The sequence below is a fragment of the Xenopus laevis genome, chromosome 9_10S, assembly GCF_017654675.1.
Source record: "Xenopus laevis strain J_2021 chromosome 9_10S, Xenopus_laevis_v10.1, whole genome shotgun sequence".
Taxonomy (NCBI): Eukaryota; Metazoa; Chordata; class Amphibia; order Anura; family Pipidae; genus Xenopus; species Xenopus laevis.
This window is the reverse complement of record NC_054388.1, coordinates 111,482,181-111,626,359: the sequence shown is the minus strand read 5'-3', so window position 1 is coordinate 111,626,359 and position 144,179 is coordinate 111,482,181. Positions and strand designations below refer to the sequence as shown.

Here is a 144,179-nt window from a genome sequence, read left to right as displayed (position 1 = left end):
AGAGTGACAGTGTCCCTTTTATAAGTACAAAGGGAGGAAGGGAGGAACACTGTCCTCCCACCTGTTGGGATATCAGAACATGTAAACTGCGTAAGGGTACACTCAAATGGTGAGATTTGATGTCTATGTTTTGCTGTGTAAATACGGAGAGGTTTAGGTATATTTTGGTACACTGTGGAACTTGTCTCAAGATTCCTTCAGAAGTATAAATTGGTCAAGTGAGTTTTTGGCTTCTTGGATTTGTCAGGCCAGGGGAGGAGCTTGTTGTTTCTTGTAGAGGAGCATGGGAAGAAGGGGAAGAGTTAATTAGGAACAGTGAAGTGATGGAAGGCTGAAGGATAAAAGGGCTCTGTTGCTGCCATCACAAGTGTTTGGAGTAAACCCACTGGGAGCAAGCAGCTTACTGGTGAGAGAGGGAAGAATCCTGGTGGCTTGCAGAACAGTTGGCACAAGTAGTAGAATTAGACTTGCCTTCAATGATGCTGCTGCAGTTCTTCTGTGAATTATTTTTGCATAAAACTGGCACATCAGAACCAGGATAGACTGAGGATGTCTGTATCATCAACTTTGCAAGTATATACCTAGATATCTTTGATGTGTTTGCTGGTGCCCTGCTAGACAATCTAAGGAATCAGGACTGTCCTCAACATCTGTCTTGCCACCATCAACAGCCTGCTCAGCACAGTGAGAGAGAGACGAGGACCCTGGATTTAATTTACAACACAGCTTCTTAAGCCTCTACTCTCTGGGTGAGGAAATTGTAATAATTCACAAAAGCAACAGTACCTGACATTCAGCAGCTGTGACTTCCTACATTTAAATTGTTAACTGCAAAAATGCTTCCATGGGATTTTTTATAGGTTTGCTAATGTTACATTAATACGTTACACTGAAATCTTTTCCTTCTTTCATTTTATGAGAAATTGAACTGGATAACTTTTCCAATACCAGAGTAATAAAAAGACAAGTTTCCACAGTGTTAAATTTCCTTTACACACTGGGAAAACTGACCATCACAGTCACCAAATCAGTGGCAAGGGGAACCAGCCCTCCTAGTCTTGCCCTATCCTTCTCCCATATGTATATGCTGCCCTATGGATCTTTGGACTCCCAGGAGGTACCACAATCTGGTGAGCACTAATAATGTCCTTTAGAAGATTAATTTCTAGGATGAGGGAGTACAAGCAGATTTATCCGCCTCAAACACTACTGAATTTACAGTAATCTCTTTGGTCAATATTGGCATACTGTTTTATCAAACATCAATAAATGGTGTTTCTTACACATAATCAGGTAGACATTGCTCTTATTACCCATGGTTCTTCATCCACCCAACTTGCACTTTCACAAGCTAAAGTCTTCTTTACAGCTGCACAGCCGTTGAAGTGAGGAGGTGGGTTTAAACAGTCTCTTAATTGGGCTGCAGATTGTACAGCTTGATTATAGACATGAAAATTGAAAAAGGGGAAAAGTCACTCTGACCGCAGTGCTTAAAACTTGAGGCCACCAGTGGTAGACCAAGTAAGAGCTGCGGTCAGTAAGCAGAAGGTCCCTGGTTTTAGAGCAGGGAGATCCTCACACAATGATTCAAGAACCCATACACATCAATAGTTTCGAGCAGGGGTCCCCAACTTTTTTTTTTCCGTCAGACACTTTCAAATGTAAAAAGAGTCGGGGAGCAAACAAGTATGCAAATAGCTCCAGGGGGTGCCAAATAAGGGTTGTGGTTGGCTAGTTTGTAGCCTTTATATGAACTGGCAGCCTACACAAGGCTTTATTTTACTAAATAAAAAATAAGCCCCTGCTTTGAGGCCACTGAGAGTTGGGGAACACTGGTTTAGAGCATACCAAGGAACATCCACAAAGGAACCTTACAATTCTCTGAACTGTCCCTTGGAGTGAATTGTCTCATGCTATAATATGACTAGTGGAGATAAGTGCCAAAACACTTTCTTAAACTTTTTTTAACTCTTTAAAGTTACATAGTTAAATCAGGTTGAAAAAAAGACCAAAGTACATCAAGTTCAACCACTCCAAATGAAACCCAACATCCATACATACACCCCTCCATACACTCACATAAACTATATACTCATACAATGTCACAAACTATGCTTATTATGCATCAGTGTGAGAGTGGTCTTATTCACATCACAGGCTTGTTCAGTCATAGATGAGCCTGAATGGAACAGATGGAGTCTCAGGTTGCATCCAAGCACTTACATAATACTGAGCTTGTTTTTAGTGCAGAACAGAATGTATATGTAATGAACAGTGATAATGGCCATCATGTAGAAAGAAATACAGTTATAATTCATGCATTCATTTGCTCATGAATATTCTATTTTCAAAATAGCATTGACTTCACTGTGCATTGTTATCAAGCCAATAAAAGTACATGTGAAACCATTTTGACAGTATCCCTTAAACATTAATAAAAGTGACAAAGAACACAAAGTCAAGGACTTGATTTGGATCAAATCAAGAAGAATGAAACACTATACAGCTTTGGCTATTTTATAGGCAAAGAGATACCTTTAAAATGAAAGATGGCAGTGGGGGTACTTGATGAAGTCTGAAAAGCACATCACTAGGGAGATTTATAATGCACAGGGGAAGAAACCAACTGTATAGGATTGACATTCAGTGTCTTTGTGTTAGCACCTGTAACCAGGGTTGTTGTGTAAGAGCCCATTGAAATAGCAAAGGCTTTAAACACAACTTGTTTTTCTTCTAAAGGATATTTGTATATCAGAAATGATTCCCTAAGCAATGCAGAAATGCAGGAAAGATTAGCGGTTGGCCGGCAGAACAATTGCAGAAACAATTACAATGACAAACTCATTCTGGGACCGATCCCATTTATTGTGGTACTAATGCAAATATTAAAAATAAAAACTTTTTGTGAAAAAAGTTAGTTTGACCAAAGTCTCTGAGTATTTTCCCTTTGATTATCCGACCCAACGATCCTCGTTTCTCCTCGAGTACAAAAAACACAGTCCAAATTTTCTTAAAAGGTCAGCGCTAACCAAAAGCCCAGGGAAAAAAAGTATGAAAAAAGAGAGAGATAAAAAACTCTTATAGTGTAGTATTTTGTAGGGAGCTGTAGCTCCACAACCAAAAAAATTTCTATTTGGTGCAGTTACCCTCTAAGAATCACCACAGGTGGCTAGTAGATGGGTACTTACAAACGTTCAAAATTATCAAGTGCACATCACGTTTGTTGAATGATCCAGCATAGAAGAAACATTTTGCAACTTTACATCATTCAACAAACGTGATGTGCACTTGATAATTTTGAACGTTTGTAAGTACCCATCTACTAGCCACCTGTGGTGATTCTTAGAGGGTAACTGCACCAAATAGAAATTTATTTGGTTGTGGAGCTACAGCTCCCTACAAAATACTACACTATAAGAGTTTTTTATCTCTCTCTTTTTTCATACTTTTTTTCCCTGGGCTTTTGGTTAGCGCTGACCTTTTAAGAAAATTTGGACTAATGCAAATATGACATATACAAATAAAGTGTAATAGATTAAGAATTAAGCTCAGGGTTGCCCTGTTGTACATGCATGTGTGCCAGCTCGGAGTTGGGACAGACTAATCTACCAGCCTGTGCATCACATATGATCCCATTCACAACATTGGAGTACGGTAAGTAAAATGGAAAAATATCTGTTGTGAGCCTGAAATAAAAGGCTTGACTGCCTCCAGTGGACCCCATTCTTGGAAAAATTCCCATAAGCCCTTTCTTTTCTTCACTATAAACCTATATAACATCCATATCACTGGGCAGTGTCTCCATCTATATTTTGTCAGATGGGCCTTAGATATCAGGTTCTCTGGTGGGCGCAAGGAGGCCCACCCTGACACTACTGAAAAACATCTAAAAAGGCTCCCAATGGATCAATTTAGCTAACAAACCCTTCCAGTAATAAAACTTACCTACGAAGTCAGAGGGGTCCCCGATACGTTTGAAAAAATTTGGGGAACATGAATCAACATCTATCCATTAGTCTGGTAGATTAGTCTAATGTATCCTTCATTATAGGGAATTAATGGTGCAAATTGTATTAAAGTGTTTTTTTCCCCATTTCTTTTTCTTCTTTCTCTCCTTGTTCTTAGGTTGTGCATATCTACTGTAAATGTTGTATATCGCTGCTACTAGATGTACATTTCTTATACTATTAAAGGGAATTATTGGCAATATGTCTCAGTTCTTGTAATTAGACTCCATCTTAGGTTGTTTGTTAAATGAAAAATAAACTAAAAGAAATAAAATGTATATTTCTATCCAGATACCACAAAATGAGTTACCATGCTCCATGCATGATTTGTACCATCAAAAATTTGCAAAACGGCAAAATTTGCCAAAATGCATTTAAGTCTATGGGCGTAAATTTTTTCTTGACTCGTGACATTATTTTTTCACCCATTAAAGTCTATGGGCAACATTTTTGCAGCAAAACTTATTTTTTGCTCATCACTAGTTACAAGTAGTGATGGGCGAATCTGTGGCGTTTCGGTTAGCTGAATAATTTGTGAATTTCCCGCAAAATTCGTGAAATGGCAAAAAATTTTCAAAGCGGCGCCGGCATCTAGTTTTTGCCGCTGGCATCTGTTTTTTTTGGATGCTGGCAAATTTTCACAGTGGTTTATCGAATTTATTCGCCGGCGGCGAATTGCAGGAATTCGCCACAAATTTGCGCCTGGTGAATAAATTCGCCCAACACTAGTTACAAGATGCAGGGCATAATAAAAGAGTGTTCAGGAAAGCAGAACTTAGTTTATAAGGACTGGACCACAGAAGGAAACTCAGTGATCAATATAACCATTCCAGTATAGCCAAATATTGTTATTATTATTATTTTCTCACTGCTCTACAAAAGTGCCTGTTATATTCAATTCTATGGTGATTTGACATCTATCTTTTCTTACAGGTTTCATAGTAAATTAGTTTGAAAAAAATACAGCCTCTTCCATTAACTTCTGGGTTCCACATGTGTGGGTTTAGATAATCCTTCATGAACTTCCTTTGATTTCCATTTACAGGAGTCACTAGTACCCTTCAACCCATGACATTGGCATTGGTATGCATGTTCTTTGCATTGGTCCTTGGTCATACTTTCAAGGGATTCTGACAGGATTTTTAAGTTGTAGTACAAGTCACATGACTCAGAGCACCTAGGAAACAGTATCCCTTTAAAATGAGACATTATTTTGGGTTGTGAAAAATGGAAGATTCTGGGAATTTGTAATGCATCATATTCCTGATTTAATCTGCTTGAATCTACTTTGAACCATGCATGGACAGAAGAAGAGGTACAGTCTCCTAAAGGTTATGGAAAAGAAACCTAATGTAGTTGGCATAAAGAGCAATAATATTCCTGTCTGGGTGCCCAGTCCCAAACCTTCTGCTAAATGGAGCAAATCACCAAGGATAGTAGAGCAGACAGGCACTAATAAGCAAATGCAAGCAGCATTAAACACATATAGCTAAGCTAAACATGGTATTTTATAAATAAATTAGCCTGTTTAAGGGGTTTCCCATGAATGTCTACCAATCTACCCTACTCATCTGATGAGACCTAGAAGATAAGTTAAAAATACATGATGATCTTTATCTAAAATAGCAATAGCTTTGTAATTGAAATAGGTCAAATTCTTATAGGACTGTAATTGGTATTTAAAGGAGAAAGACAAGTAAAACCACTGGGGGCCAAGTTGTTAGGCAGCCCACCAATGATTGTAGTTGCTTACCTGCTATCATGGTCTGACAATCATCTTCTTACAAAAAAAAATGCACCGGGGGCGCATGCGCGGTCCCATCGGGAGCAGACGTACCTGATGTGAGCTCCGTATCCCAGCCCGCTTAATTCAGCAACCACAGCTATAAAACGTTCCGGTACCGAATCTAACATGCTGATAGTGACACCATTACTGTAAGTTCCAGAAGGAACAAATTGCAGTAATGGAGGAAAAGATCGAGGATCTTGAGAACAGATCTCGCAGGGCCAACATCCGCCTTCGTGGAGTCCCAGAGACCGAGATGGACCTCGAATTATTTGCGATGAACCTTTTTACTACCCTATTGTCTGAAGCACCGCCTGAGAAACTGCAAATGGTGAGAATACATCGAGCGCTAGCTAGGCCTTGCACAAAGGATACGTCTAGGGACATAGTCCTGAAACTGCAACATGAGGCGGTCAGAGACCAAATACTACAAGCAGCGCGCCAATTCACCAGAGATCCAGACAACAAAATATCGCTGATATTTATGCAGATCTGGCACCTACTACCTTGCAAAAGAGGAGGCTGATGAAAGATGTTACCTTACAGCTTCAGAAGGCACGGATTAAGTACAGATGGGGCTTCCCCTTTGCAATCCATTGCACCATCAATAACCGTATGTATTCATTCAAGACCACAGAGGCGGCCTTACACGTCCTACAGAAGGAAGGCCTTCTTGCTCCTTCGCCAACACCATCGGCGGGAAGCAGTCCGAGACCTCACAAGGAGTGGCAAGTGGTGGCTGGTCCCCGCTCACCTTCTCGTCTAGGCCGCAACTCTGGCATCCCCAAACCACAAAGGCTCCACTTTCAAACGATTTTGCATAACAGAGACTTGCCCGGATAAGTATGCCTTATACCCCATGTTTCTATTTACTTGTGCTGGATACGTTGCATCCTTCTAAATGGGCTTGGGAATAGATGCTGCCCACATTCCCCACTCTAGCGGCAACCACACATAGACAGTCGCTGAATGACCGGGACATTTTCCCCACTTTTGGGGTTCTTTTTCAGGTTACTTTTTATTACTTAAATTGTTTTGTTCACTATTTTGGGTCGATCCACTGTGTCTATAACTGTTTTTGGTATCCTTTTTGTACTCTCTCATTACAGAATGTACTTACCTTTATGCCTCTTCCTATGGTCCTTGAATGTTCAGTATACCTGTATGCTATATTGTTCGTGAAGCATGGCCTCCACTCCTGTTCTCTCATGTCATTCTACTTGTAGCTCCCCCACTCGGGGTGTCATGCTGTTTTGCTGTAATGGCTTTCTTATAGTAACATTTCAATATGACTTTTACAATAATCTCCAATAATGTTAAGGGGTTAAATTCTCCGCGGAAGCGTAGACAGGCCTTCCAATGGTATGAACGTATGCATCCAGATGTGATTTGCCTGCAGGAGACTCACTTCACTAGACAGTCATACCCGAAATATTTTCATCACCAATATTCCCGATACTTTCTAGCATCTACTCCCAATAAAAAACATAGAGGTGTTGCTATTCTGGTCCATAACAACTTTCCGATTGTTGTGACGGATGTGCAAGTAGATAAGGAAGGGCGGTACTTATCCATAGTTGGTACCCTATTTGAAAAGTCTATTAGCATTACATCCACCTATTCCCCGAATGCTGCCCCCCGGGAGTTTTTTAACAAATTCGCTACTAAACTAAGTACCATCCCCATGATATTAATTTGTGGTGCGGAGACTTTAACTTTCCCTTTAATCCGGCTTTGGATAAATCGGGCGTGCTACCCTACTTCAGGGAACCTAAGGCCACTAAAATGACTCAACGGGTTCTTAACATATCCCTATTTGTTGATACCTTGGAGAGAACTCCATCCTAGAAGACCATCCTTTTATTCAGCCCCTCATAAGCAATATTCTAGAATCGATGCCATCTTACTCAATGCAGCAATGATCCCTAACCTAAAGGATGCCTTTATAAAAGTTTGCCCGTGGTCAGACCATGATCTCATGGTTACTAAGGTGTTGCTACAGGGTATTCACCCTAGATCATCTAGATGGCGCCTTAATGAACGCCTGCTTAGCGATCCCCAAGTCACACAAGAGTTAAAAACTACTCTAACTAATTACTTCAAGGAAAATACCACGGCTGATGTCACGCCAGATATTGTATGGGCGGCCCATAAGGCTACTATACGAGGGTATCTCATACAACAGGCTGCTAGGAGGAAAAAACAACAAAGGGAAAGGTATAGCCAACTAGAATTCTCATTGACCACCTTGGAAAGGCTCAATCAAGCTTCACCGTCATCACACCTGACCAAACGTATTAAAGCACTTAAACAAGAATTGAATACTTTACAAATGGAACAAGTAGATAAAGCTATCAGATGGACTAGGTTTAGGTACTATAAGATTTGTAGCAAACCAGACACTTACTTAGCCAACCTACTGCGTACCAAATCTCAGATTAACCAGATTCCCCGTATTAGAACTTCACTAGGCACCATTACCTCTAACCCGGAAAAAATAAGGGACACATTTTTATACTTCTATAGGAAACTTTATACACCAACACATAAACCGGATTCTCGAGCTATACTGACCTTCCTTTCTCAGTATCCTTTACCTACATTCTCTGATTCAAGTTTAGATATGCTGAATGCTGCCATAACGGTTGAGGACATTGCTTACACAATCAAACATCTCAAAGTAGGGAAGGCACCCGGCCCTGATGGCTTCTCAGCTAAATATTATAAGGTTTTTGCTGACATAGTAATTCCACGCCTTAAATTGTTGTTTGATCAAATCCGAGATGGTAAATCTATTCCCCAAGAATTGCTGTCAGCGCATATTACACTGATCCCTAAACCGAATAAGGACCCTCTCCAACCGAAACATTACCGTCCGATTTCTCTATTGAAAATTGATTTAAAAATTTTGACTAGCATACTAGCACGAAGGTTGTCCTCTATTTTGCCAGAGGTGATACATAGAGACCAGGTTGGATTCATCTCATTCAGACAGACAGGGGACAATGTGAGAAAGGTACTTAATGTCATACAACATGCTAAATCTACCAAAACGCCCATGGGTGTACTAGCCTTGGATATAGAGAAGGCGTTTGATTCCCTTGACTGGCAATATCTTAGAACAATACTTAGCTCACTTGGGATTGGTGAACCTTTTACTACTATTCTTTCTACATATTACTCTACCCTGTCTGCTACACTGAAATTACCTACTTCCACCTTTCAAACTATTGAGATACAAATGGGCACGAGGCAGGGGTGTCCATTGTCCCCGGCCCTTTTTGCTCTTGCAATGGAACCGCTGGCAGATGCAATTAGGAGTAACCAGAATGTTAAAGGCTACACTATAGCTAACACTGAACATAAAGTATCCCTTTTTGCAGACGACTTATTGTTGACTGTCACACAACCTTTAACTACGTTGCCCAACCTTCTCCACATTATTCAGGAATTTTCTAAGGCATCTGGGTTACGACTGAATCAGGATAAGAGCGAATTTATGCCCTGTGGCGTTCCAAAGAATACCAACAAACTTGTTGAACTTAATTTTGGGTTTCAACTGAGAGTACAATACTTATCTTATCTAGGCATACGCCTCACTGCCAACCTGGAAACAATGTATAAAAATAATTATCCTCAACTGTATAGGAAATTATTGCATGAGTTACAGGAGTGGAGGCCAAAACAGATTTCTTGGATAGGGAGAATAAATTGTATTAAAATGATGACTTTGCCTAGGTTGTTATACTACTTTAGAACTCTGCCCATTGCCATTGTGAGAAGGGACCTGATCAGTTTCCAACAAAAAATGATGGCCTTCATCTGGGGGAATAAGAGACCGAGGATTAATAGACATATTATGTACCTCCACAAAACTAGGGGTGGATTGGGGGTCCCAAACTTGCTCCATTATTATAGGGCAGCACGCTGTGTCCAGATCCCCCCCATACATGGAGGACCTCAAGCTCCTTTGTGGGTGCTCATGGAGTCTAATATTATACAACCTTATTCATTACAGAGCTTACTCTGGAATCCAAGCTCGGATGTTAAAGTATGTAGAACTGTTTCCCCATTGACTTATGCTATGCTGTAGTTATGGAACATACTTAAATTTAAATATCGTCTGGCATCAAACCCTTCGGCAATGGTACCATTGCATGAAAACACCCTTTTTCCCCCTAGCCGATCCGAGTCGGCCTTTACTTGGTGGAAAGACAGGGGGGTACTTACCGCCTACCAACTCACTGATGGATCTAAACCGCTGCCTATGGAGACACTTATTCAGAAATATCAGGCGCCACCAACTGAGACGTACCGGGCAATGCAACTGTCACATTTTGCTACACACTTCTGGCACAAGAACATGGTCTCTAGAACATTTTTAGAGGTCATTTGCATGACTTCCCCAATGTGTAAACGAGTCTTATCAACTATTTACAACCAGCTGAACCATGCTGTTGCACCGGACAAACTTCAACACATGCTGGACTGGGAAACAGACTTGGAGTCAAAGTTTTCTCCGGAAGTATGGCTCAAAAGCTACTTAAGAATTTTCAAAGGGAGCTATAATGTCACCATAGTGGAAACCTCACTTAAACTCTTTCATAGAGCGTACTATGTTCCGGAACGACTTCATCGTATATACCCCACTGTTTCACCTCAATGCTTCAGAAATTGTCCCACTAGAGGGACGGTATGGCATACCTGGTGGAGCTGTCCTGTGACACAAGCCCTATGGCAGCAGATATCTCGGATATTGACTACACTCTTTTATACTCCCATTGATCCCTGCCCAGAGGTTATGCTCCTTGAACATAAACTGGAGGGCATGAACCATTCGGCACAGCATCTGACTCAACATATCTGTATGGCAGCTAGGATTCATATTGCGGCACAGTGGAAATCACCCTGCCTTTCCTTATCTAAAGTCTTGGACAAGCTAGAGTTCATCCATTCCAATGAACGTTTGAAATACCAAATTGATGGCCAAATGGAGAAATACACAGAGATCTGAGACACTTGGATCCTTCATAAGGAGTCGTTCATATCCCTTTGAGTTGGAATGGGGCAATGGGCAGAGTTCATTTCACTCTCCTTGAGTGTGTGTTTAACTAATGTTTGAGGCTTATGGCAACAACTTGCTCTAGAGATATCAAATGTGACATGTTTAGTGCTAATTTTAAAATCATCAGTGGATCATTTTACTTATGGATCATTTTCTTTTCATGTTTTTTTTCTCTTTTGTGTCTTTTCCCCTGTCAAGCAATATATTGTACCATGCATTCATGTGTTGTGCATTATGCTGTTTTATATACAGTCCTTCGGGAAAAGTGAAATCTGATTTCAATAAAAAGAAAGTTGACAAAAAAAAATGCACCAGCCTGGAGTTACAGAGCCCCACAATATTTCCAGTCTTACATATGGCACCTGTCTTGGGCATCCACATTCCTAGTACAGAACGTTGTCTTATGTCAGTGCTGTGCAACTTCTGTCCTACCGAGGGACGGAATTTTTCTGGTCTACATGGTGGAGGACCGATAATGGAAGCCAGTGGTAGCCACTCCCTGGTTTAGACCACACCCACTTTAAACCACACCCATGTTACCACAAAACCATGTCCACGTTAATAGCACACCAAAAAACCTCGCTGCAGGGATAAAAAAGTTAAGTCATATTAAAACATACCCTTGAATCCATATATCTCCTTCTCCCCTGTGGATAACACAGCACCCCCAGCACATGATTAAACACCTTAGGGGCCCCTAATAATAATTTTCAATGCTAACAAACCTTCAGAACAAATACCAGGCTTATGTTTGACAGGCAGAGTATGGCACACACAGGGAGCATAGGGCTGATAGAGCATGGCCCAAACAGGGAGAATATGGCAGGAAGAGTATGACACACACAGGGAGCATATGGCAGAACAGAGCAGGAGACAGGGAAACCCATCAGGACCACTCTAAGATGTACTACACACAGTGCTGGTGCCCCATAAGCATTTTGAATAAGGTGTGAAAGATGTGGGCAGTTTGAGTCTGGGTCTCAGGTGTGAACAGTACAGTACTTTAGGATGGTTACTCTAGAGGTGTCACAGGTGTGAACAATACAGGGGGATTACAAATGTGAACAATGCAGGGGATTACAGTCTGAATTTGAGGTTTAAATTATGCAGGGGCCAGTTAATCTCTGTAGTGATACCTATTACATTTTACACATGGTAAACAAACACAGCAGGCAGACTTTCATGTGGAGGGCCACACAAGCGGGGGGAGCATGGGCCGCCAGTTGGACAGCCCTGTCTTATGGGACACATAAAGAGTATAGAAGAGCAGTACTCAATTATTAGCACTCAACTAACAGTTCCCTAGGCAGGGCATTTTTCAAGAAGAAGAAGAGAGCCAGCCTGGGGTAGTAGGAAGAATTACTGGGGGTTCCTAATAACTTCATCAAGTCTGTTTTTCTTGCTTGTTGCTGCTTGTTGCTGCTAGCCAAATCCAGCTGCATAATAGCTGTAACAGTCACAATAATTTATGTCTATAAATTATAATAATGAATAATAATAATGAATAATTATAACAACAAAAGAAATTATTTCCCACTGAGTAATAGCAACCATGTACAGGAGTTAAGGCGTATACTAAGAGATATGAATACAAAGAAGCAGAGAATAAATGCACAATGCACAATTGTCAATCTTTTGTCCAACATTAACCCAAAGCCAAATGAAAATATGGGCCCAACAAGAAACAAATGAAAACAAAATCAGGAAATCATAACAATAAGAATGGAAAAAAGGAGAGGACCAAAACCTTTACAAATTGTCTGTGATGATCTGTGTTTGTTTAAGCATTAGGTTTTTGCAATAACTGGTAAACCCACATTCCTAATTCTAGCGTAAGATATAATATAAGAAGGACACGGAGTCAGTGACACTGACACTGCTGCACAAGAGGGTACCATGAAGGCACTGCCAATATTAAAAGCTGTGCTCCTGCTGCACTTGGGTGAGTGTCACTATATAACATCCAGGGGTTACATGCAAATACTAAAGTTCTCTGTTTTATTTGGATATGGATATTGGCTGGGTTCAAAAAGATGAATTAGATGGGCATTGCTTTATGCCAATATTGCTCTTTTGTACGATTCAATTGATATTTTGACATAAATACAGTAGATGGTGGGACATAAACCCGTATAAAAAGCACCAAGTGCATCTCTTTGGATTATTTGTGCCAATCTGTGGCTAATGTTGCCCTGAAGAATGGGTTGATAAGTAACTTCCATTTTTACCAAATATTTGAATGACACAGTCAATGGGCTTTTTTCATTTTGACGATAATGGCTTGAGACATAGCTCATGAAAACTCCATTATAATCTAAAATCACTATGCTTTATTGGGGAAAAACTGTATTAGATAAGGCAGTTTAAATTCAATTTTTTGTTGTTTTCTTTTAGAGGGGTAGATCAAGGAGGGATCTTTCAGGCTGGAAATTGGATTGGTGACCTATGTTCTTGCTTATAAGCTTTCTTCTGGATGAAATAACCTTTAGATATCACCTATTCTAATGTAGGTGTTTTCGGTCAACAAAGAATCCAAGAATGTCAAATTATCAAATGGGTTTCTTCAAAACTACTAATATTTTCTACTTTAGGTTTCCACTTTTTAAAGAATATTGACATTTGCATTTATCACCTATTGTCCCATGGATTTTTATAACAGTCATTTAAAGTTGGGGGATGATAAAGAAGTGCAATGACAGGTTCTTTTTGATATTTTGTTTTTAGGAATTTGTTGTCAACTTCCAGAGATTTGTCTAAATATGTGTGAACTGGAAAACAATTTTATGTTTATTTGTATGGGTTCTGGGTTGCCATATCCCCTAAGAAAGTCGAGTCACAACAAAACAAGTTGAGCTAATACTTTTATGAGCTGAATGTACTTCTGATAACTAGTACTTTTATTGAAAAATTGTATCACTTATGTTATGCTCTAGGTGTGTTGACATCTAGTTGTCCAATATTAGCATTAAAATTAGCCTTTCAAACATATTTTGTTTCATGCAAGGGTGTTGAGAGTAAGGTCCTTGAGTTTTTATAAAACAAATCCCTGGGTGGTTTTAAAGGGGACCTGTCATCCGGAAATATTATTCCAAATCCTATTTTATCACGTTAGACAAGAAAAAGAAACTTTAATTACACTATATGCATTTTTTGAATCTTGTTTCCTTCAGACTGGGAATTCCTAATTATAGCAAGTAGGCAGGAGCCATTTTATGGACATTGTTTTTAAGGCAAGTCTTGCATCATATCAAAGTTGTTTGTGCACCCGAATGGGGGACTTGATTTCCAGCCCCATGCCCTGGTTACACAATTAAATAGTAAAGAGAACTGGGGGAATGTGTGGAGAGCAGTGACATCTAGTAAGTGCTAAATGGAAAGTGAAAGTAAATACCCGCTGCACCTCTATGCCCAAGGCATAGAGGAGGGGCAGGCAAAATTTGATTGACAGTTGAGAATTGAAATGAGTTTACAACAGCTAGTAATGCTTTAATAGAAAAAAAGAATTTGGATTTCATGTTTAATTTGGAAAGGACTTTTATTATACAGCTTTTTATGTCTGCTGACAGGTCCACTTTAACTGTAGGTCTTAAAATTGATACAGTAGTCTTGGGAGAACACTAAAAACTCTATATGAAAAGGGGCTATATCATGCATATCGAGATGAGTAAATGCAAAAGGACTAGCTGTCACACCTGGGTAGTATGGTCATTGATAAAAACTTGTGATGTGTGAGTTGGGAATTTCCCCGGTCGCGACCCACGTAAAGTTAAGACAACACTTGACTGTCGAGTTCACCCTCCCACTCTAATAACATCAGAGAAAGACTTATTTCATTATCTTGTCATATATGTATGCATGAATGTATGTACGAATATCTCATCTTTATTTCTAACATATCATAGCTGTTGTCTGCATCTAATTATTGTGTTTTCCTCTAGGCCTCTTCGGGGGCACTGAAGCTGTAATAGGTGAGTGGAACTCTTACTAAGAAGTGTATTTATAGAAATGGGAGGTGTAGCTCCAAAATTCAACCTATTTTTATAGAAGGATTCTAGTAAGATCGAGTTTTTGTTGCACAACATTAAAATAGCTAGCAATCCAGAAAATCAAAATAATTTTTAACAAATTTAGAAAAACTTAAAAAATACTCTAATTAGAATTGTTATAAACATGCCTGTCCAGCTCTACAAATTTTAATCCATAATCAAGTTCTTATGCAGAAATCGATATTCAGAAAGCATCAAATTACAGGAAAGCCACCGCTCATAAAGTCCATTATCAACATATAATCCTAATTTTTTAAAATTGATTTTCTTTTTTTCTTTTCTTTAACAATAGAACAGTACCTTGTACTTGATGATAACTGAGACACATAAGTCCATACTGGTGGCAAAACAGTCCAGTTGGATTAATTCAATGTATGGTTATCCAAATTATGGAAAACCCCAAGTCCTGAGCATTCTATTCAATACTTCTAATAATTCTCAATGAGGTTCTACAAATAGCAATGCACATTAGGGTTTATTCCTGAAAGTCAGTCATTGCAACAGTTTTATAGGTTCTATCTTCAGGTATATCTAGTAGAAGTAAATCTAGAGCAACTGGACTTGAAAAATAATAGTTGAATATATTTCATTACTCATCCAAGCAGCTTCTGCAATTCAACTGACTGGTACGGGAAGTCCTCATCATATAAACTCTTCCAATAATCCAATGACAATGGTGCAATGTAACTATTAAGAGAGTTCTCTCACATATATTAGTCATTGTGGATCACGAAGAGTAACACTGCATTCAAGAAAATGGTATATTTGCGAAATGTCTAAGCATCTCCCACTTTATTGGCAGAATGTGGAACACGCAAACTGTTGAGTCGCATCATGGGAGGACAAGATGCACAGCCAGGTATGTGGCCTTGGCAAGTGAACATTAGGAGCAAGGATAATAGGTTTTGTGGTGGATCCCTGATCACAAATAAATGGGTCATCTCTGCAAGTCACTGCTTTAACAGGTAAGTTATTATTTAATTGTGTGACCCTATTTTAGGCTGGTACTGACCAATTCACTTTTTGGGTACAATACTGATAGCTTAAAATAGGCTCAGCTAAGTGATATTTCATTGTTATGCAAAAGCATATAGTGCAACAGTTACCTTTTCTTAACTGTTTTACTTAAATCGCAGATGCTCCTTCTTTTAATTGACTGATTTAATTTGTTTTTGGTGTAGAGATGTACATCTACCCTTTGTTGCTATCCCCTAAAAGCAAAACTATTTCATCTCTCTTGTAGTTCTTCTTGTAATATGCTCGACATAGTTAAACATTTTCAATCTTCTTGTAATTTCATGGGTTCCCCGTAATTTAAATGAGGTTAAGGCAAGAACACTGGTAAAAACACCTGAAACAACAAACCAAGAAAGTTATCACCTGTTACAGTTCCACCACGTCTAGCTTTGGGAAATGTAGACTAATCATCATCATTATCATGTTTGCACAGTCTCTTGTATAGTTAATTTGCTTTTTAGCCCATTTTTTGAAAGAAGATCCTTTTCTCTTTCAGTACATATCCACCTTCATTCTATACTGTTTATCTTGGGTCCTACAAGCTAACTGGGTCAAATGCCAATGAGATACCCATGACAGTCAAAAGATTTATTGTTCATCCTAATTACACTTTACCTGAAAATGGGGCTGATATTACCCTTGTGGAACTCACCAGTGATGTGAATTTCACAAACTACATCCAACCAGTTTGTCTACCATCAGCTGGGGTAAATTTACCTACTGGACTACAGTGCTGGGTGACTGGCTGGGGAAACATTGCAAGTAATGGTGAGTATCTCTGTTGGGGTTTGATCCAAAAGAGGGGGCACATAAGAGAGTGGAATGGAGTGGAGACAGCCTTTCAAATATGCCATTCTTAATGACATTTTTACCTTCACTTTATTTTATTAAAAACACACTCAAAATGAAAAAAAAAAGAAAGAAGTCTTGATTACTCCAGAGGCTCTCCCAGGCACTGGAACACCACAATGTCAGCACAGATACTCACAGTTCAATATCAGAGATCAATCAACTTTTCTCTCTCTCTTTCTTTCTGTGATGGCAAGACCATGTGGACAGATTCCAAGTTGCCTTCACTAACAGCACTTTTCTTAAATAAAGAACTCAGGGGTTGTCTCTCTTTTAGGTTACCACAGGGGGAGCATGTACCACCACATATAGACCCAAATTCACTAATCGCCGAAGCGCCTAACGCTAGCTTCAATTCGCTAGCGTTGGGCATTTTCATTACTTCGCAAATTCACTAACGAACGCTGGCGAATTTTTGCTACGGACGTAACTACGCAAATTCACTAACGCGCGCAGTGTACTGAACGCTACCTTTTACGCTAGACTTCCTTCGCCACCTCAGACCAGGCGAAGCGCAATACAGTAGATAGGGATTGCTTCAAAAAAAGGTCAAATTTTTTCTAAGTCCCAAAAAACTATATTTTTCTATATTATGGGTGATAGGCTGAAAAAGATCGAAAAAATTTTTGGGGCTCCCCTCCTTCCCCCCTACATTTCCTAACTCATGGCAACTTAACTATACAGTGGGCACATGTGTAGGGCAAACAAAAAAAATTTATTTGATGTTTTGAAGGTTTCCCAGGCATTTGTAGTGATTCTACGTATTCCTCCATTGAAATTTGAATTTGGCGCAGTATGCAAATTAACCTTCGCTAGCGTAACTTCACTTCACTTAGCGAATCAACGCTAGCGCAACTTCGCAACCTTACGCTACCCCTGTGCGCAACTTTGTATTTTAGTGAATTTGCGGAGCGCTGGCGAAACTACACCTGGCGAAGTGCGGCGAAGTGCGGCGAAGTTGCGCCTGGCGCATCTACGAATCTTAGTGAATTTGCCCTATAGTATCACAGCCACCTCTATTGGCAATTCTATGAAACAGAAATAAGGTTTGCGATTAGATCAAGAAATTTTCATTAACGACAGGTCTCCTTTATGATGGCCTTACTTGCAGAGATGTAATAGATGATCAATAAAACCAACGAGCAGTTGTAAGACTCTCCACATTAACAGTTTCATCCTACTTTCACCTACTGCTGTTAGGAGCATCTGTTTTCTTCTGTCTATCATTTCATACTGACAAACAAACATATCTAGATACAGCAATAGAGTTGCATACTGTTTTTTTATTCACAGTCAGCCTTCCGGACCCCAATACCCTTCAGGAAGTGGTAGTGCCTCTTATTGATACCCAGCAGTGCAACAATATAATTCAAACTCCATCTTCTTCAGGCCAAAGTTCATTTGTTATTTTAAATGACATGTTATGTGCTGGCTACATTGATGGTGGAAAAGACTCCTGCCAGGTTAGTGATCTTATCTGGAGGAAAGAAAACGAGATATGCATTAACTAACTATATGGGGTAGACGGGATGATTTCTGTGCTACACCTCTGTTGCCACCTGTTTCAAGATTTAAAAAATAAGTGGAGGAATGGGAGACAGAACTAAAATGCCAGATTTATTAGATCTAGTGGTTCTAGAAACATTTAGAGCTCTTTGAAAGTGTGACTTTCAATTTGAAAGGCAAAAGTCTCATTATGAGAAGGACACGTGGAGGCGTATTTGTCATAGGACAACTTTTAGTGGTTTTAGAGGTTTTTGAAAGTAGGACTAAACTCCAAAACCATAATTCTCATTGAATTAGTTAAAAGAGTATATAAAAGTAGGAACAAAAAAAGTTCTGAAGGATGCGTGAAAAATATCAATACCACGAAAAATGTTAGTTTTTCAGACAATTCGTAAAGAAAAAATATCTGAAAACCTCTAAAATTCTGATTGGATTAATAATGGTCCAATAGGATTAGTGCACCACCCACTGACTTCTATAGCACCTCAACAAATCTTACTTAGCCAAGTTTGGCATTAAAGGCTTTCAGGATTTTTTAACTTAATAAAATACGAATTCTTAGAGCTTTTTAGAGATATAGAAGGTTTAAATGGTCCCCTTGGAGTTAATTTGTGGTTACCCATAGCACCAGAAGAATCAGTGTATAAAAATGTGATAGGCTGCTAATTCATGGCATGACCCTACTTAGAACTTTCTATTGAGAATGATTGAAATTGGACACATAATATTTCCAGACCAAATTATTCACATGGGATGTTGGGAAAACAACTGGATTAAACTAGGCTACATGTGACACCATTATAAATGTGTCCCAGTCTCTTCATTTACAGAATTAATCTGGAATTTCCTTGCTAGGGTGTCCCATTTTGACACACTTGTGATTTCATTGTCAGGGTAGAAGCTGAGCATGTACAGTAAGTAATATTGAAAAGTTGAGGAGGGGAACAAAGGGAAAACATGCATCTGTTGGACTTAATTAGAAATACGAGCTTCTTTAATGAACCTGTAGTATTTTCACACACAACCCCAAATGTTCAATATTCAGATATTTTCTCACACACATATTTTTCTTGTGTTTTTCAGGGTGACTCTGGTGGGCCATTGGTTTGTGCTGAAGCCAATCACTGGTATTTGGTTGGGGTTGTGAGTTTTGGAGATGGTTGTGGACTGCCCAATCAGCCAGGAGTGTATGTCCGACTAACTGCATATTTGGGCTGGATTGAATCATATGTTCCTGAGGTCGCAGCAAATATTCTAAATGTGTCCTTTACAGGTCCTATTATTTCTCTGTATAGTAACATTACAAACACTGCCAATTTGCCTCTTAATAATACTACACTGACTACCACAGTTGTACTGGTACCAGGTAATACTACACAGAGCTCCTCGGGAGTAACTGGCAGCACTGCTACTACTCTTTTTGTCCTTAATCCAGCAACAACTGTTATCTTTTTCTGTACATGGATAACTGTCTTGTTAACCTGTTTATGAACCCCCTGATCATTTTTTTCTGCTCATGTATACAAGGTCTAAGTTATAACAAATATCTGTTGACTTGGGACCAAATAGATTGGCTTGCACTGTATTTTACTCAGGAATGCCTATCATAATTTGCAGTTGAATGTAGAGCATTAAAATCCAAAATATATTCTCAGAACAGACACCCTTCCTAGATTTATGTAACATATGTAACAGGTCCCAGTAGATTTCATAGGGAAGTCACCAAACCTGCTCAGAGTAAAATTAGCCAATGTGTCTATGGATCTCTTCAGAAAATATGCATGTATAATAATATTGATGCACTGAGTAAGAGTAGGTCTGCAATTTCATATTCAGTCAAGTCATGTCTTTGAGTAAAGATGCCTCATTCTGCACCTTGTGCTTTTGCCTTTCATTGTCCTGACTCTGCAATACACAAATCGAAGGAAAGCAAAGGCAAGTCAAGATCAGCGATGGGTAAAATTCTTACATAAGCAGCTGCTAATGAAGAACCTAACATATATGAACCAAATGGAGGTGCAACACTAATTGACTTACAGAGTGGCAGTAGCTCCATAGCCAATTTGTGTATGAGCTGTTCTAACAGATTATGCTATACTAACAGAACGGTGCTCTGTGTTACAGGGTCAAAGGAGCTTGAACTTAAAAACATAACTAGGTCAACTGCGTATTTTTAATAAAAGGTTGGAATTAAGAAATCTCATTAACAGGTTTTGATATCTGCTGTAAATCACAAGTATAGGAAACTGGCTACAGGATCGGGTACAGAGGGTGGTTGTTAATGGGACATTCTCTACTTGGAGTAAGGTTCTTAGTGGGGTCCCCCAGGGCTCAGTATTTGGTCCACTTTTATTTAACTTGTTCATTAATGACTTAGGGGAGGGTATTGTAAGTAATGTATCAGTGTTTGCAGATGACACAAAATTATCCAGCCCAATTAATTCCATCCAGGATGTGGCACTTGCAACAGGATCTTGACTAACTGGCAATCTGGGCAGCTAAGTGGCAAATGAGATTCAATGTTGATAAATGTAAAGTCATGCACCTGGGATGTAAAAATATCCACTTATACCCTTAATGGGACTGCACTAGGCAAATCCATAATGGAAAAGGACCTTGGAGTCCTTGTAGATAATAAACTTGTCTGTAGCAAGCAATGCCAGTCAGCAGCATCAAGGGCAAATAAGGTCTTGAGCTGTATTAAAAGGGGCAGAGATTCACGGGAGGAGGGGATCCTTCTTCCACTGTATAGAGCGCTTGTAAGGCCCCATCTAGAATATGCCGTACAGTTTTGGTCTTCAGTGCTCAAACATATGTTACCATGTCCCTGCCAATGATATGACAGGATTATTGCACTCACAATGAGCCACATTGCAAAAACACTATTTTAGCAGTCTACCACATAGTGAGGACTATGTTCCTGTCAGATAATTGACTTGAATATGGTTCCATCAAGGAAATGTGGGGTGCAAATCAGCTATCAAAACACAGCAATTGGCTAAAAGATGGATACATATTTGTCCTGTCCCTATTAGCCATACCATAGCTAGAAATGCAAAAGAAGCCAGCTATAATAACACAAAAAATAATAAAACCATGGGGCCAGCAAACCTACCCTAATATAAGGCCCATTGATTCATATAGTTGGAATGAGCAAGAAGAGTTGCAAGTTATGATCTAGATCTAGAAGACCTATGCCCCTAGGATCAAGGAGGGATTCCTAGTCACACTTAACTGCTGAAAAATATCTCTTGGGACCTTGAACTGAGTAGAATATTGACCTGTGCAAACTTGGAAATAATTAGGCATACTGGACACATGTTATTAACTTAAATGACAACTAATGTTCAACAAATAATAAAATAGACATAAGAAGAATTTCCACACATTATGTTGTGGGTTTCTGTAGCAGTCCAAGGCCTCCAAAGCCTTTCAGAAGTGAAATCTGTGCCCGAGTAGCTTCATTTGTGCTGATCCATAGAATATGCTCTAGGCTGGTGTTGGTTAAAACTGTTGGATGTCAAAACATGGGGCAACACAATCCAAGCCCTCAACCTAACCCTTTGGACTGGGTGAGGAAAAAAACTGTCATATAGCCAGCCATCGTGTTGACCTTAACTATCTTTTAGTTTCTCAATAAAATATTACAAAAGGACTTTTCTCTGCCTGAGCTTCTTTAATTAATAAATGTCATTAAGGAATACCTAAAAAAAAGTCACTTTAATTTTTTAATTAAAACAAGAAGCAAAGATCCATGTGCAATGTTTCAGGGCAGGGCAGTTGATAGACATCTAAAATTATTCCTGTGGAACAAAAATATATATGCAAATGTTAAAATAAAAGAAACTGTATTGGGTGTATCACTATAGCAAAGAAGCCACCAGGTACATCCATTTATAATACGTGGTTTACACCCATGAGGCAACACCTTCTTTAGTGACAACATACACTGGAAATAAATTCGAATCTGAGCCCCAAGGTTTTTTTGTTTTTATTGAAAGCTTTACAAGATAATACAATTGATATAACTCAGATCGGCATGCCAGCTAAAGATACCAGACTTATGGGTAACCAGATTTATGGGTAACCAATATTCCACACTCCAGTCCATCAAATGAACAGTTTGAGGACAATGAAAAAAACAGAAGTATATATCTCCAGAAGAATCTGTTGCTCATGGTGGCCTGAAGAAGGAAAAATGGTCAAGGTTTTACTCTTGGTGATGAGTGAATCTCAATCAAACGTCAACTGGTTGAATATATTAATTTGTGATTTCTCTCGGGTTGACCCCCAACATATTCGTTTCTCCTATCCATCACAATATTCTTCATCATCCTTATCATCAACATTGTTGCTTTAAAAACTGAATGGACACAAATGTGACACACAAACTGAAACACACAAAAAGGTGAACAGGCTATACTTTGCTAAAACTCACAGCTGTTTGTCTGTTTGCCATTCTTGCATCAATTGGCACCTTTCCATAAGATGTTCATTGTGACCATTTACCAGACACTATGGAGGGAAAAATATATTGTGAATGAAACATACTAAACCATGAGTGGCCCCTTTTTCAGAACATCATCCACTCCCGGTGGAGAAAAAAAAATATTGCACTGGTGCTTATCTCATCCATTGTTAATAAATCCCAACCATCAATGTGTGGGGTCAATATGGCCATTGTTTCGGAGTAGAAAGGGCTGCCTGTCTGGTTAGAATTCCTAAAAATGATTTGTACACAATAAGTTATGACTCTTGTGACACTGTTTATTAGGGGGGAATACTGTCTGGCATTACCCATAATTCAAATAGTCTATGTTTTCCATTCAATGACCTCAGTTCCCCCGATATTGCATAATTCCTTGAACAGAAGCTGTCTAACAAGAACCTGATCCTTCTCATCAGTGGCAGAGAGGTTCCTCCCAAGCCACATTAGCATTTCCAGAAGAACAGTAGGTGTAACTGTGAAGTCAATAAAAAAGATAATTAGGGAACTTATTAATAGCGGCTCCAAATAATGCTTCTCTGATAGAGAGATTTTAAACATTATAATTATAGAAACCAAAAAATACAACCTGTTTTCTCATTTCCTTTCCAGAGCCAATTATTTTACTCTAGTGACATACCCCAAGGCTTTTAGCCATTTATTTGTCTTTAACAGAAAAAAATACTTTTCACCCTATCCTTTTTTGCAAAACATTTCCTTGGGTCTATGAAGCCATCAACTTCTCTTACTGGATACATCTCGAAGCTCTCAGATTATGGATTTTTTAAAGCTAAAAATAAATATGGTGAAAGGGTTCATTAAGACTGGAGCGACTGGGTGTGTTTTGTATCTAATTTTCTAATTCAAAATTAAGAAACTGGTCTGGTGAGACTCCCACAATTTAAAGTATATATATATGGCCAATCTCTGTAGTCAGTGACCACGTTAAAGGAAAGAATCATGAACTGGTTCCATGTGATGAGAGCTCTGCTCCTGCTGGACTTGGGTAAGTGTCTCTATTTCTCATAAAGGACTTAAACCTGCACTATGGTTACCGCTAACAGCCAGTTTGGGTTATGTTTTGGCTAAAAACAAGTGATAATATTCAATTTTTCTAAAATATACATATTATGCATCCATAAGAAAAAGGGAGGCATGTAGATTATAAATGAGGGGATGCAGAAGAAGGGAGCAAATCATGTAGAATGTGCAGATCAGAACTAAAAAGTATCATGGTTAATTTACATATATATTTATATTCTTTTTTATACAGAAAAATTGTGTCCAACTGGAATATATCAGAATTCACCAAGTTTATGTTTTATTTTAAGTTACAGCAGGTAGTTCAACATCGTTATACCTTATAATATGACTGACTGAACCTGTCTAAAAGAGATATCTAAAATCTCCAAAAATATTGAGTCTTATACAAACCTCCCCAGTCTCTGTACTGAACATTAGAGTGCTGTGTGCAAAATATAGTAAAATCCAATTAAATATCAGAGCAACTCAGTAATTTTGCAGTCAACATAATTTTATGCCGGGTAATTTAACATTACTTGCAATGTAAAACGTATTATTGACCCACAAGGATCAATTAACTAATCTCGTCAATAAACCCAATCTGTTTGCAACACAATTCATCCCACATACTCTGCGTCTGCTCCAGAGGGGTCACAGGCACTGATGTATAGTAATGGATTTATGGATTCCATTCCTAAAAGGAAACAATGCTTTGGTTAAATTCCCTGCTATTTCTTTTTGATGTCTGTTTTCTGATTCTAGGAATCCATGGACTTGCTGAAAATGATGACGACCAGCCAAGTGAGTATGGATTCCATCACATCCATTTATTTCTATTGTATAGGTTCCCATACTGCTGGTCCCCAAGGCTGACACTGTCATAGTTCCATATCTGTAGATTTAGTATTACAAAAACTGTTCTCTAAATAGATTGGGGATATTTTGGGTTGACTCCCTTAAACAATATTTATCCTTTTGTTCATGTTGCATGGCCAAACACGTTTTTGTTTTGGAACAAATGACAAAAACAGCCTTTGTTGTCTCTTTAGGTTTCCCTGAAATACCTAAAATGTATGTTATTACCTGTAGTGTTACTTGGATCATGAAGGTTTACTTCCAGATTTCTTTTGTATAATTATTAGATATGTGATAATATTAAATATTGGTGTAATACTTCTGTTGGCTCAGATGGCAGCTAATAAATAAGGCTAAAGATGTATTTTCTTGAGCTAAAATCAATTGCAATTAATAGATTGCTCTTTTATCATTGGTGCAGCCTGTGGAAGACCTGTGATGGTCAGTAGCCGCATTGTGGGTGGGCAGGATGCAACAAAGGGACAGAATCCCGGGCAAGCGATCGTGTGGATTCCTGGTAGACGCTACTGTGGTGGATCCCTCATCAGTAGCAACTTAGTTGTGACTGCAGCTCATTGCTTAGAAGTGTAAGTTTTTGTGTGGGGAGGGCAGCCAGTGATTGTGTATGTCAGTGAGGGAGGAGAGTCATTGATTGTGTAATATTGTTACTGTACTCATTATAATACCCATAATTATTGTCTTTTATCACTTTCTTTTATTTTTCAGTCTTGATGTCTCCTCTGTTATTGTCATCCTTGGGGCCTACAAAATATCTGGAAACCACAAGGAAGAACTTACAGTTCCGGTGAAACGGATCATTGTGCACCCTCGTTACAATAAATCGGATATTTCTGCAGACATTGCCCTTATAGAGCTCACACAGAATGTGCCATTCACAAAAAGTATCCTCCCAGTTTGTGTGCCTTCAGCTTCTGCTGTATTTCCCCCTGGTCAAAGCTGTGTTGTGACCGGATGGGGAGACATTGAGCTGAATAGTAGGTATCTCTTACATTTCTGTTTTGCCTAAGAAAAACACTATGTATTATTATTTATCGCTCATTATTTACAGTGCTTTACAGGTGTTGGTCCTATATACACCACACTATATATTTTTTTTACTTAGATAACCATTTTTCCCTCCATTCTCAGTTCCAAAGTGACCCAAAAGGCAGACAAACATCTCCCAAGACCTCTTCATCTCTTTTCTGGGTTATGTGACACTTGACTACATGAACAAGTGCCACTTGGGTTATTAGACCTTAGTCAATGTTTGCAACTTATTACAGTGAAACCTCAGTTTTATTTACCCTAATTTTAAGTTTTTACACAATTTTTTTAATCATAAGGCATACATTTCCCCGATTTTAGTTTTTTTTTTGGATTTTACACCATTTTCTTTTGGTGGCCTGAAAAACCTGAATGGGGATTCTATTGTACTGTATATTGCTCTTATGCATATATTGCTCCTGCATAGTGTTATGGCATCATGAAACAAATACATACCAGTGGTGGGCAAATTATTTGAAGGCTTGTTAAGGGATCATATTCAAAATGTTGTCCTAGTGAATGACATTATGAGCAACAATCAGCATGGCTTTATGAAGGATAGGTCATGTCAGACGAATTTGATTGCATTTTATGATGAGGTAAGTAAGATTCTGGACAGTGGGGGGGGCAGTAGATGTGATCTATTTGGATTTTGCCAAAGTGTTTGATACCGTGGCCCACAAACGACTGCTTTCTAAACTAAGGTCTGTTGGGCTTAATGAAGTCGTTTGCACGTGGATAGGAAACTGGCTACAGGATCGGGTACAGAGGGTGGTTGTTAATGGGACATTCTCTACTTGGAGTAAGGTTCTTAGTGGGGTCCCTCAGGGCTCAGTATTGGGTCCACTTTTATTTAACATGTTCATTAATGACTTAGGGGAGGGTGTTGTAAGTAATGTATCAGTGTTTGCAGATGACACAAAACTATCAGCCCAATTAATTCCATCCAGGATGTGGCACTTGCAACAGGATCTTGACAAACTGGCAATCTGGGCAGCTAAGTGGCAAATGAGATTCAATGTTGATAAATGTAAAGTCATGCACCTGGGATGTAACAATATCCACTTATACCCTTAATGGGACTGCACTAGGCAAATCCATAATGGAGACGGAGCTTGGAGTCCTTGTAGATAATAAACTTGTCTGTAGCAAGCAATGCCAGTCAGCAGCATCAAGGGCAAATAAGGTCTTGAGTTGTATTAAATGGGGCAGAGAGTCACGGGAGGAGGGGGTCCCACTGTATAGAGCACTTGTAAGGCCCCATCTAGAATATGCCGTACAGTTTTGGTCTCCATCACTCAAACAGGACATTATTGTATTAGAGAGGGTACAGAGAAGGGCAACTAAGCTGGTAAAGGGAAAATCTTAGCTATGAGGAAAGACTGGCAAAATTGGGGATGTTCACGCTGGAGAAGAGGCGCTTAAGGGGAGATATGATAACTATGTATAAATATATAAGGGGATCATATAATAATCTCTCTAATGATTTATTTACCAGTAGATCTTTCCAGCTGACACAAGGTCACCCATTCCGATTAGAAGAAAAGAGGTTCCAGCTAAATATTGGGAAGGGGTTTGTTACAGTGAGAGCTGTGAAGATGTGGAATTGTCTCCCTGAATCAGTGGTACAGGCTGATACATTAGATAGGTACAAGGAAGGGTCGGATGCTTTATTCACCAGTAGCTCCTCCCAGCAGACAGGAGGGAGCCAATGAGATTAGAGGAGGGAAAGGGGTGTTACAGGGAGAGCTGGGAAGTGAATCAGTGGTACAGGCTGATACATTAGATAGGTATAAGGAAGGGTCGGATGCTTTATTCACCAGTAGCTCCTCCCAGCAGACAGGAGGGAGCCAATGAGATTAGAGGAGGGAAAGGGGTGTTACAGGGAGAGCTGGGAAGTGAATCAGTGGTACAGGCTGATACATTAGATAGGTATAAGAAGGGGTTGGATGGTGTTTAGCAAGTGAGGGAATACAGGGTTATGGGAGATAGCTCATAGAACAAGTTGATCCAGGGACTGGTCCCATTGCCATTTTGGAGTCAGGAAGGAATTTTCCCCCTCTGAGGCAAATTGGAGAGGCTTCAGATGGGTTTTTTTTTTGCCTTCCTCTGAGTCAACTGGCAGATTCAGTATAAAAACTAATAATTGATTGGAATCTGTGTAGATTTAAATCTCCATTGTGCTTTGATCCATTTCTAATATGGCTTTCTCTTCTCATAGGAACCAAGCCACAACCAATTATTCTACAGGAGGCGGAAGTGCGTTTGATAAGCACAGAGCAGTGCAGGAGTTACTATATTAGTAAGGGAGTTGGGCCTCTCATTAAGGATGACATGATCTGCGCAGTGGATATCCTAGGCCGAAGAGGACCATGCCTGGTGGGTGATGTTACCTGTGAGCAAGAAACAGTAAAAACATGTTTCAATAGGGTCACAGTTTAGGCCATACACATCTACAACCTGGCATTTCATTAATATTAAGACTAGTTCAGGAAGTAAAATTAATAGAAAATAAATTTATTTGTAAAAAATATTCACAATGAAGAGGGAGACAAAATCTTCACCTCAGTCACAAAAGGAAATGTTCTGTTGGTCCCAAATAGAAGAACACACTACAATACAAGTTCATGCATTCAACCTGTGTATTCTACCAATATAAATGTTTTCTTCTCCATCTCTGTAGAGGAAAGATTTGAAGACATCTTTGAGGTTCAACGCTTACTCAGGGCTCAGTTAAGCTCAAAATATAGTTAAATATATATATATAATAATAATTGGTTTGAAAGTACCCGTGCTCTTACTCCAGCAATCAATGGTGGGTGCTCTGGTCAATCGTAATATACAATCTTCAAAATGAACCAGCACTCCAAAATACTGAAACATCACTCATGTATCCAACGTTTCGGCCCTCATTGGGACCTTTATCACCTTAATAAAGGCCTCAATGAGGGCTGAAACACTGTATACACAAGTGATGTTTCAATAAGTCGCTGATTTAAAATTTTATAGTGTTGGTCCATTTTGAAGATATTTTGAAGTATTTTGATATACACACACATATATATATCTAGAAAAGCGTACAAGTGTTTACATGACCGTCCTCCTGACTGTATTTCATCATGAGTAAATATTTTTTTTTTCCCCAAGTCTCAACCTAACAGACATTTATTCTGTCCTCCTCCCTATAAAGCTGCTTCAGGCACCAGAATGTCATGATCGGCACCCTAACTCCAGAACCAATGCTAGGCTCCCTGGTCTCGGCTCTTGCTTCTGCCTTTAACAACCACCTTTCACCTTAGTAGGAGCCCTCAGCTAATTGGATGCAACCAGGTCTTACTAAGAGAGGAGCAAAGCTAAAAGTTCTGGATGAGCAAAGGGGCACCATCGTTTCACAAGGATACTGGAGTGGAAGACCACTCAACTTGGAAGACAGGCTAGATAACACAGAATGGAACAGGCAGGCTCGGGCAGCACAAGCAGATACAAAAATAGTCAAAACAGGCCGGGTCAGTGCAGGCAGAGTTCAAGGAATGGTCAGACAGGCTAGGATCAGGATTGGAGAGCATAGAATAGTCAGGCAGGCAAGGCTCAGCTTGGAGAGATCAGAATAAACAGGGAGGCAAGGGTCTGGATACAGAGTTCAGAATAGTCAGGTAACAGGGAGGGTCAAAACCAGAAGGAACCAACAGGAATCACTTAGAATAAAGCACCTAGGAACTACCAAGTAGAACCTAACAACGGACAATGAGCTCAACACTGAAATCCCCTTTTATACCGTTTGAATTTCACACCACTGCCCCTGTGACGTCATCACGCCGGCGCATAAACCCAGAAGAGTGCGCCATAGGGCAACTGGAACAGGAGAAACATGGCAGCATGCGGCATGCGTCTATGCAGTGCTTGGGGATGCTCCCGCGTCAAAGGCTAATGTATGAATTTATTTCTGCCCATTCAGACACTTCCATGTGTACATAGTCACCTCTTCTGTCCCTCTGGATATACTCTTACCCTAATCTCCCCCCTACCTTTATGATAGAGCAGTATAAACATTTATAATTGCACGACCCTGTATTCAGATCATGGTGCTAGTGCATGCTGGGTCTGAGAAGCAGATGACACAATTATTGCATTAGAAAAGAGAATTTATGTGAGAATTATGAGGTTAAGGCACATTGATAACTATCATCAGGTTCATTGTTGGGGGTGAAAAATCCTTATGACAACTGAGATGTACAAGGTTCAGCAAGCCGGACACCAAGGAACTATTGAGCCTTGATTATTGACCAGGTCCAAGTGCCACAGCAGCCACATGTTTTCCCAATTCATTAAATGTAGTGTAAGTGAATAACCTACATCTGTGAGCCTCCTCTTGAGTTTAAGTTACTGTTGACCTGACTTTAAGTAACTTACATTTATATTTGAAGAATATATGAAGAAGGTGGAATAAAGAAAATGTGTATTTTTTCTTATTTTTAAAATGTTTTGGTAAATACCTGTAAAATTGGATTGCCATGTAACACAATTTTTTTGTTTAACAGGGTGATGGCGGCGGGCCCCTGGTTTGTTACCAGGATGAGCAGTGGAACTTGGTGGGAGTCGTGAATTTTGCATTTGGTTGTGGTAATGAGAACCCTGCAGTGTATTCGTTTGTGCAGACCTATGTGGACTGGATTCAGCAATATATGTACCCTGTTGAAAATTAGAACGTATTGCTCTTTACCTAGGCTCTGCTTTGGTGAGTTCCATGGTTTTATCCCTATAATATATATATATTAACTTTAAGAAGAGGTTGGGTGGTGTTTAGTTGATCCAGGGACTAGTCCGATTGCCATTTTGGAGTCAGAAAGGAATCTTTTCCCCCTCTGAGGCAAATTGAAGAGGCTTCAGATGTAGTGATGGGCGAATTCGCGTCGAATTTGCGTGATTCACCACCAGCGAATAAATTCGCAAAACGCCCGCGAAAATTCGCCCGGAAAAATACGCCGGCGTCAAAAAAAAACTTCGCCGGCGTCGTTTCTCGAACTTTTTGCCATTTCGCGAATTTCACGCGAAATTCGCCCATCACTATTCAGATGGGGTTTTTTGCCTTTATCTGGATCAACTGGCAGTTAGGCAGGATATATATAGGGGGCAGATGTATTAAGGGTCAAATATCGAGGGTTAATTAACCCTCGATATTCGACTGGCGAATTAAAATCCTTCGACATCGAATATCGAAGATGAAGGATTTCACGCAATTCGCAAATCGAAGGAATAATTGAATCGAACGATTCAAAGGATTTTAATCCATCGATCAAAGGATTATCCTTCGATCAGAAAAAACTTGTAAAGCCTATGGGGACCTTCCCCATAGGCTAACATGGACTTCAGTAGCTTTTAGGTGGCGAAATAGGGGGTCGAAGTTTTTTCTTAAAGAGACACTACTTCGACTTTCGAATGGTCGAACGGTTTTTAGTTCGAATCTTTCGACTCGAAGTCGAAGTCGTAGTTGAAGGTCGAAGTAGCCCATTCGATGGTCGAAGTAGCCAAAAAAACACTTCGAAATTCAAAGTTTTTTTTTCTTCTATTCCTTCACTCGAACTTAGTGAATGGGCCCCATAGACGTTAAAGGTTGAACTTGATGGAAGTGTGTCTTTTTTCAACCTAACTTACTATGTTACTGTGTTACATAGTTGGCAAAGTTAGACAGTGATAATATCCGAACGATATTCTAATTGATCCATCAAATACAAATTTCACACCAATTTCCAATTAGACCAGTCCATGGACCAACATTGTAACATAACTATGGTCAAATATTGATGGTTCTGAGAATTCCAGTTACCAGATATGGAATCTGAAATACTATATGGTTAACATTTTACATGGTGACACTGTACTGAACCCATTACTGATTAGAACAAGCGATCAGGAATTTGTATAAAATGAAAGTATATGTCCAGTTAATGTTTCATGTCCCATTTTTTTTCTTTTTTTATAGGATGATGGTGCAGAACCCCTTCTTCATTCTATTCCTGAGTGTTGCTTCTTGGTTGGGTTGTTAGCTTTGGGGAGCCAGGCTGCTGGATTTTAGATTCCCTATCCATAAAGCATTGCTTGAACAATATCTACTAGTGCCTCAATGAATGGTTTTGATGCTTAGGCTAAAATATAGCACTAGCGTAAAAGGGAGCAGAGACCTTCCCAAAAAACGGAATCTTGTATCATGTACCAGAGTTCTCCTTTGAGAATCCTCCTTATAGGACTACATCAGTCATCTTGTTGTTCTGCGCAGCTTTGACTTCTCAATATAATTTTATAATCAGGCTTGAGAAGGGCAGACATAGAGCAGTTTATGTGTTTAGAAAAAGTTTGTTTAATGGCCCCATCAAGGTTCTATTGAATCAAGAGGAGAAAATCCATTGTATACAGAACAGGGTTCATTGGAGGATCCTCCTGTATTACTTCAGCCTCTGGATTTGGGGAACTTTGAAAAAAATATTTATAATGTTACTTTGGGAATCCCTCTAACATTGTTGAACTGAACTTTCCATCCTGCTATTAACATACATGTTAACATCATGCTTTGATGTTTTGTGTCATATATATATATACCCAGTAAACATGCTCTTTTTCAATACATGAAGTTGTTTTTCTTGTGTGTGCAAGAAAATGTTAAAAAAACAAGGATGATTTCATGGGCATTACCTTAGGTCATGTGTTCTACATTGTAAACAAGACACTTACCTGCAGGCCTGGATTTATGGAGAGGCCACCAAGGCTTGGGCCTAGGACGGTCGGATTTTAGAGCGTGGCATGTTGTCCAATCACACCCTCATTCAGGCCTGGATTTGTGGCAAGGTTACAAAGGCCCGGGCCTGGGGCTGCAACATTTTAGGGGTGGCATTAGGCAGGGCCGCTCTGGCCATGAGGCAAGGTGAGAATCTTGCCTCAGGCGGCACGGAGCGGCCAGTTACCAAGGGCGGCAAAAAGCCGCCTCTGGTAACTTTAAGAGCCGAATTTCCGTTTTTTAAAACGGAAATTTGGCTCTTCTAGTGCAGCGAGCGCAATAGCGCTCACTGCACTAGCAATGCGGCCCCTCCTCCACCCGCTCCGACGCTGGTAGTTAGAAGAGCGGAGCAGGAGGAGGGGCGGCATTGTGGCTGCTGCCTCAGGCGGCAGCAGCCCCTGAAACATGCCTGGCATTAGGGAGCCCAGCCGCATTAGGAACGCAGCATTCCTGCACTTAGATCGCGCACGTGGGGGGATGCGCGTGGACCTGGCTGGCCCTGCTCACATTGGTTCAGAAACACAGGAGATACAATAGTTTTTTAAATCTCCTGTGCACCAATCCCCATTGCTCCTATCCTGATGAAAATGTGAGTGAATAAATGGGAGGGGACGGGGGAAATGACTGACAGCAGGCCTATGGGTGCTGCAATGTAAATCTGGCCCTGCTTGCCTGCACACATTGTTGAAGTTCAGAATCTAAAATTTAAAAAATAGAACAAACAAAAAATTTGATACTCTCAGTATCACTCATGTATTATAAGGGATAATGTACCCCCTATTGTAAATGATAAGGATATTAGAAGTCACTGAGGGGTTGTTCTGTGACCATTTAAAGGCACAAGGCTGCAGGCTGAGTTATACAGGGAACTCTGAGTATCACTCATGTATTATAAGGGATAATGTACCCCCTACTGTAAATGATAAGGATATTAGAAGTCACTGAGGGTTTGTTCTGTGACCATATAAAGGCACAAGGCTGCAGGCTGAGTTATACAGGGAACTCTGAGTATCACTCATGTATTATAAGGGATAATGAACCCCCTAATGTAAATGATAAGGATATTAGAGGTCACTGAGGGGTTGTTCTGTGACCATATAAAGGCACAAGGCTGCAGGCTGAGTTATACAGGGAACTCTGAGTATCACTCATGTATTATAAGGGATAATGAACCCCCTAATGTAAATGATAAGGATATTAGAAGTCACTGAGGGGTTGTTCTGTGACCATATAAAGGCACAAGGCTGCAGGCTGAGTTATACAGGGAACTCTGAGTATCACTCATGTATTATAAGGGATAATGAACCCCCTAATGTAAATGATAAGGATATTAGAAGTCACTGAGGGGTTGTTCTGTGACCATATAAAGGCACAAGGCTGCAGGCTGAGTTATACAGGGAACTCTGAGTATCACTCATGTATTATAAGGGATAATGTACCCCCTACTGTAAATGATAAGGATATTAGAAGTCACTGAGGAGTTGTTCTGTGACCATATAAAGGCACAAGGCTGCAGGCTGAGTTATACAGGGAACTCTGAGTATCACTCATGTATTATAAGGGATAATGAACCCCCTAATGTAAATGATAAGGATATTAGAAGTCACTGAGGGTTTGTTCTGTGACCGTATAAAGGTAAGGAAATTTAGAAGCTTGTATGCTTTTAAAGCACTGAGTGAAAACCCACACAAATAATGGGAAATTGCAAGTCCTTGCAGATAGTGCCCAGGTTAGAGTCAAGTACAGTAGAATGAACCACTGACCCCCTGTGCTGCCAAATAATTCATGACTTTGGAATATTCATTTGAGTATGAAAGTTTCAGTCACAAAAAAATTAATGGATTTGTTTTTTCTCGTTGTTTTAGAATATAAAGAGAATTCAAAGCATGGACACACAATTAAAGAGAGTTATAATTATGAGTCTTTAAATATGGTAATGGAATATCAAACTTGGGATCACTTAAAATATTTGCATTCTTCATTTTAACCAGTAGAGAGCAGCTCACACCAAGTAGTGAATTTGTGTATCTCTCTGTACAGACTATGAGCAAACTTAGGGACTGTTCCTGCTGAATTATGCTTAGTACAGGGAATACCTATGCTGCCATAGTTTTATGGGATCTCTCTGTACAGACTATGAGCAAACTTAGGGGCTGTTCCTGCTGAATTGTGCTTAGTACAGGGGAATACCTATGCTGCCATAGTTTTATGGGATCTCTCTGTACAGACTATGAGCAAACTTAGGGGCTGTTCCTGCTGAATTGTGCTTAGTACAGGGGAATACCTACAGTATGCTGCCATAGTTTTATGGGATCTCTCTGTACAGACTATGAGCAAACTTAGGGACTGTTCCTGCTGAATTGTGCTTAGTACAGGGAATACCTATGCTGCCATAGTTTTATGGGATCTCTCTGTACAGACTATGAGCAAACTTAGGTGGCTGTTCCTGCTGAATTGTGCTTAGTACAGGGGAATACCTATGCTGCCATAGTTTTATGGGATCTCTCTGTACAGACTATGAGCAAACTTAGGGGACTGTTCCTGCTGAATTGTGCTTAGTACAGGGAATACCTATGTGCCATAGTTTTATGGGATCTCTCTGTACAGACTATGAGCAAACTTAGGGGCTGTTCCTGCTGAATTGTGCTTAGTACAGGGGAATACCTATGCTGCCATAGTTTTATGGGATCTCTCTGTACAGACTATGAGCAAACGTAGGGGACTGTTCCTGCTGAATTGTGCTTAGTACAGGGGAATACCTATGCTGCCATAGTTTTATGGGATCTCTCTGTACAGACTATGAGCAAACTTAGGTGGCTGTTCCTGCTGAATTGTGCTTAGTACAGGGAATACCTATGCTGCCATAGTTTTATGGGATCTCTCTGTACAGACTATGAGCAAACTTAGGGGACTGTTCCTGCTGAATTGTGCTTAGTACAGGGAATACCTATGCTGCCATAGTTTTATGGGATCTCTCTGTACAGACTATGAGCAAACTTAGGGGACTGTTCCTGCTGAATTGTGCTTAGTACAGGGGAATACCTATGCTGCCATAGTTTTATGGGATCTCTCTGTACAGACTATGAGCAAACTTAGGTGGCTGTTCCCGCTGAATTGTGCTTAGTACAGGGAATACCTATGCTGCCATAGTTTTATGGGATCTCTCTGTACAGACTATGAGCAAACTTAGGGGACTGTTCCTGCTGAATTGTGCTTAGTACAGGGGAATACCTATGCTGCCATAGTTTTATGGGATCTCTCTGTACAGACTATGAGCAAACTTAGGGGACTGTTCCTGCTGAATTGTGCTTAGTACAGGGAATACCTATGCTGCCATAGTTTTATGGGATCTCTCTGTACAGACTATGAGCAAACTTAGGGGACTGTTCCTGCTGAATTGTGCTTAGTACAGGGGAATACCTATGCTGCCATAGTTTTATGGGATCTCACTGTACAGACTGTGAGCAAACTTAGGGACTGTTCCTGCTGAATTGTGCTTAGTACAGGGGAATACCTATGCTGCCATAGTTTTATGGGATCTCTCTGTACAGACTATGAGCAAACTTAGGGACTGTTCCTGCTGAATTGTGCTTAGTACAGGGAATACCTATGCTGCCATAGTTTTATGGGATCTCTCTGTACAGACTATGAGCAAACTTAGGGGCTGTTCCTGCTGAATTGTGCTTAGTACAGAGGAATACCTATGCTGCCATAGTTTTATGGGATCTCTCTGTACAGACTATGAGCAAACTTAGGGACTGTTCCTGCTGAATTGTGCTTAGTACAGGGAATACCTATGCTGCCATAGTTTTATGGGATCTCTCTGTACAGACTATGAGCAAACTTAGGTGGCTGTTCCTGCTGAATTGTGCTTAGTACAGGGAATACCTATGCTGCCATAGTTTTATGGGATCTCTCTGTACAGACTATGAGCAAACTTAGGGGACTGTTCCTGCTGAATTGTGCTTAGTACAGGGAATACCTATGTGCCATAGTTTTATGGGATCTCTCTGTACAGACTATAAGCAAACTTAGGGACTGTTCCTGCTGAATTGTGCTTAGTACAGGGAATACCTATGCTGCCATAGTTTTATGGGATCTCTCTGTACAGACTATGAGCAAACTTAGGGACTGTTCCTGCTGAATTGTGCTTAGTACAGGGGAATACCTATGCTGCCATAGTTTTATGGGATCTCTCTGTACAGACTATGAGCAAACTTAGGGACTGTTCCTGCTGAATTGTGCTTAGTACAGGGAATACCTATGCTGCCATAGTTTTATGGGATCTCTCTGTACAGACTATGAGCAAACTTAGGGGCTGTTCCTGCTGAATTGTGCTTAGTACAGAGGAATACCTATGCTGCCATAGTTTTATGGGATCTCTCTGTACAGACTATGAGCAAACTTAGGGACTGTTCCTGCTGAATTGTGCTTAGTACAGGGAATACCTATGCTGCCATAGTTTTATGGGATCTCTCTGTACAGACTATGAGCAAACTTAGGTGGCTGTTCCTGCTGAATTGTGCTTAGTACAGGGGAATACCTATGCTGCCATAGTTTTATGGGATCTCTCTGTACAGACTATGAGCAAACTTAGGGGACTGTTCCTGCTGAATTGTGCTTAGTACAGGGAATACCTATGTGCCATAGTTTTATGGGATCTCTCTGTACAGACTATGAGCAAACTTAGGGGCTGTTCCTGCTGAATTGTGCTTAGTACAGGGGAATACCTATGCTGCCATAGTTTTATGGGATCTCTCTGTACAGACTATGAGCAAACGTAGGGGACTGTTCCTGCTGAATTGTGCTTAGTACAGGGGAATACCTATGCTGCCATAGTTTTATGGGATCTCTCTGTACAGACTATGAGCAAACTTAGGTGGCTGTTCCTGCTGAATTGTGCTTAGTACAGGGAATACCTATGCTGCCATAGTTTTATGGGATCTCTCTGTACAGACTATGAGCAAACTTAGGGGACTGTTCCTGCTGAATTGTGCTTAGTACAGGGAATACCTATGCTGCCATAGTTTTATGGGATCTCTCTGTACAGACTATGAGCAAACTTAGGGGACTGTTCCTGCTGAATTGTGCTTAGCACAGGGGAATACCTATGCTGCCATAGTTTTATGGGATCTCTCTGTACAGACTATGAGCAAACTTAGGTGGCTGTTCCCGCTGAATTGTGCTTAGTACAGGGAATACCTATGCTGCCATAGTTTTATGGGATCTCTCTGTACAGACTATGAGCAAACTTAGGGGACTGTTCCTGCTGAATTGTGCTTAGTACAGGGGAATACCTATGCTGCCATAGTTTTATGGGATCTCTCTGTACAGACTATGAGCAAACTTAGGGGACTGTTCCTGCTGAATTGTGCTTAGTACAGGGGAATACCTATGCTGCCATAGTTTTATGGGATCTCTCTGTACAGACTATGAGCAAACTTAGGGGACTGTTCCTGCTGAATTGTGCTTAGTACAGGGAATACATATGCTGCCATAGTTTTATGGGATCTCTCTGTACAGACTATGAGCAAACTTAGGGGACTGTTCCTGCTGAATTGTGCTTAGTACAGGGGAATACCTATGCTGCCATAGTTTTATGGGATCTCACTGTACAGACTGTGAGCAAACTTAGGGACTGTTCCTGCTGAATTGTGCTTAGTACAGGGGAATACCTATGCTGCCATAGTTTTATGGGATCTCTCTGTACAGACTATGAGCAAACTTAGGGACTGTTCCTGCTGAATTGTGCTTAGTACAGGGAATACCTATGCTGCCATAGTTTTATGGGATCTCTCTGTACAGACTATGAGCAAACTTAGGGGCTGTTCCTGCTGAATTGTGCTTAGTACAGAGGAATACCTATGCTGCCATAGTTTTATGGGATCTCTCTGTACAGACTATGAGCAAACTTAGGGACTGTTCCTGCTGAATTGTGCTTAGTACAGGGAATACCTATGCTGCCATAGTTTTATGGGATCTCTCTGTACAGACTATGAGCAAACTTAGGTGGCTGTTCCTGCTGAATTGTGCTTAGTACAGGGAATACCTATGCTGCCATAGTTTTATGGGATCTCTCTGTACAGACTATGAGCAAACTTAGGGGACTGTTCCTGCTGAATTGTGCTTAGTACAGGGAATACCTATGTGCCATAGTTTTATGGGATCTCTCTGTACAGACTATAAGCAAACTTAGGGACTGTTCCTGCTGAATTGTGCTTAGTACAGGGAATACCTATGCTGCCATAGTTTTATGGGATCTCTCTGTACAGACTATGAGCAAACTTAGGGACTGTTCCTGCTGAATTGTGCTTAGTACAGGGGAATACCTATGCTGCCATAGTTTTATGGGATCTCTCTGTACAGACTATGAGCAAACTTAGGGACTGTTCCTGCTGAATTGTGCTTAGTACAGGGAATACCTATGCTGCCATAGTTTTATGGGATCTCTCTGTACAGACTATGAGCAAACTTAGGGGCTGTTCCTGCTGAATTGTGCTTAGTACAGAGGAATACCTATGCTGCCATAGTTTTATGGGATCTCTCTGTACAGACTATGAGCAAACTTAGGGACTGTTCCTGCTGAATTGTGCTTAGTACAGGGAATACCTATGCTGCCATAGTTTTATGGGATCTCTCTGTACAGACTATGAGCAAACTTAGGTGGCTGTTCCTGCTGAATTGTGCTTAGTACAGGGAATACCTATGCTGCCATAGTTTTATGGGATCTCTCTGTACAGACTATGAGCAAACTTAGGGGACTGTTCCTGCTGAATTGTGCTTAGTACAGGGAATACCTATGTGCCATAGTTTTATGGGATCTCTCTGTACAGACTATAAGCAAACTTAGGGACTGTTCCTGCTGAATTGTGCTTAGTACAGGGAATACCTATGCTGCCATAGTTTTATGGGATCTCTCTGTACAGACTATGAGCAAACTTAGGGGCTGTTCCTGCTGAATTGTGCTTAGTACAGGGGAATACCTATGCTGCCATAGTTTTATGGGATCTCTCTGTACAGACTATGAGCAAACTTAGGGGCTGTTCCTGCTGAATTGTGCTTAGTACAGGGGAATACCTACAGTATGCTGCCATAGTTTTATGGGATCTCTCTGTACAGACTATGAGCAAACTTAGGGACTGTTCCTGCTGAATTGTGCTTAGTACAGGGAATACCTATGCTGCCATAGTTTTATGGGATCTCTCTGTACAGACTATGAGCAAACTTAGGGACTGTTCCTGCTGAATTGTGCTTAGTACAGGGGAATATCTATGCTGCCATAGTTTTATGGGATCTCTCTGTACAGACTATGAGCAAACTTAGGTGGCTGTTCCTGCTGAATTGTGCTTAGTACAGGGGAATACCTATGCTGCCATAGTTTTATGGGATCTCTCTGTACAGACTATGAGCAAACTTAGGGGACTGTTCCTGCTGAATTGTGCTTAGTACAGGGAATACCTATGTGCCATAGTTTTATGGGATCTCTCTGTACAGACTATGAGCAAACTTAGGGGCTGTTCCTGCTGAATTGTGCTTAGTACAGGGGAATACCTATGCTGCCATAGTTTTATGGGATCTCTCTGTACAGACTATGAGCAAACGTAGGGGACTGTTCCTGCTGAATTGTGCTTAGTACAGGGGAATACCTATGCTGCCATAGTTTTATGGGATCTCTCTGTACAGACTATGAGCAAACTTAGGTGGCTGTTCCTGCTGAATTGTGCTTAGTACAGGGAATACCTATGCTGCCATAGTTTTATGGGATCTCTCTGTACAGACTATGAGCAAACTTAGGGGACTGTTCCTGCTGAATTGTGCTTAGTACAGGGAATACCTATGCTGCCATAGTTTTATGGGATCTCTCTGTACAGACTATGAGCAAACTTAGGGGCTGTTCCTGCTGAATTGTGCTTAGTACAGGGAATACCTATGCTGCCATAGTTTTATGGGATCTCTCTGTACAGACTATGAGCAAACTTAGGGGACTGTTCCTGCTGAATTGTGCTTAGTACAGGGGGGATGATGTAATATAAATGCTGAGCAGGCAGCAAAGACAGTGTATAATTTAACTCTATCCATGCAACAGTTTCTCACTTTTCCTTATGGCAGGAATGGCCCTGGACACCACAGAAAAAAAGTATAACCAATAATCCCAGAATAAAAAACATACTTCCCAGCATTTGAAAAACGGTAAGAGGGATAAAAAGATCTGCCTGCCAATTTTTTTGACCACGCCCATTGTATAGGCCACACCTCCCAATTACCATTTAGATTTTGCTAAATTTATCAGGTTATGGAAAGTTTCAACCCATTTTTGAGAGTTTTAGGGTCATGTTTTATGTGTTACAACAGTTTTGCTAATAAATGTGAATTGCCTATTAAGCTGTGAGTCTCAATTCTCCCAAGAGACCTGCTTATCTTAAATTCTTACAAATGTATCTAAATGCAGGGGCTGAGTGTTATGGGTTTTCTGCCAAAAGCCTCTTATTGAATAAAGTCTCAGAAACTGTGTATCTTTTTCTGACATCAGAGCAGGAGATCAAAGAGAAGCTGTGGACTTTATAATACAAATCCGGGACTGAACGTTTAGGGGCAGATTCACCAAAGGGAGAAGTGACTAACGCTAGTGTAAATTCGTTAGCTTTACCGGCCGCAGGGACATCGCCAATTTACTAATGTGAGCAGTCGACAATTCTCTAGTGAAAGAGACAGGCGCTAGTGGTCATTCGCACTCTATCGCCAGGCATAGTCTGAGCGAATTTTCACTTGGCAAAGTGTTGCGCTGGGTGCAAAATGGACGTTGGCGAATTTCTGCCAGTTAGTACATTTTTATGGCAGTTGACAGATAAAGGGTTGAGTGCAGAGGACTCTTGTATTTGTCTATAGATAAAGGGTTAACCATGTGAGGCGACAGGTATAATGTGACGTACTATTGTGACATATTTGTAGGGTTAATACTGTAGATATTCACTATGCAACATTTGACCAGTCTCCCCACCAAACCGGGGACGAGCCGAGCCAACCGGGCATCCAAGACAACCCAGCCGACCACCTCGTGTGAATGTGCGCATGCGTTGTGACATAGCTCAGGGGGTACGTGGTGATAGAAGAGACGGTAACAGAGGGGAGTGAACATGGACTAGGGGTACATAGATGACCCCTTAAAGGACAACTAAAGCCTAATTAAAGAAGTAGGTAGAAATGTTGTACATTATGTTTTGTGCTTCTGTACCAGCCCAAGGCAACCACAGCCCTTTAGCAGTAAAGATCTGTGTCTCCAAAGATGCCCCAGTAGCTCCCCATCTTCTTTTCTGCTGATTCACTGCACATGCTCTGTGCTGCTGTCACTTACTGAGCTTAGGGAGCCACTCACAATATACAGTACACATAGAATAGAAATGTCACAATATAAGGCTGATTAGTAATTAATACACATAATTACTACATGGCAGCACAGAAACCAGTGCAATTAGCATCAGAATTGAATAATCAGCAAACCTGTAGCATCAGCTTATGTTACAGCCAGGGAAGCTCATTTTCTGATGGATAATTAGTGACGAGCCCTAAGCTTAGCTTCTCAACAGCCAATCAGAGCCCACTGAGCATGTGAGTGTCACAGACACTTTCCAAGATGGTGACCCCCTGTGACAAGTTTGAAGTCCTGGATCATTGCTGCTATTGACAAGCTCAAACTTTAGCCTCGTGCAATAAGTTCACTATATAAAATAGGACATTTTTAGCCACATTCATTTTTAGGGTACCTTTCAGGTACCTGCCCTAGCACCCCCTTATCATTGCTCCTTAGGCAGGTACTTTTTCTGCCTACTCAAAGTTACAACCCTGTCACCAACTCTTATTAAGGTTTAAAAAAAAATATGTCAATAAGCTCAATATATATAGTAAATAAAATACCCCCTCTTGTAAAATATAAGGATATTATAAGTTACCGAGGAGTTTCATGACCATATAAAAGTACGAGGCCGAAGGCCGAGTGTTTTTATACAGGTCATGGAACTCCGAGGTAACTTCTAATATCCTCATATTTTAAAACTGGGGGTACTTTATTAATTATAATACACAAATTTTAGTGAGTCATGTGACAGAAATTACATCACTACTCACCGTTCAGGCCCGGGCTGGCAATCTGTCCATACGGGCAAATGCCCGAGGGGCCGCTTCATATTTAGTTCAAGTGGTCGCACTGGGCCGGTGGACCCAGGCTCTTTTGCGCCCCAACAGCCCAGAACGCTCCTGTACTCCCTCTTGTAACCAAAAAACTTGCAAGCGTTGATGCGCGTGGATGCGCGCGCATGCACACCCAGGAGATGCTCAATAGTTTGCCACTGGGGGGGCCGGATCCGCTCCTGCAGAAAAAAATCACAAGCCAAGCGTGTATGCGCGCGTATGCGCGCACATGCAGAGGGAGTACAGGAGATATCGGCGGCACCTAGCGCTGGGCCCTCAGTTGTGCGTATTTTCCATCTGTCCGTGTCCCAAGCACGTCCCTGGACTGAAGGTAACCATGTCTGCAACCAAGTCAGCATGGTTTTCATAATTTGCACCCTGCCACTGTGTGAGTATCCACAGACACGTCCTTTGGGCAAAACCAGCTTTTTGTAGAAAACCTTCAGTATGTTACTGTCCCACTTAATATAGCAATTTAACCTTTGTGAAATCTTAACTCTGTTCCTCCTTTTGAATTATTTCCAAAGATCGATTTTCTGAAGCTATACTATACAACCCCAATTTGTGTTGATTCCCTTAATCATGGACAGTGTAAATCCTAGCCAATGAGAATTTCAGAGCAGGTCCCTCACATAGAATATGAAACAGCACTGATCTGCAATTGCACATTATCAAAAACATTTTTTACCACAAAGTCTACCCATCTGTTGTCCCATTGTATTTGTCACATAGAAGTATCAAGAAGTTTTTATGAATGCATTATTGACTCATCCTGCAGTGTTGGGCTTGTCTAAGCTTCCATTGTCACAACCTGGCTGGCCTCAGCCTTCACAATTTAACATACTTTTTTTACCTACTATGTCATAATTTCTCTGTCAAAACAAGTGATGGGACCAAGTTCCCAGAAGGTGATGATATGATGCCATTGATGCAAAGCCAGTCACCAGTTAAGCATAGGTTCTTACAGTCATAGGATTATGTTTCTTAAAGTGGACCTATCACCCAGACACAGAATCTGTATAATAAAAGTCCTTTACAAAATTAAACATGAAATCCAATTTCTATTTTTTATTAAAGCATTCATAGCTGTTGTAAACTCATTTAAAAATCTCAGCTGTCAATCAAATATTGTCTGCCCCTCCTCTATGCCTTAGGCAGACAATTACTTTCACTTTCCATTCAGCACTTCCTAGATGCCCACCCATTCCCCCATTCTCTTCACCATTTAATTGTGTAGCCAGGGCATGGGGATGGACATCAGGTCCCCCATTCTCTTCACCATTTAATTGTGTAGCCAGGACATGGGGATGGACATCAGGTCCCCCATTCTGGTGCACAAACAAGATTCTGAGATGATACAAGGCTTTCCTTAATAACAGTGTCCACAAAATGGCTCCTGCCTGCTTGCTATAATTATGAATTCCCAGACTGAAGGAAACAAGATTCAAATAATTTATACAGTGTAATTAAATTTCATTTTACTTGACTAATGTGATAAAATAGGATTCTGAATAATTTTTTTGGGTGACCGGTCCCCTTTAATAGCTTGTACAGTGGCATACCATAGTTATTTTCCAGATCTCAGAATAATTATTTTGGCTAATGTATACTGGACATCTGTCCGTGTCCCAAGCACGTCCCTGCACTGAAGGTAACCATGTCTCATAGATTTATGGATCCCAATCCTGCCCAAACACGGCTCGCGCTGCAACCTTCTATTACCAGAATAGTGAAAACTGCAGCTGGAACGAGTGAGTAAGCTCATTACTGTGCCAGCTAACGGCCAGAGGCCAACCTGCCACACGTAAACAACAATACAGAAACAATTAATGTAAAAATGCCTTGCCACTGTATAAATAAAAGTATGTCAAATAAGGAGTATAGTGCTTTAGAACTTAGAATACCCCAATCTTAAATTATAGTGTAAAGTAAGCAAGAGGCTAAGCATGAGGAACATAAAGTCACAAATGACCCTCACCCCATTTAAGTGTATATGCTCATCATTCATGTCATACAAATAATGTGAGTCTCTCAAAAAGTCATAAGCAATAGTTATAACAGAATCATTTTATTTTAGCCTTATGTCCAAATAAAATATTTCAGATATGGGATCCTTTATCCAGAAAGCTCAGAATTATGGCATGGTCGTCTCCTATAAACTCCATTTTATCCAAATAATCCAAATTTTTAAAAATGATTTCCTTTTTCTCTGTAATAATAAAACAGTCACTTGTACTTGATCCAACCAAATATAAAATGAATCCTTATTGGAAACAAAACCAGCCTTTTGGGTTTATTTAATGTTAACATGATTTTAAAGTAGATTTAAGGTATGAAGATCCAGATTATGGAAAGTTCCATTATCCAGAATACCCCAGGTCCCGAGCATTCTGAATAACAGGTCCCATACCTGTAATGCTTTTGACCAGGCCCGGGTGTCCGTACAGGCAAATGCCCAAGGGGCCGCTTTATATTTAGTTCAAGTGGGCCGCTCCCAAGATAATTAAGAAGGTGAACACGCTCAAGTACCTAGGCTTATTGGTGGCCAAACCTTAGTGCCATTGAACGTCCCGAAAAGAAGTCACTGAGGGGTTCTGTGACCATATAAAGACACAAGGCTGCAGGCTGAGTTATACAGGGAACTCTGAGTATCACTCATGTATTATAAGGGATAATGTACCCCCTACTGTAAATGATAAGGATATTAGAAGTCACTGAGGGGTTCTGTGACCATATAAAGGCACAAGGCTGCAGGCTGAGTTATACAGGGAACTCTGAGTATCACTCATGTATTATAAGGGATAATGTACCCCCTACTGTAAATGATAAGGATATTAGAAGTCACTGAGGGGTTGTTCTGTGACCATATAAAGGCACAAGGCTGCAGGCTGAGTTATACAGGGAACTCTGAGTATCACTCATGTATTATAAGGGATAATGTACCCCCTACTGTAAATGATAAGGATATTAGAAGTCACTGAGGGGTTGTTCTGTGACCATATAAAGACACAAGGCTGCAGGCTGAGTTATACAGGGAACTCTGAGTATCACTCATGTATTATAAGGGATAATGTACCCCCTACTGTAAATGATAAGGATATTAGAAGTCACTGAGGGGTTGTTCTGTGACCATATAAAGACACAATGCTGCAGGCTGAGTTATACAGGGAACTCTGAGTATCACTCATGTATTATAAGGGATAATGTACCCCTACTGTAAATGATAAGGATATTAGAAGTCACTGAGGGGTTGTTCTGTGACCATATAAAGACACAAGGCTGCAGGCTGAGTTATACAGGGAACTCTGAGTATCACTCATGTATTATAAGGGATAATGTACCCCCTACTGTAAATGATAAGGATATTAGAAGTCACTGAGGGGTTGTTCTGTGACCATATAAAGACACAATGCTGCAGGCTGAGTTATACAGGGAACTCTGAGTATCACTCATGTATTATAAGGGATAATGTACCCCCTACTGTAAATGATAAGGATATTAGAAGTCACCGAGGGGTTCTTTGACCACATAAAGGCTCAGGCAGCAGAACCTTTAACATATTTTACATTTATTACACTAAAGTGAGAAATGCAGCTTTTTTGCAGTTGTACCCCAATATATGAGTGGATGAGTACGAGACCATCACATGTTTACATGTGGGCTGCTTTGATTTTTTTGCCCGGGCTGCTTTTTATTCCCAGTCCGGCCCTGTCACCGTTTATAACTGATGACATCACTACTCACCGTTTATAAGGATATAATTTACAAGATATTCATGGCTTTTGTGTATTATATACAGTATAATGTCATTGAATTGCATCTAAGAACAATACTTCTGAAAATAGGACCTGTTTGTTTCCCCCTAATTATAGCCTTTTGACCCTGAGTCATGTCAGTATTGTTATTACTATTATTACTCTAACAATGATTATTGTGCAGTGTTGTGTGTATGTGTGTGTGGGACATTACCTTCCCATCATGTCCCAATCACAATAGCGCTGAGCTATAATAAAAGGCATGCGTGCCTCCAATTATATATGAAAGTACCTCCACTCTGTTTATTTTGGTTGCGTAATCCCTCCAATTAATCTGTACTAATGAGTCAGTGCATTTTTGCTATTCATAATTAATGATGGCTGTCATGTAAGTCATGTCCTGTTTTACTCTATAACCTGTACAGCAGCTCAGGGCTGGGGCATGACTGGCCTAGTGTTTCAGCAAGCAACTGTTATATATTGTGAGAAGAAAACAATATACAAGAAGGAAAAGGACTTTTAGGAAGTGTAAATCTCCTTTGACTCTATTACTCTAAAACCTCATGATAGATGATGAATAATGTACCCCCCATTGTAAAATACAAGGATTTTAAAAAATCATGAATTTTTCGGAATTTATTAAACCTCGAGGATGGAAAAGTCTGAATCTGAAAATCCGGCATCTCCGACCTGTCGAGGTTACATATAAGTCAATGGGAGAAGTCCCAATGGTTTTTTGATGTGCGCTGGGTTTCGTGCAATACCCTGAAGTTTTGCATAAGAAATCTGCGTTTTTGGGTGAAAAATCTGAAAAAATCTTGAAAATCACACTTTTTTTCCCGCAAAGCAAATTTTCGGGAAAATTTAATAATAAATAAGCGTAAAAAACCTGAGCGGATTTGATAGTAGTTTGTAGCAGAAAACATTGAGATAAATTCGGACATTGATATATAACCCTCAATGCCTAAGCACCATTTATAAGGACATAGTTTATAGGATATTCATGGCTATATATACAGTATATATATATATATATATATATATATATATATATATATATATATATATATATATATATATATATATATATATATATATATATATATATATATAGTAAATAAAATACCCCCTATTGTAAAATGTAAGGATATTATAAGTCACTGAGGAGTTTCATGACCATATAAAAACACGAGGCCCATACAGTTTATGGAACTCCTCTGTGACTTCTAATATCCTCACAATGAGTACTTTATTTATTATAATACACAAGTATTAAATGACATCACTAAGCTCCGTTTATAATTGATGACATCATTAAGAGTCGCTTATAAGGATATAATTTAAAGGTTATTCATGGCTTTTGTGTATTATAATATACTGTAATATAAGGTATGGGACATGTTCTCCGGAAACCCTTAATCCAGAAAGCTCCGAGTTATAGAAAGGCCATCTCCCATAGACTAAATTTTGTCCAAATAATCCTTATTTTAAAAAATGATTTACTTTAACTTGTAATTGATCCCAATTTAGATATAATGAATCCTTATTGGAAGCAAAACCAGCCTATTGGGTTTATTTAATCGTTATATGATTTTTTAGTAGACTTAAGGTATGAAGATCCAAATTAAGGAAAGATCCATTATCTGGGAAAACCCCAGGTCCCGAGAATTCTGGATAACAGGTCCCATTTTGTATTAGAAAACTAAATCAGAGCAGATGATATCTGGGTAGCCTCAGTGTCAAGTATTATGCCATCTCTAAATGGCAGGGCTTAAAGACGCTCGGTAGGGATGAGTGAATATTTCCCGTTTGCTTCGTTAAAAAAGTTGTGAAACTGCTAAAATATTTATGAAATGAAAAAAAAAAAAGTCAATAAGCGACAATTTTTTTTTTACACACAATTTTTTCTCACTCTAAATGCATTCAATGAGCGTGTTTTGTTTGTTTTGTCGGAAACATGAAAAAAATTTGCAGCAAATGTTTGCAGCAGTTTCATGAAAAAAATTCAAATGTGGAATATCAATGCGAATCTGGCAAAAAAATTCATTCCTCAGTAACGCTCGGCATAAGAGCAAGTCATCTTCAAGGTGTAATGAAGTTAATATAAATGTCTGTGCCAGAACTAGTCATCTATGGCAACCAATTGAAGATTTGCTAGAAAACTAGGAAATGATGCTTGGAGCAATCTTGGCGCCTTCTATAGTAAATATGGGTTTCTAGATGATGATCGCATGGCAAGACTGACGTGGCCGCCCCCTTGGCTCGTTGTCTTGGGAGTTGGGGGGGGCGCATGTTGGAATTTGGAATCTTGGAGACTTCTATATTAGATATTGTTTTCTAGACCTGGCCAAAAAAAGAGTTAGTATTGTATGTCAGGGTTATGAATAGTATGGGATTGTAGATCTGCGTAAACTTTAAGATGCCAAGTGGTAGATATAGGATTCTAGTCCTGGGCAAATCTGGAGACTTTTATAGTTGATATTGGATGCTTCTCCTGAATAAACTAGTAGGCTTATATGGTTAATGTGGGATTGTAGACCTGGGTAAAGTTGGACACTGTAATGGTTTCTATAGAATTCCAGACTTGGAGCCTTCGATATTAGAGATGGGCTTTTAGACTGGGCAAACTTGGAGACTTTAATGGTTGATATGGGATTCTAGACGTTGGCAAACTTAGAGGCTTCCATGGTTGATATTGGAATCTAGGCCTGGGCAAACTTGGAGACTTTAATTGTTGATATGGGATTCTAGACATTGGCAAGCTTAGAGGCTTCCATGGTTGATATTGGAATCTAGGCCTGGGCAAACTTGGAGACTTTAATGATTGATATAGGATTCTAGACTAATGTGTCTTTGATGGGTGATAGTATTGGATACTTGGGTATGTATCTAAGCATAAGGTTATAGTTAGGGATCTCTCTTATAGATGGCTAGAATCTCAGCTATAAAACAAGGCAGGGCTGTTGTACCAGGAAACCATTTTGACAACAAACATTAAGTTATTTTTACAGAAAAAGCTTCTGTTCTTGTTTGGGGAATAACTGAAAATTTAAAGGTGAGAGAGAGAATAAACAGGAGGTCAGGACATGACATAGGATAGATGTTAATTAGAAGGGATTATACACATTTGCTTTCAGTGGAAGGGAAACTGTTTGTGCAAAGAGACTTCTATGAATTCATACTGTAAAGATAATCCTTAGCGCAACTACACTCAATTACTGGAGTATCGTTAATGAAGTTCTCACGCACCCAGTTTGGTTGGTCTGCTAAGAATGGAGGTCAAATATAATTACATAATTACATGGCTAATATGGGATAAGACAACAACAATCTCACAAGTTTAACCTTTCTTGCCCCATAGTTTACATGTGTCTTCCTATGGATATATCTCTGTATTCATAAAGCACAGGCAGTAGGTAGTACATGGGTGTCACCTTGGATACCCCTTAGTTTGTGTATCATTCATACAATAAAGCTTTGTACTTACCACCTGCCTTGCACCACAGCTGAATTCAGCTTAAAGGAGAACTTCACAAATTATCCAGCAGAAAATGAGGTTGGTCTGTAATATAAGCTGATGCTACAGGTTTGCTGATTATTAAATTCTGATGCTAATTGCACTGGTTTCTGTGCTGCCATGTAGTAATTATCTGCATTAATTACTAATCAGCCTTATATTGTGACATTTCTATTCTATGTGTACTGTATATTGTGAGTGGCTCCCTAAGCTCAGTAAGTGACAGCAGCACAGAGCATGTGCAGTGAATCAGCAGAAAAGAAGATGGGGAGCTACTGGGGCATCTTTGGAGACACAGATCTTTACTGCTAAAGGGGTGTGGTTGCCTACCAATACTACTTGGCCCATTCTGCCATTGCAATAGAGGTACAGTATAATAATAGAGGTGTCATATGATATAGGTTTTTGAATTCCATAGGGAAAATAAGGATGGACAGAAGATAATTCTTCTAGACAAGCACCTACTAGGACCAAGGTCCACCAGGTGATGTTTGGTCTGCTAGGATAGCCTGACCCTGGCTTTTCTTAATTCATTCATGTCCGCTGGCCAATGAAGCCAAATAATAAATCTCTAGGGCAGTGGTTCCAAATCTGTGTGGGTAACCAATCTGGGGGAAACTTGGGGCAGTGGTTAGAGCAGGCTTAGCCCAAAGGCATTAGCATGGAATTTGGGGAAAGTTCCTATTTGCATATCTGGAACCTTACTGTTGATAATAAATAGGATGGGGGTCAAAACTAACTTACTGTTATATTAATGTATCTTTAACTTTGTTATGAGCTGAGGGGGGTCCCTTGCTCTAGGTCAGGGTTTCCCAATGTTTTTTACCCACAAGCCACATTCAAATGTAAAAGGAGTTGGGGAGCAACACAAGCATGAAAAATGTTCCTGGGTGGTGCAAGATAGGTGCCAATTGATCCCTATGTGGATTGGAGCTGCAGGAGGCTCTTGCCTTCAAGTCTGGAATTCAAAAATAAGCACCTGCTTCAGCGGCGTAACTACAGCTAACCGGACCCCCCTGCAAAAAAATCTTCAGGGGCCCCGGCTTAGCTGCACGCACGTATGTACCTGCATGCGCATACACGCATCCGCTTCAGCGCTCGCACATCCTGTCCTGTCCTCCGATCCGCCCCACCGCTCTGCCGTTAAATTACTTGTGGCGGTTGCCGCACACAGTGTTCAAGGAATTTCCATTCAGCAGACCCCTTGGTCCGGGCCCCTCTGTCCCCCGGGCCCCCCCGCAACCGCGCGGTCTGCTGTATTATAGTTACGCCACTGACCTGCTTTGAGGCCACTGGGAGCAACATCCAAGGAGTTGTCGAGGAACATGTTGCTTATAAACCACTGGTTGGGGATCACTGTTTTCCTGAGACATCAATGGCAGAGTAGGTCTATAAATGCATGGTGTTGCTTAAAGCAAAACTGTTCTTCATCCAAATATTACAAAACTTCAAAAATATTGTTTGATTTAAACAAGAGATGTACAAAAAGTAGGCTTATTAACAGCATTTTACAGTTTCCCTTTTTTATGGATAAGCCTAAGACTTTGGATGATGACTGGGCATTTTGAGGCACGTATGAATATAAAAGATTCACTTGTTATTTGATATGTCTCTTTTCAAGAGGTGATAATGAATATACATAGAGAGACATTAGCCCTAGGGCACAGATGAGAGGCAGGTCTGGACAGGGGGTGGGTAGGACTGTTTAAGTCTATAGTGCTGGAAATGCAAACACACAATTGGAGAAGACCGGGAAGAGAGAAGGCTTAGAGAAAGAGCAACGTCAGAGGTGTAAAGTAAAACTAGATGGTCAGATCTCACACAGTGGAGAGGTATTGGGGCGTTTCATTATTTGTACACAGGTTGAAGTACAAAAAACAGGTTACTCAGCATTCTTACAACATAATAGAACCAATAGGCTAGTTATTAGTTATAATAACATGAGATTGTAACAGAGGCAATGACCAGTCCTGTGCTGGAAAGAGAAGAATGAACATGTTTCCTCTACTACAAGTTCTTCTACTGCTCAACCCGGGTAAGTGACTCTCTACAACACACAGCAAGGGCCACTTGCTGCCACTGGCTCTGTCTATACGTATATATATATATACAGGGTATAGAGGGATGGCAAAGGCTGTTTATCCTCAACATTGACTGTATATATATATATATATATATATATATATATATATATTATATAGTATATATAAAATGCTAGTGCCCAAATGGCACAGGGCTGAATACAATAATAATAATGTATTAAAAATAACATAGCCTTGTATTTAATGTTATGGGTATTTTATTTCTTACAATATTCAAGTTTCTGTTAGACTAGTAGCAAGACACTGTTCTTAGGGATACCATGTATTAATGGCTCTAGTCATGGGGGTACATTTACTTAGCTCGAATGAAGGAATAGAATAAAACATACCTTGAATTTCAAATGTTTTTTTTTGGCTACTTCGACCATCAAATTGGCTACTTTGACCTTCGAAGACTACAACTTCGAATCGAACGATTCTAAAAATCGTTCGACTATTCGACCATTTGATAGTCGAAGTACTGTCTCTTTAAAAAAAACTTCGACCCCTACTTCGCCACCTAAAACCTACCGAGCATCAATTTTAGCCTATGGGGAAGGTCCCCATAGGCTTTTCTAGCTTTTTTTGATCGAAGTAAAATCGTTCGATCGATGGATTAAAATCGTTCGAATCGTTCAAACGATTTTCCTTCGAATGTACGAACAAAGGAAATGCGGTAAATCCTTCGACTTCGATATTCGAAGTCGAAGGATTTTACTTCGAACGGTCAAATATCGAGGGTTAATTAACCCTCGATATTCGACCCTTACTAAATGTGCCCCTAAGTGAACATAGATAGATAAAGGTCAGGATGGAGGTATTTACAGTGAGGTGGCACTGAATTTATCCTCCATTGTGTTCTGGAAGGTGTTAGTAATGAAGTTGCCATTATCCTACAATGCGCCCTGGGGTTATTATCGGCTGACACTGTATTTATCCTACCATCTGTTGTAGGGTTCATTATACATGGAATAGGTACAGTTTTGTTTTACTATGTGTTCTGTGATGTGTAATAAAAGAAGAATTCACTGTATTTATCTTGTAATCTGGATTGTTCTACATGATATTGTTATTGCATTTATTCTGACATGTTCTGGGGTTTTATACATGAAAATGAATACGGCAAATGAATCCAGATAGAAAGAGTCTACAGACAGCCTCCCCAAACACAAAACTCCCCCTATGCCTATGGGAGAGTAGAAGTAGGTGTTGAGAGAATTCTATCTTCTCTGTAATTGATTGGATGCTTAACGGACTATTACATGACTTTAGTTCCTAGGGGGCTTCTTAGAGGGATGTTGGTAGAGAAGAACTTTGTAGTAAAAGGTGCTCCTATGAGTTGGATCCTTCTTTTGTGATAAGAATATATTTAAAACTCACATTGCAGGTGTGATTGCATGCGCATGAAGTGCTTGATCAACGTAGGCCCCAATGTTCTCATAGTGAGGAGTGTGAGAATATGACCCCATACTGGCCTTTGTGTTCTTCTTTGTGTGGGTGGCAGTATTGTTCTTATCACAACCTTGCAGATTTTTATTACTGAGGTGGAGGTTTTAGAGCAAAACAGAAATGATTTCCTATATATGTCAGGTTTATTTGTCCTAAATACCTGTGTGTTGAAGTTTGCAGCCAAGGGCATGAAATGTGTTGGTTTTGTGTGTGTGCGTGCTTGTCATTAAGGTCCTTCTGTCACAACTTTGGATTTTTTTCTTTTTTTTCCTTTTATCATATTCACCTGCCCTAAATACCTGTTTAGCCAAGAATCTAAAATATCAGTATCAGCATTGCCTCATGCTTCCCTATGCACCACCAACCTCCCACCCCTCAAGGCCTTCTGCTCCCCCTTTATCCACCCACCATCATGTTGTCCCATTATATCTCATATTTCTCAATACTTTGCCCTACCCATGGCTCATGTGTCAGTTTGCTTTCTTCTCCTTAAGCTCAAAAGGGTCATTACCTATACCTTCCCATTTCTATACACTTACGTATTCCTTCTGTTCTACCATTCTCTGTTGGTGTAGTGGGGTGGGGTGGGGGCAAAACTCTGGTCATTCAAGTAAAGATACAAGATTTCTGGTGATATTACAAGAGTGAGCTCTAATACATCTTCTTCACAAAAGGAATCATCTCAGAGGCTTTATTGGACCAAAGTCATTCAGACTCCCAACTCCTAATTGGGGACCATTAATTGGCTTTGAGTGACTAAGTCTAAATAACAGGCATGTGCAAAGTATGGCTAGACATACATGTACAATAGGGCAACTTCAAAATGTAGGAATGAAACAGCTGTAAGGCCGTATTAAGTAAACCGCAAGTGTTATTTTATTAGCAGTGTGAGCACACGACGTGTTTCGGGCCAAGCACTTTCTCAAGTGTACAAAATGGGTTTGGATATGAAGCCTACCTAGATTTGAAAGTCAGAACAAAACATTCTGATTCTGCTTAAAATAAGTACAGGAAACCTGACACCAGTTTTTAGAGGTGCATTTGGGGAAGCTGGATGTGGTTATTTAGACCTACAGGGATTCAGAACTGCTTTGCCTACAAGGAAGTTCCTATGACTCTCCCAACCTTTATTTACCCATTAAACGTTAAACATGTAACGTTTCTTCCTTATACACAGCTATTGTTTGTCTGTTAAATTCTTTGTAGAACCCATAATCTCTTCTGGGGGTTGGACTTGTGTAGACCTTAGCTGTCTATTAGCACAGCAGATAGTAGTGATGTGCAGGTTGAGAAAAACTCAACCTGCACCTGATCATAACCTGCCTACTCCTGGCCCACACCCAACCTGAACCCGGGCATCGCCTCCATTTATAGACCCACCTGACCCATCCATGTATGCTGTCATGAAAGTGGGCAAAATAGGCACATAAAAATGGAGGTTCCTGTAGCTCAGTGATCCCCAACCAGTAGCTCGTGAGCAACATGTTGCTCTCCAACCCCTTGGATGTTGCTCTCAGGGTCCTCAAAGCAGGTGTTTATTTTTGAATTCCAAGCTTGAAGGTAAGTTTTAATTGCATAAAAATGAAGTATAGTGCCAAGTAGAGCCTCTTGTATGCTGCCAGTCCACAAAGGGGCTACCAAATAGCCAATCATAGACCTTATTTGGCACCCCAAGGGACCGTTTCATGCTTGTGTTGCTCCCCAATACTTTGTACATTTGAATGTGGCTCATGGGTAAAAAAGGTTGGGGACCCCTGCTGTAGCTGACGGCAGGAAGAGTAAGTTTGGGGGTTGGAAAAGTGGGAAAAAAGCTCAACTTGAACACGACCGTGTCCCACAAGATTTGTGCGGAAGCCGGTCCGACATGTCTGACTGATGGGTCCTGTGGGTATCAGGTCACTCGCACATTATTCGCAGATAGGTTTTTTTACTGCTCCTCAAATTGGTTGTAAACCCATCTGCAACACTGACTCACAGCGCCCCCTAGTTTTCTATAGAAATGACTAAAAAACGTAGTCATAAATGCACCATGTCAGGCATCTTGCTCTTATCTTACATATAGAGATAATTATGTATTTTATTTCTTCATTATATGAAAGTGGAATCAGACATGGGGATAAAGGACAGACTTGTTCAGTGCTGGGAAACTGGGCTTAAAGAAGTAGTAAACCCTGCTGCACTGCACCACTTAACCAAACTTTACTTAGTTCTGGCTGGACTTCAAATTCAAGAAAAATGTAAGATCTAATGAAGATTGAGGCATTCTGGAAGATGTAGTCTTAAAGTAATATTGCACAATTAAACTTTTCATAAACTTTCCAGCAGCTGCTTTAAAATGCAAATAATCCTCCAATGAGAATCCCAGCTGATCAGTATAAATCTGGCTCCATGTTCTTTGTTCCTGCAACTGGAGTTGGAAGCTTTAAGCCCAGTTTCCCAGCACTGAACAAGTCTTGTCCTTTATCCCCATGTCTGATTCCAGTGTCATATAATAAAGAACAAAAATGAGATAATTATCTCTATATGTAAGATATCAGCAAGATGCCTCGTGTGGGATTGATGCTATTGCATCCAAAGCTCATCTTGCACTTGGTTGCACTGAGCTCTGCTTCATTTGCTTCTTCATGTTCCACATCATGGACAAGTGCATTTTTGACATAGACAAACCTTGGAGCTACAACCAGTTGACCTTGTGTCAATTAAATTTTACTGGATGCAATTCCCCTTTTAGAAAGACTGGAATTATCGACTTTTGGTTATATACAATATTTTACCAATATATTCCATACAATTTAAAGGGGACATTTTGCATAACCTTCATATTCAGATATGCGCTAAGTCTCAGACCTGTTAGTCTCTGAGTCACACTGAGCTGCCACTGAGCTGCGGCTCTGTCATAACTCGTAGCATGAGATTTAGCGCATCGCAAAGCCGGTACTTTACCTGCAGCATCCGTCATAACTTGGAGGGGCAGCTCAGTGCGACTCTGTGACTTAGAGCGTCGCCAAGCAGGGAGTTTACTTGCAGCATCCAGGGGCCACACTCACAGCCCGGGGCCCAACACTAGTTCTCATGAGACTTCTGCATCCTTGACCCGCACATAATAACTACACTTTATTCACTGACGGAGCCGCACAAGCAGCGACTTCTGATTACACTTCCCCGGCTGCTGGGAGGGGCTTCAGGCGACCCCCAGGCTTCCACCGACCCCCTGAAACTGCAAGAACTTCTGGTCAACTTCACTAGACAAAAGGGCAAAAGGGAAAGTAGCGCAAGTTTTTTGCGAAATCCTGGGGAGCAGGGAGTTGTACATTATCTACCTACACTTCACTTGCGCTGACATCTGCCGTCCAACTGCGACTAAATCGCAGGAATGTCCTGCCCCAGCACTTCCCCAGTCTCCCTGCAACTCACCCTACAATTGCAGGCAGGGTAGTAGGAAGAGTCCGCACTCAAATTATGCTGGAGTGGATATCAGTAATAGCGCAGCAGCAGACGTCCTCACTCGCTCGCTCCTGTTGCTGTCTGCTCGTGCGCAGGAGAAGGACAGGAACGCGCACAGGCTGCCCTGAGAAGGACCCCAGCGTGATTGACGTGGCGCCGAGATTAGCTCGATAACAGCGCCTCCCCCCTATACACGCCCAGTCCTTCTCAGTGGCTGCTCCTTGTAGAGAAAAAGCCAGTGAAAGAAAGAGACGGCCGACGGCCGCCCGGCCAGACTGTGCAGATACCAGCACAGGAAATGAAGAGAAAGGGAGGAGCGAGATAAGAAAATCTACGATAACACAGAAACTTGAACCAAAAGGTATCTTAAACACATTGTTTTATTGAATTTTATTACAAAAGGGTTACATTCAGCCAAAGTTGAAAATGATGGTATATGTCCCCTTTAAGGCTTCTCATGTTTGGTACAGTAAATTAATGGGAGAGGGATCTGTTACTGATACCTCCCTTTCACTAATTATCATATCCTTTAATTACAAACATTAATACTCTAACAATTCTCTTCCTTCAGGTCTCCTTGGGATTACTGGTGCTACAGGTAAGTGTGAGATATCATTATGTTCCATAAAGAGAAAACATTTTCATGTTTCAAGCAAACACAGTCCCACCCTTCTGTCTTTGAAATGGATTATGTGTTTGCTGTGTGTGCATGTGGTACCAATGAAATCTTCCCATCACTACATGAGGATATGCAAAAGCCTACAAGCTGTAACTTTCACTGAAATGCATTGTGTGGCTGTTGATGGGGAAGTGAACAGGAAAATGTCCCAACTGTAGTGATATCACTAAGTGTTCATAAATGGAAACTATTGCTAGACAGATAGATAGATAGATAGATAGATAGATAGATAGATAGATAGATAGATAGATAGATAGATAGATAGATGTATGTCAAGACCGCCGGGAGCGCGAGGAGTCGCGTCCGCTCCCGGCGGCGAAGAATTCAAGATGGCGGCGCCCAGTCAACCCACGTGGGTTCCGACGCCGGCGCCGTGACGTCAGCGCGGCGCGACGGTCGCAGGCGCGCTGACGCTGGCGCAAGGGCGCCAAATTCAAACATAAAAGGACGCCTGAGACGCCAAGATGGCGCCCGAAAATAGGATTCTGTTCCCTGAGAGTTTCCTGGGTTCCCTTGCTGTTTTCCCTACTTATATCTGCCTGATTCCTTGTTGTGACCCTTTGCCTGGACCTGGACTTCGCTGATTCTCTGCCTGCTATTGACCCCCTGCCTGGACTTTGGACTTTGATTATATTCTGCCTACCTTGTGACCTGTAGCCTGAACCCGATTACCCTTTCTGCTTAATCCCTGGATACCACGATCCTGATCCCTCCTGAGGGGCTTCCTCCTAGATCCGGACTACTCCCCAGAGGGGGCTCCCGGCTCCCTGACAATGTAGATGTAGATGTAGATAGATAGATGTTCTACCTGGTTTTGCCCAGTACCAAATCCAGCTGGTTAATGTTGAATTAATTTTCCAGATAATTATCCAACTGAAATCTCACACTATTGTTCCATTGTACTCATGCTCATATACTCTAAGTTTACCGGAAACACATATCTCAGATTTGCCATCAGCCTTTTAGCCCATGAAAGACTCTATTGTGCCAGATGAGTTCCTCCTGGGCACAGACATTGACTATAACAAAGGCTTTTGCTGATCATTATGTTCTCATTATTAATGGCAAGATCCTTCCATCACGTACAATAAAATTCTGGATTCTTTGAAAAAGTGATTTGTTGTTCCCTCTAACAACCAACACATGAGCTCACTTTGTCCCTTAATTAATATTGCATCAGTGGTATTTTTTATTTATTAATACGCTAATTGTATAGTCATTTTCAGCATAGCCAAACACTGGATTTTTTTTTTATTCATCTTGGTATCACTGCCAGGTCTTCTCATGAGTTAAAGACCACATTAATCAGAGAGTTATAGTTCAGCCCACAGCTTCAAAAGCAAATGTATAGAACAGCAAGCGGGGTAATGATTTGAGAACTCTACTGCTGTAATGCATTTCTCTTTGTGTTTTGCTTATCTACATGTTCAGGGCACCTTGGAGTTTTTTCTTATCAGGAACAGCATAAGGCATTGTGGGTGAAACTAAATAACACTTTGCCTTGTATCAAATTTCCAAGATTGCAAAACTGTTCATATTAGTGCACAATGTCCTCCTTTCTATCATTATTATGTCAAAATTAGTCTTGTGGCAAAAGGCATTTCAAGCATTATTTTTGATTTTATGGAAACAATAAAGTTTCCCCATTTAATTAAGTCATTTCAGCATCTAAATGAGGTGCAAAGTGCAAGATGATAAGCCAAAGAACTCCTTCTCAAGTTCATTTAAACAAACAACAAGATTTAGGTGAAACATATCGTTCCCACAACTGATTGTACACTTTCCTGCAGAATGTGGAAAACCTTTGGTGTCCAGCCGCATTATGGGGGGGCAGGATTCACAGCAAGGAGAATGGCCCTGGCAAGTCAGCTTGAGGAGCAATGGAAAACACTTCTGCGGTGGAACTCTTATTAACAGCCTGTGGGTCGTCTCAGCAGCTCACTGTTTCCCTAATCCTAGGTGGGTAGCAAAAACGGCAGTTGCTGTGGTATGGTTTGGTTTGGACATGGAAGTACAACTCAATAAAACTTTTGCACACCAATTTCATGTAGACACAGATACTACTCATCAATATCAAGCTTCTCCAGTCCCAATGTAATCAGCTAAAGTATGGGAGAAGGCACCAGAATAGGGTCCACTTCCTGCTTGCTGAATTCCCAGTTTGTGCAGGGGAGCAGGCGGCTCTCAGCTCACTGCACTGTAGGACAGGAACCAATCAGCAGCTAGCAGGACCTGATAGGGAACTGAAGCCTGTCTGTGCTTGTGTGACTGCAGGGCTGTGATTGGCTGTCCCCCTCCTACTGTCCTTCTGGTGGGGACCGTTAGGACACTCCCCGCCCTCATTTGACACACAGACAGGGACCAGTAAACATCTATAGGGAGCTCCAAAAAAGGGGCTATTTTTAAAGATAATTATAGTTTTTAGCCCAAAGTAAAACAAACACCATATATTATACATAATTACGTACAAAATTAGTTTTTTTTTTTTAGTTTATCCTATATGAAAAATTCAATAACTTAGAAGAAAAGAACATAATTGGTTCAAATTATTAGAAGAAAGGAAAAACAGTGATTTAGGGAATTTATTGGTAGGGAGGATAGTCTTTGTTTTGCAAATTGGGAAGGAAAGCAGTTCCTAGTATATCCTCAACTTTATCAAATGTAAGCATAATAAGGGTTACTTATGTAGAAGTGCAAAGGTAATAGGGGATGCAAAAACATGCCCTGCTCTGGTCATTTAAATGATGAATAGGAGTTTGGAAGGGTATGACTTAGAGCAGGCCTGCAGAGATTCTTCTATGTGCAGGTTAGGGTGGAAGGTGCAACACACAATAAATAATATCTAATATCACTTGCCCTGAAAAAGACAGAGGTAGATGTTTATTTGTCAGTTGTTTTACCCAACACTTTGCTCTGTAGGTCCGTGTCCTTTGTCAATTTATAGAATGAAAGTCACTATCTCAGTAGAATATTATGAAAAATCCATAGGCTGGAAACGAAATTGTTTATTTTACAAAAAACTTAACGTTATTAGTTCCATGGATTTTTAAAGAATACTAAAATATATTTATGTTGTTTTCCAGCATTGCAAGCTACTCCGTCACTGTGTATCTTGGGTCCTACAAGATAGACCAGCCAGATGATAAAGAGGTTCTCATTGCAGTTAAGAGGGTAATTAATAATCCCGCTTACCAGAAAGAGGGAGACAGTGGGGACATCAGCCTTGTAGAGCTTATGACTGAGGCGCCCTACTCAAACTACATCCTTCCAGTTTGTCTACCTGATTCTACTGTGACATTTCCCACAGGCCTACAATGCTGGGTGACCGGCTGGGGAAATATTAAGTATGAATGTAAGTATCTTTACCTGTTAAGGTATATATTCAATTTAGTCATCATAAATGTACCAGATATTCTGTGAACAATGGAATTGAAACCAAAGCAGATAATTTATTGTTTAAGGCAGCCAATTCCTGTTACCAAATACAGGATCTACTAGAATAAAGTCAAAGGCAACTGGACATTTAGCGTTTGTCTTGAAAACATTTCACCACTCCTCCGAGTGGCTTCTTCAGTTTAACTGAATTCGCTACCACTTCAGTGGAACTTACTGTAAGAAGCCACTCGGATGAGTGGTGAAACATTTTTAAGAAAAACTCTAAATGTCCAGTTGCCTTTGACTTTATTCTACTAGATACTGTATATTTGTCAGGGAGCCGGGATGCTCCCACCAGGGAGGTTGTCAGGATCAAGGAGGAAGCCCACAAGGGAGTCAAGGTCGCGGTGTCCAACAAGGGGTAAACCAGAAGAATAACCAAAGTCCAGGCAAGGGTTCAAGGGCAGGCAGAATATCAGCAAAGTCCAAAAGTCCAGGCAAGAGGTCAGCAATAAACAGGAACAAGATAAGTCTTCAGAAAAGCAGACAGGAAACCCAGGAAACACACAGGAATGAATCCTATTCTTGGGCGACATTCTGGCGTCTTGGTAGGGCTTTTATATTTGAATTTGGCGCCCTAGTGACGTCATTGGCGTCCTTGCGCCGACGTTGACGCGCTGACATCATCGCGCCGGCGCCGCTACCCACGTGGCGGCCATGGGCGTTTTGGGAGTGACGCCGGCAGGGGAGGACGCGCCGGAGCTCCTGGACCTGCTCCGGGCGGCGATCGTGACAATATTATGACCTGGATAAATGAGAATCTTCATAGACATACTCTTACCAATAACATCTGGTAAGATCAGTCTAAATGCAGGCTAGCTATGGGACTCTAAAGCAGGTCTGTCATTTTAAACGTCTTTGGGCCACATCGTGGATCTCCAGCCAATTCTGTTATATTTTGAACATTGATTTTATTAGTTCTTTTCATGGAGAAAATTAACAGAACTGATTTAGATTTCTTCTTGATAAGTATTAGGGGTAATCATGGTTCTTCTTGGTTCAGGGGGACTGTTGAATGGCATATGCCTGATCATAGCCACCAATCTTCATCCACTCCTCCGGGCATCCCCTTTAGTTTGGACAGACACATGTGCAGTCCAGAATTTTTCTGAAGATGTTTGTACTGCACATGTGCCTTGCAGAATTGCTAAAGGAACACCAGCCTGGGGTAACAGGTAAGTGAATATAATCACTGGGAGGTACTTAGCAACTTGGTACCTCCCCCCCCCTTGGATTTTACCTTTCCTTCTCCAAAGTCACAAATAGTGATGTGCGAATAAATTCGCCTGCTGTGAATTAATGGCGAATCTCCATGTTTCGCCGCCAGTGAATAAATTCACAAATCTACTGCAAAATTTCGCCGGTGTCAAAGAATTTTGGGCGCGTGTCCGAAAAGGCGCTCGCACCAAAATCGGCCATTGACTTTAACGCTAGTGTCAAAATAGATAAAAACTTTTCTGGTGTAAATTTTCAAGTTTTTTCCGCAAATTTTTTGCCGTTTCGCAAATGGGAGAATTTCGGCCATCACTAGTCACAAAGTAAAATATGCAGTCATATAACTTAGATGAGGAGGAGTTAACCTTTTTTTCAAACCATCGAAAAAAACAAAAATGGTAAGAATGTAAATTGAAGCATCCAGTGAGTGAAGTTAGTAACATGTGTGCCCTGCTTCATCAAGTGCTCAGTGGAAAGCTCAGCTTGATGACCAAAAGACAATTAGTCTCCACAGTCAACACCAATGTTACCAGGGCATACACCATACATTCTAGCTCTATAATAAACAAGGATCATCACTCCGCAGGTCTTTTAATGCTGGAGAAAGTGTGTATCTGAAAAGATGTATGAACAAACACTTTCTCCACTGTTTGAAGGATCTCATCTATTATTATGGAACTTACAATGTTGTGACTATAGAACTGAATTTGTCCTGTTTTATTTTGTTGATTAAGATAAATTGGCGTTCTATTCATAAAATACTACTTCATATATAGATAGATATGTAGATTGATAGATGATTGAGTTAGGAAGAATATACTATTTCAGAAGATTAAAATTCAAAAATCCCTATTGCCATCTTTTCCTAACCGGACACTTTATTTCTCAGCCAGCTTGCCAAACCCAAAGACCCTGCAGGAAGTAGCTGTGCCTCTGATTGGTGCAGCCGAGTGTGATGGTTATTACCAAACCCCGACTTCTGCTGGAACAAGTTCAATAAGGGTTTACAATGACATGATATGTGCAGGGTACCTCAGTGGCGGCAAAGACTCATGCCAGGTGGGTTGAGACGGCGATTGGTTAGCAACAAAAATATTGTATTTTGTGTCACTTCTAAAAATCCAAAAAAAACTCTATAAAAATGGTTTATTTCAATCGACACAGCAGTTATTTTTCATCTGTATGTATTAGAGCAGTGATCCCCAACCAGTAGCTTGTGAGCAACATGTTACTCCCCAACCCCTTGGATGTTGCTCCCAGTGGCCTCAAAGCAGGAGCTTATTTCTGAATTCCAGGCTTGGAGGCAAGTTTTGGTTGTATAAAAACCAGGTGCACTGCCAAACAGGGCCTCAATGTAGGTTGACAATCCACATAGGGGCTACCAAATGGCCAATCACAGCCATTATTTGGCACCCCAAGAACATTTTTCATGATAGTGTTGCTCCCCAACTCCTTTTACTTCTGAATGTTGCTCACAGGGTTCAAAAGGTTGGGGATCCCTGTATTAGAGTGTTGTCCATTGTGCTCAGTGGAGCCTTAAGTATATATTCATGACCTCCCCCACTGAAATATAGCAAACATTGCCAGGGTGTATATATCTATAAATTATTAAAATGTTAATTTTTCTTTCAGGGTGACTCCGGTGGACCCTTAGTTTGTTCAACAGGTTACCAATGGTTCCTGGCCGGTGTGGTGAGTTTTGGTGAGGGCTGTGGAGAGTCGTACCGCCCAGGTGTATATACCCTCCTGACTAAGTATAATGACTGGATAGTGTCAAAAGTACCTGACATCTCTGTGAATGTGAAGTCCGCATCATTTTCAGGACCGATCATTTCTCTGAATAACACAGCTCCAGCCATCATTGCTTCCACCCTATATATTAGTTGGATAACTATTCTGCTTCTTTGCTTATGAGGTCCTGACGAATTATATGGTAACCTAGAAAAGAAACATTTCTGGCAGATGGAAGTAGGAGCGACCAGGCTGGTAGAAACAAAGAGGCTGAAGCTGGGATGGTCCTTCACCCAACACCGAGGATGTTAATCTATAAATATCTTCCAACACCTTGATCTACAAATTTTTCTTGAAGATAAAAGAGAATATGAAAATGACCACACAGTTTCAGTTTAGATCTATCGAACAAATAAAGTAAATAAATAAAATGTTAAAAATTGAAAGTCTTTAAGAGTAATTTACTGAGAACCTGCAACAGTAAGAGGTACAAACGCATGCCCCAAAGTTCTCATTTAAAGAGTGCTTGTGTGAGGTTCCGTGCACAATACTGGTGGGCACAAGGCAGCCCTTTTCTTACAGGGCTCCATTAAGGCCTGTGCCGACCAATGCTGCCTGACTGAAAGGGGATGTATCTTTGCCAACCCCCTGCCCGCCCCTCATAAATATAACCCACAACATTTATTTATATGTGATTCTCTTCAATGTTAATGTGAAGTTGCACCTCTGCTTCTCAAACAGTCTTTATCTTCTAATCTTCTAGGAAACGTTTCAACTACATAGTAACATAGTAATATAGTAAGTAAGGTTGAAAAAAGACACATGTCCATCGAGTTCAACCTTTTTTTTTTTTTTTTTTTTATTAACAACCTATCTGCCAGTTGATCCAGAGGAAGGCAAAAACCCCATCTGAAGCCTCTCCAATTTGCCTTAGCGGGGGAAAAATTCCTTCCTGACTCCAAAATGGCAATGGGACCAGTCCCTGGATCAACTTGGACCATGTGCTATCTCCCATATCCCTGTATTCCCTCACTTGCTAAACACCATCCAACCCCTTCTTATACCTATCTAATGTATCAGCCTGTACCCCTGATTCACTTCCCAGCTCTCCCTGTAACACCCCTTTCCCTCCTCTAATCTCATTGGCTCCCTCCTGTCTGCTGGGAGGAGCTACTGGTGAATAAAGCATCCGACCCTTCCTTGTACCTATCTAATGTATCAGCCTGTACCCCTGATTCACTTCCCAGCTCTCCCTGTAACACCCCTTTCCCTCCTCTAATCTCATTGGCTCCCTCCTGTCTGCTGGGAGGAGCTACTGGTGAATAAAGCATCCGACCCTTCCTTGTACCTATCTGATGTATCAGCCTGTACCACTGATTCAGGGAGACAATTCCACATCTTCACAGCTCTCACTGTAACAAACCCCTTCCCAATATTTAGGCGGAACCTCTTTTCTTCTAATCAGAATGGGTGAAATTGTGTCAGCTGGAAAGTCCTACTGGTAAATAAAGCATTAGAGAGATTATTATATGATCCCCTTATATATTTATACATAGTTATCATATCACCCCTTAAGCGCCTCTTCTCCAGCGTGAACATCCCCAATTTGGCCAGTCTTTCCTCATAGCTAAGATTTTCCCTTTACCAGCTTAGTTTCCCTTCTCTGTCCCCTCTCTAATACAATAATGTCCTGTTTGAGTGATGGAGACCAAAACTGTACGGCATATTCTAGATGGGGCCTTACAAGATATTGGAATATTTTTGATAGGATTTTCTTCTAATCATACATAAGAGGTTGGGCACTGATATTGTTGGGGTGATCTGCCTTGACTTAGCTCAGTGTTCAAATTCATCAGATGTTCAGTTGGGTTGAGGTCAGGGTTCTGGTCTGGTTTTGGTTTTGTTTCTGGTCAGGTTTTTCCATTCCCATCTCTCAATTCTGTACTGACCTTACTTTGTGCTTGGGTTTATTATGGAAAGAGCCCTCCACAAACTATTGCACTAGAGGCACAGAAATGCTGACAATATCCAATTTCAGTTGCCTCTTCTTGGTGAAAAGCACAAGCCAATGAGCCATAAACTTGCTGCTGTCAGCACTGATGTCATGTACATAATAATAAACAAAGTCATTACATTGTGTTTGTTTTTTAAAAAAAAGTAATTTGTCTGTTTATATTCCTGTAACTGCCTGTATGTCACTGCTGTTTTTTTATTGTTCATTTTGAAAAATAATAAATAAATAATATTAATATGTTATTATGTAAACAGCACTTTATTTAATACACAAGAGAAGACAACAACAATATTTTACATTGGTACCAAAACTGTGAGACTGACCTTGTTTAATCCTGTGCGATGAATGGAAAAGGTTATTGTAGCATTAAGCACAGCAGAAAATATATTTGGGGCAAATGCCTTGTTGTTCAAATGGGTACCCCTGGAACTATAGCAGAGTGACTGTTACCCCAATGTTTCTATATATCTGTAACCTTGTTATAAGGGGGCCCAGTCTGAAGGTCAGTTAGGGGGAGATTTGGGGTGAGTGCTTATTTGTACCCTGGGTACCCCTGGAACTATAGCAGAGTGACTGTTACCCCAATGTTTCTATATATCTGTAACCTTGTTATGAGCTAAGGGGGCCCAGCCTGAAGGTCAGTTAGGGGGAGATTTGGGGTGAGTGATTATTTGTACCCTGGGTACCCCTGGAACTATAGCAGGGTGACACCCCAATGTTTCTATATATCTGTAACCTTGTTATGAGCTAAGGGGACCCAGTCTGAAGGTCAGTTAGGGGGAGATTTGGGGTGAGTGCTTATTTGTACCCTGGGTACCCCTGGAACTATAGCAGGGTGACTGTTACCCCAATGTTTCTATATATCTGTAACCTTGTTATGAGCTAAGGGGGCCCAGTCTGAAGGGCAGTTAGGGGGGATTTGGGGTGAGTGATTATTTGTACCCTGGGTACCCCTGGAACTATAGCAGGGTGACACCCCAATGTTTCTATATATCTGTAACCTTGTTATGAGCTAAGGGGGCCCAGGTGAAGGCCAGTTAGGGGGGGATTTGGGGTGAGTGCTTAATTGTGCCACCAGCACCCCTGGAACTATAGCAGAGTGACTGTTACCCCAATGTTTCTATATATCTGTAACCTTGTTATGAGCTAAGGGGGCCCAGCCTGAAGGCCAGTTAGGGGGAGATTTGGGGTGAGTGTTTATTTATTCAGCAGTGTCACTGTTACCCCAGTGTTGCATAGTTACGATGGGTTGAAAAAAGTCCAAAGTCAATCAAGTTCAACCACTCCAAATAAATTCCAGTCCACATACAGTATATACACACACTTATACAGACCTATCTATACACTCACCCAAATAAACTATATATATAAATATCTATACTACCATCCAAGGCACTCGTCATTAGTATCTGCCATCACAACCTCATCTGGCAGGTGAAAGTAGAGGAATAATTATCCAATGGCCAACATGCTCTTAGCTACATGTTAAGATGATGATAACATTTAGGGAAATAAAGTCTATGCATAGCCATGGGCCATTTAATTATACTGCAACTGACCTGCAGGCCTTCTTATGAACAGTACTGTACTAAGTCTATGGTTCAGGACAGACAGTATTCATCATCCCTTTATACAAGAATTATTATTGTTTGCTTTTGCCAATGGTAATTGGTTTGAAGGGAGTATTGGGACCAATGTTCACCTTCTGTTCCCACCGTTAATAAGGTGGAGGGGTATCCAAAGGCTGACCTCCCCTTTAGATGGTTTGTCACAAAACCACCGAAATCAATTGTTTTCAGAACTTTAAGGGGGTGAAAATGATCTCTAAACACTCAACTGAAAGTATTCTTCATGATCATGGAGAGGGGACTTGACTGAGTTGATTTTCTATTTATTTTCTATGAGTTTAGTAGAGACACATTTTTGTGCCTTGAGTAAAGTCAGTAATTAGTTGTGTTAATCTGCCTCTTACCTGCAACATTTTATCTAATTATTGGTGTTTGTTATGAGCAAGGGATGTTGTGTGTCATATCCTTGTGTGAATCATCCCACACATCATCCCACACTGATCCCTGCTTACTTGGCTGTTTTCTCCGCACAAACAATATCTTTTTACAAGGAGAGAAGGGCAACCATGTCTTCTTCCTTCACGTGTTTCTTCATTTAGTACTGACTTGTCTTTCAGGCTTTTTATTAATTGCACAGATATTCAATGAATAGTTCTATAATCATGGGTGATCACTGAAATAGTTTTTGTCTTGTGCAGTTATTCTTACACAAAAGTCTCATAATGGACCCTTGAACCCTGTAATGCTGCATTTTATCTCCCTCCTACTAACTGGTGAGTACACTGAACTAGTATTTGATTCTGTAGGTTTAATGGGGATTTCTCTCTTAAACTGTCTTTAAAAAAATTATTCGAACAAGTTTGGACAAGATATTTTTTATGGGGAAAAAAAAAAATCGAATTTGAAAAGAAGTCATTCGGCATTCCTACGGTTATACCCAACAGAAACTAGATTTAGTTCATGAACATGAGTTTTTTTAACAATTATATATTGAATGAAATATTCAATGGAGAGTCATGAGAATAAGAAGAAAACTGGTTGAAGGAACAGTGACATCAAAAAATTAAAGTGCTTAAAAGTAATACAAATACAGTGTTGCCCTGCACTGGTAAAACGGCTGTGTTTTCTTCAGAAACACTACTATAGTTTATATAAACAAGCTGCTGTGTAGCCATGGGGGCAGCCATTCAAGCACAGGATACACAGTAGATAACAGATAAGTACTACTATAGTTTATATAAACAAGCTGCTGTGTAGCCATGGGGGCAGCCATTCAAGCACAGGATACACAGTAGATAACAGATAAGTACTACTATAGTTTATATAAACAAGCTGCTATGTAGCCATGGGGGGCAGCCATTCAAGCACAGGATACACAGTAGATAACAGATAAGTACTACTATAGTTTATATAAACAAGCTGCTGTGTAGCCATGGGGGCAGCCATTCAAGCACAGGATACACAGTAGATAACAGATAAGTACTACTATAGTTTATAGAAACAAGCTGCTGTGTAGCCATGGGGACAGCCATTCAAGCACAGGATACACAGTAGATAACAGATAAGTACTACTATAGTTTATATAAACAAGCTGCTGTGTAGCCACGGGGGCAGCCATTCAAGCACAGGATACACAGTAGATAACAGATAAGTACTACTATAGTTTATATAAACAAGCTGCTGTTTAGCCATGGGGGCAGCCATTCAAGCACAGGATACACACAGTAGATAACAGATAAGTACTACTATAGTTTATATAAATAAGCTGCTGTGTAGCAATGATGGCAGCCATTCAATGAAGAAAAGGCTCAGGTTACACAGCAGATAGCAGATAAGCTCTGTAGAACATAATGGTGTTATCTGTTATCCACTATTTAACCTGTGCCATATAGGCTTTTTTCAATTTCTGCCATTGCTACACAGCAGCTTGTTTATATGAAGCAAACACAGCAGTTTTACAGGGCAACACTACATGATATTTTAATTACTTTAAAACACTTTTTTTGGTGTTACTGTTCCTTTAAGGAAAGGAGACTGGCAGAAGAGGTGGCCATAAAGAGTTTTTCAGATATTCAGATGTTCAGGTCACTCAGTGATAATCTGTATTGGCTGGAAAGTTAATATTACTCTAATATATCTTGTGATGATTTTCAGATCTGTCAAAAGGTTTCCTGGCTGCCTTTTTGGACAAGGACACATAGGGGCATATTAAATGAAGGTTAAAAGTGAAAATTTGGAATAATTGAAGAATAAAATGAAGATTCTCCTCAACATCCCAAATTTAATAAAAGGAGAATACAACAAGTTTTGTAGAATTAACTTCTCAGTGGTGAAAATTCTCTTTGCATTGGTGTGAATTCCCATCTCTTCTCCAGTTGGAATTTCTCCAGCGAATATTCCCCAATTTACTAAGAGCACAAGAATACATTTTCACCAAGATAAATTTCTCCGGGTAAAGGCCAGCAAACTATCATTATAAACATAGAGCAACTACCTTATCCAAGCTTATTTTACATATACAGTACTACATTTCTTCATGGTGAAGAATTATATTTTATGGGGGGGGGATGTAACTAGCAAATTGTCATAGAGAATTTACGCCATTAGTAAATTCATCACTTTTCTCTTTAAAAAGGGTATTTTTAGTAAACATGAGATGTGTTGTGAAAATACAACTGGCAAATTAAGGTGAACTTTGGTTAAGTTAGACAAGGCGAAAATTCACACGTAACACAGTGATCCCCAACTAGTGGTTCACCAACTCCTTGGCTGGTGCTCTCTAAGCAGGAGCTTATTTTTAAATTCCAGGCTTGGAGGCAAGTTTTGGTTACATAAAAACCAGTTGTATTGCCAAACAGAGTCTCCTGTAATGTGCCAGTCCTCATAGGGGTTACCATATATCCGTGCTCATTTCATGCTTGTGTTGCTCCCCAAATCTTTTTGCATTTGAATGTGACTCACGGGTACAAAATATCTCTGCCCATAATTCTTTAATTAAGGCATAACGAAGCCTATTAGTTTTGGTTGTAAGGCAGTGCTTTGTGTGTGGCATGAGGCATGTGAACACCTTCATTTTTAGCTGACTTGATAGATCTGGGGCTGATTCCAGTCAAATATAGACACATTCACCAATGAATTCAATATCAATCAACATCGTCTGATCAGCCCAAATAATATTTTCGGAAGTGGCCCCATAAGTGGAATGATCTTTTGTCAATTAAAATAAAAAACATTTTTCACAAATCGTATTTTTTTCTCTAAAAATGTTTGTTTTTGCATTTCTCCAAAGCTCCAAAATGGTACATTTATCAAGGGGCAGATTTACCAAGGGTCAAAGTGAATTCGAAGTGAATTTCCGAATTCAAAAACGTCGAATTTCGAAGTAATTTTTGGGTACTTCAACCATCGAATAGGCCAAATTCGACTTAGATTTGAATTGAAAATACTTTGAATATTCGACCATTTCAAAATCGAAGTACTATCTCTTTAAAAAAGTTAGACTTCGACACTTCTCCACCTTAAACCTGCCGAATTGCTATGTTAGCCTGTGGGGACCTCCTAGAACCTATAGCCAAAATTTGGCTAAGTTTTAAAAAGTCGAAGTATTTTTTTTGAAAATTGTTCGATTGATTGATTAAATCGTTCGAACCGATCGATTCAAACAATTTCTACGATCGTATGATTTAAATTCAAAAAGAAAAGTTCGACTATCGAATTTGGCCTATTCAATGGTCGAATTTCAAAGTTTTTTAACGTTGAAATTCGACCCTTGATAAATGTGCCCACAAGTGTAAAAACCACACAAACTCTAATACAATAATCCTAGTGGACCTATTTTTAACTTCAGTAGTGATGACTTGATGGCAAAATTTCGCACTTTGCCATCTGCGAAGAAATCTGTAGTTAACAACTTTTATGGTGTTTGTGGTTTTCAAGAAATAGAGTTTAATTGTGGATTCAGAAACATCTAAAACCATGAAACCATTACACTTCATTCTTAAATAAATAATTAATAAATAATTAATCAATATTTTAATTTAATCTGCTCTTGTGTTCTCAAGAAGATATTTTGGGGGAAATTTAGCTTTAATATTTCAACGATGTAGTATATTTTGAATATTGTTTATTATTATTAATAATAATAATAGGTTTATGCTTACATGGTATTATTTATTAGCATTTAACATGTTTTTTAGCAAAAATAATGAACTAGAGGGATAGAGAAAGTGGACTCAAATGTTTTTTTGGGGGTATAAGGGGGTCCTAATAGATATGCATACGTTTGCTCCAAACAAATAATTTTTCTAATTACATTTTTTTTATTATTTTTCTATACTAGTATTTCCCATGTTAGTACTGTGTTCCACACAAAAAGATTAAAACAATATTCTATTTTATCAGCTCTGTTATTCTATTCTATTCAACCGTTTATATTTTTGAAGCAATTTGAGATTTTGTTTTGAAATAAAGTGAGGTATTTGTTGGGGCTTTCCATTTAGCTAAACGAGTTTTGTTTAAACCTTCTAATAGGGAAGTGCTTTGAGATGATTGAGCTTGCCTTCAACAGTATTGAAAGGATTAAATATAGCAAAAAAATATATCTAATTGTTTTGTAAACAAAAATGTTCTGATTAGAATGAAATCACATATTTTGATTTCATTAATACAGTACTTTTGTTTTACATCACCATCTTCCAGAAAAAAGGTCATTATTATTGTTGTAAAGAGCAGTCACTTGAATTACTATATATATATACAGTATATATATATATATTTATATATATATATATATATATATATATATATATATATATATATATATATATATATATATAAATAAAAGTAATTATTATATATATATATATATATTATATATATATATTATATATATTATATATATATATATACATAACTGAAGCTATCTTGATGCACTAAAAATCGTTGTACTATACTAGAATGCTGCCATACTGTTCATAAAACAGGAGCAATATCTTGTGTTAGGGAGCTGTTATGTGGTTACCTTCCCATTGTTCTATTGTTAGGCTGCTGGGGGAGAGGGAGGGGGGTGATATCACTCCAACTTGCTGTGCAGCAGTAAAGAGTGACTGAAGTTTATCAGAGCACAAGTCACATGACTGGGGGCAGCTGGGAAACTGACAATATGTCTAGCCCCATGTCAGATTTCAAATTTAAATATGAAAAAATCAGTTCTCTTTTTAAAATGGATTTTATTGCAGAAGTCTGCTGGAGTAGAACTATAAACTGATGCCTTTAAGCCTCCCTGAATGGGAAGGTTTCATTTTAAAACATTTTATTTGGTTCTCTCCTCTGATTTAAAGATACAAAATGTGAGCTGACTTGCTCCTTAAGGCAGAGACACACGGGAAGATTCGGGGAGATAGAGAAAGTGGACTCAAATGTTTTTTTGGGGGTATAAGGGGGTCTTCTTCAGACAACTAATCTCCCTGAAAAGCCTTCCCGCCGGCTAGAATCTAAATCGACGGCAGGAGGGCACTCGGATCGCTTCGTTTTCCGAAGTCGCCTAAAGTTGCCTGATGAGGAAACTTTGGGCAACTTCGACAAATGAAGTGCTCCGAAGTGCCATTCCACCAGTGATTTTGATTCTAGCCGGTGGGAAGACTTTTCGGGGAGATTAGTCGTCGGAAGAAGAGGCGATTTGTCGCTGGGCGACTAGATCTCCGAGAATCTTTGCATGTGCCCTTAGAGAATAGAAATCCCTTTTGCTTAGATATAGAGAGGACTAAAAGCTGTCTGAAACTTCATTAGGGCTCTTCCAAAACTAAAGGTCATATAAGACAGCTACTAAATACATTGGAGCCAATGAGTGTTTTTTTTTTCATGGTGACATTTTTTGGTGGTTTCTTAAATATATATTTGTTAATTCATAACTGGAGAAAAAACACTCAATACTCAATACTCTTCAGTCTAAAATTCTACAAGCACTTTTCCCCAAAGGAGAGATACATCCCACAAGGCAACTTTGGACGACTTCAGAAATCCGTAGCGATCCCGACAGCGATTCATATTCTTGCTGGCAGGGAAGGCATTGCAGAGAGATTAGTAGCGCAAAGTAGAGGAGATTTGTCACTGGGCAACTAATCTCCCCGTCTGCCTCAACCCTAAGAGTAAACCAGATGGAAACACCTGCACTGTACTTGATTGTAAAAATTAAAAAAACACAAAGACAGCACATCTTTAGAACAACATTGCTTGTACTAAAAGTATACACCTAATTGCATGATCCATTCTTCAACTATAAGAAACACTGGGGGTCATTTATCAACACTGGGCAAATTTGCCCATGGGCGGTGACCCATGGTAACCAATCAAATTGCTGCATTCATTGTTCTGCTTGCAGCTGGTTTCAAAAAGCTAATCACTGATTGGTTGCTATAGGTAACTGCCCGTGGGCAAATTTGCCCAGTGTTGATAAATGAGCCCCACTATCTACATATTTGAAGACAAACTGAGCTCTAATGCCAGTGTCCTTTTAATTATAGCTTGTCATTCAATGGTGATGGTGGTCCCACAAGCAGCAGGGTTATTTTCTACTATTTCTGGCAATGCTCTCTTATTGGGTTTCCTAGTTCAACAGAGTTCTACAACTCTGTAATCCTAATGGGGAAGATTAGTTAAGGCAATTACATGTAGCTTCCAATAGGCTGGAATCAATTAATGCAGGAGGTGGAAGGACCTGAGGCTTGAGGGAGTGACTAGGTTTTTCTAGACCAAGGATTTACAACTTAAGCCTCTGAAGTATCAATGCAGATTTCAAAGATATTTCTAAGTGAGCATATGATCAGCTGTCTAATTCCTGTAAGTAATGCTAAGAAAGATTGATGCTTTGTCCTTCATGACTGTTTGACTTCTAGGGAAAAAAATTTAACTTTAAGCAAGAATTTAAGTGGACTAGAAAATATGTCCTTTGCAAGTGATGTGCAGAAGAATTATCTGAGGGTCAGCTTTTCGAGGTTTTAAATGCTAATTTGTGTAGTACAAACCTGGGCTAACTAGAGGAAAATGAATGTATTGCTTTAAGCCAGCCCCAGCATCTGATGCAGCGTCCTACTCCAGTGATGTACTAGAAGACTTCCATGTACAGAATGTCTATTCCTCTAAAATAAAGCTAGCCCACGGCAAATGAGATCCTTGAGAACCTCCCGGGGATTGTACTGGATATACAAAATATCTGAAATACTAAACATTCAGAATTACTTTACATTACTGTTTATATGTTATACCTCATACAAGTTTTAAGACATTGACCTAATCCCTTTCTTTGAGACCATGTTTGCCCACTTACCTTTATCAGCTTAAGATGATTTGCACTTAATTATATTACATAGGTGCTAAAGTGCATCAGTTACCCATCTCAACCAATCAAATCTTTGCTTTTTAATTAATAGTAGACTAATAGTTAATCACTGATTGGTTTCTACTGGTGACAAGCATGCATGTTAGAACTGTAGATGTCTGTGCATCCCTTGTCATTCTCTTCTCTTCTTGTGGCTTCAGATATTTCTTAAAATTAATTGCAAGACTCTTTGAAGGACAGTATAGTAAATAATTCTACAGGGGTTTATATCTACAGGGGTGTATAGTAGGAAACGTTTCAAGACAATACAAGTAATAAGATGATGATGAGCTCAGCCATGCTGTTAAGGTAATAGTATAATTATAAAAGAGAACAAAGTACAAAAAAGTTAAACTTTTTTTTAAGAAACATATTTATACAATGGGAAGAGAATAGCCAGTCAAAAAATGGCCATAGTCAACGGGAAACAACCCTCAGTTACATTAATCAAAAATAGAATAAAAAAGTTTCCCATAACAAACACCTCCATAAAATTCCTTTTATTCACAAGTCAAATTAAAACAGACATACAGACCCCATGGTATTCCACCTAAAACGTTTCATACCCTCCGGTACTTATTCATAGGCAGTTACACCAAGGCATAATTGTACATCTCTTACTCTTTTAATATGACTTTTGAAAAAAAGGAATTTCATGGAAGAATTCGTTACGGCATAGTTTTTTCTGTTTTTGATCTATCAAAACAGCGCAAATTTGCCAGTGAGCAGTAACCACTGGCAACCAATCAAATTATTGCATTCATTATTCTACCTGCAGCTGGCTGAAAAAAAAGCCATTAGCTGATTGGTTGCTATGGTATGCTGCCCGTAGGCAAATTTGCCCAGTGTTGGTGGATGATACCCTTTAAAACAGGGGTCCCCAACCTTTTTTAATCGTGAGCCACGTTCAAATGTAAAAAGAGTTGGGGAGCAACACAAGCATGAGAAAGTCCCTTGCGGTGCCAAATAAGGGCTGTGATTGGCCATTTGGTAGCCCATATGTGGACTGGCAGCCTACAGGAGACTCTACTTGGCACTATACTTTTTTATGTGATTGAAACTTTCTTCCATGTCTGGAATTTAAAAATAAAGTTAGTTATAAGTGCAATAATATAAAATCAAGATTCTTCATAACATGATTTTTCACTTTGAGAAATGAATGTTTGTTTTGAAGATCACAGTAGAAATAAGACTAAGATCTGCAAAATCGAGGCTTTTAGAACCCCATCTACTAAGCACTTGCACCTAAACCTTCCAACACTACCAACACAAAGAAACCCGTGTATTTTATTCCTGCCATAACCAGGTTTCCCTATTGCCTTGTGTCTCCAAAGGCTCCTCACTTGGTCATTTAGACTGAATGGCCAACATGGAGTTTTCCAGAGAATGCTCATGTGGCACCACCTCAAGTCCATCTCGTTTGAAGCAAATGTGCCCACGTAGAGATGGGAGTACCTCTTGGCACACATGGGAGCTTTGCGCTCATTCATTGTTTTTGTACCTTGCCCCCTTTTCTTTTACAGTATTAAGAAGGAACGCTCATCAAGGCTCTATAAGCATAACCACAGCTTTAAAAACATATCCTTGTGGAAAAAAAGGAGAAAAAAATCTTAATAGGCTGAAGGGATAAATGTGAAGACCAGATAATATTGCTGTTTAGAGGATTTACAAAAATAAGTCTGTCCAGACTTTAAATATCAGTAAGAATGTCTGTAATTAGAAATGATCCTTCTTATTGAGAAATTCAGTGCCTGGAGCACAGTAAATAGAACAAACTGTCAGCTGTCATCTCTTCAGTGAACTTGCTGGGCCAGTTTTCTCCGCTTTGTAAAACGTGTATGGCTTCTCATGTGGCTTCCCAAGTGAGTGGGCAGAAAGCAGGTAACATTAACAAGGGAGTGTGAGTCGTTTCCAATATATAATGACTTTAGTAACGTCCTAAAAAAAATATTGTGGTATGGCAAGAGTTCACCTTTGCAACTCTTTGGACAGGATAGGAAAAAAAAGTAATTTTGTAATAATTATAGAATCTTTAGATTTTTTTTATTTGAAGTGCAACACAGTTGTGCTTAGTACAGGGAATACCTATGCTTCCATAGTTTTATGGGATCTCTCTGTATGATTATGAGCAAACTTAGGGGACTGTTCCTGCTGAATTGTGCTTAGTACAGGGGAATACCTATGTTGCCATAGTTTTATGGGATCTCTCTTTACAGACTATGAGCAGATTTAGGGACTGTTCCTGCTGAATTGTGCTTAGTACAGGGAATACCTATGCTGCCATAGTTTTATGGGATCTCTCTGTACAGATTATGAGCAAATTTAGGGGACCGTTCCTGCTGAATTGTGCTTAGTACAGGGAATACCTATGCTGCCATAGTTTTATGGGATCTCTCTTTACAGACTATGAGCAAAGTTAGGGGCTGTTCCTGCTTAATTGTGCTTAGTACAGGGAATACCTATGCTGCCATAGTTTTATGGGATCTCTCTTTACAGACTATGAGCAAACTTAGGGGCTGTTCCTGCTGAATTGTGCTTAGTACAGGGAATACCTATGCTGCCATAGTTTTATGGGATCTCTCTGTACAGACTATGAGCAAACTTAGGGACTGTTCCTGCTGAATTGTGCTTAGTACAGGGAATACCTATGCTGTCATAGTTTTATGGGATCTCTCTGTACAGACTATGAGCAAACTTAGGGACTGTTCCTGCGGAATTGTGCTTAGTACAGGGGAATACCTATGCTGCCATAGTTTTATGGGATCTCTCTGTACAGACTATGAGCAAACTTAGGGGCTGTTCCTGCTGAATTGTGCTTAGTACAGGGAATACCTATGGCTCGGTTTCTCAGCTACACTGTCTATGCCACTTTTTTATGTAAACATGCCTCCTGCTGCCATCCACTTCTTGGACATCTCTACAATAATGTTCATATAATAATGTTCAATACTGTTCTTATGTTCAATAAACCCTAAATCATAGTTCCTACTGAACATTCTTATCCATAAAAGTCCGTATTAATCTGATTAATCTTTATCTACCTTCCCAATCTTCTTTCTCTACTGGCCCTCACATAATATCATCTTGTACTCTTCTCACATGATTCTTTTTGCCTTTAGCCATACATTATATAAATTGTATTATAAACCAAGCCTATTTACAAATATTGTGTTGTCAGGCTGCTATGCCTTTTATTAAAACCAAATAAATAAAATAAACTGTGTGTGTGTGTGTTAAGGGAACAATTTGTAACTTCATTATTACAACACCAGTTTCAAGGATTTGTGCCATACCTGGAGGGTAATTGCTGCAAAGTAAACCAGCAACATATTCATATGAAAACATAACATATACAACAATAGGACAAGGGGAGGGATATGACTAGAGAAGGTATTAATGGTCCAGGATCACTTATGGCACCATAAGGAATTGAAGGCACGTCCTCAAGAAGAGGTATTTTCTTACAGTGAAACAAAAGGAAAGAGAAGTCTGGGGCAGAACAAGGTGTGCGAGGGAATAGACACAAGAAACAGAACTATCAGGTACAAGGAAATCAAAAGATCTGGAGGATTAACAAAGAGGTAATTTAGAAGGAAAGGAAGAAGACATAAGTGGGGGGACAAATGCCAAAGGAAACACAATAACCCATGACTTCGCCCAACAGGTAAATATTTGAAAAAACAAACTGCAAAGAGATGTGGGTTACTGTCTAGTAATATTCCATGATAAGTCCCCTCGAGACTGGTATGACTGGTCTTGGAGAACTTGGAGTAACACAGACCTTCCAGTGAAATCTGATAGAAAGGTGTGACAGTGATGCAGCTGAAACAGAAAACTTCATCCACCTGAAAAGACTTGCTGCTGTCACACACCGAAAAGATGAGTCTCTGTCTCTGGACAGTGTCCGGTTTTAGCCTTCTCCTTGCAGTTGGTGAGTAGACGTCCTACTCTTGTATAGAGTTAGAGTGGTCATTCCATAGTTTGTCAAGCCAGCACCATTCCTATATCTTCTTTCCTATATCGAGGTTTTAATGGAACCAGTGTGGGTACTTGCAATTTACATGACCAAAAAGGTTTAATTATTAAGGTGTAAGGTGATCATGGGGCATTGAGGTTATTTATTAGCACCAGGAAAGTGTGAAATGCAAGACGGACATGCATCCATATTGTGTTTTGTCTTAGACAGTGGCAGGTGTTAAATGTCCCAACTCGGTCTACTTGTCACTACATGTGATACAGTTTGTGCTTCAGAATTCCCTAATAATGATCATATCTTATTTTGACCTTTTCAGGTTTCAAGGTGACGGCTGCTTCTTCGGGTAAATATGAAAGAATTTTTATTGAAAGGTGGAACATGTTATTAAAGGGGTTGCTCACATTGAAATTAACTTTTAATTTGATGTAGAGAGGGATACTCTGAGACAATTTGCAATTGGTTTTCATTTTTTATTATTTGTGGTTTTTGAGTTATTTAGCTTTTTATTCAGCAGCTCTCCAGTTTGCTATGTCAGCCATTTTGTTGCTACAGTGAAAATGACCCTAACAACTACAGTATGTATAGATTTTAATTGGAGACTGGAATATGATAAGAAGAGTGCCAGAAAGATGAGTTATAGAGGTAGCAATAGCAACAAATTTGTAGCCTTACAGAACATTACTTTTTTAGATGGGGTCAGTGACCCCCATCTGAAATCTGGAAAGAGTCAAAAGAAGAAGGCAAATAATTAAAAAAACTATATTAAAAAAAATAATGACGACCAATTGAAAAATTGCTTTGAATTGGCTATTCTTTAACACAGGAGTGCCCATACTTTACTAATGTTGGGTTTACTTTAGTGATGTTGTCCCATTATGATCTACATCCATAATAGCATTTTGTATTAAATATTATATTGATTTATGGGAAAATATATTACTATATTTAAGTATTTTATTATTTGTTATGTATTATATTAGTATGATGTTATTGTATTGTTATTATTATAATAATCATACATTTTTATTAAATATTTCTTGTGTAACCTTAACAGAATAAATATCTGAATTAAACAGAAGGGTGATTTAAGGCCCCCATACACGGAAGACCAAGTTGGCACCTTATTGGCCTGTGTGTGGGGCCACCAGATGGACTTCCCCGATTGACCTCGATTGGGCAGGTTAAAAAATCCCATCAGATCGTGGCCATCTGTGCGTTGATGCAGTCCCGCGATCCAACCGCTCGTATCGGATGCATTATGATCCGATTATTGGGCCCTAGGGCCCATGTTCGGATCGGCCCGATATCGGGGAGAGATCTGCTCGTTTGGCAACAGCACCAAACAAACAGATCTCTATGTCTAGTCTTGAGCTGTAGATCTCAAGACTAGACAGTGTCTTGAGATCTACTGATTACCAGCTAAAGGTCTACTGGTAGATCCCTATCAACCTTTTGGGCACCCCTGCCTTAACATATTAAAAACACTACAAATAAAAAATAGTACAGTGAGGCTGGTGCTTTTTAATTGTCTCTGAGAGAAGACAGTAGCAACTGCAGTGCCGCACGTTATAATTTCCTTCAAACATTATTCACTTGAGAGAGCAACTGCGTTTACAACTGTCATTCACAGCTGCCATGTCAACTGCCATTGACTTTCTCAGAGATTTATTATGTGGATGAGAAAGCCATAAAGCTGCAATCACCTTAAGATGTTCAAATCTGTATTGAGCAATATGTTTATGATACAGGTATGGGATCCGTTATCCGGAAACCCATCATCCAGAAAGATCCGAATTATGGAATGGCCATCTCCCATAGACATTATAATCAGATAATTAAAATTTGCAAAAAAATTTTCCTTTTTTCTCTGTGATAATAAAAAAGTACCTTGTATTTGGTCCAAACTAAGATATACAGTAATTAATCCTTATTGAACTCAAAACCAGCCTATTGGTTTATTTAATGTTTACATGATTTTCTAGTGGAATCAAGGTATGAAGATCCAAATTACAGAAAAATCAGTAAACCAGAAAACCCCATGAGTCATGAGGAAGGAGGATTAGGCTTTATTTGCAGAGACTTTAAGCACAATAAACACGACAGTACATCAGGTACTGTACACTCAACACAAAGTCCATACTGTCATAAATCATTCTGGGGGTTATGTAATGAAATGCACTAGGAGCAGTAATCCATAGCAACCAATCAGAAGTTAGGATTTACTGGTCAAATGTTTAAAAGCAAAGATCCTATTGGTTGCTATCTGTTACTGCTCCTGGGCAAACTTAATGCCTTTTATTGTGCCTAAACTCTTCCAACAAAATCCACTGTATAAATACTGCAGAAGACCCCAAATATATTTATAAAAAAATAAGACTAAAATTGGACACTTTTTTAACCACTCATGGCTTCAAGATACAGGTATGGGATCCCGGCAACCTGTTATCCAGAAAGCTCTAAATTACTCCCATAAACTTTTATCCAAGTAATCCACATTTTTAAAAATGATCCCAACTAAGATGTAATTAAGCATTATCGGGTTTGTTTAATGTTTACATAATTTTCTAGCAGACTTAAGGTATAAATTATGGAAAGATCTGTTATCAAGAAAGTCCCAGGTCCGGAGGATGCTGGATAACAGGTCCCATACCTGTATAACTAAAATATATTTGGTATAATTTAAAACAAGCCTATATTTCTACATTCAAACTGCTTCAGCATCTCTAATGTGTTGCATTTAAAAGTAATTAAAGTAACTTGACAGGTGTTTGAAAAAAGATCAATTTCTAAGAATATATTAAATGTTGAGCATGCTAAGGATGAGGGTTAACTTACCAAATGTGATGGGGGTCCAGGTGATTAAGGCTTAGACCTTCTGCTCGGGGTGGCAAACACCATGCAAATGTGTAAAGATAGGCTGGCACACTCTGTTAATAGATGCAGTTAAAAAGTATTTATTTAAAGGGATACTGTCATGGAAAAAAATTTTTTTTCAAAATGAACAAATTTTTTTTCAAAATGAACAAATTTTTTTTCAAAATGAATCAGTTAATAGTGCTGTTCCAGCAGAATTCTGCACTGAAATCCATTTCTCAAAAGAGCAAACAGATTTTTTTATATTCAATTTTGAAATCGGACATGGGTCTAGACATTTTGTCAATTTCCCAGCTGCCCCCAGTCATGTGACTTGTGCCTGCACTTTAAGAGAGAAATGCTTTCTGGTAGGCTGCTGTTTTTCCTTCTCAATGTAACTGAATGTGTCTCAGTGAGACATGGGTTTTTACTATTGAGTGTTGTTCTTATATCTACCAGGCAGCTGTTATCTTGTGTTAGGGAGCTGCTATCTGGTTACCTTCCCATTGTTCTTTTGTTTGGCTGCTGGGGGGGAAAAGGGAGGGGGTGATATCACTCCAACTTGCAGTACAGTAGTAAAGAGTGATTGAAGTTTATCAGAGCACAAGTCACATGACTGGGGGCAGCTGGGAAATTGACAATATGTCTAGCCCCATGTCAGATTTCAAAATTGAATATAAAAAAATCTGTTTGCTCTTTTGAGAAATTGATTTCAGTGCAGAATTCTGCTGGAGTAGCACTATTAACTGATTCATTTTGAAAAAAAAATGTTTTCCCATGACAGTATCCCTTTAAGCAAAAAACATCTCAAAAAAGCCTTATGCATTTTGTGCCTTGGGGGCACTTAGTCATAGGCTAATGAAAAGGCATAAAACGTGTCTATCAATGGTTTGTGTCAGCCCATCTGTACATATTTGCAAGGTGTTTGAAAACCCACATTATCTAGGATTTATAACAGCCGTTAATTTGACCCAAACTAAAGGGCAAATCTAAAAAAAACAAAAAAGAAATCATAGTAGACTTTCAAAATGACTTCTTTAAAATGTATTTAACACACAATTTTATTAAAATATATGGCTGGCTGAGAACACTCCATTAAAAAAAAATTCTAATTATATACAATTCATCTGTTTCATGGCTCCAAAAAATGATTTTACAACACATACATAAAAATCACAATTTATTTGAGGATAGCGGCAAGTGATAGCAGAAGACAATAAAAATATAAAAAACATACTAAAATGTAGCAGTATTGCAAAAACTCCAGCAATGGCAGGCACATCAGAATAAGGACTAATGCAGATTGTTGCCTTAGTATTTGCTCTAAATCAACCTATGGGGTATATAGGGTTCAATCACTTGGCTGTGGAGCAGGGCCTTTATGTTTATAAAATCCTCATTAGGTCAAAAGTCCACAATTTTGGTGAAGTAGTCCTTGCAAACTTATTATAGACCCAATTTAGGATGGATAAAAATGTGAGATGTTATAGGGAGATTATTGGTTTGTCTGGCTGCACACTGATGTATACACTTTAGAAGGATCTATTGTGATGCCCAACTCCACCAAAACTGGTGACCTTAAAGCCCCCTGTCTACTCTGTTATTTGAAGTTTTTACTCTGTTCCTCTCAAGTGCATTCTGTTTAGCTCCCTGTCCACCGCAATAAAAGGTCCTACTCATTGTGGTCTCTCCACCACCGATGTTCCCTTTCAGTCCACTCTCCTCATTGACAGAACTTCATCAGGCAGTGACTGCTTAAAATTTATCAATATACTATTAGCTTCAAGGTGATTGGTTTCCATTAACTACATAACTTTTCTAAGCTCTATTTAAAGTCATTTTCCTTATATACATAGTTACATAGTTAAGTTGGGGTTGTAAAAAGTCTAAAGACAAGAAATCATCCAAGCCATTCTTAAAGACATTAACAGAATCAACCATCAGAACATCATCTAGCAGGGCATTTCCCAACTTCACTGTCTTTACTGTGGAGAACCCCCTGGGCTGCTCCAAAAGAAAGTTCTTTACCAAATAATGTAACCTTACTGTGAATTATAAATACATTAAGGGGCAGATTTAACAAGGGTCGAATTTCGAAGTGAAAAAAACTTTGAAATTCAACCATTGAATAGGGAAGTCAGACATTTGAAGTCGAAGGATTTTTAAGATTGTATGATCGTACTTCAAATTGTACGATCGTACAATTTAATCATACGATCGCACGATTTTACAAAAAAATCCTTCGACTTCTCAAAATGTAGCCAAATGTTGTCTATGGGGTTCTAGGAGGTCCCCATAGGCTAACATAGCAATTCGTCAGGTTTAAGGTGGTGAAGTGTCGAACTCAAAGTTTTTTAAAGAGACAGTACATCGATTTTCAAATGGTCGAATTTGTGAAGTATTTTCAATCGAATCGAAGTCGAATTTGGCCTATTCGATGGTCGAAGTACCCAAAAATTACTTTGAAATTTGAAGTTTTTGAATTCGAAAATGCACTTCGACCATAAGTAAATGGGCCCCTAAAAGTCACCAAGTAGGTAGGATGTCCAGGTATAAGTTCAAACACTTGCTTAGGGGTCTTCAGTTAGTCTTAGAACTCTAATATTACAATTTTTTTCACGTTCGATTAGAAGGATATATTTTACAGGGTAGACATGGATTTTCTGTCTCTTTTGATATGTGATCATCATAGTTTTCCATTCTCTGATACAGTTGATTTTAGACATTTACAGATTTGCACAATCATATGCATTTATGGATTATTAAAACTTAATTTGTATCTTCTTTATATATAATATAGGTTGTGGCAAGCCAGTATTCACAGACCGCATAGTAGGTGGTAATAATGCAGTGTTTGGAAAGTGGCCTTGGCAAGCCAGCATACTTAATCAGAATTCTCATGTCTGTGGAGGTTCCCTTGTGTCCAGTAACTGGGTGGTGTCAGCGGCACATTGTTTTCCCAGGTAAGGAACCGGTAAAGAGGGAATAAGATTCAAGTAGGGGGATTGATGTGTCCCTATGAGAGTTGCAGGTTGACTTACACAAGTTTCCTTCTGTCCAGGTTAGTCAACCAAATTTGTTCAAAATGGGTTCCCGTTTTTATGGTTTTCATGGTGTAATTGTATGGTACCAGATCTGGATATCCTTCACCAAAGGGCAACTATGCCTGGTGGAAACCTAGAAACCAAAGGGCTGTTATAATTCCAAACTGTAAAAATACCAAGCAAAAAATTAAATAATTCAGAAATAATAAATAACAGAAAATAACGACCAGCTCAGACATTTGAAATTAGAATTGTTGATTTAGATTTTCCCAGACATTTCCATTAGAGCTTTTATGGTCTAACAAAGGAGGCTTTAATGTTTTATATTTCAGGGGCTACAGGATAGAAAATATCAGGGTTTTACTGGGTTGTAACAGTCTCACGAATCTAAACTCCGAAGCAGTCGTCACCCGTGTGAAACGCGTCATTACCTACCCATTGTACACGGAAGATGGAAGCAGTGGAGATTTATCTCTGGTGGAAATGGCAAGCCCTGTCACCTATTCCAGCTACATCCTACCTATCTGCATCCCAGTCCAAAATGATGATTTCCCATCAGGAAAGATGTGCTGGGTGACTGGTTGGGGAGACATTCAAAGTGATGGTGAGGACAAGCGGAACGTAGGGGCTCAGTGATTCATCTGACATGTTCTTTAGGTTTAATATTTCCCGGTTTCTTGTTAGCTATAACTTTGCTTCACCTCCTAATACGTATCATAATTCCCACTGTTGATGTTCATTGTATACACTAAATCATCTGTATATACTACTCTAGAGAAAGAACCTAGTAAAGGGTGGGATTTTCAAAAGTTAGCTTTATCTGGCAAACAATGTAAACTAAAGTCCCAAAACTTGGCTCTCCTCTATTAACCCTATCAACCATTTTCTCTTTCAGTCATCAGTAAATACTCCCTACAACCAGTTTTTATATGATCAGAAGCCAACATATTTTGTTCATTGCTGCCACCAAGTTTTTTGGGAGGGAGTTGGTTCAGATAAGCTTGAAAATTAATAATATAGACCAGGGCTTCCCAACCTTTTTCACCCATGAGCCACATCCAAATGTAAAAAGAGTTGGAGAGCAACACAAGTTCCCGGGGTGCCAAATAAGGGTGGTGATTGACTATTTAATAGCTCCTATGTGGACTTGCAGCCTAAAAAAGGTTATGTTTGGCAGTACACCTGTTTTTTTATGCAATTAAAGCTTGCCTCCAAGCAGGGGTGTAACTATAGAGGAAGCAGACCCTGCGGCTGCAGGGGGGCCAGGAGGTATAGGGGGCCCCATGAGGCTCAAATTCATATACAATTTCAATATATTTTAGTAAAACAGGACAACCTCTGGATATGTTTGGGGCCCTAACATTAATTTGCTGTGGGGCCCAGTAACATCTAGTTACGCCACTGCCTCCAAGCCTGGAATTAAAAATCAAGCATCTACTTTGAGGCCACTGGGAGCAACTTCCAAGGCGTTGCTCACAAGCCACTGGTTGGGAATCACTACAAAGTAACATAGTACATAGTAAGGTTGAAAAAAGACACATGTCCATCAAGTTCAACTTTTTAACTATTTTAACCTGCCGCACTGCTAGTTGATCCAGAGGAAGCCTCTCCAATTTGCCTCAGAGGGGGGTAAATTCCTTCCTGACTCCAAAATGGCAATGGGACCAGTCCCTGGACCAACTTGTACTGTGAGCTATCTCCCATAACCCTGTATTCCCTCACTTGTAAAAAAGCCATCCAACCCCACTGCTATAGACCATATTATGTGTAGTTCCTCATTGTGAGACCCTCAGTTTAACCAAGATTTTTTTTCTATTGCAGTGAGTCTTCCCCCGCCATATTCACTCCAGGAGGTAGAAGTACCTCTCCTCAATGCGTCTTCTTGTGACGATATATACCACTACAACTCCAACATTAACCCTGCAACTAAACTGGTGCTTGACAACATGATCTGTGCCGGCTATCCAGAAGGCCAAAAAGATGCCTGTCAGGTATGGTATAGATAGCTTTTGGTGGGAAGGTTTGGATGGGGATACCAGGTAATACGATTTTAACTACTTTTCCCACCTTTCAGTTGAACTGATGAAGACAGTCAGATAAATGTGAACCATTTTCAAGTTTTCTCAACAATTTCAGTAACTTTACACTTCGTGTTTATTTTTATATTTATGGCAACCCAAGACTTGAGGCCCCAACTGATCCATACTATCTCTTCTCATTCATCAGGGAGACTCTGGTGGTCCATTGTCTTGCAAATCTGGTAACTCTTGGTTCTTGACCGGAATAGTGAGCTGGGGGGATGGCTGTGCTCAACCCAACAGGCCAGGAGTTTACACAAAGGTCTCCAGTTTTTCGTCTTGGATTAATCAGTACATAAATTTGAATGTCAATGTTACCATGCCAACTATAAGCAGCAGCAATCTCACCAACACCAGCTCAACAGAAGAAGTTTTAGCCAACACTAACTATAAAAACAGCAATAATTCAGTGGGATTGCATGCCCATGTCCCTGCATGTCTATTAGGAGCCACACTCCTTTTTTCACTTTTTAGAGCATAGGGGTTTCTGAAGAATGGATTTGGAATACAAATTCAGAGATTCAAAGAACAGCATGTGGGAATAAAGTATCTTAAGGATGCTGGGATTCCCTAATTACCATTGATTCTGTGTGCTTTCCTCCAGTATCACTGTTAGTGGCTGAGATGATGTACATGTTATTAACTCGGCACACTATTCCCTATATTCATACCACTCTGAGACCTTCCCAGGTGAAGATGAAGAACTAGAGATTGTCTACTGCAACTGAAGCTGTTTCCTTGGTCTTCTGGAATGTTTGAGGAGCATCATTTGCAATTTATTTTGCTCAGTGATCAACTTTCAGCTTCATCGGGCCTCAACACTGATAGCGAAAGTGTTAGCAATGCAAAACCGCAGAAGAAAATTAAATTTTACCTTATAATATCTGTCTGTAAAACCTTTTGGTCCAATATCTAATGGTATACTCTAATCGGTTTCATTCTTTATGTTTGTTCCTCCAGCCATTCACCCATCAGTCACATTTTGTAGCTGAGCTCCATCTCGTGGTCAAACATAGGAAATGATCAAAGTGTACAAACAATACCTTAATGATGTATTTCTTGAAACAACTTACATTTCTGGGTATGTCACATGCGGAAATGCAGAGATTATGAACTCAAGACCTAGAGACCACACATACAGGACAAATGTGATTTTATTATTATTTCCCAATTTGTTATATGTGCTTTAACAGGTAGATACTTATTTTTCACAATATCTCGGACTGGCATTGCTATGCAACACTGGTCTCTACCATGTGATTATGGAGTCAGGGCAACAACAATGAACAAAGCATAATGTTCCCCCATAACAACATCTGATGAAGCTGAAAGAGCAAACTGATGGCAGGAAAATTAGCTCAGGTTGGGCAAAGGCAGAAGAATTCATTCCAAAGCATTTGTATGAGGCATTCTAAAAAACTTCCATCATGGCGGCATAAAGAAAGAAGAATCAGAGCACCTACGCACCGTAAGGAACCAACAGGGGAAACTGCTGGGCCATGCAGAAGATTGTCATAGCAAACCCATAGATGACTGAGAACATGTGGATAGTGATAAGCAAATCTTTTGCCAAATGGTGAGAAATTAGTGAAATGCATTGAAGTCAATAGGCATCAAAAAAATGTTTTACGCGCACCAAAATTGCACTCCCAATGCATTAAAGTCAATGGACGTTTTTCTTGTGGCCACTTGTTTGTCCAAATGTATTAAAGTCAATGGCGACTTTTTCGTCTCTTCGACAATTTTGCCTTGGCCGATTTTTTTTTTGGCATGGGGAAATTTTTTGCAGCTGATTTTGTCATCGACATCCCTTTCTTATTAAGCTTTATATACTTCCTCCCTTTACGTCACATATAAGAGAAATAGACAATTTGACTGGCTTTCCATGCATGTCTCAGAAGCAGCCAAGCACACATTGTTTATATGATTATTTATCAGGGAATTACATTGTAAATTGCACCTGCATTATAATTAGTGAATGATGTTATAAATAAAGTCATATTGGCATGGCACGGGGGTTAGATGCTGTTTCTTTAGATCTGTTCAGCAAACCAAGGAGATCCCTTTGTGCTAGTTCACTAGATCAGGTATCCTGCATATCTGCTGCAACATTTGCAAAAACAGACAGTACTTTGTGAGTTCCATGTAACAACTGGTAAGTGATGGTTTATACTGGTCTAGTAACCTGTTAATGCAACCAATTAGCAAGTGGCATTTACTGGTCAGCTCCTTGAAAACAAACATTTGAGTAGTTGCTATGAGTCAATATTGTGCAATCTTCAGTTTTTGACTGCTCTTAAGTTCCTCTGTGGTGGAGGTCAGTCTTTAGTGGTAGGAGTTGCCACCTGCCTCAACAGGGCCTCCGTGAGTGGGAGTTGTCAGATTTGCTTTCAGGAGTATCTGCTAAAAGGGTGGAGCTTGGGCAGTTGGGTGCTTGGTTAGGAAGATCAAGGGGTGAGCAGACAGCCTTGTGTAACTCTAAGGCTATGGCCAGATGATCCTTAGTCAGAGAATCCACTACCCTGCTGCTCTCCTTGTCTTTTTAACTGCAGGTGGATCTTGGCGAATAATACAAAATGTCGAATTTCAGTGCCAAAATCTGCTGCACCTGTTTGCACTGAGCAGAAACAATGCAGGCAGAGTAGGAGCTGAAGAGCAGTAGGGCAGTGGATTCTCAGCTTATTGAGAAATGCATGTCCAGATTCAACATAGTCTGGCCCTAGCCTTAATGTTTGCTCATCCAATAGCCATAATAAATGTTATCTGAACTGGAGCCCCAATGCTAATAAGGAATTGTACTGCAGTTCTTAACTAGCTTTATATCCTGCCCCCCACACCATCTAGCTACAGACCATTGCTGACACGACACACCAGCAACTGAAGTACGTAGGAGATACAGATCAGGAGGCAAGTGTCTGGGCAAGCAGAGGGACTGAGGCAACTGAAGTACTGTAGGAGATACAGATCAGGAGGCAAGTGTCTGGGCAAGCAGAGGGACTGAGGCAACTGAAGTACTGTAGGAGATACAGATCAGGAGGCAAGTGTCTGGGCAAGCAGAGGGACTGAGGCAACTGAAGTACTGTAGGAGATACAGATCAGGAGGCAAGTGTCTGGGCAAGCAGAGGGACTGAGGCAACTGAAGTACTGTAGGAGATACAGATCAGGAGGCAAGTGTTTGGGCAAGCAGAGGGACTGAGGCAACTGAAGTACTGTAGGAGATACAGATCAGGAGGCAAGTGTTTGGGCAAGCAGAGGGACTGAGGCAACTGAAGTACTGTAGGAGATACAGATCAGGAGGCAAGTGTTTGGGCAAGCAGAGGGACTGAGGCAACTGAAGTACTGTAGGAGATACAGATCAGGAGGCAAGTGTCTGGGCAAGCAGAGGGACTGAGGCAACTGAAGTACTGTAGGAGATACAGATCAGGAGGCAAGTGTTTGGGCAAGCAGAGGGACTGAGGCAACTGAAGTACTGTAGGAGATACAGATCAGGAGGTGGTAGTTTGGGTAAGCAGAGGGACTGAGGCAAGAAGAGGGTGACTTAGCAGTGAAAACAGAGACTGCCGCAGGCTAAGAAAGAAAACACTGATGTCTAAACAAAACTGGTTCCCTCTGCAAATGAAAAAACACTTCCCAGGTGTGGTGTTAGAGTTTCAGTACCTCGGGCATTGCCCTGTGCTCACATCTTGCACAACTGGTAACAGCAGGGGTCTTGTTAGGGGAAACTGAGTCTGAAGCCAATTCCCAGACATGGTCTTTTGAATACATTTCACTGAGCTTTGTCGTAACACATCCTACTCATTGTGTCTTGTTAATTTACCCAACACCTTGGCACAAGTAAAGTGGACTGTATTCTCCCTATGTAGCTATATTTATCATGGCAGCAGTGCCAGGCCAAGTCAGCCAGTAAGCTGTGTGGGGTTTTCCAGATATTTGATCTTTCCATAATTTGGATCTTCTGCTAGAATATGACAGATCACCATGGCACGAAAAATGTCGGGACACTCCACATACTGTCTGAAAATTGTACTAAACAAAGATTTGTAGGATCATATCTGCACGTCTATGGCCAGCTTTAGTTTGGATCAAGTTTGGATTTAATATTATGATAAAAAAGAAATTTGGATAATTCATTATCTATGTGAGACGGCCTTTCCAGAAAACAGGTTTCCAGATTGATGGCATACTGGGCAAGCAGAGGGACTTTGTTTTTTTTGTCCATGCTGGTGCAAGACTGATGCTACTTAATTGCCACTGCCGTTATTACAGGTTAATAAAGGTTAATTGTAAACACATGGAGATTGTGCCTTATTTTTGCACTTTGCACTAGTGCTCTGTCTCAAATTTCTAATCAAAATAATTGCTACACATGTCTCTGCCTTTGGTGCGTTTCAGTACAATAAAGCACAATGCAATAAAGGACAGTACAATAAAGCACAATACTATAAAGCACATCAGTTTAGGTCTACAATGGCCCCTGGGATACTGTTCCTGCTTAATGCAGTTCCTACACCCGGGGTGTGTCGGTTACAGAGAAATAATATTTGTTCATGGGTATTTGGAGTCGGCCTGTTCTTGTGAGAACTTGTATAGTACAACCCAACAGGAGTATTTGTAATGCTGTTAAACACCCACGTGAAGTCATTACGCGGCACAGATACTGTCAATGGATGATACACACCAGTTAAATTCAGAAAAAGACTTGCCCTAAGGACATCTGAAGCAATTACAGCGGCTGCACTATGTATGTAAAGCATCAAGAACAAAAAAAGAACAAAATGTAGAATATCCTAGTCCAATCAAGGCATGCTCAGAATCCAGCAAAACTGCCCGAGCCATTTCAGAACAGATGGACCTGCAATTATGAGTGTATCATGCTGGGCCATCACCAGTTATTTTGGGACCTTTCTCCCAGGGGACCCTAGTTATGATCCCACTGGATACCTGCCCATGGTGGGTGCTGCTGGCTAGTAAACTGAGGTCCCAATGAGAAGGAAATGCTCCAGCTGGCAGAGTCCACCATTGATCCACCCACTCCTGGCAGATCCTTTCATGACCTTTGAATTGGTAGAATTGGAATGCGGCACACCCTGCCTTCCCAGTGGTAAATAACCCAATTAGTCTTTTTCAGTTCTTCTCCAGACTGTGGGGCAAATTCACTAAGCCGCGAAGCACCGAACGCTAGCGTTAATTCGCTAGCGTTTGGCATTTTCGCTACTGCGCAAATTCACTAACGACCGCTGGCGTATTTTCGCTAGTGTTACTTCGCAACCTTACACCAGGCGAATCTTCGCTAGCGACGAAACTACGCAAATTCACTAACTTGCGCAGTGTACTGAACGCTACCTTTTACGCTAGACTTCCTTCGCCACCTCAGACCTGGCGAAGCGCAATAGAGTAGATAGGGATTGTTTAAAAAAAAGTCAATTTTTTTTCTAAGTCCCAAAAAACGCTGGCGTGTTTTCTACATTATGGGTGATAGGCTGAAAAAGATCGAAAAATTTTTGGGGCTCCCCTTCCTCCCCCCTACATTTCCTGACTCATGGCAACTTACCTAGACAGTGGGCACATGTGTAGGGCAAAATAACAATTTTTATTTGCTGATTTGAAGGTTTTCTAGCCATTTGTAGTGCTGATACGTATTCCTCCATTGAAATTTGAATTTGGCGCCGTATGCAAATTAGCCTTCGCTAGCGCAACTTCGCTTTTTATAGCGATTCAACGCTAGCGCAACTCCGCAACCTTACGCAACCCCTGTGCGCAACTTCGGATTTTAGTGAATTTGCGGAGCCCTGGCGAAACTACGCCTGGCGAAGTGCGGCGAAGTACGGCAAAGTGCGGCGAAGTTGCGCCTGGCGCAACTTCGTATCTTAGTGAATTTGCCCCTATGTCACTTCCCATAAAAAGTAAACATATGTTAGTTACCCTAAATTGCTTTCCTTCTCCTCTCTCCTCCTGTTCTTCTAGGGTAAAATCCATGAATATTCTGTAACCATGCTAGTGAGGATGATGAAGAAAGGAAAGTAGGGGTTGGTTGAGATAAGATTTGATTTAAACAAATTTTTAAAAGGCTATTTGTATTGTGGGATTTTCTTGCTTTATAAGTAAATAGTAATGTGTAGTCCTCAGCCCTATTCTGAAAAATATAGAATAAACTTTCTCAGGGGCAGACATTCAATAGTATATCAACCAGAGATGCACAAGTTCACCAACAGGGTTTGGGTACCACTTAGGAGAAAAATGGGGCTGGTTATTGTTCACCTTTGCTGAATATTTTCCCAGGGCTTGCAACAGCAAAACAGTACTTTATAGTAGTATTATACTTCCTCTAGCACAGTGGTCCCCAACCAGTGGCTCATGAGTAACAGGTTGTTCACCAACCCCTTGGATGTTGCACTCAGTGGCCTCAAAGCAGGTGCTTATTTTTTTAATTCCTGCCTTAGAGGCAAGTTTTATTGCATTAAAAACTAGGTATACTGTCCAGTAGACTATCCTGTAGGCTCACATGGGGTCTACCACATAGCCAAGAAACAAACATAAGCACAAATATGTCTATTTCATGTAGAAAACTCACCAAGGTGAAGCAGTGGCCCCAGGGCCGGATTTACATAGCGGACACCCCTAGGCCCACTGCCGTTCGTCGCCCCTGTCCCCTTCCCTTTATTGGTGCAAATCTTCATGGAGATTGTATCTCCTGCGCATCCCAGTGTTTTTGAACCAATGTGGGTGTGGTTGGGCAGCATGCCGCCCCCCTAAAATCCTGCCCCCCTAAAATCCTGCCGCCCTAGGCCGGGCCTTGGTGGCCTTTCCACAAATCCGGGCCTGAGTGGCCCAGGTGCCCAGGTATTGGACACTCTGAGACCCACATACAGATCAGACCAAAAATATCAGTAACAAAGTACAAAAAATCTTTATTTAGACAATCATATTAGGCTTTACACATTTTGTGTCGATCTGACACTCATAAGCTACCACATAGCCAATCATAGCCCTTTTTGGCTCCCCAGGGACTTCTTAATGCTTGTTTTGCTCCCCAACTTTGTTTACATGTGAATCTAGCTCACACGCAAAAAAGATGATGACCCTGCTCTAGCACATGGGAAGGGATACTCTATGACCACTGGCAATAGGTCTATTTGTTCTGTTTGGTGATGGGCGAATTTATTCGGCAAGCGCGAATCCTCAGTAAATTAATGCGATTCGACACCGGCGAATAGATTTGCGAGACCGGCGCAAAAATTCGCCGACATCCGTTTTTTTGGACGCCGGCACATCTTCGCCAGCGAATGTGCGCCGGCGTAAAAAAAAATGGATGCCTGCGCAGTTTTGCGAATTTTTCGCCGTTTCGCGAATTTCGCAGGAAATTTGAGAATTATTCTGCAAAACAACACAGATTCGCCCACCACTAGTTTACTCAAGGTTTGGGGGCATATTAATGCATAAAGCTGAAAGTTAATCTACTGGTCAATGTGCCTTTAAAAGCAATTTCCTAGTGACGTGCAGTGTTATTTAATAGCTACAGGCAACACGGACTTTAGAGATGGGTTTTCCACTCAACGTCTTTTGGTTGTGGTGACTTTGTCCCCAAAGGTTTAATGAATTTTGAGCTGGCCCCTGGGATCATTTATTGACCATGCTTATCATGTAATGACTACTTGGGGCAGATTTATCAAGGGTTGAATTGGAAATTTTAATTTTTAAATTCAAATTTCGAGTTTATTTTAGTGTAATTCGACTAGGGAATAGTTGAAATTCGATTTGAGGTTAAAAAAATTTCTAAATTAGAATCCCGAAATTTATCAAGTACTGTCCCTATAAAAATTTAAATTGACTATTTGCCATATAAAACCTGCCAAATTGGTGTTTAAGTCTATTGGGGGATCTCCTACAATCAATTTGGAGTCAATTGGTGGACTTTTGAAAAAAAAAATTTTTTAATAAAATGTTTTTTTGGAGAAAAAAACTCGAATCTAATTCGATTCGAGTTTGCAGGTTGATCCTATTCATCTGAATTTAAAAAATTAGATTTTTTTAATATGTTTCGTTTTCAAATTTCTAGTTTATGGGAGTTTTTTTTTAAACTCCCACAAACCCTAAATTTGACCCTTGATAAATATGCCCCTTAATGTTACTGCATAACTCTACTGCTGTACTGCAAGTTGGAGTGATATCACCCCCCTCCCTTTTCGCCCCCAGTATCCAAACATAAGAACAATGGGAAGGTAACCAGATAACAGCTCCCTAACACAAGATAACAGCTGCCTGGTAGATCTAAGAACAACACTCAATAGTAAAAACCCATGTCCCACTGAGACACATTCAGTTACATTGAGAAGGAAACACAGCAGCCTGCCAGAAAGCATTTCTCTCCTAAAGTGCAGGCACAAGTCACATGACCAGGGGCAGCTGGGAAATTGACAAAATGTCTAGCCCCATGTCAGATTTCAAAATTGAATATAAAAAAATCTGTTTGCTCTTTTGAGAAATGGATTTCAGTGCAGAATTCTGCTGGAGCAGCACTATTAACTGATGCGTTTTGAAAAAAACATGTTTTCTGATGACAGGATCCCTTTAATTTAAAAATATAATACGGATACATTTATATGTATTTTGCAGCTTTTTTTCCCCCTTAGATCTGTTCCGATTATAATGGTAAATTGAGGGCACGTAAATGAGAGTCCGGTAATTGTTAGGAGAGCTTCAAAAGCATAAAGCTATTTGTTTGAAATTTGGTGCAGTCTTTAACCAGGTTTGTTAATCCGGCTTCTTAAACTCACGATTAGTGATGGGCGAAATTGCGCCGTTTCGCTTCGCCGAAAAATTCGCAAATTTCGCGCGAAACGGCGAAAAATTCGCGAAACGACGCCGGCGCCCGTTTTTGGCGCCGGCGCCCGTTTTTCGAAATTTTCGCGGGCGATTCGCGACTTTATTCGCTGGCGGCGAAACGCACAAATTCGCCGCGAATTCGCGCCTGGCGAATAAATTCGCCCATCACTACTCACGATCCTGCGCCTTTCTGTATAAATGAGTTCCCCATATACTTTACCTCTCCCTTCAGTACTGCAGTGATTGCTTTTATTAGTGTCTTCCTCATGAACGGCCGTATGTCTCGCCACTCAGACCGGAGGATAAAGAAAGGGCCATATATCTCGATTCCTCAAACGTGAGTTTCAACGGGTCAGGCTTCATCAGAGCGTAATGATGTCACTTTCTGGTTGCCTCTTAAAGCCCCTTAATGGTGAGTTACGTCCTGTTGCTATAGCAATTAGTGATGGGCGAATTTATTCGCCAGGCGCGAATTCGCGGCGAATTTGCGCGATTCACGCCGAGCGAATAAATTCGCGAAACGGCCGCAAAAATTCGCGGTCAAAAATGGGCGCCGGCCCAAAAACGGGCGCCGGCGTCAAAAACGAGACGCTGGCGCCGTTTCGTGAATTTTCGCGCAAAATTCGCAAATTTTTCGGCGAAGCGAAATGGCGCAAATTCGCCCATCACTAATAGCAATGAACTACAAATTATGTTGTATTACCTCTTATTACATTTACATCAATATAAACATATTTACATATAATTATCGAGGACCTTGAAATTTATATATCCTACAATCATGAACAGATAAAACAGGATAGTCTTGGATCATATTCTTTATAATATATATATTTTTTAAAGAAAAACTCAAAAAGTCAACCAAAAGTTCAATAGGAAGACACTATGGGGGAAATTTACTAACCTGAGAAAATTCGCCAGCTAAGCACCCATCACTACACTTTGCCAGGCAAAAATTCGCTCAGACAACACTAATTTACTAAAATGCGAAGTTGTGTCCAGGGTGGCGAACGATGGCGAATTTTCAAGTGTTATTTCGGCAATCAAAGCGAAGATGTGCCAGCATTCAATTCTGACTAGCGCAACTTCATTAGAGGTCTTCGCTAATTTGCATACGGTGGAAAATGATAAAGTTGAATGGACGTATATGTTGCAGCAAATACATTACATTACACAAGCCCGGGAAACCTTAATAAAGACAATAGAGTTGTAATAATGCCCTAAACATGAGGCCACTGTATAGTTTATGTTCCATTTATTAGAAAATGTATGGGGGAACCCCGTTACCCCAAAAAAATTTAAGGACTAAATTTTTAGTTTTTTCTTTAAAAAATATATATGTATTTTAAAGAATATGATCCAAGACTATCCTGTTTTATCTGTTCATGATTATAGAATGTACAAATTTCAAGGTCCAGGATAATTATATGTAAATATGTTTATATTGATGTAAATGTAATAAGAGGTAATACAACATAACTCGTAGTTTGTTGCTATAGCAACAGGACGTAGTTCACCATTAAGGCGCTTTAAGTGGCAAGCAGGAAGCAGAGCCGGGCCAACCCGGCCAGGAGCCCTAGGCAGCCTGACGGGCCAAGGCGCCGACTCTGTGCTCGCTCGACTGCGCATGCGCTTCAGTGCTTGAAAGTGAACATGCCCGAAATTGCACTCCAGTGCGCATGCGTGAAATGTGCACACGCATGCGCAAAAGCGCATTTACGCCAGTGCCAGACGAGGAGAGACGGGACCGGACACGGGGTAGGCGACAGAGCAGGTACGTGCCTGGCGCCCCCTCAGCTTTGCACCGTAGGCACGTGCCTACTCTGCCTACCCCTAGTTCCGACCTGGCAGGAAGTGACATCATTACACCCTGACGAAGCCTGACCCGGTGAAACTCACGTTGGCATGGAGGTATATGGCCCTTTCTTCATCCTCCAGTCTGAGTGACGAGACAAACAGCCATTCGTGAGTAGTGATGGGTGAATTTATTCACCAGGCACGAATTTGTGGCGAATTCCTGCCGTTTCGAAAATTTTTCGCCGTTTCGCAAATTTCGCTGGAAATTCGAGAATTTTCAGCGAAACGCCACAAATTCTCCCATCACTATTCACAAGTAGGGATGTGCGAATTTGACCCATTTAGTTTCGCCAAAATCCGGCGAAATGTCACAGACGCCCATTAAAAGTCTATGGGCGTCAAAAAAATGTTGTCGCGCGGCGAAATTGTTTTGACGAGCGTCTTTTTTTTTTGACGCACGCTGCCATACAAGTCTATGGGCGCCCATCCCTATTCACGGGGAAGACGGAACCACTAATGAAAGCAATCACTGCAGCACTGAAGGGAGAGGTAAGGCATATGGGGAACTCGTTTATGCAGAAAGTCGCAGGATCGTGAGTCGGATTAACAAACCTGGTTAAAGACTGCACCGAATTGAATACACACTTTTCAAACATATAGCGTTATGCTTTTAAAGCTCTCCTAACAATTACCAGATGCCGAATTGCAAGTTTGTTAGATGTCTTTTTACGTGCCCTCAATTAACCATTATAATCGGAACGGATGGAGGGGAAAAAACTAAAAAAAAACTGTGATATTAATGTATTCATATCCCATTTTCAAATTAAGCTAATAACAACATTAGATTGAAGTGGGCTAAAAGTTTAATACAAGTGGATCCAGTTTGGGCCTCCGAGTTCCTTTTAACAGTAATCAATGTGGTCTAATTAATTTCTATGGGACTTTGTGCAATTGATTAACTTGATAATGAATTTAGATTGATCATTTAATGTGATTTCCTTTTTTTTTTGATTTGATGAATTAATAATGAACTAAAAAACGTTTCCATCTGATGAATTTCTCTAAGGAAACAAATGTACTTTATATCATAAGAGAGTTATTTAATGAGTAATACAATATGTGCTATAATTATGTGATTGGTATTTATTCATTCATTTAGGTCATGTGTATAATCGATTAATTGGGTGATCTCAAATGTATTCATTAATTAATAAAAGTTAATATATTTGAATGCGGACTAAGAGGTACTTTTTTCCAGCACTCCAGTGACGTAATTCAAACAGAAACTTCATGAGAAAACTTGACTTCTTTGTTCTACAATTTCTGTTTGACTTTCAACCAAATATTCATTCACTGTGTGTATCTTCGCTGGTTTCCTATTGGATAGTTGGAGGTACCAATGCTGCAGATGGAGAGGTGTACTAGTAGATAAGTATCCATCACTTGGATTGATACATTTTTTGGCAGATCTCGTGTCTAGGAACAGCGTTGCACCTTGTTTCTAACAGTGGGCATCTAGTCATTTCTGTCTGACGTTCAATGTAATTCTCTGTGTGGGTCTTTACAGGTTTCCAGTTGAATTGTTAATGGTACTGATGCTGCAGATGGAGAAGTGTCCCATAAGATCAGTTCCAGTAACCATCACCTGGATTTATGCATTTTAGGCTCATGTGACAGATGCCAGTCTAATAATAATAATATAACTTCCAAGAAAGGCCCTGAAGTTCCTCATTCTATTCTACTGTATTCATGGACTCCTGGAGTCAACTGCTTCCTTCTCTCAGTACTAAAGGGAGTAGAATAAAAATGATACCCAGAATTCCCTGACCTGTATAACCCAGTCTGCAGCCTTCTGCCTTTATATGGTCAAAACACCCATCAGTGACTTCTAATATCCTTATAGCTCAAAATAGGGTGTACAATATCCCTTATAATACATGAGTGATACTTAGAGTTCCCTGTATAACTCAGCCTACAGCCTTGTGCCTTTATATGGTCACAGGACCCCTCAGTGACTTCTAATATCCTTATCATTTACAGTAGGGGGTACATTATCCCTTATAATACATGAGTGATACTCAGAGTTCCCTGTATAACTCAGCCTGCAGCCTTGTGCCTTTATATGGTCACAGAACAACCCCTCAGTGACTTCTAATATCCTTATAATTTACAGTAGGGGGTACATTATCCCTTATAATACATGAGTGATACTCAGAGTTCCCTGTATAACTCAGCCTTCAGCCTTGTGTCTTTATATGGTCACAGAACAACCCCTCAGTGACTTCTAATATCCTTATCATTTACAGTAGGGGGTACATTATCCCTTATAATACATGAGTGATACTCAGAGTTCCCTGTATAACTCAGCCTTCAGCCTTGTGTCTTTATATGGTCACAGAACAACCCCTCAGTGACTTCTAATATCCTTATCATTTACAGTAGGGGGTACATTATCCCTTATAATACACGAGTGATACTCAGAGTTCCCTGTATAACTCAGCCTGCAGCCTTGTGCCTTTATATGGTCACAGAACAACCCCTCAGTGACTTCTAATATCCTTATCATTTACAGTAGGGGGTACATTATCCCTTATAATACATGAGTGATAGTGTTCCCTGTATAACTCAGCCTGCAGCCTTGTGCCTTTATATGCTCACAGAACCCCTCAGTGACTTCTAATATCCTTATCATTTACAGTAGGGGGTACATTATCCCTTATAATACATGAGTGATACTCAGAGTTCCCTGTATAACTCAGCCTGCAGCCTTGTGCCTTTATATGGTCACAGAACAACCCCTCAGTGACTTCTAATATCCTTATCATTTACAGTAGGGGGTACATTATCCCTTATAATACATGAGTGATACTCAGAGTTCCCTGTATAACTCAGCCTGCAGCCTTGTGCCTTTATATGGTCACAGAACAACCCCTCAGTGACTTCTAATATCCTTATCATTTACAGTAGGGGGTACATTATCCCTTATGATACACAAGAGATACTCAGAGTTCCCTGTATAACTCAACCTGCAGCCTTGTGCCTTTATATGGTCACAGAACAACCCCTCAGTGACTTCTAATATCCTTATCATTTACAGTAGGGGGTACATTATCCCTTATAATACATGAGTGATACTCAGAGTTCCCTGTATAACTCAGCCTGCAGCCTTGTGCCTTTATATGGTCACAGAACAACCCCTCAGTGACTTCTAATATCCTTATCATTTACAGTATGAGTAAATGCATTGTAGAGATTTTCCATCAACTTAACCATCTCTGTAGAAGAATTTGGGACATTTGCTTAGTTGTGTGTGTGTGTTACTGCTCTTTTATATGTACATAATCTGAAAAATTCTGGCTTTTCGGGAAACAAATGAAAAAAATCAAGTGATTCAGGAAAAAACTCCTAAGAAATCATATGATTTGGATTTTCACTCGATTTTTTATTAAAAAAAATCATAAAAAATTGGATTTTGATAAATAAGGCCCAAACAGTCAGAATCAAAAGGAAAACCATGCCCTGTGTGAATATTTTCCAGTTAAAGGGCAACTACTGTGAAAATAAAAATTCAATATGATCTCATGGAAATCAGTAGCTTTCTAAATATAATAATTGAAAAATCAATTAATCAAACTCATTAGATCATTAAGAAAAATAATTAAAAAATCATTAAATTAAAATATCATTACTTTTTCTAAAATAAACAGTTGTAAAGTATCTCCTTCTCAATAAGCTCTATGGGTCTCATTTAGCAAAATTTGAATTGATGTAGTTTTAGAGATTTTTTCCACCTCAATTTATCTCACATTTTAAAAATGCATGAATGTCTTTATCTGTTAAAAAAATCCATATATGAAAAACATGAGTGAGATATTTTAAAAGACATTTAAGCTCATATATATTGTCCAGCTTATGCTTCCTTAAGTCTCACAGTCTATTGTGAAGTCACTTGTCGGCAAATGAGCCATTAGCCCAATAAATAAAGATGCAATTACCATCACTTACCAGTCATCAATTCTCCACATGTTCATTATAATGTAATCATTTACCTACATACAAATTAGATTATGTTTGGAATGTATTTTTTACTAGTAATAAATAGTTAATTATGTCTTTATGACTTTACTAACTTCCTCTGAATCAGCGGTCATATTGGTAATATGTGAAAATCCCTGTGTACCTTTTCCTTTGGCTGAAACCATTAGATGGTTTGCAGTCTAAAGCAGAATGGAGAGTTAAATGAAAACTATACCCCAATATACTATATATAAGCAACAGAGAGGAAAATTATACCCCAATATACTATACTTAAGCAACAGAGAGTTTATTTCATCTTAAGTGGGCTATTAAATAATCTCACCAAACTGAAATATATATATCCATAAATACTGCACTTTTACATCTTCTCCCTTGAGACACCATTTTGTCATATTCTCTGTGCTGCTTCAAAGATCACCTGACCATAAATACTGCAGCTCCAACTGTAACAGGAAGAGATCACCTGACCATAAATACTGCAGCTGTAACTGTAACAGGAAGAGATCACCTGACCAGAAATACTGCAGCTCTAACTGTAACAGGAAGAGATCACCTGACCAGAAATACTGCAGCTCTAACTGTAACAGGAAGAGATCACCTGACCAGAAATACTGCAGCTCTAACTGTATCAGGAAGAGATCACCTGACCAGAAATACTACAGCTCTAACTGAAACAGGAAGAGATCACCTGACCAGAAATACTGCAGCTGTAACTGTAACAGGAAGAGATCACCTGACCAGAAATACTGCAGCTCCAACTGTAACAGGAAGAGATCACCTGACCAGAAATACTGCAGCTCTAACTGTAACAGGAAGAGATCACCTGACCAGAAATACTGCAGCTCTAACTGTAACAGGAAGAGATCACCTGACCAGAAATACTGTAGCGCTAACTGTAACAGGAAGAGATCACCTGACCAGAAATACTGCAGCTCTAACTGTAACAGGAAGAAGTGTGGGAGCAAAATATACAGCCAGTAATTGGCTCATGTAACCTAGCATGTATGTGTTCCCTTGGTTTGTTTGTGTGCACTGTGCATTGTATGGTCTCAGGGGGTGGCCCTTAGTTTAAAAAATGGCAATTTTCAATTAAGAATTAACCCAATGGCACATAATACTATAAAAAGTATGTTTTTATAAAAAATTTTTGTTTTGGCGAAGCAGGGTTTTACATGTGAGCTGTTTTATGCTGTTTACATTGCTTAGGGTTGTAGTTGTCCTTTAAAATGGGAGAGGGCTATTATCTGTGTTCCCCCAGTGAGTCACATTTCTTCTTCTATAAAAATTGCATTGGCCCAGCTACATTCTTCTTTATTACCATGCTGTCATGTTTGGTTAGTTTCCCCAGAATCCCCTGGGTCATACACTGTATAGCTCAGGGGATTGTGGGAAATAGATCAAACATGGATAAAATATAAATAGTCCACAGGCAGCCTGAACTGAAAAACTATTAGTGAGCTGTTTGGATACAAAGGGAAGGGGGTGAGGCCCCAGTTAGCTTAGACACATATTCAATGTATATGTAAATTGTACTATCATACAATAAGATTGCCCAATGGTCTCTCTATATTTTTTTTGGAATAACTCAATCACAGACAGAGATATGGCTTAAATCAATAAAAGAGCTGAATAAGATCAACCATATTGCCATGTGTATTGCCGGCTTTGTCTAATGTTAGCTCTTCCGTACAAACACATTATCAGCTCATTATCAATTAACAGAAGATGTAAACAATCCTGGTGTGCAACAACTAAATAATTAAACAAAATAAGCCCCAAGATTTAAGCAGCTTTGAAATTCCAGCTTTCCCCAATTATTCAAGCATGGGTACAACCCAGCCAAAGAGTTGGGCACATACTGTAGATGATACACTGCTGTTCAATGGGTAAAGCTCTTAACAACGTTTGGCCTCACAGAGCCATTATAAAATATCCAACAGTACAACAACCAAATGTGCTGCCATGACTTAGTGGCCACTATTTCTGACCTTAAAAGACAAGGACCAACATCTTACTGTAGCATTTGTACAGCCAAGTTACTCAATCTAATTTCCCTGATTTTTCTTTTTTTCCCTAAAACACCTTTCCTGGCTGAGCCCCTGAGACTGGTTTATCTGATTTGCTTTTGATTCCAAAAACAATACCATGTGCGATAAGGTTTCTATGAATTTCCTACGTTTCCCATTGTTGTGCTCCTGTTGGCCAATCAGGGAGATGACAGGATGGAAGAGACACAGGAGAGGAATGCCCCGAGGGATATGAGACACCAGGAACAGGCAGAACCACATTCTCAGGTGAGGGTGTAAACTAATAGCTTCATCCTATAACAACCAGATCAAGCCAAGCACTGGGAAACAGAGCACACACACTTGCACAGCTGCTCTGCACAGCAACACATTGGAAGCTCTGCTGCATCTGCACCAACAACGTCACTGTTTTAGGAAAAACAAAATGTGGAAATGGCTGCTTTATGTGACCACTCTATTGCTGTTTGGTAAGTAATACAGATATACTTGTTATCTACTGTGTATCCTGTGCTTGAATGGCTGCCCCCATGGCTACACAGCAGCTTGTTTATATAAACTATAGTAGTACTTATCTGTTATCTACTGTGTATCCTGTGCTTGAATGGCGGCCCCCATGGCTACACAGCAGCTTGTTTATATAAACTATAGTAGTACTTATCTGTTATCTACTGTGTATCCTGTGCTTGAATGGCTGCCCCCATGGCTACACAGCAGCTTGTTTATATAAACTATAGTAGTACTTATCTGTTATCTACTGTGTATCCTGTGCTTGAACGGCTGCCCCCATGGCTACACAGCAGCTTGTTTATATAAACTATAGTAGTACTTATCTGTTATCTACTGTGTATCCTGTGCTTGAATGGCTGCCCCCATGGCTACACAGCAGCTTGTTTATATAAACTATAGTAGTACTTATCTGTTATCTACTGTGTATCCTGTGCTTGAATGGCTGCCCCATGGCTACACAGCAGCTTGTTTATATAAACTATAGTAGTACTTATCTGTTATCTACTGTGTATCCTGTGCTTGAATGGCTGCCCCCATGGCTTCACAGCAGCTTGTTTATATAAACTATAGTAGTGCTTATCTGTTATCTACTGTGTATCCTGTGCTTGAATGGCTGCCCCGTGGCTACACAGCAGCTTGTTTATATAAACTATAGTAGTACTTATCTGTTATCTACTGTGAATCCTGTGCTTGAATGGCTTCCCCCATGGCTACACAGCAGCTTGTTTATATAAACTATAGTAGTACTTATCTGTTATCTACTGTGTATCCTGTGCTTGAATGGTTGCCTCCATGGCTACACAGCAGCTTGTTTATATAAACTATAGTAGTACTTATCTGTTATCTACTGTGTATCCTGTGCTTGAATGGCTGTCCCCATGGCTACACAGCAGCTTGTTTATATAAACTATAGTAGTACTTATCTGTTATCTACTGTGAATCCTGTGCTTGAATGGTTTCCCCCATGGCTACACAGCAGCTTGTTTATATAAACTATAGTAGTACTTATCTTTTATCTACTGTGTATCCTGTGCTTGAATGGCTGCCCCCATGGCTACACAGCAGCTTGTTTATATAAACTATAGTAGTACTTATCTGTTATCTACTGTGTATCCTGTGCTTGAATGGCTGCCCCCATGGCTACACATCAGCTTGTTTATATAAACTATAGTAGTACTTATCTGTTATCTACTGTGTATCCTGTGCTTGAATGGCTGCCCCCATGGCTACACAGCAGCTTGTTTATATAAACTATAGTAGTACTTATCTGTTATCTACTGTGTATCCTGTGCTTGAATGGCTGCCCCCATGGCTATACAGCAGCTTGTTTACATAAACTATAGTAGTACTTATCTGTTATCTACTGTGTATCCTGTGCTTGAATGGCTGCCCCCATGGCTACACAACAGCTTGTTTATATAAACTATAGTAGTAATTATCTGTTATCTACTGTGTATCCTGTGCTTGAATGGCTGCCCCCATGGCTACACAGCAGCTTGTTTATATAAACTATAGTAGTACTTATCTGTTATCTACTGTGTATCCTGTGCTTGAATGGCTGCCCCATGGCTATACAGCAGCTTGTTTATATAAACTATAGTAGTACCTATCTGTTATCTACTGTGTATCCTGTGCTTAAATGGCTGCCCCATTGCTACACAGCAGCTTGTTTATTTAAACTTCCGTCTAAAGGGATGGCCACTGGTCTGAATGTCTCTAGTTGATCCAAAAAGGCTGACGTTTCATGCCCATCTGATCCCGATGTCCCTCACTAACCATAGGCTATGGCATCAAATCAGTGCAATTTGCCTCTCCCATGATGCCAAATAAAACAATGCCCATAAACCCAGAATGCAAGGACAGAAAACCTAATTTATCTAAGTCATGTCTGAAAATGAAAGTAAGAACCTGATTTGCTACTGAAGATAACTGCACCAGTGGGATAATGTTGTTCTTGCTTGACACATTAGTTCTCCATATGTTCATATAACCTTCGATAAAGACCAATATTTACATAAATAAGTTTCTTTTTTTCTATCTTTATCTTCCTTCCTTCCTTTTATTTCTTTCTTACATTTTTTAAAATGTTGCATAACAAACTGGTCAGATGAGTTAATCATTGCTGATGAGCTCACATCATGTCCTAGAAATGAGCAATGTTGGTGATAGAAAATGAGTTGTGTACATTCCATCTTTCAGCACATGCCGTCTACTAATCCGATCATTCCAGGCTAGTTACAGTGGTGTTAGTCACATACATGAGAAAGCTAAACAAAGCAGTTTGATCAGTTATTAATGCCTGCTAGTGATGGGCGAATTTATTCGCCATGCGCGAATTCGCGGCGAATTTGCGCGATTCGCGCCGAGCGAATAAATTCGCGAAACGCCCGCGAAAATTCGCGGTAAAAATTCGCCGGCGTCAAAAAAAAAAAAATTTTGAAAAAAGTCGCCGGCGCCAAAAACGGGCGCCGGCGTCGGAAAAACGGGCGCCGGCGTCAAAAACGGGCGCCGGCGTCAAAAACGAGACGCTGGCGCCGTTTCGCGAATTTTTCGCCGTTTCGCGAATTTCGCACGAAATTCGCGAATTTTTCGGCGAAGCAAAACAGCGCAAATTCGCCCATCACTAATGCCTGCTTTTTAAAGCATACAACACTAATGGATGTATATAGCAAATGTTATAGATATATAGATGGATACATTTATTATAGACAGTATTGGGGTTGAACACAATTATCCACAGGACGAGATTCAGCCTGGTGTGGCCATACCTTTAATGGACCATTAAACTGGTATGCTCATTCCATAATGAAATAACAGAGTTACGTAGTTAAGTTGGGTTGAAAAAAGACCAAAGTCCATCAAGTTCAACCCCACCAAATAAAAACCCAACGCACATACCTACACACACACACTGGAACTAATATATATCAATATCTTTATTAATTTTAGATTTTACTATCACAATAGCCTTGGATATCATTAAAGCCACTCTTAAAAGCATTTACAGAATCAGCCATCACAATATCACCCGGTAGTTCATTCCCCAACCTCATTGTACTCACTGTAAAGAACCACCTACTTTGTTTCAACTGAAGTTCTCTTCCTCTAGTCTAAAGGCATGGCCACTGGTCTGAATGGTTCTAGTTGATCCAAAATGGCCGAAGTTTCATGCCCATCTGATCCCGTTGTCCCTCACTACCCATAGGCTATGCCATCAAATCAGTGCAATTTGCCTCTCCCATGATGCCAAATAAAACAATGCCCATAAACCCAGAATGCAAGCACAGAAAACCTAATTTATCTAAGTCATGTCTGAAAATGAAAGTAAGAACCTGATTGGCTACTGAAGATAACTGCACCAGTGGGATAATGTTGTTCTTGCTTGACACATTAGTTCTCCATATGTTCATAATATAACCTTCGATAAAGACCAATATTTATATCTACAAATAAGTTTCTTTCTTTCTCTCTTTATCATCCTTCCTTCTTTCCTTTCTTCTTTCTTTCTTTCTCTTTCTTTCTTTCTTTCTTTCTTTTTTTAAAATGTTGCATAACAAACTGGTCAGATGAGTTAATCATTGCTGATGAGCTCACATCATGTCCTAGAAATGAGCAATGTTGGTGATAGAAAATGAGTTGTGTACATTCCATCTTTCAGCACATGCCGTCTACTAATCCAATCATTCCAGGCTAGTTACAGTGGTGTTAGTCACATACAATGAGAAAGCTAAACAAAATAGTTTGAACAGTTATTAATGCCTGCTTTTTAAAGCATGCAACACTAATGGGTATATATAGCAAATGTTATAGATATATAGATACATTTATTATAGATAGTATTGGGGTTGAACACAATTATCCACAGGACGAGATTCAGCCTGGTGTGGCCATAGCTTTAATGGACCATTAAACTGTTATTCTCATTCCATAATAAAATAACATAGTTACATATTTAAGTTGGGTTGAAAAAGACCAAAGTCCATCATGTTCAACACCACCAAATGAAACCCAACGCACATACCTACACACACACACACACACACACTGGAACTATAAATACCAATATCTATATTAATTGTAGATTTTAGTATCACAATAGCCTTGGATATCATTCAAGCTCTTAAAAGCATTAACAGAATCAGCCATCACAACATTATCCGGCAGTGCATTCCCCAACCCCACTATCCTCACTGTGTAGAACCCCCTACTCTGCTTCAACTGAAAGTTCTTTTCCTCTAGTCTAAAGGGGAGGCCTCTGGTCTGAATGCCTCTGGTCAAAATTATCTTTTCATCCTTTAAGTTAATGCCATTTTTTATGCAAGACAGAACTTTATTTGCTTTCGCAGACACAAAATGACACTGCCCAGAATTAGACAAAAAAAACCCCTAGAAAACTCCCAACACACTGCCATTTAGTGTATAACTTGCATTTATATTATTTCTGCCAAAGTGCATAACCTGCATTAATCAACATTGAACCTCATTTTCCAGTTTGCTGCCCAGTTTTCCGATATAGTCAAATCCTGCATGGAACCTATAGTTCTGCACAATTTAGTATCATCAGCAAAAATAGAAAGTTGAAAAGAACGGGCCAAGTACAGAGCCCTTAGGTGCTCCACTAACAACACTGGTCCAAATCAAAAACTCTTTATAATCTATATTTTAGCCAGTTCTCTATCCAGGTACAAATTCTATGTTCCAGGCCAATATTTCTTAATGTAACCAGTAACCTTCTGTTTAGTACTTTATCAAAAGTTTTAGCAACATCCAAGTAGATTACATCCACTGCCATCGCAGAGTCAAGGTTCCTGCTCACCTATTGATAAAAGGCAATTCAATTTGTTTGGCAAGATGGGTTATGCATGAAACCATACTGGCCCAAATGCATTGCATTATGATACATGAGACTTCTGTATCACTGGTTTTATCATTGCTTTAAAGAATGGTTGCAATAAGATGGTGGGTGCAGGAGAGCTATAGTGTGCAATACGCTGTTGACTCAAGAGTCAACAGTTAACAGTTGGCTCAAGAGTCATCTCAAGAGTGGCCATGTTGGTATTCCACTGAGATATGACTCGGGCTTATACCTGTGTCTTTTAACTCAGTCTGTTAGCCATGACCATATTTCTCCTGAGTGTGTTGCAGGACTTTGGGCCAAACTGTATACCAACCAGTCTGAGTTACTTCAACATCCTTTTCTTTTATAATTCTCTCCTCAGTTTCCACCATCACCACAGCTGCCCCCCCTCTATGTGGTGAACCAGTGTTTTCCAGTAGGATTGTTGGAGGAACTGACACTAGGCAAGGAGCATGGCCTTGGCAGGTCAGTTTAGAGTTTAATGGCAGCCATATTTGTGGGGGTTCCATAATCTCCGATCAGTGGATTCTGACAGCGGCCCACTGCATTGAACAGTAAGTGTATTTTCTGATATGTGTTCCTTCGAACTAAACTGTGTTTTTATCTTCTCTATACCCTGTGCCCCCAGGTACACGAGTAAGGAACTGTCCACTATTCTGCACTTGCAGTTTTAGCAGCAGTTTTAGATCACATTAATCATATGAGGGTTTGTTTACTGTAAGCTCTGTACCTTGCACTTAATATAAGTCTACGGGGGAACTATAGAATTGAATTAGGGTTCACTTTGATACAGATAACTTCAGTTTCATATACTTGAATAGAGTTTTCACATGAGAAATCATGAGATAAGTTCCTCATCTCTCCTTATCAAATCAGACTTTGCCCACTGTCTAATTCAGAACATATTTCTCTTCTAGTCCCGATTTACCTTCAGGTTATGGAGTGCGTCTTGGTGCATACCAGCTGTATGTGAAAAACCCTCATGAGATCACAGTTAAGGTTGAAAGTATCTACACCAATTCAGTGTTTGATGGTCCTGGCACAAAAGGAGATATTGCTTTACTGAAGCTGTCTAGCCCCATTCAATTCACAGAATACATTCTCCCAATATGCTTGCCGGCTGCTTCAGTCACATTCTCTTCTGGCACCGAATGCTGGATAACAGGATGGGGAGAGACTGGCTCTGGGGGTAAGTGTTGAAGTGTAATGTTAACTAGCAATTATTAAAGAAGCAGCAATCAATGACTAGATATCTATACAGCATGGGTGATATAGTAGTGTTAAGGTATGAAGCCAGACAGACTGATTCATGACATACTGTAGTAGAGACTCTAAAAGGTTTAAGCCATAAAATATTGGAGTGGAGTGATGAAGTAGTTAAGACCCGAGGCAGTAGGGCACACAAAGTAGCTGAGAGTAACATAGTTTTAGGGTCGTTGATAATAATATATTCATCCAGGCAGTTAAGTTATTGAATAGTCGAGATATGAAGGAAGATTTACCAAAAGATGACACAAAGACAAGGCATCAATTGGATTGTGAAATTACATTGTGGTTAATGTCTTTTTAGTCCTGCAATAGAATATAAAATATACAAAAAAATGATTTTCACTATGCTACAACTAGGCTTCCATGTTGCGAATTTCTTCCAAACACACTGGTTGATGTGAAAGGCGAGGGGGTGGATAATAATAACATCTAAGGTTTTGTTTTTTTGTAGAAGGTCCCCATAGGCTAACATAGCAATTCGGCAGGTTTAATTTGGCGAAGTATTGAAGTCGAAGTATTTTTAAAGTGACAGTACTTTGATTATCGAATGGTCGAATATACGAACGATTTTTACTTCGAATCGAAGTCGAAGTAAATTCGAAGTCGTAGTATCCAAAAAATTACTTTGAAATTTGAACTTTTTGTACTTCGAAAATTCACTCGAACCTTAGTAAATCTGCCCCTACTTAATGTGGCTCATCCCTACAATACATCAAATAAGCCTCATCCTTTTCACACTCATTCTCGTGCTAAGGGCTGTTAGTAATTAACATTATCAAAAAACATGATGCCAGAGTCAGCAAGACATTAAATGGGGTAATAGAATCAGAGAGTCGATGGTCCTTTACATCAGGTGCCCTTGCCTGTATCTAGAGTCTTGTGTATTTATTTACAAACTAAACTTTAACTTTGTTCTGGCCCAGTTCAACTGCAATATCCAGCAACTCTTCAGAAGGTGATGGTGCCCTTCATCAACAGGGATTCCTGTGAACAGATGTACCATATCGACTCCATCATCAGTTCGAGTGTAGTTATGATCCAAACTGACCAGATCTGTGCCGGCTATCAAGCAGGACAAAAAGATGGGTGCCAGGTGAGTCTTGTATCATTTGAAGGCCATTTCTGGTTCTATTGTATGGAGGCCAGTGCTAATTAAATCTTTATCATTTCGATTCCCATCACCTTGCATTTATACAAGTTTTAACAACAAAAGTCACGTCTCCTTCTTAGAAAACCCATGTTATATCCTGAGCTAACTTTATTATTGGACACCTTGTGTGATTACCATAGGCTTGTCATACTCCCCTGTGACTCATTACCCTTAGCAGATTACATAAGTGGTGCTTACTTTAATCACTGTAATAATTTCTATAATGGGAACATGTAAAGTAATTGGCACTTACTAACAGAAAGTCAATAGGAGGAAAGGAAACGCACATATTCTCGAAAGCATATTTTGGCTACACTCATTTCTATTGACTTACCAGTATATGTCAGTGTGTGTTTGTGTGTACGTTAGTTAACTCTACACTCTACAGAGATTTGGAATCTTTTATCTCTGTGGAAACAGAATGTTGGTTGCTTGGAGGACGTGTAATGCTCATCAGGGAAAAACATGTTCTTCTTTCCAAAGCAATAATATAAAGCCAGAAGCACACAAATAACCTTATTACTTTTGCATCTACTTTTTATTTTTGAAAAATATTGCGCTTCCACAAAAAATGTGTTTTACTTAGGAAAATACAGTATATTATGGAAGATAAAGGGGCAGATTTATCAAGGGTCGAAGTGAATTATAGGGAGTTTTCAAAGTAAAAAAATTCGAAATTCGAAGGAATTTTTTGGATACTATGATCGGAATACGATCGGAATACGATCGTGCGATGTATAAAATCCTCCGACTTCGAAATTATAATGTCGGAGGATTCTATTCGATGGTCAAATTTCGAAGTTTTATATACTTCGAAATTCGACCCTTGATAAATCTGCCCCAAAGTGTTTAACCCAACTGTTTAAAACCATCCAATAAGAATCTTCTTTTTTTAGCCTAAGTAGTAGGGAGAAGCTCATTGTAGAGGGATCTCAATTCATTTTCACTGTAACATTTCTGTCTTGATGTGTGGGTAGAGTAAGTAGGAATGCACTGAATCTAGAATTCCCAAATCTTTTTGTAGAATTTGTCCAAATCCTGAAGCGTTGATTTGTTCACAACTGCCACAAGGAAACTCAACTAATTTTTTTCATTATCACAGTATGCATGAGAAAAGTGTTGACCGTATTTTTTCATGGGTTAAAAACTCAATAGCTAAAAAAAAAGTCTTGTTAATTGTAAAGTCTTGTTATATTAAATTTAAAAAAATTAACTAAATTGGAAAATTAAATAGCTTGAATTTTGAAAATATGCCTCCCATTCACATTTAAAAGGTTTCAGTTGCTACATTTTTTTATGTAGAATATCCCGGTTTTACATTTTTTTCTTAAAATATTCACATTTCCTCAATTAATAAGTCTCACAAATCTGAGTTCCGAAAAATTGATTCTGAAAAAAATTCACAGTTGTGTTTTTTGGCTGCAGTTTTCTCAAATACATTTGCCCCTTGGTGTTGTGCCAATCTAAATTTGAACCGTTAAGGTCAAAGAAGATGAGTTTTTTTTATCAATATGCAAATTAAAGCTTGTATTCCATCCAGCCACATTTTTTTGGTATTCTTCAAATCAAAAACAGTAAAATCAGTACATCCCTGCTGAGGGTAATACATAGTAACATAGTAAGTAAGGTTGAAAAAAGACACACATCCATCAAGTTTAACCTTTTAGTTTGTTTTTTTTTTTAATCTGCCTAACTGCTAGTTGATCCAGAGGAAGGCAAAAAAAAAAAACATCTGAAGCCTCTCCAATTTGCCTCAGAGGTGGGAAAAATTCCTTTCTGACTCCAAAATCAGACTAGTCCCTGGATCAACTTATACTATGTGCTATCTTCCATATCCCTGTATTCCCTCACTTGCTAAACACCATCCAACCCCTTCTTATACCTATCTAATGTATCAGCCTGTACCCCTGATTCACTTCCCAGCTCTCCCTGTAACACCCCCCTCCTCTAATCTCATTGGCTTCCTCCTGTCTGCTGGGAGGAGCTACTGGTGAATAAAGCATCCGACCCTTCCTTATACCTATCTAATGTATCAGCCTGTACCACTGATTCACTTCCCAGCTCTCCCTGTAACACCCCTTTCCCTCCTCTAATCTCATTGGCTCCCTCCTGTCTGCTGGGAGGAGCTACTGGTGAATAAAGCATCTGACCCTTCCTTGTACCTATCTAATGTATCAGCCTGTACCACTGATTCAGGGAGACAATTCCACATCTTCACAGCTCTCACTGTAACAAACCCCTTCCCAATATTTGGGCGGAACCTCTTTTCTTCTAATCAGAATGGGTGACCTCGTGTCAGCTGGAAAGAAACTACTGGTAAATAAAGCATTAGAGAGATTATTATATGATCCCCTTATATATTTATACATAGTTACCATATCTCCCCTTAAGCGCCTCTTCTCCAGCGTGAACATCCCCAATTTGGACAGTCTTTCCTCATAGCTAAGATTTTCCATATCTTTTACAAGGACAACATTTTGAATGTGATCCCTTAACAAGCCTTCAAATAATTTGCCCACCATAGATGTCAAATTTACTGGCCTATAGTTGCCAGGCTGAGACCGTAATCCCTTTTTAAATATTGGAATAACATCAGCTTTTCTCCAATCCATAGGCACCGTACCAGATCAAAGCGAATCTGAGAAAATCAGAAATAGGGGCTGGTCTAAAAATGAACTAAGCTCTCTTAGAACCCGGGGGTGTATGCCATCAGGCCCTGGAGCCTTGTTTACATTAGTTTTTATTAAAGCTTTATGAATCATATCCTGAATCATATATAGATTAAGCTGAGCCATTAGTGCAGCTATGAAGTGAGTCTGGGAACTCAGACTCCTCTATTGTATACACTGAAGAAAAGAACTGATTTAACACATTTGCCTTTTCTGTATCTGTTACAACCATACTGGTACCATTATTTAATGGAGCAACACTCTCAACCTGCATCTTTTTACTATTAATATATTTAAAAAACTTTTTAGGGTTAGTTTTCACCTCCACCGCATTTAACTCTTCATTTCTTTTCTTAGCCTTCCGGATTGCTGATTTACAACATTTATTACAGTGTTTATATTCATAAAATGCAGCTTTTGTCCCAACAGATTTGTAGTTTTTAAATGCCTTTCTCTTCTTTCCTATTAACTTATTATTACTTCTGTATTAAGCCACATAGGATGATTCTTAGAGCTTCTACATTTACTCCTTAAGGGAATAAATTGAGAACAGTAATGATTTAATATAATTTTAAATGACAACCCTTTCTGTTCTGTGTTTTTAGCTGAAAACCTAATGTCCCAATCAATACTCTGTAGGGCAGGCCTCAAGGCACTAAAATTAGCTTTTCCAAAATTTATGGTTTTTGTGGCCCCATATATTTGTTTTTTGCACCAGACATTAAACGATACAACATTATGGTCACTATTACCCAGGGGTTCAATGACTTGCAGATTTGCTATAAGTTCTGTGTCATTTGAGATCACTAAATCCAGAATAGTACAACCTGTGCCATAAAATTGTCATGCAACAAGTTTATAAACTTGTTCCCATTAACTGATCTGGCAGTACTGTTGCTCCAGTAATAACAATATAATAATCTTGTTTATGATTATTTTTCCTTTTAATTAAAAGACATATGTCAATAGAAGAATGAAGCATATAAGGGGGATATATGTATCAATGTTAAGCAATATTAAGCAAAAAAAATGAAAAATTAAATATAAAACTTTGGGCATCTAAACTCTCCCGAGGTCATGTAGAAGTCAATGGGAGCTGCCCTAGGCAATATGTAAACTAAAAATGATGAGTAAACCACAAATTTGAGGTATTTGATTTTTCCCCCCATAATTTTTTCATACAAGTTTTATTTATACAGTTTTTTAATGAATAAGGTAACATTTGGATTTTTTTAAGGGTGTGTTTATTCAAAGTAGAAAAAACCTCTAAAAGTACCCAAAACTGAATTCTGATAAATAGCCCTCCTTATAATTAAGCACCTTTTGTTTTTAGGAACAGGCCAAAGCTAATCTAGATCTAGTGCAATGACAAAACAATTTCTAGCCGGACAGTCAATTAAGTTATTTTTCTTTTTTCCACTCCAGGGAGACTCAGGTGGACCACTTGTCTGTAAAATACAAGGGGTCTGGTATCAGGCTGGCATTGTGAGCTGGGGAGAAGGATGTGCCTCTAAAAATCGACCTGGCGTTTATACTTTTGTTCCAACTTATGAATCATGGATCTCCGCACGCAGTGTAATTAGTTTCACGTCTTTCATGTCATCAACATCATCATCATCATCCTCGTCATCAGTTCTCAAGGCATCAGCCATCTTACTTGGAGTTAGCTTGCTTTTGCATGACTGGTGGAATATTGTATTGAGCCTCAGATAACTCCATTTTTGAACTATTTAGAAACGTAAGTTTCATTTGCTGCAAATATTTGTGATGAATTCATGCACATCTACTAGGATTTGTAGAGCACCATGAAATTAAAAAGAAACTGTGAATTGTACAGTATTGCACAGCAAAATGTTGGTGATCTAAAAATACATGTCAATTAGTGATGGGCGAATTTGTGGCGTTTCGCTTCGCCAAAAAATTTGCGAAACGGCGCCGGCGCCCGTTATTTACGCCGGCGTCCGTTTTTAGAAAAAAACCATTTTTTGAAGCCGGCGAATTTTTACCGCGAATTTTCGCGGGCGTTTCGCGAATTTATTCGCTGGGCGCGAATCGCGCAAATTCGCCGCGAATTCGCGCCTGCCGAATAAATTCGCCCATCACTAATGTCAATAATAGCAATAATAATTGGGGAATCATTTTTTTCAGCCTCACAAAATCCACTAGTTTTTATAGCTGGACACACATCACGATGGAGGCTTGTTTCAAGAACGTATGTCCAAGTACCTATGAATGTGCTCACATAGAATTGCCTATTGCAGGAACTATTTTGCCTATTTTCAGTTACAGGCATTTGGCATTTAAAATTGATTTCCTCTGTTGTCAGAAATAGTTGCATACTTTGCAAGAAAGGGAATACTATAAATCCTTTATATTTGTATTATTTCTGTACTTTTTTTTAATTTTTTATAATGTGCCAAGGTTTTCCACAATGCTGTGCATTTGTGGCATAATTAATAACGATGTGTGTGAACATGGTGTAAAATGTGAAAGCTGGTAGTACTCTATTTAGCAAAATAACATTTTTAAAAAAACGTATATTTAAGCTGCAAAATATAATTTTGTGATCAGCAAAAGATTAACGTCGTAAGCAAAAATGAATGATATTAGAAGATTTTAGATATTAGAAGATTTATTATAAATTATGTCAGCACAGAATTACAAAAAATATTTTCCTACTAAAAATTGTTTGGATTCATAGATTACATTTTTGTTTAAAAATGTAATCATGAATGCATTGTGCTTATAAAATTGTGCTAGTGTTTTGTGTTTAATATAATATTTTGTTAGAATAAAATGGCAGGGATTTTATTTTTGTAAATGCATTTGATGTTACAAAATGTGGTGCAAATGGTGCGTTCTTATTCCAAACTGTTATTGGCAAAAAAACAACAAAAATGCAAACAAATTCATGAATTGCTTATTAAGCTTTAAAATATAATTGCGTATCATAAAATTAAATAAGTGATCACAAAATGAATTCTTTAGATTGCAAAAAAAGTATTTCCATACTTAATATTATTGTTTGTATTTTTTGTATCGTTTGTTTTTTGTTTATAAGCATTCATTTTGTGATCATATATTTTGTATTAACAAAATGTGTTTTATTTAAAAATGTTGTCAAATGGGGCCTTGTTGCTCCAGTCTGCCATTGTTGCGAAATAGATTTTAAAAATTAAATACAAAAAAATCATGAGTTTTTAATAATTAAGCTGGAAAACATAATTTAGTGATCACAAAACTAAGTATCTGAATTGTAAAAAATATTTTCTTAGTAAAAATTGTACCAATATTTTTAAAAAAATGTTTATGTTTATAAAATACATTTTTTTTACTTTTAAAATCTAGTTGTTTGCATTTAATGTTACAATATGTTGCTCCGAGCATCTTCTTTTTTGACTTTCCAAAATTGTGTATGATTAACTTGAACAACGCTAGTGACTATTGTGGACTAATTTATTGGCTTGTGCAATCACTCATGCCAGTCTTTAAAGCTGGGATTTATCACTGTGAAAATATTGTTCCGTAAAATGTGAATTTATAAATACACTTCAGAAAACAACAGAAAACTGAATTTTTTCATATATTTGTGACAATGTCAGATTTTTTATTTATTTTTTTGTTTTATGTTTTGTTGGGGAGTGTCTGCCAAAATGTACAATATGATCCATGAGTAGATAAATATTTCCCTGTTTAGAAAACAAAAACATAACTATTTTAATTGACAATCATTATGTCTTTTGGGGGAAAGTTCCAGTCCCAGCCAATCTTGTATTTAAAAAAAGAATCTTAAATATAAGATTTTTATTTTTTGGAAAAAATGTGATCATGGAAAAACAACAACCACATCAGATCAAAGTTTATTCATAATTAATCGATTTATCTCATAACAGTAGAATAAGGTCTCAAATAAGTCCTGAGTAGACCAACAAGGGGGTTACTTGCCGTCTCTGTTATTATAGTACATACCACTAGATGTCCCCATTCAGTATTCTATGAGCAAAATCAATAGCACATAGAACCATAAAACTTTTTTGTGATAAAAACAAAGGGGGTTAATTATCAAAGTCCAAATTTATCTCAATATTTTCTGCTACAAACTCCGATCAAATCTGCTTGCGTTTTTTATACTTATTATTTTATTACATTTTCCCGAAAATTTGCTTTGCAGGAAAAAATCTGATTTTCATGATTTTTTTCCGACTTTTCCTCTGGTTTTTACCTTTTTTTTGTTTTTCTCACCGGAAAACTCCTATTTCTAATGCTTTTTGCCTGAAAACTCCAGAGTATTGCACGAAAACCAGCGCACATCAAAAAAAATCATTGGGCCTTCTACCATTGACTTATATGCAAACTAGACTTTTCCATTCTTGGAGTTGAATAAATTCCGAAAAATTCGTGATTTTTTGCATTCGGAGTTTAGTAAATAACCCCCAAAATGTGCAAATCGATATTCTAAAAGCCTCATTTCAAATTCAAAGTAACTAGGGATGCACTGAATTCAATATTTTGGATTTACACAAACCCGCGAATACCAAACAAATCAGGGAAGGGAATATATGCATCTAAGAGAGGCACTGCTTGCCTTCAGCTGTTTATAACTACAGTGGGTTGTTGTGAGTTGGATTTTATGACAGCAGTTTTGGGCATTTCTGATTTGGGACTAGAAATTCCTGCACTGACCGGGACCATCTGTCTGTAACTCATGAACTGTCAATAAACAAAGGCCGTAAAAGTAGCTAAAGACTGAAATAATGACCTCTTGTTACTTGAACCTGAACTGTATTTGTTGTTTCTTTGTATGTTTTTATGAAATAAAACTGGGAACATCTATATGTGTGCCAATGTGCCTTTTAGTCTTTCCTCTCATGAAATTCACTGAAAATAGATTACCTTGACTAGTTGTGGAAACTTGATTCTCTCTGGTTAGTGGGGTTTGGGGAAATAACCAGGAACATACCCATTCATGAATGCAAGTGCTAGAGTACTAAGGGGTGCAAAAGCTTGATCCTTAATCTTGGTGCTAATTCAAAAAGCACATGCACCCAGATGCTGCAGCTCTCTGCACTTAGTGCTGGATTGGAAATCTGGTGATAGGGGTAAATTGGGGCACATACATTCCTTCCCTCTCATCAATATAATACTGCCAATAGCAGGCTGTGCTTTATTAACGTACACATGCAGGCATCTGCATTCAGAGTAAAACTTTTCTTTCGCACTTTACACTTTGCCTTACACTTTGTAAATGACCCCTTCTATCTTCAGAAGGATCATCAGAAAATATAGTGTACCTTAGTAGAGATACTGTTGTAGAAGCCCACAAGTTGGTTTGGACACACAAATACAAAAAAATGGGGGTTGTGGGAGCACTCCAAGGCTAAATAAAAATATATAAATACGTTGATCTGGCCATATTAACTACACACAAACAAAAGAGAGGGGGATTGATCAATGCACATTCCCTGGTCCCCTGTTTTATAAATAATTTAGTATCTATGCAAGTGCATGTGTTTTCAAAAATAGGGGGGGTTTGTAGTGATGATCATAAAATTGGTAAGCCATCGTACCACGTCAATTACTGATAAAACAGGTCCAGGAAATATGCATTGATTAATCCCCTCTCTTTTGTTTGTTTGGGCATACAACCCACACCTGCTGACCTACTGTACAACCCAATTAGAATATGCCAACTGACAAGGGGCCTCATTTAGAACTTCTACTTGACCCTCAAGGAGTTTTTAGGGAAGGCAACTTCAACCAATTAGCACCCCCAGAAATAAAAAAAATAAAAAAAGTAATTTCCCTCTTGGAGGAGGATCAATCTGGTTTGGAATATTTTCCTAATTATTTATTTTCACATTTTACAATGGCTTGTACCTTACCCAAAAACCCATATTACAGACTCAATCTAGACATGTTCACCTCTTCCCATATTTTTATTATGTGTGATACTCCTTTTAATTTAATCCCTTCCAAACCATTTGCCAAATTTATTTTGGCCCTCTTGTTATTTGTCGTTTTCATGGAATAAATTGGTCAATGATCAAAAATAGTGCGGAGACATATTGCAACTAATTATTGATGAGCAAAATTTTTCGCAGAGTTTCACTGCATGGGTCAGATTCGAACATTACTGATTATTAAAGAGAAACAGAATTTCTGGGAAATTGTGCAATTCTCCGAATATGTGAAATACAAAAGCAATTTGGAATGTTACAGCCAAAAATGTTGACTGATGCTTCATAAAACATTCTGAAAATCGGCAAAGGAGAATGCAAGTTTCATCATATGTTTGCTTTCAGTGAACACGTTCCACCCACTAAACACTAGGGGGCAGATTTACTATGGGTCGAATATCGAGGGTTAATTAACCCTCGATATTCGACTGGGAACTAAAATCGTTCGACTTCGAATATCGAAGTCGAACGATTTTGCGCAAATCCTGCGATCGATCGATGGAAGGATTAATCGTTCGATCGAACGATTAAATCCTTCGAATCGAACGATTCGAAGGATTTTAATCCAACGATCGAAGGAAAATCCTTCGATCAAAAAATCACAGGCAAGCCTATGGGGACCTTCCCCATAGGCTAACATTGACTTCGGTAGGTTTTATCTACCGAAGTAGGTGGTCGAATTTTTTTTTAAAGAGGCAGTACTTCGATTATCGAATGGTCGAATAGTCGAACGATTTTTACTTCGAATCGTTCGAATCGTTCGAATTCGATTGAATTTAACCAATTCGATGGTCGAAGTACCCAAAAAATACTTCGAAATTCGAATTTTTTTCCATTCGAATTCTTCACTCGAATTTTGTAAATCTGCCCCTAGTAGTAGTTGGGTGGGAAGGGGCAAGGTGTTGACCTTGAGAAAGTGCTTTATGGGAATAGGTTGATACACAGGGTAAAAGTAAATGTTGATAGGACTAACAAGGGGAAAGTTTTTGAAATGAAATACAACAGGGGGAATATTTTTTGTTCCAAAAGAACTGATTCACCGCTACAGCAACAAAAGTTGAAATATCATAGTTAGTAGACTGAATTATTGCATAAGTTCCACAGGCGTGACAAAGGGCATTATGCAAGCATCACAACGTGGTTATTTTTAGCATCTATGCACTTTAATGCCCTTGTCAAAAGTTATATGTCAACAGGTCTCTGCAAAGGTGATTTGCTGAGATTTGTCTACACAGATAACTTTATGAAAGCAATTCCCTGCTGTCTTTTACAGTATAAACTGGCTCATAAATCTCTAAATAAAAAAGAAGGACTTTTATAGCCATATAATCATTTACCCAGTGGTGTTATACCATTAGAACTCATGGGAAAGTTAAGGTAGCACAACACAGGTCAATAATTTCTGCTGACTTGGCCCCTCCAGACTGAGTTGGCAGGTACTGGGGTTTATGGGGCCATCCCTATGGTTCGCCCCACTGATATTTAGCTAAAAATCTGGAAGATATTTATCGGACAAGTAAAAATAAAAGATGAGGACAACATCATTGTACTGATGAGGTCCTCTCTCAACAGGTCTTCCCATTATAATCCATTGGCCTTTGGCCCTGGTGCCACATGGGTTTGGCCCAGCATTTTAGTGGCTAAATTAGGTAAAAAGAAGATCATTTGGTGACCTAGCCAAACAAGCAGATCTTACAGTATTTTTATTCGTCTTAGAAGAAAAACAAGAAACTCATTATAGAATCTTAGTTTATAAATGGGGGCTAATATTTACAGCCCTCTTGGTAAAGTACTGTCATTTTCTAACTTTACGTTGAGTTGCACAAATTTAGTTGCAAATAGAAACGTAGTAAGTAAGGTTAAAAAAAGACACACGTCCATCCAGTTCAACCTTTTAGTTTTTTTTAATCTGCCTAACTGCCAGTTGATCCAGAGGAAGGCAAAAAAAAACATCTGAAGCCTCTCCAATTTGCCTCAGAGGGGGAAAAATTCCTTCCTGACTCCAAAATGGTTCTGAATTTGATTCTGGTCATTATCTGCAAGGAGTTTGCCTCTTCTTCCCATGTCTGTTTGGGTTCCCTCCCACTGAAAAGAAATGTAGGGGCCCATTTAACGATTTAATCGTTTGATCGTACGATTTTTCGTTCGATCATTCGTTCAAACAAATTGCAGTAAATTCTTCGACTTCGATATTCGAAGTCGAAGGATTTCAATTCCGTCGAATATCGAGGGTTAAGTAACCTTAGATATTCGACCATAAGTAAATTGCCCTTAAATGTAATTTCCTCCAGTGACTGAGTATATTTTATACATAGTAGCATAGTCTTCTGGTATCTGTATATAATATGAAGAAATATAGGGGTTGTTACTACTGTAGTAAAGGAGAATACCTATGCTTAAATATTATTATTTTATGACTTTATATGTAAATAGCAAATGTGGTGCCCATTGGGAAATGATGTCGATGGCAAGGGCAGCTTCAGATTCTCTCGACACAGAATAAGTTCTGACTTTGTTGGGAGTCCAAGCCGTAGAATGTATAGGCTAACCTGCTAAACAGGGGACTATTGGTGGAGTTGACTGGGAACGGTCCCTTACCTGGTGCAGAGCTGTCTATTCATACTGGTGCTGTTACATAACCTATTAACCAGCAATTCACAAAGTTTGTCATGGTCCCTAGATGAACAAACAGCCATAAAGACTGCTTCTTGGACAAAGCATGTCTGAGCAGGATGGACCTTTAATGAATGGAATCAATATACACAGTGGTTGCATCCATTTTTTCATGACTGCTAATGTGTAAATCAGCCATAATGGCAGTCAGTAGCCCCACTGTAGAAGCTAAAGCAAAAGGGATATACTGTAATTAAAGATACACAGAAGGAATAATGGAGGTATAGTGGGTCTTTAATGTTGCATTGTCAATTAGCTCTGCACTTCCATTTCAGCTAGTAAGTGTTTGCATATCAAAGAGACAACTATTAACACAGTATGTAGTAAGGTCTCTCCTTTTTAAGCATACTACCCCACCTAGATAATGATAGGTGACTGCCTTTTGTTCCCAGGGGGCACTTTCTGTAACTAGTGGCAGATTAATGACATGTGGGGCCTCTAGGCTACATCCACACAGACCACGCTCCTAGGTTACTGCTGGGTCCAGTTGCATTCTGCATATCCAGGTACGTGTGCACCCAAGTTCTCTATGCCTGGTCAGGGTTATCACTGGGATGTCATTGGATTTTCCGCATCCAGGTGCATGCGCGTGCCTTGTTTTCTCCCAGCAGGACTGTCCCACTGGACCCAGTAAATAAAATAGATATCGTTTTTGTAAAAAGCTAAATGGCAGCCTGTGCATTAATTCACCCCTCACTAACTTTTTGCTAGAGTGCAGGAAAAGGCGCAAAAGTCTTTCTGATTGCTTAGCTGCTGTGGGATAGTTCTTATCTTTCCTTGTACAGTCAACCAATTAATGAGCTAAACAGGTAATAATACCAGTAATCCTCTGTACAATGATCTAGTCTTACAGTGCATGGACTAAAAAAGCCAAGGGAGTGTACACTCCAAAAATAAAAATACAAAAGTATATCTTAAATAATAACATCAACACATCATAAAAAAAGCCCATCGCGTTTTTATCACAAAAGGTGGTCATCATCAGGGGGAAAATGTAGAAGACGATACAAAAGTGTTTCTTAAATAATCACATCATTAAGAAGCCCAACGCATTTTAAGTAGCATTTTTCCTTTGCATTACATTTTTCTTGATGAAGACCACCTTTTGTGGTTGAAACACATTGGGCTTTTAAATTATGTGATTATTTAACAAAGATTTTAGTATCTTCTTCTACATTTTCTCCCCTGATGAAGACCACCTTTTGTGTTTGAAATGCATTAGGCTTTTTAATGATGTGATTACAGAAGAAAAACTTTTGTACCTTTTTGTACATTTTTCCTCTGACGAAGACCATCTTTTGTGGTTGAAACGCGTTGGTTTTTTTTATGATGTGATTATTTAATAGATGTGATTATTTAATAACGACTTTTGTATTTTTATTTTTGGAGTGTGCAATCCCTTGGCTTCTTTTCTGATTTCAGTGAATTGGCACCTCATTTGTTTTTTTAGGGTGTGCATTTCCCATGCTTGTTACTTACAGTGCATGGACAATTAAGACCACAATTCATCAGGATAGGAATCTTTCTCCATTCTCGCCATTTGGACATTTGGCTCTTTGTTAAAGGTGGTACAACTTAACCGACTACAACTACAGTTTGACTTGCAATGGGCTGCACAATAGAAAGATGAAGTGTGTTAAAAAAAAAACAAAAAAACAGAAATCTGGTATGTCCCTCACTGGTTGTTTGTAACTACTCTACACAAACAGGTTTGTTCACATTCCCAAGGAAAAGGACAGAGTATATACTGACATATATATATATTCCAACCTTGTAATGTGACACACAAAAGAACAAAACACAGACTGCAGTGTGAGGAGCACAACGTTGGAAATATCTCATTATATGAACTACAAGTCAGCAAGTCCTTAATAGAAAAGAACAATGGCATTCAGGGACTTTCTACTTCTTCTAGGTAAGTGTCTCAGTTACCATTACTAAGGGGCAGATTTATCAAGGGTCAAAGTGAAATCGAGGGAATTTCCGAAGTTAAAAAATTCGAAATTCAAAGTAATTTTTGGATACTTTGACCATCGAATAGGCTACTATGATTTCGACTTTCGATTCAAAGTAAAATCATTAGACTATTCCACCATTCGATAATCGAAGTACTGTCTCTTTAAAAAAAACTTTGACTTCAATACTTCGCCCACTTAAACCTGCCAAATTGCTGTTTAGCCCATGGGGGACCTCCTGTGTGTTTTGCTAAGTTTTTTCGAAGGATTTTTTGGGAAAATCGTACGATCGTACTACGATAGGAATACGATCGTATGATGTATAAAATCCTCCGACTTCGAATGTCAGAGGATTCTATTCGATGGTCGAATTTCAACGTTTTTTCTACTTCAAAATTCGACCCTTGATAAATCTGCCCCTAACTGTCAGTTTCTTTTTATTTATACAATAGAATCCAGCCCACACTGACTTTTCTTAATAGGAGAACTATTATGCTCCAGCCCATGAGAGGGATTGGGGCTACTGCGGATGGATGTTTGACTCTTTACACCTTGAAAAGAGTTTAAAACTTCTAATATATCTCAAAAATACCCTAAATGGGCTAATAAACAGCAAAGTATACAAAGTGTTGTGATATTTCCTCTTTACTGCATTCTGGTTGTAAAAGTCAGAGGTATTAGGGAGACAACCCGATCTCATTACTGGGGGTAAAATGACCACCATTGTTGATATTTTTTTGTGAATTAACCAACTTTTTGGAAATGAGGAATAAGGATTTGTCACATGGTTCCAAATGTAAAGGGGTTGTTCTCCTTCAAATTAACTTTTAGTATGATGTAAAGAGTGATATTCTGAGATAATTCTGAGATAATTTGCAACTGGTATTTTTTTTTTATTATTTGTGGTTTTTGAGTTATTTAGCTTTTAATTCAGCAGCTCTACAGTTTGCAGGTTTTTCAAGTTGCTAGGGTTCAAATCAGCAACTAGCAACCATGCAGTGATATGAAGAGACTGGGATATGACTAGGAGAGGCCTGAATAGAATGATGAGTAATAAAAAGTAGCAATAACATTTGCAGTCTTACAGACTGTATGGGATACACGACCCCCATGTTAAAGCTGGAAAGAGTCAGAAGTGCAAGGCAAATAATTCAAAAACTATAAAAAATAAAGGCCAGTTGCAAAGTTGCTTGGAATTATTCTTTCTATAACATACTAAACGTTAATTTAAAGGTAAACTGCCCCTTTGAAACCGTTGTTATAAGGTTTATTTGGGTTGATGAGAAGTTCAGCCCGTCAGTGTATCACAATTATTCTTTTACTTTTTAAAATTTCCTTTAACTGCATTGGTTCCGGCTAATTAACATCCTTTCCATGGGCTGTTATCCAAAATTCCACTAATTATTCAGGATGAGGGTTATAAGGTATGGGCATAGGGTGGAACCCTGGGACAAAGAAGGGGTTGGAGCAATGGATAAATACAAAGGGAAATGTGTTGGAAGGGCTACTGCCTGCTCTGCTGTTATTTCACCAACAGAAATAATGATTGATAGCACCACATATATGTCTCTATGTATATAGATAGAAATACCAGTACTAATATTAACTAAATATGTAGAATACATACGGTATGTGGCATGTTGGCTATTTTTACAAGCAGTTACTATTTTTAGGTTTGCTGCCAAAACCATAAATCCCACTCATTCCAAAGATTTCCCATGCCTAGTCATTTGTCAAGAGCGGTAAGAGAACAGCAGTAGCTCCCTCTACTGGTGAGTGCAGGGATACAAACAATATGGCTGACTCCCAGATTACAAAATAATAAGGCAAACTGCACAGCATGTATTTAGTGTTTAATTAGTATTCAGACTAACCCATTACTGCATGTGAAATCCTCAAATAGTGCCACCTGCTGTTAATTTCACCTGAGGGGACACAGTCGGTAGAAAATTACATTTGCGAGAAAAGAAAAATAATGTAAATTCCAAACATGAAGAGCACTTTGAGCAATTTTCTACTAATATGTTTGAGGGTTTACATTTCATTTAAGCTTACTAAATATTTCACAAGAGACAGAATAAGAACTGTCAGGCCAGAATGGCGATTCAGAATACCCACTGGCGGCTGGAACAAGAATTGGTGATTATTTAGAGCTGCATTCCTATCTCTTTGGCTGGAAAATGGCCCTGTGTTTTGTTTAGGCTTTGCATTCCACTGCAAATGCAGAACAGGCAATTGGAGACCCAGGAAAACAAGTTTATAGACATCTTCTAGTTTATACATATGACTGAGCTGGACTTTTGAACTTTGTTATTGAAACCAGGAAAAATCAGAACCATTGAGAAGCTATGGATAATAATTCACAAAACAAAAAAAATGGTAGAATGTTTGAAAGAAAATTTTTAGGACCAGAGAAATGGGTTTGAGTGGGTTCCTCAGTTTAGAGGAGTGAAGTTCCCTTTAACTGCAGTTTATATTAATGAGTAATTAACTCTTTCACTCTTCTGTCTCTTCCTTCCAGTTACTTCTTCTCCCATTTGGTTGGCCACCACAGTCTACTCTGCTCCAGCTTGTGGTTCTCCCATAGTCTCAAGTAGAATAGTGGGAGGTACAGCTGCTACAAATGGAGCGTGGCCCTGGCAGGTCAGTCTGCGCTACAAAACGTCACATATATGTGGGGGTTCAGTGATCTCCAATCAGTGGATTATGACAGCTGCTCATTGCTTCCAAAAGTAAGTCATTAATTGTACCAGACTGTGTGAATGTGTTAGGGGTGGATAATATTTTGTAGATAGTCTGGAGAACACACTGGGAATACTACACTAATGATTGTGTCCATGGATCGTTAGCCCCCTGCTAACACAGTAAGATGAAAAAGAGATAACATAGGTACACTGTTAAATAACTCAACCCAAAACATACCCAAGTTAGGTTGGGTTCATAACAAGGTTACAGATATATAGACACATATACATATAGACACTATAGTTCCAAGTACCCAGGGCACAAATAAACACTCAACCCATATCTCATCCTAACTGGCCTTCAACCTGGGCCCCCTTAGCTCATAACAAGGTTACAGATATATAGAAACATTGGGGTGTCACCCTGCTCAGTGGTACCCAGGGCACAAATAAGCACTCACCCCAAATCTCCCCCTAATTGGCCTGCAGACCGGGCCCCCTTAGCTCATAACAAGGTTACAGATATATAGAAACATTGGGGTGTCACCCTGCTATAGTTCCAGGGGTACCCAGGGCACAAATAAGCACTCACCCCAAATCTCCCCCTAACTGACCTTCAGACTGCGCCCCCTTAGCTCATAACAAGGTTACAGATATATAGAAACATTGGGGTAACAGTCACCCTGCTATAGTTCCAGGGGTACCCAGGGCACAAATAAGCACTCACCCCAAATCTCCCCCTAACTGGCCTTCAGACTGGGCCCCTTAGCTCATAACAAGGTTACAGATATATAGAAACATTGGGGTGTCACCCTGCTATAGTTACAGGGTACCCAGGGCACAAAAAAGGAAATAATCCAAATCTCCCCCTAACTGACCTTCAGACTGGGCCCCCTTAGCTCATAACAAGGTTACAGATATATAGAAACATTGGGGTGTCACCCTGTTATAGTTCCAGGGGTACCCAGGGTACAAATAAGCACTCACCCCAAATCTCCCCCTAACTGCCCTTCAGACTGGGCCTCCTTAGCTCATAACAAGGTTACAGATATATAGAAACATTGGGGTGTCACCCTGCTATAGTTCCAGGGGTACCCAGGGTACAAATAAGCACTCACCCCAAATCTCCCCCTAACTGACCTTCAGACTGGGCCCCCTTAGCTCATAACAAGGTTACAGATATATAGAAACATTGGGGTAACAGTTTTCCACTGACAAATGCAGTCAACACTGGATCCAAATGACATGGGTCTCTACACTCTGCTTCCTGAGCACAGAGGCCTTTGGTCATTTGTAGAAAGCTGAACACAGAGTGCAAAGTGCAAAAAAAGGAAGATTGTGGCCTCTCTTTGCACCTTGCACGCTGTTTTCAGCTTTACAAACTTGGCCTCCTGTGTTTGCTCTTAAGTGAGATATTGTAGGGAACCCTGTTATTAATAGTGCCCTGCAAGGACAGTAACTCATTCTCTACTGCTTTGTCTCCCCACCAGCTCCTTGTTTGCATCCCAGTATCAAGTTCGGCTGGGGGCATACCAGTTATCTCTTTCCAATCCTAACGAGATCATATCCAATGTGGAGACTATCATTGTGAATTCAGAGTACAACAAGGACAGTAACTTTGCAGACATCGCTCTAGTGAAGCTAACAAGCCCCATTTCCTATAGCAAATACATCCTACCTGTCTGCATACCTTCATCTACAGACAGCTTCCCTGAAGGCATGGAATGCTGGGTAACTGGATGGGGCACAATCGGCTCTTCAGGTGAAGATCTGTTTAGACACAAATACAATATATTGTATGTAATGCAATGTTATGTGAAGTGCTGTAGGAGCAGTTATCTTCTCATGCTCTTCAAAATGGCTCCTATGTCCTACTCTTTTTCTTCTCTCTCCTTTACCCTCTTTACCATCATCTTATTTTATGTGCTTACAGGTCTTTTTCCAAAAAAATACCTTTTAATGTTGTGTAGTTACATTATCACTTTGCAACCTGGTTATGAAACTACTAAATGATTAATCATGCCAAAATGTTGTCAGCTGTGTTTAATATTTTTTAACATGTATCTAATAGTCAATGTGTTGTCTTGTTCTATCTCATTACAGTGAACCTTCCGTATCCTCAAACTCTCCAGCAGGTGATGACCCCTCTAATTAGCAGGGACAAATGTGAGCAAATATACCATAGCAGTACCGGGATCAGTTCCAGTGTTACCATAGTTCCAACAGACCAGATCTGTGCTGGGTATGCTGCTGGGCAGAAGGACTCTTGCCAGGTATGCAGGTCAACCAGCACGTTATTGTACAAACTGTCAAACACAGATGAAGCCCCTCTAAACCTAAACTCCCACATAGTCCCTAATCTCAGCCTTTGTGTTGACTCCTTGTTGAGTTAGTTGGTTCCATTCCAGATGTTCCAAAATCCTTAGTGACTACAAAGATACTGCAACTGCCACAAAGTCTTCTATTGCTGTTGAAGAAGAATGTTCTTCAGTTGTCTTTACCCATTCTTTAGCCTTATTAGGCAAGTTGTAGTTAGGACATTTATTTTCCATGACCTAACTGAGTGTGGAAACTAATCCTCTTTCCTCTCTTCCAGGGAGACTCCGGGGGACCCCTTGTCTGTAAATTACAGGGTGTCTGGTATCAAGTTGGCATTGTGAGTTGGGGAGAAGGATGTGCCCTTCCAAACTATCCTGGAGTTTATACCCTGGTAGCTGCTTACCAGTCATGGCTCTCACCATATAATGCAACAACTGATGTTTTAACCAAAGCAGATACTACCGCCAGCACAGTTAGTGCAGTCACAACAGCTTATGTGGCTTCCACGGATGATATGAGCACCATGATTAATGTAGCCACAATCAATATTCAAGCTAATAAAGTGACAGCAGTCAACACAGATACTATATTTAAATCCTCCTCGTCAACTCAAAGTATTCCAGTGCTGTTACTTGGCTCCTGTGTACTTCTGTGTTGGTGGTTTATAAATGACCATTGACCATTGACTGTATATATTTTATATTCTTATATTTATATAAGGATAGGTATTTATATTATGTTGTGCTTCCTTGTGTGCCTCTTTCTTGTCTATGGTCACAGTCAGCATGATGCTGAAATATATGGAGTAAGATATAAGCTTGGGGCAAAGCAGCCACAAGAAAGGAACAACATAAACTGAAGCTCTGTGTAGGGGAGACTTGGTATAATGAGGAGGTTGAAGTGAATCAAGCAGACCAATAAATATATTAAGGACTGATGAAGACACTGTGATAAGAATAAACCTATAGAGCTGAACTGAACCACATGTTGTTCAAATGCTGAAACCTAGATAAAAGCTGTGAAAAGTATCAGCATATGGCATTAACCTTATGCAAATGTTCTCAAACTGCAGGGCTAGATCCCTGAACGGGCCCATTGAATGGATGTTCAGACTGAACACCAATTCTGATTACATTTGAGGGTGAACTATCATGTTTGTATCTTGTATAAGCCAAGATGTCTGGCAGTAGATTGGATATCAGCAAACTTGGATTGGTCTTGTTTTGATGATCATGTTGAGCTAAAAATGGCTGGTGTCAACCCAAACAGTCTAAAAAACCTTCAGGGATAATGTTCCCAATTAATACACAAAAGTCATGAATACCCAGTAAACTATATTCTTTTAAAGAGCTGTTAGTGATGTCATCGGTTATAAACGGAGTGAAGTGATGTTGATTTTGTCACATGACACACTTTTATGTATTATAATAAATAAACGACCCCTTGTTGGAAAATATTAGGATGTTAGAAGTAACCTTGGAGTTTCATGACCTGTATAATGTTATATGGTCATGGAACTTCTCTGTGACCTATAATATCCTTATATTTTACAATAGAGGGTACTTTATTTACTATATAAGACCCCAATTTAGAGGTATCCATCTTTAATGATGAGTAGTTTCATAGTTCATTTGAGTTGAAAAGAGTCACTTGTCCATCAAGGTTAATTTTTCGATGTATCACACGGCATCACTGTTGCTTTTGCTAAGTTGTACACAGGCAAGTTATATTGCATTTTTTTTTTTACTCATTTGGCAAAAAGAATAATTTTGTGAACCAACTTGATTTATTATTGTAATTATACATGTTTTATAAGGTGCTCACATATTCTGTCTCTACAAAGATTCTGGTCACTGATCCCCAACCAATGGCTTTTGCTGCTCCCTGACCCCTTGGATGTTGCTCCCAGTGGCCTCAAAGCAGGTTATTTTTAAATTTTTTAGGCTTGGAGGCAAGTTTTGGAGGAACAAAGATCATGTGTACTGCCAAACACAACCTCCTGTAGGCAGCCAAATAACTAATTACAACTCTTATAGGGCACCCCTAGCAACTTTTTATTAATGACTGTGTTGCCCACCAACTTTTTTTTATACTTAAATGAGGCTCACCGGTAAAAATGTTGGGGGCCCATGTTTAACATCGTTTCAATCATTCCCTGACTAGCGGGACATACCTACCACATTCAGATGTACCAAAGACAATTTTATAGGGAGCTAGTTAGCTATCTGGTTGAAGCACATGGAGAACATACAAGGCCTCACAGTTTAACCTTGGGGCTTTATTATCTACAAATAAGGCTAAGGGGTAAGATTACTGCTTCTTACTAAAACAACATGTATTTCCTTTAAATGTAATTGTTTAAATTATCAAAATCATTCATCCCCACAAGTTATATGCATTAGGAAACAAGGAGTGAGATGGGTGGTACTGCTGAACTGCACTGAGCACTAACACCCCATTGAACAGAATGGTGTTCTACAGCTCAAATCAACACGTTGCTTGGGTAACTCACCTAACTAAGGCATGGAGTGAACCACTGAAGTTGAATAGGGCTGGAACAGAAATAATCTGGACAGTGTTTGTAAACTGCCATAGTGACTTACCTTAATTGAAACCAGAATTGTGTTGATGTTATTGTTTGTGAAATAAATGTTTTTTTATACAAACTGGCGGAGTATGTCTATAAATTAGCATGCATTGAGTGAATAGTAGTTTAGCCTGAATTTTAGCTGTTTTCAGCAACTGTCATTGATATTTTTTTGCCATAATGGTTGTCCACGATCTTTACATGGGGGAATGATGGGGAATAGAGAAAATGTATTAAGGCAAAAATGCACAGAAGGTGTAACAAAAATGGAACAAAATGTACTGATAATGGGACAAATCAAAACAGAAATTTAATGGACAGAAGTAGCAAAAACTTTGACACATTTCAGTACAATGGTTTTTGTTTTGATTTTAATTTATTTATACAGAGCAGGGACTATACATTTATATATGCTGGATATGTGTTTGATACAGAACAGAAATTGAATTGTTTCCAAAAGTGAAACATTCCATAGACTGGTGACACCCTACATTCATCGTCTCAGAGGTTACAATTACCCAGAAATAGAGAATCTATGGCCTATAACCATCACAGTAGATCTTACAACCAATCTCAACAGGGAAAAACATTTTGATCTGATAAATTCTGTATTTACATGTAGAATGTGAGTTCATAATCATAATTATTCGGGACCATTAAAAAGGCAGAGTTGATTAATGGGCAAATGCAATAAAATGAGCAAAGTTTGCTTCTGGTCTAATCGCCTATAACAACCATTCAGCACAAAGGCTTTACTGGTCATGGGTGACCCGAAACGTTGCACGTCTGCACAAGAAATAAAAAGCAAGGGGAAACCCAGCATTTCACTTGCCTTGAGTGCCAGAGTTTTTCTATTTCTACCTTTGAATAACTGCCAGGTCCAGGCTTGAAACAATTCCAGGATTTCTTAGCATGCATACAGTTTTGTAAATTCAGCCTGACTATCTGGTGAGTCACAAAATTCCCCCATAGTTCCTCTACACTCAACCCATTAACAGTGTATTAAGGAGGACATTCAGCACATCATTTTGGGGTAGTTGGCCAGTTCCATTATATTACAATATATGGACAAACAATCCCTGTTTTGTTTAAAGAGGAGGGCATTTATATATTTTTATTGGTCATGGGTTGAGTTGAGTGGGTTGTCTTTGTATGAATGACAGACTTATCCACGGGAGGCCGTGGGAGTGATCAAAACAGCGGCTTTATTAAAAAATACACAGTGGTAAAGTTGTGGTGGGTGTGCAGCAAACTAATGCGTTTCGTGCCCTGAACACCGGGCACTTCCTGAAGTGCCCGGTGTTTAGGGCACGAAACGCATTAGTTTGCTGCACACAAAGTATCGGACGAAGTTGCCGACATCCCGCGATAGCTGCTATGGACGAGGTGAGGCTCTGTGTGCGGGTGAGCTCCGCCATTAATGTTTCTCTAATATATTTTTGACACAAATACATACACAATAAATATGTTGTATATAATTAAAGTTGTATCTTTTGAGGAACATCTTATTAGTCCTTCTAACTGGATCTCTACCTCGTAGCCTTCACTTATAATGTCCAGTACATTAAGTAACGTTAGTAGGTTGTATACTAGGCTTAAAATCCAGCTTGGCCAAAAATTACCATCTAGAAACTGAAATTAATGTCTTTCAGGGAGACAACGGAGGACCTCTTCTCTGTAATTTAAAGGGAATCTGGTATCATTGGTGGTATTTTGAGTTAGGGAGAAGGATGTGCCATTGCCGATTGACCTGGTGTTTTCTACCCTGGTACCTAGTTAGCCATGAGTCAACGCAACAAAAAATAAAATTAATGTAGATAGTTAGGCACAGCAAATGGTATACCCACAACAACCAACACCCTACATGTGGAAGACACCACCTCCTCATGTTCCTTAAATAAATCAGTCCATCTGTTTGGTGCCTGTTCCCTTCTGTGCATGTGACTTATTGAGGTGGCTTCCGTCTAAGCTAGTTCTAATAAATACAGTAGCACTTTGGGATTTCTTCTGATTGTATCCACTTTGTAACAAGAACATAAAGAATATATCAAGCCTCGATTCAAGATGGAGGCGCTTTTGTTCTTTACTGGGGCACATTTTCTGGTATCCAGTCTGATAGACATCATTGTGCTTTACATACCTGACGGTATTAAAGGTACAAGTGGGTTTTGCTTTAGTACCTAATAAATAATCTATTCAATACGTTTAGTTACTTTGATTTTTGTTTCCTTCAAACATGAAAGACATTGAAACTTCTATAAACACAGTTATAGCAGGGTGTAAATTTTATGGGCCACATTCGGTTTGATAAGAAAGACATTTGCTATTCCAGTTTTTCCCATAAACTTCAATACGGTTTTCTTGTAAAAAAAAACCCATGAAATAATGTTTTCTAGTTGAAATGAATGTGAATGTATGTACAGATGATTGTTGTTTTTTTTTTTGGCAGGGCATGAAATAACCATGTGGTTTCTGATCTAGGTGGGTGCTGCACATTGTAATCCAATAAGAATTAAGTTGATAGACTGTGCAACATACAATGCCACCATTGCTGCCTTTTCTGTACCTCCTATACCACAGCTTCCTTCACCTTTCAAAGGCTTGAATCCCAACTGCTACTACCTGCTATCCCACAGTCACACTTCCTTCCCAGAGACTATTATCCACTGTTACTATAGTCACCATCTCTCCCTACTATACCTGCTATCCCACAGTCACACTTCCTTCCCAGAGACTATTATCCACTGTTACTATAGGCACCATCTCTCCCTACTATACCTGCTATCCCACAGTCACACTCCCTTCCCAGAGACTATTATCCACTGTTACTATAGGCACCATCTCTCCCTACTATACCTGCTATCCCACAGTCACACTCCCTTCCCAGAGACTATTATCCCACTGTTACTATAGACACCATCTCTCCCTACTATACCTGCTATCCCACAGTCACACTCCCTTCCCAGAGACTATTATCCACTGTTACTATAGACACCATCTCTCCCTACTATACCTGCTATCCCACAGTCACACTCCCTTCCCAGAGACTATTATCCACTGTTACTATAGGCACCATCTCTCCCTACTATACCTGCTATCCCACAGTCACACTCCCTTCCCAGAGACTATTATCCACTGTTACTATAGGCACCATCTCTCCCTACTATACCTGCTATCCCACAGCCACACTCCCTTCCCAGAGACTATTATCCACTGTTACTATAGACACCATCTCTCCCTACTATACCTGCTATCCCACAGTCACACTCACTTCCCAGAGACTATTATCCACTGTTACTATAGACACCATCTCTCCCTACTATACCTGCTATCCCACAGTCACACTCCCTTCCAAGAGACTATTATCCCACTGTTACTATAGACACCATCTCTCCCTACTATACCTGCTATCCCACAGTCACACTCCCTTCCAAGAGACTATTATCCCACTGTTACTATAGGCACCATCTCTCCCTACTATACCTGCTATCCCACAGTCACACTCCCTTCCCAGAGACTATTATCCCACTGTTACTATAGACACCATCTCTCCCTACTATACCTGCTATCCCACAGTCACACTCCCTTCCCAGAGACTATTATCCACTGTTACTATAGACACATCTCTCCCTACTATACCTGCTATCCCACAGTCACACTCCCTTCCCAGAGACTATTATCCCACTGTTACTATAGACACATCTCTCCCTACTATACCTGCTATCCCACAGTCACACTCCCTTCCCAGAGATTATTATCCCACTGTTACTATAGACAACATCTGTACCTACTATACCTGCTATCCCACTGCCACAGTCTCTTCCCAGAGTCACCCAACACAGGACATATCTCTTTTCATTTATGGTATACAGATAAAGAAGGGGAAAACGTCATGCATTCTGCACCCACCTTTACAGCTGATCTCCAGGATACGTTAGCAGATATACATACAATATGCCATACTGCATGTGCTTCTCTAGAGGGCACTAAAGAAAGACAAGTAAACGTGACCTTTCCAATGCCAACCATGCAAAGGTATTGGAACCACCACAAACCTAATGAGCCACAGATACAGTATCACAGTTTAAGGCTCAAATACCTTTGTACATGTTGTACGGTTTATTGCATCACAAGTAGCCTACACAGACAGGTGTTTTTTACATTCCTATAAAACAGGAAGAGTTATACGATACGATATATGATTTAATAATACCTGGATGCACCCTGTCACACAATAGGACACAAACAGGTGCCTGAGATATGTGGGAGAGAGTGAAACATTTACTCCAGAGATGCTCAGCACCCCATGCACACACTCTATCTCATATATCTTAGACAACGCAGGAAGACAATGGCACACATGGAGTTCATGGAGATCCTTTTGCTTCTGTTGGGTAAGAAACTACAGTATATAAAGGGTTTAGGATTATGTGTTGAATGGTTTATATTAAGGACAATAGTTCAGTTCTGATGACCTTGACTCATAGTGTTGAGTAATGGCAGCTATGCTTATATCACTAAATACAAATATATATAAAAAGAATGATGTCTGTGCAGAACAGTATTTATAGAACTTTAAAACTAACCCTAACAATAAGTTGTACTTTTATATTGGAGTGTTCCATTGCTCAGGTAACAAATTGCAGAGTCTATAATACAGGGGCTAGAAATGTTAAAACGCCAGACTTGAACTGAGCTTCACCATGGGGCCAACAAACTGGATAGGGTCTCAATGCTATTGTACTGAATAGCAATTTGATTCAGCTGTAGGTTTGCAGAAAAACTACTCTTGAATTAAATAAATTCCCCAGTTCTCCACAGCCAGCAGCTGCATTAATATGCAAATTATACCTCCAATGAGAATCCCAGCTGATCTGTATGAATCTGGCTCCATGTTCTTTGTTCCTGCAACTGGAGTGGATAGTGTGAAATGTGATAGTACCACATATTTTAGGTCTCCACCTATCTTAACATGGCATTTATCTAAACAGTGAGAGAGAAAGAGAATTGACAGATCTTTTCACTATCGTTGAGTGTCAAAACTTGACATAAAACAACCATGAATTAATACTTTTTTGCAGGAGAAAGAAAGAGGCAGATCTGATGTTCTTCTGCTTTGGAAAAATTTGAGAGAGGTTTCTAATTTTTTTCCTAAGCAGAAGAACATCAGAGCAGCCTCTTTCTTTCTCCTGACAACTTCCTTGACTACTTGCTGGTCAGACTGGTCAGAAACTGACCAGCAGGTGGCGCTGTTGTAACAAAATTCATTCATATTAACAGTACATGTATCCCTTAATATCTTGGAATAAAAAATAAATAAATAATGAATGTAAATGACAAAAGTGCATAGAATAGCCTCCTCATCCATTTTATACTCACTTATTTTAAAGGTTTACTTATCCTTAACTGGATAAACCATCTGACCAGGTTAATCCTGCTTCTTATAGAGGGACTGTATAAATCTAATAAACCATCATCTAAATGGCACTTACATACAGTATGCTGCAATAGTGATGTGTCAGTGGACAAAAAAATCAACCCGCTACTTTACAGTTCTGATATTCACCCGACACTAACCACTATGCCTTAGTATTAATAGACCCATGCCACCCTTTTCTCTGATGTCACAAAAGAGGTGGACATGCAGGCACAGAAGCAGGGCATAGTAAAGTCATGCATGTGGGGTGGCACATGATAAAGCTGAGCCTGAAACCTACCGTGACCTATGAAAGTTGTGTTGTTGTTTCAAGAAGAAGAGTACTTGAAGAAGAAGGTTGCCCACAGAGCCTTTTTTTTTTCAGGAAGAAGTATAAGAGCTTGACCTTTACTGCTCATGTACAAAGTACTTCTACCCCTGGGGAATTGCTGCAGTCTGCACTTACCCTCTCACCCTGGATAAGAAATGTGGTTGAGATGCAGAGAACATCTTCAGCAGGCGTAGGTCATTCCTAGCCTCACATCTACCACATGGTCTATTGCAGCTCCCTAACTAAAGTTTGAATGATCCACAAGTTGGGGAAGAGGTAGAAGCTGGATGGGGGATGTCATGAATACAAAACTTCTAAACACAAGAAAAGCTGTATTCATAGGGTAACCACAGGTCAAAATAGAGATTGAAACAGAGGGAGAATTCTTTAAACAAGGACGGCAGCGAAGCAAAGTGCAAAAAATTGAAGGCTTAGCAATTTAGTCATGTGGGCAATGTGTCACAAACCAAGTAATGTTCCTTGGATTATTCCACTTGAGATATCACAAGGGTCATTTCTCATGAGCATTCATTCCTCAAAATAATTGTTTCTTTAGTCAATATTCTTGTGGAGAAAGACATCCAAGAAAGTTCCTCAAAAATCTCCTCAGCTTCTACTCAAAGGATTTACTAAACCAACTTGAGAATTCTCGAGTACGTCCACTGACAGAATTAAAGGACATGCTGGTGTGCCCATTTTTGGACAAAATAATTCTCAGGACTCCTGAGCTCTAGTTGTTTAGGCAAGAATGTTGATGAAAAAATTTGGAAAATTAGTTAAATCTAAAAAAATCTGTGGGAGTAAAAGTGACCATACACTATAAGATTTTGATCATTTTATTTGGTTGCCAAATGAGCAAATCTTTCCCTGGACAGGCCCACCTTGGGTGGGAGATATCATGGTAATGCAATCCTTTGGCTCTAGGGCCAAACGATTGCATTACAATGAAGGGGATAAAAAATATTAGAGCAAGGACTGCATCAATGAGTCAATGTGGTCCTCGATCCAACAGAGACTGCCCAATCAAGATCCAAACGATTTTTGGCAAGATATTGAATGGGGAGGCCTGTTGGAGGGCCCCATACATGTGCAGATAAATTGCCAAAACACTTTGAAAGACTTGAATCAGCAGCTTAAATCTGCCCTTGTTTGTCCAACACTTTTTGTCAAGATGAATAAGAGGGTAGATGTGTCGACCTTGATTAATGTGCCCCTAAGTAAAGCCTATGATGTTATTATTACCTTATCTACAGTATGTCTGTGATCATATAATCTCCATTTATCTTCCTTTCCTCAGATTAATCTATTAATAACTTGCTTGTAGTTCTGGCCTAGATGGGTTTCATTACAGGAACTGCAAATCTTTCTAAGTTTGATTGAATACATTTACTCAGGGCTATATCTACTGTACCATACCACTGTTTGGACACCCCTGCAGTATTCTGCTGATAAGGAAACAACTTCAGTGGTTGTGTAAGAGTGATGTTGGGAGTGGGCAGTTGCTGCACCCTGAGGCAAGTGTCAGTGATGATGTCAGCGTCATTGTTTGCAAATAAGGAAAAAATCTTTTGATAACAACCCGTCTTTGAACCAGGATGCATTCACCTTCACCTGGAGTATATACAAGGAAATATGGTCCCACTGGGGTTTTTCATTGCTTCTTCCTCTACTAGAGCAAGTAATCACAATAACAAATACGCCCATGTTACGCAGATAAGAAGATCAGTGGATAAGAGTTTCTCCAATGAGCATTGGGCCATGGTGACAACCTTTTCTTGCATAACTTGTTTCAAGACGGATTTATAGTGTAAACATGCCCAAGTGAGAAGTACAATTTACTTAACTAATATTTTCTCCTACTCAATGTAACTGAACGAGTCGCAGAGGAACATGAATTTTTACTATTGAGAACTGTTCTTATATCTACCAGGGAGCTGTTATCTGGTTACTTCCCCATTGTTCTGATGATGGGATTGCAGGGGGGCTGTGATATATCTGCAATTTGCAGTACAGCAGTAAAGAGTGACTGAAGTTTATCAGAGCGCAAATCACATGACTGGGGCACCTGGGAAACTGACAATATATCAGCCTGAAACACTACTTTTTTAAGCACAATTCTTCTATATCTAAATGAGCATAATGCAATGGTACATTCTTAATTTTTACACAAAATGTCTCCTTTAAAGATCATCGAGTATTCTTGAAAAAGCATGTATTGTTTGCAACTTTGAATGATTTGTCCCCAATCACTGCCCACTTATCGCTAAAATTTATGAATGAGAATTTCCAAGACTTGAATGTTCAATATTTAATAAGCACAATATTTTTTTTTTAAAACACAAATATAAATATAAAATATTTAAAAGCTTGTAAGTTCATGTAGAGGTAAATGGGAGTTGTCATCGCAAAATTTTCAATTCCATTCCAAAATGTTCAATTCCAAATTTTTTTTGTACACCTGAGTAAAAGGCACATCTGCTGCATTGTTTTACACAATTTAGGTTTTTACATTTTTTTTATGGTTTAAATAAATGCTCAAACATTCAAGTTCAGTAAAATTTTCAGTTTACTCAAAACTATAAAATTCACAAATGTGAAATTCTGATAAATATACCTCCCCCATTTGGCCAGGTGCAGTATCCCATAACAACCAATAAGATAATTAAAGCCAGATAGAAGCCAAGCACCTTGAGGTTATAATATGGAAGATTGCATCCTTTTCAATAGTTCAGGTCTTATGTTTATTTTTAAACAGGTGACCAGTAATTTCTACCTGCTGATTGGCTGTTATGAGTAACTGCACTCGGCCAAACGGACAAACTCCTTACCGAACAGTGTTCCCTCGAATTCCTTCTCGGCTATGTGCGGAAAAAAAGTCTTTTGTGGGCAAAACATTTTTAAAAATTTTGTGCTCAGGTCAAAATTCTTTGTGCACAACACAATTGGTTGTGTGCGCTGACCTGAAAAAATTTGTGCACGGGCGCACAAGCACATATCTCAGAGGGAACATTGTTAGCGACCACTTCCGATAGTGGAAGAAAGATTGCGAATTATTTTAGCGCTGATTAGTGTTTGAGTCAATACCATTCGCAACATCCCAAGTGCCAATGATAAATATTTGAAGGACTATTTCCAAAGGCTGCAGGTTGTTTTTGTTGTTTGGATGGTATTAGTGATGAGCGAAATTTTTCACCACATTTCACCGCAAAAATTATGCCCATAGACTTCAATGGGTGGTTAAAATAGTCACGCAACAAAAATTGAAGTATCGCATCACGCAACAAAAAAACTTGATGCACCTAGACATTAATACATTTTGCCAAATTTTCGCCATTTTTGGCGAAGAGGAAGGGTCAGATTGGCCCATCACAAGGTGGTATGTTTGTTGCTGAACTTTGTAACCCTGACATTTCTATCCCTCAGCTATTGTCTCCCCCCCAACTACAGCTTCTGTCCCACCGGCTTGTGGTTCTCCATTGATCTCAAGTAGGATAGTGGGAGGCTCTAATGCCACAGATGGAGAGTGGCCCTGGCAGATCAGTAGTGATGGGCGAATTTGCGAATTTCGCGCGAAATTCGCGAAACGGTGAAAAATTCGCGAAACGCCCGTTTTTCCGACGCCGGCGCCCGTTTTTGACGCCGGCGACTTTTTTCGGAAAAATTTTTTTTTGACGCCGGCGAATTTTTACCGCGAATTTTCGCGGGCGTTTCACGAATTTATTCGCTCGGCGCGAATCGCACAAATTCGCCGCGAATTCGCGCATGGCGAATAAATTCGCCCATCACTACAGATCAGTCTACGCTTCAAAGGTTCACACATCTGTGGGGGGTCTGTGATCTCCAACCGGTGGATTCTGACAGCCGCCCACTGCTTTGAAAAGTAAGTGTCTCTATATGATGTTGAATTTATCTGCCATGTTGTATCTTATCTGAATGCATGTGGCACATAGCCTTGCCCATGTAGTTATGGCAGTCTATTAGGGTGTGTACACTGATCATTATATGATGAGACAAAGTAGCCCCCTACAGCCTGAAAAGCTTATGTGAATGAATATTCTTCTGCTTTTCTTCTACATAAATTAAACAGGACAGTATCAAATAGACATGTGTTGCTACTGGGCTTACAACACAAGAGGGGAGCCTTTGGAGTAAAATGAAATACAAAGACTATTTAGATTGTGAAACAAGTTTTAGATGGTATTCTTGGACTGGACGGTGCTTCATTGTATGAACTATGGTGATTTGTTTTTTTTTCTTGTTATTCTTCCACCAGTTCCTGGTCTCCATCAGACTATGAGGTTCAGCTGGGTGCATACCAGTTGTTTCAGACAAGTCCTAATGAGATCATATCCAGTGTGGAGAGAATTATTGTGAACTCAGAGTATGTCCACCCATCAAATGGTGCAGATATTGCCTTACTGAACCTAACAAGCCCCATCACTTACACAAAGTACATCCTACCCATCTGCCTACCTTCAACATCTGACAGCTTCAATGAAGGCATGGAATGTTGGGTAACTGGATGGGGCACAACTGTCTATGAAGGTATGTTTCTGAGCCATTAAATGAACTCCTGTTTTATAACAAACAACTTGGAAGTATTTTTCTCCCCTAATACCATCTCATTAATTCAAAAGGCAGCTGTGAAGTATAACAAGGTCCTTAGGAAGGAGACGGGGTAACCAATTAGTCCTGTGTTGGCTCAGGGTATCTTCTTGCTTGTATTCCAGATTAGACATCTGAGGAGGAAAACTCTGAATTATATTATCATTTGGAGAGAGTTTCTGGAAATGGACATCAGCTGACTATACAAGCAAGAGTCTTGAGGACCATATTAGGCTATTTATTTAAAGGGATGTGATACCCTATGCCTTATTTTCTGAAGAATTATAATAAAGTACAGGAGAATACTCATGCTGGTATAGGTTTATGGTATCACTCTGTGCAAGTTATGAATAAGGGGATGGGCCTATTAAATTGTACAGGGGAATGTTACATAATAAAAGCCTATTATTAGGCATTTTGTGTCTACCTTTCCTGCCCTTCAAGTCTCATATTATGCTCATAATGGACAAAGAGAAGAAGTAGTCCTTGATTTACTACATTAGTGATGAACAACAGTAAACTCATCTAAATGTCAAATGTGTATTTGTCTGTCAATTAGATGGCTTGTCTCTTTTTATTGAACCTAGCAAAACCTCACACCCTGCAAGAAGTGATGACCCCACTTATTAGTAGGGCAAGTTGTAACCAAATGTACCACCTCGACTCCCAGACCAGTGCTAGTATTGAGATAAGTCCATCAGACCAGATCTGTGCTGGATTTGCAGCTGGGCAGAAGGACTCCTGTCAGGTAGGTCTGGTGTCTTCTACTCAACCAAGACCCATCTATTTCTCCAACTTTAACCTGGTTCCAAGAATAGATGTTCTGATTGTAAGCCAGATTTTTGAAAAAGTTGAAAACCATGGTTTAATAGTCAATGTCTCATCATGAAAGTAGTGCAAGGCTCGGTAACATTAGTGATGAAACAAACTGCCCTGTTTCGCAAATGTTGCCAAATGGGTGTTTTTCCTTATAACAAATGCATCGCAATCAATGGCTGTTTTTTCTCATTTCTTGCACAAACAGAAATATTTTTGCCACTTGCAAAAACGTATTTATCCACAAATCTGTATCAGGCTCATCCTGAATTAATATCACTTTGTGTACTTCCAGGGGCTCATAGATGGTTGACTTTTCATGACCACTCTAACATTATATACAGGTATGGGACCTATTATCCAGAATGCTGAGGACCTGGGGTTTTCCAGATCTTTCTAAATTTGGATGTTCATATGTTATGTATACTAGAAAATCATAATAACATTAAATAAACCCAATAGGCTGGGTTTGCTCCCAATAAGGATTTATTATATCTTAGTTAGGATCAAGTACAAGGTACTGTTTTATTATTAGAGAAAAAGTTAATCATTTTTAAATGGGAGATGGCCTTTCTGTAATTTGGAGCTTTCTGGATAACGTTATTCCAGATAACAGATCTCATACCTGTATATAGCATATCAGCACTTGTCCTTATCACACCAGCACTTGCACCTATTTCACTGTAAAATTAAGTGTAAAAATGGATGGCATCTGGTACTACATTTTATGGGACAGCAGCCCTTTCCCCAGAAGGACCATTGGTGAAACTAAGTCAATAAATAGAGTTATTGCACCATATTCCACAATCTATTAGGGTCACTGCTCAATACAATAGCCTTGAA

At 39.5% G+C, this 144,179-nt stretch overlaps 5 protein-coding genes across 5 annotated transcripts in view; all 5 read left to right on the top strand.

The window, feature by feature from the left end:
* The first annotated feature begins 12,721 nt into the window (after positions 1-12,721).
* prss8l.5.S loc108703873 (serine protease 27-like gene 5 [provisional] S homeolog) lies at positions 12,722-20,155 on the top strand. The gene is made up of 6 exons (XM_018239400.2): positions 12,722-12,800; positions 14,797-14,826; positions 15,707-15,869; positions 16,418-16,689; positions 18,064-18,233; positions 19,360-20,155. Exons 1-6 carry the CDS (start codon positions 12,755-12,757, stop codon positions 19,765-19,767), a joined length of 1,089 nt encoding a protein of 362 aa, XP_018094889.1. The 5' UTR covers positions 12,722-12,754; the 3' UTR covers positions 19,768-20,155.
* A 3,545-nt stretch (positions 20,156-23,700) lies between these two features.
* On the top strand, positions 23,701-32,306 carry tpsg1.S (tryptase gamma 1 S homeolog). Its single transcript, XM_018239403.2, has 7 exons — positions 23,701-23,768; positions 24,548-24,586; positions 25,062-25,227; positions 25,367-25,635; positions 27,909-28,066; positions 30,226-30,422; positions 31,668-32,306. The coding sequence occupies exons 1-6, from the start codon at positions 23,723-23,725 to the stop codon at positions 30,388-30,390; spliced, it is 843 nt and encodes a 280-aa protein (XP_018094892.1). The 5' UTR covers positions 23,701-23,722; the 3' UTR covers positions 30,391-30,422; positions 31,668-32,306.
* Positions 32,307-51,639: 19,333 nt separating this feature from the next.
* Positions 51,640-115,986, top strand: LOC108702348 (transmembrane protease serine 9). The gene is made up of 18 exons (XM_041578124.1): positions 51,640-51,948; positions 57,459-57,485; positions 59,357-59,525; positions 60,650-60,918; positions 63,106-63,275; positions 63,849-64,122; positions 78,758-78,835; positions 79,197-79,223; positions 84,534-84,696; positions 85,110-85,381; positions 86,599-86,768; positions 87,004-87,330; positions 89,139-89,172; positions 103,813-104,007; positions 109,267-109,459; positions 109,823-110,094; positions 111,098-111,267; positions 115,419-115,986. Exons 1-18 carry the CDS (start codon positions 51,903-51,905, stop codon positions 115,704-115,706), a joined length of 3,144 nt encoding a protein of 1,047 aa, XP_041434058.1. The 5' UTR covers positions 51,640-51,902; the 3' UTR covers positions 115,707-115,986.
* An 8,306-nt stretch (positions 115,987-124,292) lies between these two features.
* LOC108703282 (serine protease 33) lies at positions 124,293-132,247 on the top strand. The gene is made up of 5 exons (XM_018239399.2): positions 124,293-124,538; positions 127,100-127,310; positions 128,753-129,024; positions 129,366-129,535; positions 129,859-132,247. Exons 1-5 carry the CDS (start codon positions 124,508-124,510, stop codon positions 130,258-130,260), a joined length of 1,086 nt encoding a protein of 361 aa, XP_018094888.1. The 5' UTR covers positions 124,293-124,507; the 3' UTR covers positions 130,261-132,247.
* Positions 132,248-141,331: 9,084 nt separating this feature from the next.
* LOC121398808 (serine protease 27-like) overlaps positions 141,332-144,179 on the top strand; it is a gene marked incomplete at its 5' end in the record, with an annotated part of 4,163 nt that continues 1,315 nt past the window's right edge. Inside the window, 4 exons of the mRNA XM_041578123.1 lie at positions 141,332-141,461; positions 141,717-141,795; positions 142,189-142,460; positions 143,108-143,268. Of these exons, the coding sequence (XP_041434057.1) occupies positions 141,332-141,461; positions 141,717-141,795; positions 142,189-142,460; positions 143,108-143,268 (642 nt within the window). The remainder of the gene's footprint in view (positions 141,462-141,716; positions 141,796-142,188; positions 142,461-143,107; positions 143,269-144,179) is intronic.

Coding starts and splice junctions, on each gene's coding strand:
- tpsg1.S (XM_018239403.2), top strand. CDS start 23,723: ATGAACTGGTTCCATGTGATGAGAGCTCTGCTCCTGCTGGACTTGG. Junction 25,228..25,366: donor GCAGCTCATTGCTTAGAAGT/GTAAGTTTTTGT, acceptor TTTATTTTTCAG/TCTTGATGTCTCCTCTGTTA. Junction 25,636..27,908: donor GGGAGACATTGAGCTGAATA/GTAGGTATCTCT, acceptor CTCTTCTCATAG/GAACCAAGCCACAACCAATT.
- LOC108702348 (XM_041578124.1), top strand. CDS start 51,903: ATGAACATGTTTCCTCTACTACAAGTTCTTCTACTGCTCAACCCGG. Junction 63,276..63,848: donor GCGGCAAAGACTCATGCCAG/GTGGGTTGAGAC, acceptor TTTTTCTTTCAG/GGTGACTCCGGTGGACCCTT. Junction 111,268..115,418: donor GACAAAAAGATGGGTGCCAG/GTGAGTCTTGTA, acceptor TTTCCACTCCAG/GGAGACTCAGGTGGACCACT.
- LOC108703282 (XM_018239399.2), top strand. CDS start 124,508: ATGGCATTCAGGGACTTTCTACTTCTTCTAG. Junction 127,311..128,752: donor GCTGCTCATTGCTTCCAAAA/GTAAGTCATTAA, acceptor TCTCCCCACCAG/CTCCTTGTTTGCATCCCAGT. Junction 129,025..129,365: donor GGGCACAATCGGCTCTTCAG/GTGAAGATCTGT, acceptor ATCTCATTACAG/TGAACCTTCCGTATCCTCAA.